This window comes from Glandiceps talaboti, chromosome 18 (assembly GCF_964340395.1).
Source record: "Glandiceps talaboti chromosome 18, keGlaTala1.1, whole genome shotgun sequence".
Taxonomy (NCBI): domain Eukaryota; kingdom Metazoa; phylum Hemichordata; class Enteropneusta; family Spengelidae; genus Glandiceps; species Glandiceps talaboti.
Window position 1 is genome coordinate 7,916,470 of NC_135566.1, and position 144,179 is coordinate 8,060,648.

General features: G+C 36.8%; 9 protein-coding genes and 1 long non-coding RNA gene across 11 annotated transcripts in view; 4 read left to right on the forward strand and 6 right to left on the reverse strand.

The window, feature by feature from the left end:
- LOC144449049 (uncharacterized) overlaps nt 1–5,495 on the reverse strand; it is a 9,778-nt gene extending 4,283 nt beyond the window's left edge. Inside the window, exon 1 of the mRNA XM_078139457.1 lies at nt 4,943–5,495. Coding sequence (XP_077995583.1) covers nt 4,943–5,150 — 208 coding nt within the window. The 5' untranslated portion in view covers nt 5,151–5,495. The remainder of the gene's footprint in view (nt 1–4,942) is intronic.
- Nucleotides 5,496–17,403: 11,908 nt separating this feature from the next.
- LOC144449447 (uncharacterized) lies at nt 17,404–21,054 on the reverse strand. The gene is made up of 4 exons (XM_078139979.1): nt 21,023–21,054; nt 19,182–19,535; nt 18,432–18,617; nt 17,404–17,910 (listed from the first exon to the last, which is right to left on the reverse strand). Exons 2-4 carry the CDS (start codon nt 19,474–19,476, stop codon nt 17,828–17,830), a joined length of 564 nt encoding a protein of 187 aa, XP_077996105.1. The 5' UTR covers nt 19,477–19,535; nt 21,023–21,054; the 3' UTR covers nt 17,404–17,827.
- Nucleotides 21,055–23,521: 2,467 nt separating this feature from the next.
- LOC144449333 (protein SPEC3-like) lies at nt 23,522–25,412 on the reverse strand. The gene is made up of 3 exons (XM_078139856.1): nt 25,292–25,412; nt 24,397–24,582; nt 23,522–23,641 (listed from the first exon to the last, which is right to left on the reverse strand). The coding sequence occupies exons 1-3, from the start codon at nt 25,410–25,412 to the stop codon at nt 23,529–23,531; spliced, it is 420 nt and encodes a 139-aa protein (XP_077995982.1). The 3' UTR covers nt 23,522–23,528.
- Nucleotides 25,413–28,729: 3,317 nt separating this feature from the next.
- On the reverse strand, nt 28,730–64,040 carry LOC144448919 (uncharacterized). Of its 2 annotated transcripts, XM_078139282.1 has the most exons (5): nt 63,902–64,040; nt 56,788–56,885; nt 30,612–30,918; nt 30,093–30,278; nt 28,730–29,661 (listed from the first exon to the last, which is right to left on the reverse strand). In XM_078139282.1, exons 3-5 carry the CDS (start codon nt 30,907–30,909, stop codon nt 29,552–29,554), a joined length of 594 nt encoding a protein of 197 aa, XP_077995408.1. In that variant the 5' UTR covers nt 30,910–30,918; nt 56,788–56,885; nt 63,902–64,040; the 3' UTR covers nt 28,730–29,551. The 2 variants fall into 2 exon arrangements, with proteins under 2 accessions (XP_077995408.1, XP_077995407.1); XM_078139281.1 differs by lacking the exons at nt 56,788–56,885; nt 63,902–64,040 and adding an exon at nt 32,629–32,736.
- LOC144448945 (matrix metalloproteinase-19-like) lies at nt 41,131–47,781 on the forward strand. Its single transcript, XM_078139328.1, has 9 exons — nt 41,131–41,365; nt 42,590–42,704; nt 43,075–43,289; nt 43,603–43,837; nt 44,223–44,381; nt 44,762–44,902; nt 45,320–45,486; nt 46,029–46,188; nt 46,631–47,781. Exons 1-9 carry the CDS (start codon nt 41,231–41,233, stop codon nt 47,038–47,040), a joined length of 1,737 nt encoding a protein of 578 aa, XP_077995454.1. The 5' UTR covers nt 41,131–41,230; the 3' UTR covers nt 47,041–47,781.
- On the forward strand, nt 50,748–65,926 carry LOC144448918 (mitochondrial sodium/calcium exchanger protein-like). Its single transcript, XM_078139280.1, has 16 exons — nt 50,748–51,115; nt 56,020–56,181; nt 56,313–56,365; nt 56,805–56,862; nt 57,396–57,513; nt 57,713–57,883; nt 58,806–58,913; nt 59,511–59,828; nt 60,598–60,749; nt 61,169–61,301; nt 61,671–61,792; nt 62,226–62,303; nt 62,547–62,622; nt 63,575–63,655; nt 64,809–64,873; nt 65,198–65,926. The coding sequence occupies exons 1-16, from the start codon at nt 50,894–50,896 to the stop codon at nt 65,387–65,389; spliced, it is 2,109 nt and encodes a 702-aa protein (XP_077995406.1). The 5' UTR covers nt 50,748–50,893; the 3' UTR covers nt 65,390–65,926.
- Nucleotides 65,927–66,069: 143 nt separating this feature from the next.
- LOC144449335 (mitochondrial sodium/calcium exchanger protein-like) lies at nt 66,070–84,424 on the forward strand. The gene is made up of 18 exons (XM_078139863.1): nt 66,070–66,119; nt 67,080–67,203; nt 72,679–72,828; nt 73,050–73,102; nt 73,733–73,802; nt 74,312–74,432; nt 74,908–75,129; nt 75,517–75,627; nt 76,041–76,148; nt 76,954–77,097; nt 77,717–77,859; nt 78,297–78,429; nt 79,105–79,229; nt 79,601–79,678; nt 80,204–80,279; nt 80,912–81,013; nt 81,669–81,733; nt 82,508–84,424. Exons 1-18 carry the CDS (start codon nt 66,070–66,072, stop codon nt 82,688–82,690), a joined length of 2,058 nt encoding a protein of 685 aa, XP_077995989.1. The 3' UTR covers nt 82,691–84,424.
- Nucleotides 84,425–85,226: 802 nt separating this feature from the next.
- LOC144448953 (mitochondrial sodium/calcium exchanger protein-like) lies at nt 85,227–109,186 on the forward strand. Its single transcript, XM_078139337.1, has 17 exons — nt 85,227–85,584; nt 86,766–86,921; nt 88,819–88,871; nt 89,182–89,239; nt 91,619–91,730; nt 92,056–92,223; nt 92,421–92,531; nt 93,342–93,512; nt 94,480–94,590; nt 95,103–95,251; nt 95,713–95,845; nt 98,722–98,843; nt 103,289–103,366; nt 103,996–104,071; nt 104,526–104,606; nt 105,090–105,154; nt 105,960–109,186. Exons 1-17 carry the CDS (start codon nt 85,345–85,347, stop codon nt 106,143–106,145), a joined length of 2,070 nt encoding a protein of 689 aa, XP_077995463.1. The 5' UTR covers nt 85,227–85,344; the 3' UTR covers nt 106,146–109,186.
- Nucleotides 109,187–109,483: 297 nt separating this feature from the next.
- On the reverse strand, nt 109,484–119,141 carry LOC144449420 (uncharacterized). The gene is made up of 5 exons (XM_078139952.1): nt 118,916–119,141; nt 117,932–118,018; nt 112,359–112,475; nt 111,919–111,993; nt 109,484–111,467 (listed from the first exon to the last, which is right to left on the reverse strand). Exons 1-5 carry the CDS (start codon nt 118,941–118,943, stop codon nt 111,292–111,294), a joined length of 483 nt encoding a protein of 160 aa, XP_077996078.1. The 5' UTR covers nt 118,944–119,141; the 3' UTR covers nt 109,484–111,291.
- Nucleotides 119,142–140,545: 21,404 nt separating this feature from the next.
- LOC144448781 (uncharacterized) overlaps nt 140,546–144,179 on the reverse strand; it is a 4,904-nt gene continuing 1,270 nt past the window's right edge. Inside the window, exon 3 of the long non-coding RNA XR_013482132.1 lies at nt 140,546–140,682. This is a non-coding gene — a long non-coding RNA (uncharacterized LOC144448781). The remainder of the gene's footprint in view (nt 140,683–144,179) is intronic.

The following is a 144,179-nucleotide window of genomic DNA, read 5'->3' on the forward strand; positions in this document are numbered from 1 at the left end:
GTACTGATATTTTGACACGTTTGATATTATTTTTTGAATCTCAATTTAACGTTTGATATGATAATAATATTTCAATTGTATGTTAATTGGTTGACGATGCATTTTCTAATCAGATGACCTGTCGTCTGCCCATGATCTAAATTTCAAATGACAGTATTTTCAATTCCTGAACAGCTAGAGCTAGTTATTAGACCCTCCAGACAGCATACAATACAACACACACAAGAACATGTACACGTGACGAGACTCGTGCACACAATCAACACGTAGAGACTCCCTCGCCAATGTCTATGATCAACGCGACACCTACACACGCAAGTCTTTCAGTACAGACTATGTAAGTGCTAATTACGCTGCTTCAGTCGAATGTCTCGTCCGTACTGATTACGTCCTCATATTCTAACATTTCCGTTCAATTTTTATTAAAGGACGGATCAATTAACGTCATTTTAGCGGACTAAAAGTACAAACGCGCCGACGCAAGCGAAGGAGGTGTCGTGTAACATTTAATGCTGTTTTTACGTTAGCACTTTAGTTTTGCTCGAGCACTGTCTACTCCCACATCATTCAAAATTCGCCCGAAAGCAGAAATCATTGTCCATTAATAAAAATGCCAAAATTAATTTCAGGTTCAAATGATTTTTCATATTCACGTATTTCTAATCGCTGCAGAGAGATTAAAAGTGAAAGCGTGGATTTTGAAGTGAGAGCGTAGATTTTGAAAGAAGTCGTAGAAATTCGTGCTGATGACGTCAGATTATGGAGACACAATTAGTAATACATAAAAGGGTTAGTTAACGTACAACCATGGCTATATTATTGTCCGTGTTCCATTAGCCAAAACACATCAATCAGTTTTCTTTGCAAGTCCCACTTTTGGTGCGAATCTTGTAAAAATGTAATACATGTATTTAAAAAAAATAACGACGTGTCTATGGAGGAAACTCTCAATCTACAGTAACTTGGTTTGAATTAAACCACGACAAAAAAACTGAGCGCTTCTTTAATATATCTATGAATTCAAATATATGTTCTATATCACTCTCTTTACTAAAATATCACGACCATCTTTACTTTACAAATCATTTCACAAAATATCGCATAATACATTACCATTTTAAACATGTCACGTTTTTCCCCTACCATTTCTATTTCTGTCGCCATGGTATCGACCTCGCTGTCAGCTAACAGAGGTCTATACCATATTACAGTATAATGACGTTGACACACATAGCCACGTTGCCATAGAAACCCTAAGGTAATTTTCCGCACAAGTATATTGAACTAAGTGTCCATCAAGAGCAAATTTAACTTATGAAATATTCCATTAGGTTTCATATAATAGTACAGTAGCTATATGTTGATGCATCCAAAGACAAAACTATTATTTTTATTAGTAAAGATATAAGATACGTCGCTGCAAATTCACGGAGAATTTATTTCCAGTTGAGATTCAGAGTACATTATATATGTATTATATATACATATATAGATACACATGTATTACCAAATGAGTCGTTCAAATCATCCATATTGTCAATACATTCTAATACAAGAGAAACTCGAGGGCGTATCGTGTTGATACATACAATATTGAAATGTGTGTAGTAGAACAATGAATACGAATGAAAAGAACAATTGTTATCCCGAACGAGACTTTTTTTCATAAAATACATGTACATTGTCTTCATAACATCTGCCCAACGGAAATGATATTTATAACTAACGAAAGCTGTTTCACAAACATTGGACGTGTTCATTTCATTCAGCTCCTGTAAGCAAATTTCTATGTGAACTTCTTTTTTCGTGAAATTGACAGCTTGTTTCCGTACTTATCAGAATTGACAACATTTGAATACATAATTATAAGGTAATCAATAATACGATTTCAACATGTCACGTGGGCGACATACATTCTCCTACCGTAGTTATAAGACAATATATATATCAATTATTATGACCAATTTTGACAACTGTCAATCAAACAGTCAATCCACTGGGATTGTGAAATAAACCCACCTTAATGAGTTTGCAAGATTATCTATGAAGATTGTCTGGATACCTGTCAAAACGTTGACCTTGTTCTTACTTCTGATAAACTAATAAAATCCGTAAACCCATAAATTATCATTACATGTGTTTTATACATATGTCAAATATTTAGAGCTAATATTCTTTTACTACGACGCGACTGAGATTTCATCACGGGTCACAATCCGTGACAATTCACTTTAGATTGGCGTCTTTAATCATCGATTAAGTAGGTTTCAACAAAGGGAACTTTTTGATTTAAAATGAAATTTGTTGCTTACTTATATATTTTTTCACTCAAATATATATATGTTGATATTCAGTAAGTTGGTGTTAGGTTCTTCTGAAATATTAAAAAAAAATAATCTCCACCAGTCTAGATCTGTCGCTATATTTCTTTCGATGTCTTTCCCAGACTAGTCTAGTTCAGACACAGTATCGCTACCCAGACTTATTGCAAGATCTATTTCCCGCAACTACTTTACCCTTTCCCTGCAACTATTTCTGTCTTACACCTTCATTCTACGTCCCTCTGTCTCTCTGTCCCTCTGTCTGTCTGTCTGTCTCTCTGTCTGTCTGTCTGTCTGTCTGTCTGTCTGTCTGTCTGTCTGTCTGTCTGTCTGTCTCTGTCTCTCTGTCTCTCGTCTCTGCTCCTATCAGTTTCACTCTGTCTGTCTGTCTGTCTGTCTGTCTGTCTGTCTGTCTGTCTGTCTGTCTGTCTGTCTGTCTGTCTATCTGTCTTCACCCGTTATTGCTTCTGTTGCTCCTTACTTCTTTCCCCTCATGATCAGTCCCCTATTACTATAATACTATAGTGTAGTATATTCTCATTAATTATGTTCTATAACAGGTTTTATTGCTCTGCAAACGACAGGTGTTGGTTACCGTGTTGATATAGCCATTGAATTGTGTGTATGTACGTTGCTACTTTTATTATGGGTTGTAGTATTATATTCATATACACTGTGTCGGACTTCGATTGGCCATCTTCTCCGGCCGTCGGGGGAGGGGGGGGTCTGGAGAGTTTGTTTTTACTCTAAGAGTATGTGAAGGCATTTTTAGGCTGTTCATGGCCTTTCAGGCAATAAGTTGACTGCTTTAAAAGACAGTGTCGCCTAAGATGGGCTTATAAATCTATATAGTACATTGTAGGGTTGAAATATTCAAGGAAAGTTTAGTAACATCATAACAGTAAAAATTGGTGTATCTGATTGTTGGCTAAGTACCTCTCACTCATCTGGGCATGGGTCCTGAGGCCGTCTCCCCCTCCTGGACGTGTTCTGTCTCTTAAGGTAATTTCTATTAACGGCATTTTTAGGTTATACATAGCCATTAGATAATAATTTCACAGCATTGAAAAGCTAAATGTAATGTAAGTTAACAGTATTTACATGTACAGAAACTAGTGTGGTAAGTACTATAAATAGTATATGTGGGAAGTATTTCAAAATAAATGAAGTAGACAAGGTCGTGCCATTATAGAAATGAATTGTTCTTCCATGCATCACGATCCAAAACACAGCGAACCCCTATTCGATTTTTTCACAACATGATGACACCCCCGCCAATCCACCCCTAGTAGTGAAACACATGTACTGGTACCTATTTTTTTTATGGCTAGATAGATGAATATAACCGTATATTTAATTTGTTAACACCGTCGTTCATAAAATTTAGTCTGAAATATTTACTAGTATTATCTTGAAAATATATGATTGGGAATGTATAATTTTACCGATCTGTGAATTGGTTATATAAGCATCTTTGTACGAGATTCTAGTCATATTTGTTGTCATTTAAAGATTTAAAGGAGTGATGTATTTTATGTGTAACTTTATCACAGTAAGTACTACAACTTCTACGCTGATCTAGTCAGTCTCACACACACACACACACACACACACACACACACACACACACACACAAGTACATACAAGCATACGTATGTACGTACGTACGTACATACATACATACATACATGCATACATACATACATACATACATACATACATACATACATACATACATACATACATACATACATACATACATACATACATACATATATACATACATACATACATAACAAACTACTTAAAATTAACACGGTGAATGCTATCAATTCGCTATTTACCAATGTTGCATAATGTTTAGTGTTGTATTTGTAAGGACCTTTGAAATATGATACATCTTGGCTATCTGTCCAGTCATCCATGTGAGTTAATTAATCATAAGATGGAATAACCATAGAGAAGTGATATATCATATCGACTTATGTCTCCAGGGATTGCTGAGTGTGATTAAAGTATAGAGACCCTATGCCTGGATTAGATAACACTGTGTGTGAGTTAATTGTATAAAAAAAAACAACTGACCGTGTAATGGTCTTTGCCATAAATAAAGACAATGAGCAACTATTTATTTGTGCAAAATGAACCAATTGGAGTTGTAAGCTATACCGTTTGCGGAATTCTAAGTAAACAGAACGATAATTAAATTAAAATTAATAGTGCCTTGTTAAGATGTATATTTAAACGCAAATTACTTAATATCAAATTAAGTGTAGCGTCATATTAAGTAATATATTTGTATATCTTGGGCATACCATGTCAGATAAGACTGTTTTTATGCAACAAAAACACCCAATATTAAGAGAAGGAGATATATGTATTGCAACAAAAGGAGATTCGATTATGGAGAACTCTAAGTGCGTGTAAATAACGTGTAGTGTTGAAAGCAATGCAAAATGGCCTCCATGTTGAATACCTCGACGTAATGACGAGGACTGCTTTCACTCTATAGCTAGCTTCTTCTTGTGGTATTCTTGTAGGTCAGTTGTTTTTCAATCAAAAAGTATGAAAAAACGTAATAATTTATGAAAAAAAAGGTGAATATTTGTAAGTATATTTACCTAAACCTGGAATGACAATGTTGAAGATGAGACAGGTAGCTGCGAAACACATAGGAAACATAGGCACACATAGTTTAAGTGTTCGATCGCGATCGCCTTCATTGCTTTCGACGACCTCAACGTTCTCCGTCGTTCCGCTCGGCCTCCGCGCCGTCGGAATCTCGATCTCCTGCAAATGTCCGTCATAAGTAACTATTTGCGAAGACATACTGTTACAGACTTGGTCTGTGTTGTAAAGACACAGCCGGAAAGATGATTGGTTTTTGTTAAAAAATGCCCGTGTCTACAGGTGAGAGCATTGTAAATACGATATCTTAAACCATGGCGGCATATAATGGCAACACTACACAGGCTTTTCACCGAGAGTCCAGGCTCAGTTCATGACGTTGGCATGTTCTCCAAACAACATGAGTTTCCCGTAGTATTTGAATAATCCTTACTGTGATAACCACCTAAAAAGTTACTCCCTTCTGTAGAACGTATAAGTCGAAGGTATATCATGCGGTCCAAAACAGTTTACAAATCACATATCGTCGTTGTTGTAACCACTGGATTCCCGTGACGTAGACGACACTATTGTTAGTTATAATTTGCATGATAATAGGTTCTGAGGGTTCAAAGGTAACCTGACAAGGCGTACATGTAAAAGTTATTTTATATACGAAGTCAGAACGCAGTTAATCAATACTGGTAGGACCTTGAACTTTGACTGGCGATCTTAGGTCAGTACAAGGATGAACAACGCAAACAATAAAAGATTTGAGCAGTCCCGAGAGAATAATAACTCAAAAAACTACTTCGTATTTTGGGACATGATTTCACGTTCCAAGGTAACACGATATAGTTCACAATGAGAATTCGCAGATAGGGACTTGTCTGTGTAACTAGACAATAACCGATTCACCTTGAATGAAGTTTTACCTTTCCATTTAACAACATAATTACCAGCAAAATCAATAAAAAAACTAATCAGCTGGCTATAAACAAATAACACAACAAATCAAAATACGAAAAATGGCTTCAAACTTAATCTACTTCTAGTCACTTTCGCCATCTTTATTTGAAGAACGAGAAGTTCGACTTCTTGATCTGATAGAAATCTGATAAAGAGAAAGGGCTCAATTTACTATTTAGTATACTTTTACATTTTATGCGACTGCAACAAATCAATCTATAGGCAAACTAAAATAGACACAGACTTAAACTAATTGTTGCAACATGATATGATAACCTATCGATGGAGATTGGCGTAATGACACTTTACCACGGTAGGGTGGTGTCTCCAATATCAAGAACAGTTTTTACCCATCAGTGGCCGCACATTCAACCTCTTTCGGTGTTTATACTATATTGCTTACTATATACACAGGGCGAGTATCCACCTAAAGCGTAAAAACGGTTTGGTTCCAGTTACCCGGCCCCGCCTATTTTTTCACTGCCGACCATAAATTTTTTTTTATGTATTCGAGAAAAAAAAGTAATAAAATCGCGAAAATTGTGGAAGTCTCTCGAGAAATAGTGGTTGCGCGAACTGACAATAGAATACATTAGTATAAAACTGTTCTTCTAATCTGTAATGGCTGTACATCTGATGAGAAGAAACCGATAACACTTGGACCATATTGAAAATAACGGATACATAACTACCTGAACTAGACACTCACACATTAATTTTTTTAAATATTAAAAAATCTACCTACCCCATATATTCTAAAATTGAGCGTAATCGGAACCACACAATATTTTCTTTGGGCCTAACCAAGCACCGTTATCACCCACTTGTTTATTAAATCTAGACCATGCAACAACAATAGTTATATAGTTTGCCTATAGCTTCATACGGCATAGGAGTAAGTCTGTCTTGGATTACACTTATCATTGCTTTACTCAACATACATTAGAAATTGTATTTAAAAAAAAAACGGTAGACGCGTAATGGGCAAACAGAAAATTGATTCTTTTCCGTGGTCGCATTTAATCGTCGACGTGTAGTCGTTTGTAATATATTATCTAAAGAAGTGGTGGCCATGATTGACGCTTGGGTCGAAAATAGACCAAACAATGTGAACTGTTGTAACTGTGGCTACGTTGACTGGCAATTAATCATCGAAAATGTCCTTCTGAAGATGATTAGCATCTATGCTATATGTTTACATTGATGAGCCGAATGGACACGATGCCTATGTTATCGGAGATGAACAAATTATTTTTTTTAAATGAGAAAATTGGAGAAATCGATCAGAAAATGCTACCGTAACGTTTTAATAGATATTCCAAGGCCAAAACAAATTAAACAATGGGCGATGGGATCAACTCGCGTGAATACGTTCTTTCTTGCATGCGTGTGTGTGTGTGTGTGAGAGAGAGAGAGAGAGAGAGACAGAGAGAGACAGAGAGACAGAGAGAGAGAGAGAGAGAGAGAGAGAGAGAGAGAGAGAGAGAGAGAGAGAGTGGGAGAGAGAGAGACACAGAGAGAGAGAGACAGAGAGACAGAGAGAGAGAGAGAGAGAGAGAGAGAGAGAGAGAGAGCGAGAGAGAGAGAGAGAGAGAGAGAGAGAGAGAGAGAGAGAGAGAGAGAGAGAGAGAGAGAGAGAGAGAGAGAGAGAGAGCAGTACCGTAGCCTGCGGGGGGCAAGGGGGGCAGCTGCCCCCCTGAGATTTTGGAAAAAAAGAAAGAAAAAGAGCTACTTTTTGAATACATAGCAATGCTATTAAAATCGTTATTTACGTGACGATTCCTAGCATGCGCGATTTCTATGGATAGTTCACTAAAGTAACTGTACACTGACTCATGGCTAATATGTATCTTATATCGCTATTGTACGTTGGCTTAACTTTGAATTAAAATGTGTCCTGTTAAAAATTGTAACATTTTGCAGCAAATTAAAAAAAATTTGCGCGGGAAAGTACAAAAGAAGTGCGCACATGCACTGTGCATTTTCCGCGAGTAACAGTAGTCTTGAAAGTCTCCTTCATTTGAAGATAGCAAGTCGCAATTATAATGTCAGCGAGTGAAACTCAAAAAAAAAAGACGGAAAAAGTCGTTCAACGTGAGGATGCCTGCTATGCTGCATGCAGTGACTCGTGACTCCGAAGATGCTCTCGATCTCATTTACATCTTGTTCATTAAAACATTTCATGCTGATAAAACGGCAGATCTATTTTTGGAATATTTGGTGACCCTGAAAAACTATTAAACTAGGTATGCAGTTTAAGATCCACTATTTGAAGATATTGCTTTCAATAATTGTGTTCGACATTGTCTTTGGTTAAAATGTTGTTTGATATATTAAATTATCTCATTGCACACTGACACTAGCGTTATTCCGCAATTCATTTTGAAGTGACAATTTGCTATGGAAAGCATGGCCCTGAATTTGTAAACAGAGCTGTACCTTCGACATCAAAATCCAAACTTCAATTCCCATTATAATGATAATGACAAGGAGAATTCACTGAGTTCACCTTGGGTTCGACATAAACGGGGCCATAACAGTTTTGGGAGTTCGGTAAAGAAAATGATTATTTTGTTGTGTTACTTATTTGAGAAAGCACCATCCATTTTTTTTACTTTGAATGTGACATCTTTTCGGCAACTACTTTGAAAGATACGACATCAGGCCAGAAAAAATGAAAAAGCTATATTTTCTGAATAGTACATGTAACAATATACATTTGAGTCTATTCCAAATTATATAATATCTTATACAGTGGTTTAATTGGCTCTGATGTTGCATACAAGCATGAATTGAGATTAAATATCCAATGTGTACTAAAAAGAATTGAACAAAAGTTTACGACCATTGGGCCATCAAAAGTCTGAAAGTCTTGAAATGTTTTGCTCTTTATTCGGGATTTTTTGGAACGAAATTAAACTTTAGGAGAAGTCATTTACCATGTTCACATCCGCATAATATCTTTCAGCTTTGCCACTTCCAGATAATATGTAATTTCTAGCATAATTGTTTCAATTCTGGTATTTTATTATGTCTATGGTTTGATATTTTATGCCTCTAAATGGCCTCCTACACTGTCTTATTTTCAATTTTTTTTTCACCTTTGGAGTTGTCTCCTTCCAATGCATCATTGTACCATATGATTTTATATCTCCACTGTAGTGTAGGTGACAGAAGCCTGAGAAGGGGTGGCTAAAATAATGCTTGAGTTTCAATTGGCGGGGCTTAACAATTTTTAGAAGAGAGGGTGCGAGGAACTACACCATTTGTTTAACCGTAAATTGTGTACATTTCCTAACTGTAGCTATGCAGACAAATTGCATGAGATAGTATCAAGATGACTGAATAAGTTCTATCTGAACTCGACCTGAAATATTTTGCTGTCATTATATATGGTTTGTTTTATCCTTGTCAAAAAAATGAAATCGACCTACTTACCCAATGTGATGGGTTAGGTTACCCGTTGACAAGCATTTTTTATGTTTTCTGACCTTACATATGATATTTAATTGCGTATGCTAAAATATATATTATGTAAATTGCATGCAAATTTATGTAAAATAGCACTTTTCTAAATTTTAAATGCATGATTGCACCAAGACAGAGTTCTGCCCCCTTGGCAATTTGGTCAGGATACGGCCCTGGAGAGAGAGAGAGAGGGGGGGGGGAGGGAGACAGACAGACAGACAGACAGACAGACAGACAGAGACAGACAGACAGACAGACAGACAGACATAGACAGGAGGACATACAGGGAAGCAGAGGGAGACAGAGAAAGATAGAAAGAGGGCTAGACGAGGGAAGGGTGTTTAGCATGGGGGGGGGGGGGTAACACATTGTCGACGGCGACCAATCAATTTTCCTCGTACTTTTTTTGATATATACTATAATCAAGCATGCTAGAAATGAATGTCAGTAAAACCAAGAAGCTAGTGATAACAGATAACCCTGATACACTAGAGCAGGTGTTCATGAATGGGCAACCAGTTGAGATTGTTGAGTGTTTCAAATACTGAGGCATAAATCTAGACAACGAGTTAAGTTTCAGACAGCATTGTCAAGAAAGCTACATAGCGTATGTTTATACTGAGAAAATTAATTTCAATGTCATCCAAGATGTTCTGGAACTTTCATTTAACGTAACTGTATGGTATGGAAACTTGAGTGTTAAAAACAAAAGTAAGCTAGACAGAATCACTAAAATGGCAGGAAAAATCATAGGTAGACAACAACGCCAACTATGTGATCTTTACAACATATCTGTTAAAAGGAAAGCATTGGCTATCACCGACGACCTCTCTCACCCTCTGTCTTCTCGGTTAGAATTGTTGCCTTCAGGCAGGCGCTATATAATTCCACTTGCTCGTAAGAATATTTTCAAGAAATAATTTCTACCAAGCGCAGTAAGCATTCTTAATTCAGGTTCATAGTCCACTGGAATCTTAGAATTAACTTATCAATGTCTTATTATGCTGAATCTTAATCTGTAATTTACATTCTGTTCTTTAGTTTCCTTTATTGTATGTATATCTGGTTTAGTCTCCAGTTGTCTATATTTTGTGTGTAAATTATATTTTTGTCTCTTTGGGATGAAGCTAAAGAGAAATTTCCGATGAGGACAGTAAAGTTATATTGAATTGAATTGAATTGAAGTGAATTGAATTGAATTGAATTACTACTCGAGAAAATCAATCAGTTCGGTAGACATTGTTGATATATTTAGTTCCATATAAAGTTACCAATCGTGTCGATAGGTCAGGTCTTGGTGAATAAATCTAGGATGAAGACATCCCGAAGGTTAGATTACTGACAATTATCCCTGACATTTTGGAATGACTTATTGTCAAGTCGCTATGGCAATAATTGTTACCGTTTCTCTGGCAACACAGGCGTTGCGGCGGAGAGCAACAGAGAAACCGAACGTAACAATAGCTTTGCCGAAGGTCGACTCCTACAGTGCGTTGAGAAGAGGGCGTGGTCTCACCGGCGGCGTTATTAATCCAACTTTGGTCACGTACAGTGCAGTGTCAGCAATGAGAGTCTGTTGTATGCACTGGATATGTTGATAGAATATGTCAGTCGACGTAGATAAAGAAACACCAGCTGCCTTAGTGATTTATTAATGACTGTCGCAGAACCACGTGTTATGACCTGCATCGTTCAAATTGATGAAATTATTACAAAATGCGATATTTACATGTCACTGCCAAGTTTGTGTTCTCCCATGGGGGAGTTTTTGTCTACGATAACGCTGTGCAGTTCACATTAAAGGAAAGTCATGCACTCAATAGGATAACAGTCTTGCTACAATCAACAATGACAATAAATTATACAGAGCTGAAATGTGTTTACATATAATATCTACAGAGCAAAGACGACGCTTCTATTGCTAGCGCTGTATATGATCCTGAATACATCCATGATATAATATAGCTATTTTTAACGCTCTTATGAGTTTGCTTCGGGTGTTAGACAGTGGGGCCCTCCTATGTCTATGTTCGGAGGGCTAGATGGTATGTGAATCAACTTAGCATTTCTAATTCAATTGTGATGCTAATTATGGATTCCAACTTTTAGTAAGTTATTCTTGAAGTAATGCCATTTACTGGTGAATAGAGCAATGGTTGTGAACTCATAAGAATACACGAAAAGGTAGCAACGTCTATAAATAAACGTCGCCAGAAACAACAGACCCCCAAGGTATGTATGGACAAGTCACAATGAACAAATGAACCATGTATGCATAGCATACATTGTGTACACCTGACGAAGTAACAAGTACAATACACCGATAACAAACAGTGAAAAGTGATAGTCAAACGTCGTGACCAGACATTCCAATGAGTAGTGTAGTGGTCGATACGATCTCCTTTAAAAAACACACCACCTCTCCAATTCTCTCTAAAAGAAATAGAAAAATAAATATACGTGTACACAGATGGATATATCGGGGGTATTCACATAGTAATTTTTAACCCCTCCTTTTTTGTCGACGCATGTAGACTTTTGATTCTTGATTCTTTTAAACATTAATGTAGAGGTCAGCCTCTTTGAACGCGGTTACGACATTTGACCCAATAGTTTTTAAGTTGCCAATTTACAAATTTTCCCTAGATTTTACGTATTTTCCAGGTTACCGATTTTTAAAGTTTTCTGAGGTTTTTGACTCCTATTTTCGGGCAGAATGAAGACATTTGACCCTTGTTTTAAGCTGCAATGTAGACTTTTGAATTTTTGAACCCCAATTTTTGTAGCGGTTCTGGTTGTAATTTTCCTGTACACATTACTCAGCCGAGTACCCGCAGGAGATGGGTGGGTGGATGGATGGTGGGAAGGAGGGAGGGACGTATTCTTTTGTTATGTAGTACTTCACATTGCCTTTACATCTAATCCTACAAAAAACATCAACGACGTCGACATCACGGTCTTGTAAGATCACCTAGAATAAATCTCTCTCACATATCTAGTTTCAAGAAGAACAATTCCTGTATTGCCCAAAAATATACTGTAGTGAAGACGATACTATCATTTTCACCATGGACTATTACATGTAAAAAGAATGTGTACGAAGTGAATGCGAGTTCGAGTGTGCCAGTTCGAATTTGTTTACTGAGCGAGTGAGGGCGCTATCCTCAGTCTGTAAACGGCGGGGGGGGGGGGCGTTTTTTGACTCTACACCCCAGAGTTATCAAACTGCATGTAATCAAATGAAAGATAAGACTACATAAATACATAAGTTTGGATAGTATATGCTATGATAAATACATAATTCGTTGACAGAATACCATTATTTCGATTATGAATAACTAAAACAAATGGAGGAGCCAATTTATCCGACTCCTCTGTATTACATTATATATTATATGAAGTGGGCTAAATGACAGCCCATCATTTTCCTTTATCAGCCTGTTTTGGTTCACCAACTACGATTTCCTGTATTTCCTCGATACCATGAGTGTTGTGGTAGCCAACTGTCAAAAACAAGTGAAAAGACATGATCATTATACATGACACACGCAATAGACACTTTATTTAAAATGTCTATCGACGGTGATCGTAAAACCACTAGCCCTCTTTACGGCGGCGCTTAACATATGCCCCCCCCTCCCAGAGTATCTACTTGCTTCAGCTATAAAATATAAACTCTGAAAAATACAAATGTCTTCTTTTTTAATCCTACAACTTTGCATTTGCAACAGTGTAATGTAGTAGTACAATACAAAAGTGGAAACACCATACATGTATTTATATTTTATCCGTTTCCTTCAGAAACTAATATTTATTGTTTCATGTACATTAATATTTGCTTTTAATATATAGCGATTCAGAAATAGCTTAGTCTAGTTCCTATACAGTATGGGTACGATTTACACCTCCACTCACGTGGTTTAGTAAGAGATCACATTGGCATTCAGACCAGAAGTAACTGTGCATACGTACACACAAGACGCAAGAACGCGTATACAGGGCATATTCCTAGGTCAGCCATATGGCCTCCCGTGAACACATGTATATTATAACACAGTGACTACACTATACAGGCTTGTAATAGTATGTGACTGAAATATTGCACTTACTGTACGAGAAAACAATGAAGAGTCGTGCCCAAATATAGGCCCATACAGCACCAATAATTAGGATATACGTAATCAGCTGAATCAAGCCAATCCAGAAATTTATACAGCTGATACGTATTCTGTCTTTGTAGGATGGGTGTTTGGAACAGCAAGGACATAACACGATGAAGGCCGCAATTATTGTACCTAATATTATAGAACAAAACAATAAGATAACGGTACGGTAATAATACACCACAGACAGTGGAAATTGCTCAAATATAAAAACATATTGATTTTTGTGGGTCCGCACCTAAAAATAACCCTCTACTGTTTATGAATACACACACACACATACATACATACATACATACATACATACACACACACACACACACACACATACATACATACATACATACATACATACATACATACACACAAACACACTACCGATACCGATCGAAAAAAATTGCCCACCCACTGACAAATTGCGTAACAACGGCTTTTTGCAAAAACAGCTTCGTTGACTGCATACATGTGTATAATACATTTTAAAATATCTGTTTTGCTTAGTTTTGTTGTTCAATTGTTGCGAAATGAAACTACTGTACTTTTTTAAAACTAAAACATACAAACTTTTTTGTTTTCTTGTTAAAAAATTAGACTCTTACCGATGCCAGGTATAATAAAGTTTATGATGGCACATGTCCAAGCCGGGCACATATGCATACACGGTATTATAGACATCCATTTTTGCAGCCTTGCCATATCCTTAGCGGAATAGTTATTTCGCTGTGCCGCCGACTGCTGTTGTGTGTTCTGTACATGTTCATAATATCCTGACGGCGGTGGTGGTGGTGGGGGATGTGAAGTGCCCTGATACCCCGGTGGTGGTGGGGGTTGCGATGTTCCCTGGTACCCTGGTGGTGGGGGAGGTTGTGTGCCCTGATACCCCGGTGGTGGTGGGGGTTGTGATGTTCCCTGGTACCCTGGTGGTGGGGGAGGTTGTGAAATGTTCTGACATGCATACCCTGCTTGTGGCTGTGCCTTTGCGTCCCAATATTGGATTTGACCTTCCTCAGACATCTTGGAGTCTTGTTCAATGCACTGTAAGTTGTATATTTACAAATGACGATGTAATAAAGATCTTAGACTGATATACGTATCATAATACATTCATGTCTGCAAGGTATTTTGAACAAGAAATATCACAAATATAACCGTGCAGCATATTTGACTAGTTGTGATGGGGTTGTTCAATTAATAATCTAGAGATCCTTAGAAATATCTCCATCAAACTTCAGACCAATCTACCCATTATTTAGTTTTTGAGTGTTTTAATATTCTGTACACGTGTATGGAACTGATTTTCACGAGGTCATAAAATGCATCACTAAAATATACTTAAACAAATATGCAAATCTATCACTAAAATATACTAATATGCAAATACATATGATGTCACCATTATATCAGGTTGGTAAATACACAGCTGTTCTTTTGGGTTGAAGTCAATGTCGCCAGTCACTTTAATTGGGTGAGAAACTGTTCTGTTGTAGTGTGAGTTATAACCGATATATTATATCAATTAAGACGTTGACATGGCGTTGCATACGTAGTATGAATACACATTTGTACATGAAATATTGCGTTCAATGATTTTTATTGTGGAGAGGCCATAGTCGAAATCCGTCAACGCGAATGGTCTACTCTAGATCTGAAGAAACCATACATAGTGTTCTTATATCGTAAGAGAACGGACGACCGGAGTCATAAACAAAGTTTCAGTTTTCAAAGCATGTTCATGGGCATATTTAATAACCCAGTGACTTGTCTTGGAGTTACTATCTGAAGTAGCTCTCTACACCAAGCTGTAAAATGTGACCCTTCCCCTACTCCTTTTTTCTAAAATGTGACACTCCCCCAATCCCAAGTTCTAAAATCTGACCCCCCCCCCCCCATCTCAAAATGACAAATTCACTGATAGATGGATGGAAACTATGTGGACATGTTAAAGGGACAGTAGCTGTAACCTTTGATGATTTTTTTCAGTATCTTTTTTTCTGTGTATCAACTACAGTTTTTAGTTTCTTGTTCTACTCCATAATGCACTTTGAAACACTCTTGTGTTTGGCAAACACAGCCTGTATATGTATAAACTGCATTCTAAGTTTTGACAAGTGAATTTTAGTCTCGACTAAAATTATCAACAATAACAGTGCACTTTATACATATACAGGCTGTGTTGACAAGTCAAATACAGGGTATTTCAACATGTAGTAGAACAAGAAACTGCAATTGACACACGGAACAAAAGTATTGAAAAAAGATTATCAAGTTATTTTATGGATACTGTCCCTTTAATGAATTTGATTATACGACACATATTTCTGCCATGCACAAATATCACCTGATCGAAGTTTTTCAAAATTATCTCAAAAAGAATATTTCACAAAAGAATAATGAGTTCGAATGATGATTTTATCACTAAGAGCTTTGGAAAATTCTCTAATTCAGTATTATCATTGTTTTCAGTACTGTAGTTTATTTAATGTTTTATATATATATTTATTATTATCTATCATTTTTGTTTTTTTCGTATGTTGTTTTTGACTCTAGATAATGTATTTTTTATGTCAAATAGTATAGACTAGACTAGACAAGACGACTATTTTCTTTAGATAAACAAAAATCTCAGCAGTAATATGTTCCCCTGTTCTACCTGGCTATAACTGTACGGGTTACGAACAAAAAGATACTTACCGTTGAAGCGAGGCGATGAGAAAGATGAGTGCATATAAAAGTACTGTACAGTGCAAAATGGTGTAAAGACCCACATGACTCGCAGTCACAGTCACGTGAAACTAATATAAACACTGACAAACGATGTGTCAATAAAGCAATCGCCAATCAAGGCTAGCAGGGTTTACGACTGTTATCTATACGAGTTTATTATGTAATTCCTTCGCAGATATCAATAATGTTACATAATACACATAAATGTGGCTTGGTAAAGTAGCTGTAGACCTAGTCTGTAAGGTACACCGTGACGGGGCGCCCTCAAACATCGGCCAACCCCTGTGAGAGGAGGCCGGTGAGGGCGAAACGTCACGACGTATCTTAGTCTACTGTAGACCATACGACTACCAGTCATTGTAGTACATATAGTATGAAATATTATATATATACACCCCCCCCCACACACACACACACACATATATATATATATGTGTGTGTGTGTGTGTGTGTGTGTGTGTGTTACACCCAACCTGTGAAATTGCCCAATTCATGAAATGGGTAGGTAACTTTACCCAGTTCATGAAATTGGCAATCGTGTTGCCAGGTTATGAAATGGGTATTGTAATGTAAGATATATAGGACACACAACAAAGAATAATAATCAAACAACTTTATTATCATGTATTTACAAACTCATCACTTCACAATTCTTATTTTATTATAATTCAGTGTAGCTTGTGTTTTTAATAAAGTTCGATAATCAACACCCCAGTTCAAAACTCTTGCCCCCCCCCCCAAAAAAAAAAAAAAAAAATTTAATTTGGCCTCTTTTAGATCGTAATCTATACTCTCATTTGCATAAGGTTGACCATTCTATGAACTGGGCAAAGTTACATTGCACATTTTATGAATTGAGCAGTTTCACAGATTGGGTGTAACATATATATATGTCCGAGTAACATATAATCCCTGACTCTCCGTCTGTATGTATGTATGTATGTATATATGTACAGGTTTTGAAAATATGAACAAAATTACATGCTATTGACCCTACAGAACTGTTTCGTGAGGTGTGTATTCCTCACTCATCAGGGGTATATATATATATATATATATATATATATATATATATATATATATATATATATATATATATATATATATATATATATATATATATATATATATATATATATATATGGAGCAGGTGTACACGATAAATCAAATCAACTTGGTTAGAGTCCTTATCCTAAAACAGCGCCCTCAACGGTGATCACGATTGAAACCTGTTCTGTACTGCTTATGGATAATATCAAACATGTACAATGTTCAATTATTGGTATTTTAACGATTTTCAGTGAATATACTGTGGTTGTCTGCTCAGAAAATGATAATCCAGTTACAATTATTACAGTTTTAACATGGTGACAGATTGAAAACTGAGCTTTCGCTCAAGATTTAAACTTGCCACTATATTATACCTACATACAATAATGATCACTAATTAACAGATAGTATCATACAATGTCTTTTTTATATGTAATCGATCAGTTTTTAGTGAATATATATTTGGTTATTTGATGGAAAAATAATGTCCCAGTTGCAGCTAGTGCAAGTTTAATAGTCAGTCCATCAATGTTTTTCATCAGCCTCTTGGGGTTTGCCAACTACCACCTCGTGTATTTCCTCGACATCAGTAGTGTTGTGGTAGCCAACTGTCAGAAGCAAGTAAAAACACATATTATAAGATGTACTTCAAAGATATTTAATACATAATCATCCCACTCGTTATTAATACTAGAGCACAATTTCAAGCAAATTCAGACTTTGAATTTCACGTGACCAATTTTTAGCGACAATTAAAGCAATTTCACTATATTCTGAAAAATTTAACGCAGATAACGCACAAGACTTCATCAAAGACGTCCCCTAAACATTGTTTTTGTCTTAGATGAAGTAGCCATGTTATGCAAACGTGGTTAGAAAACAGGTATACGACACTTACCATATGAATTGATCATTTGTGGTTACAAACAATGTAACATTATTGTTTACAATACTATTTGATTAGTATTTATTATCACATTCCCATGATGCAACATTCAAAATGGCGGGTTTGCAAGTTCCCTATTCTGACAGCGTGAATTTAGAACTACACACGGCTACTACATAACACATCATGATTCAAAATGAAAAGAACTGTGACTCCTTAAGAGGTAATGTTTCGAATACTTACCATAAGACATAACAACAAAGAACCATCCCCAGTAAGCGGCCCATATGAAGCCAATAATTAACACACACGAAATCAGCTGAAGTAAACCAAACCAGAAGTTTATACAGAAGACGCGTAATCTGTCGGCGCAGGTTGGGTGTTTAGAACAGCAAGGACATAACACGATGAAGGCAGCAATTATTGTACCTAAAATAGAACACAGGAATTTGGGTTTCATCTCTTAAAGTTCACTGGCAACTCTGTATATATTGTTGTAAATGTGTAACTTTTATTTTAGCTGGTGAAAGGTTTCCCCGCCACCATGTCATCTCCAATATTCTGGTTACTGGCACTCTACATATTAAGTACCAGCATATTGAATTTCTTTACAGATCATTCTCGCAAACCAGCTGAGCTGTTATTTCTTCCGCGACACTGCTTAGACAATGTTATAGATATGAGTCACTATGTGTTGAAAGATTACACTTTGGAGAACTTGGGTGTAGGACTGAGTTGTTGCTCTAACCGAACCAATCTCTTGCCTAGTCAAAGTATAGCCTGAGTAATTCCGTTAATATTAATGGTGAAGAAATGACAGGACTGGTATTAATAGAATGAAATATGGATCACTGATGCAGCTCAAAGACCGAAATAATTCACACATCGTGTAGTTATAATTTCAGATCCAGATATCTTGCACCTTATTTTCTGAATGTAGCGTGTTTTTATTATCTCAGAAAGGCACCCCCTTAAAAAAGACAGTCCTCTTACCTATACCAGGTATAATCCAGTTTATGATGGCACATGTCCAAGCCGGGCACATATGCATACATGGTAACATAGACATCCATCTTCCTATCATTGCCTTATTCCTGGCAGCCTTTACTTGTGCCGCTGACTGTTGTGGTCTGTTCTGTACATTTTCATACCCTGGAGGTGGTGGTGGGGGTTGTGATGTTCCCTGGTATCCTGGTGGTGGGGGAGGCTGTGATGAGCTCTGATATCCATACCCTGTTTGTGGTTGTGCCTGCGGGTCCCAATACTGGGTTTGGCCTACATTTGACATCTTGGATACTTGGCGTAAGCACTGCAAGCGTTACGTTTGGAAACGCTGATACAAGAAATCTGTAGACAGTAACAGAAAGAAGGTATACATTTATCAATTATATGAAGATTATGACATCTATGATCTAGGATGTGATGCGTGTAAAGTATATGGTGTATTGTGTATTGTAAGTCGTACAAGACCCACACCAGTGTGCCTTCCTTCACTCACCTGATTTGTGGTGTCTCTGTGGATATTACAGGTCAAAAGTCGAGTAATATTCTATTTGGGTGCGGTATTTACTTTATGTAGTGTGAGTTATTGACACTGTTATATGCAACACAAAAAAATGTAGTTCAAGTGATTCACTGTCACAAAGTCACCTGGTATATCTTGTTGTAAGTTGTAACTTTTTACCAAGGACCGTCTCAATTTTGTCCAAAATGTTAGACATGTGCTGTGCCTCTGTGTCTCGGTAGTCACAGGTGTGGCAAAAGTGAGCTATCATGGATAGCATTCATTGTTTTTATGTTATCATATTCTTTCTGCCTCTGGTTGTTGTGCACTAGATTACAATACAGCAAACATGACGTCCATGAGTGTGACTCCTATTACTAATAGTATTATGACTATCAATCACATCTCTATGCAACGATAAACCTCAGACCACTATCATGAATATATATCTATAAGGGTGCAACGGATATCAAAATAAAACTTCCTATGTAAAACCATGGATGTATCACTAATACATCCATGGTAAAACACACACAAATTATTCCCTCGTGATTAACCTCTGACCACTATAGAACGGCGTAGTGGTCTAAGGATTAAATACCCGTGAATATACGTAACTAAAATGGATTTCAGTGGTGACTGTCCAGGCCATATTTAACACTGCTCTATGTGCAACTGCAAGGTCATACTGGCAAACAACAACGGTGAATCCTTCCCAAGTGCAATGACTGTTACATGTAATACAAGAATGGTTTCACTCACCACCCTTATATATTTATGTACACGCTGCTAAAGTCGTTATTACAACCTAACAGTCGTCAACAGTAATATGCTATTATTATCCAACAGTCTTGTCCAAGACCTCCAACTGTGCTCGGAGGGTTTACTACTGAACAAAACACGACACACGATAGTGAGTGCATCTGGACGGCCGGGCACGTCACCCTCGAGAGCGTCTTAGACTTTTTGTACAACCTTGGAGTACAGTTATATTGTATATTTACTCCAAGGTACAACCTACGATCGCTTTACATTTTGCATCGTAGTCCGATGGTCCATGCAGCCAGACCACAGGCATTTGTTTCCCGAGTTATGTCTCAGAATATTTCATGTGTTATCTTTCGCGGTGAGTGAACCTGCGCGATCACAGAAACAAGTGTAATTTTACCCCTTTCATAATAGTTGGTTAAACACCTCAATACTAACTATATCATCGACATTTTATTGTATTCTGATAGAAACATTCTGATATATATCTCGGGAACCAAGTGCATGTGAGCCAAACTAAAAACAATAAGGGTAAAGTGCGAAAGACAACATATATACTCACCGGTTCACCGCTGCCAGCGCCGCGACGTAGTGTTACTGTTATGAATAACACGATGAAATTTCCCTATGTCACGTGAGAATGACAGGGTGTGCCATTTACACAGTATAATTAGGTCATATCAGCACAGTGTTTTACATTTACCGCTTATCGGATATTATCATGTATCAATTCTCTCCCCCGTGGGGATGGGGTGGGGGGTAATATGGCAAGCCTTGACATGAGTGTGCCGCCCATGTGATAAATTAAATGTTAATGTTACACATCGAATTTAGATTTGGAATTTGAATTAAAATTAAAAACATGGTACATTTACGTAATAGTAATCCGTGCTTTTACTGTAATCTCAAATTTAGTAAACAATTAGTTGATGTAACACCCTCACTCTGCCTTCTGTGCTAATTTGACAAGTTTAATCTTCTGTTTTGTTTTTTATCGACGCATTGCAAAGATATGAAACATGTACTTTCGTGGTAGGGTGTATGGTTTGGGAGTCATTCATCAACATCATCGTACCAGTGCAATGTTGACATAAAAGTACACATAACCCGTTGAATAAATATGGTTTGGAAGACAGCCATCATGTGTATCTAGGCATAGCGTACATAGTGTAATCACAGCCATGCATGAATTATTGGTATTTCGTATCAACACAAATACATCTTAGGAATGGCTATCTTCGTATCGTATTACACACGAATTTTCGCCCAACTGCAAGTACGGCCCCGTAAATTTAAAATATTTGAAGAAAATGCAAGACAAAACACATTACATGTCCTTTACAACGCAGCACCATCGCATTTTCGCAAAGCAGAGCTGTTATTTCTTCCGCAACACTCCGAAATAGCCTCTTGGACATAGTCCTGGACAGTGTCGTAAAAGAGGATGTTGTTGTTTACGACGATGCACCATCGGCTTGTATTTCCTCTGGTATTTCCCTTGATATTTAAACGTAAGAGGGAACAGTCGCTGGGAACCAACTGGTGTGTAAATGAGATGGTGTTTATGGTGGTATTTGTATTGACGAGGGGGGAGGGGGGGGGGGGGTCATCGGACATTTTTGAAAAGGTTGTCACCTTTGGCAAACAGAACTGTAGACAGTAGGAGTGCATCATATCTTACTATCTTGGTAATGCTTGCTCCAAAACAGATAGATGGGATAAAGTTTCATTTCCTAAAATCCTAATTCACTTTTTAAAAAAAGCATTTTCACCCATGTGCGATCATTTTGACTTAAACCGAGTTTCTAACTACTCAGCTCGGATGAGATCATACCAAATATATGGAAACGCACGATTGATTTCACAATTTTTAACTTTTAATCGTTCACAGACATGCATCTACATGCACACACTAAAGATAAAACATAAAAACAAAGAAATGAACAATTACAGCACATTTTGCTGGAAAGATTTAAAAAACAAAACAATATAAAGATATGAAATACTCATTAGGTAATGATATATTGCGAGTCCTTTATTTATAAAACAAATTCAGCGTAGATGTTTTCTGTGTTAAACTTATTGCATACTCTAGTCTATATTTACTTTCGATTACGTGTGTAACTTTCATACAAACGGAGTAGAATATACGTGTTTGAGTCAATTTCTTTTTGACGAGATGTAGATCATATCATATCATATATCATACATCATATTATGTCATACCATATCATATATCATATCATATCATATCATATCATATATCATATCATATCATATATCATATATCACATCATATCATATATCATACCATATCAGATCATATCATACCATATCATATCATATCATATCATATCATATAATACCATATCATATCATATCATATCATATCATATATCATATCATATTACATCATACCATGTCATATCACACAATATCACACCATATATATCACATCATACCATATCTTATATCATATCATATCATATCACATTATATCATATATCATATCATATATATATCATATCATAACATAGCATATATTAAATTACAGCTAAAAAGGCTAATAGCATGTGACCTGAATATGGAATTAAAGCTATACATCACCTTATTGTATTATGTTATAGTAAAAATGAGACATCGATGGAAGCGTCAGGATAAATCTGAGCTAAATCATATCATCTCTTTTCTCTTTCTACTTATTCTACACAAGGCATATCAACACAGTCAAAAAATATATAATACAACATGTTTACAAAAGTGTTAATGACCCTGTCAATAGACAATGCTTCACACATTCTGTGGGTTAGCAGAACGTGTGGAGTGCTGCCAGCGACTGCAATTCTAGACTCGACCCTGTCAACGTTTGCCAACTATGCATGCATAGTACAATATAGACTGTAAGATACATCGTGTCGTTCCGCCCTCACCGGCCTCCTCTCTAACCAAAACCCTAACAGGCGTCAAATGGTTGAAGTGTGAGGGCGCCCCATCATGGCGTACCTTACAGACTACAGAAATATTTGATCAGTGATTGCGATTCCTTTGTTCTTTGGTAGAGTCACCCTTTAATAAACCACAGCTTTTGAGTCCCCAGGAGTAACCTTACTACCACCTGGTTGGTTAGTCATAACCTCCCGTATTTCCCCCATTTCAGCACCGCCGGCGTTATGGTAGCCAACTGTAAATCACAAAAAAATACGATGTGAGAGAAATATACCTCGAGCGCATTGAATACAGAAGGGGGTGTACATGCACGAACTATGTGTAAATCCAAAGATGTATGGTGGGTATGAAATGTCTTCTCAAATGTTCTCTTTCATAAAAATATATGGAATTCTGTGTAGGTTAAGTGAAAATATTACTAGCTTTCGGCAAAGTAAGATATGCTGAAACTGAAGCTATTGTTGTGACGTTGAGAGAGAGAGAGAGAGAGAGAGAGAGAGAGAGAGAGAGAGAGAGAGAGAGAGAGAGAGAGAGAGAGAGAGAGAGAGAGAGAGAGAGAGAGTGAGAGAGAGAGAGAGAGAGAGAGAGAGAGACTCTTCAACGTATATCAGCAACATTATTAGTTCGATTGGTTTGCCGATAGTTTGCTTTCCGTGATAGTAAAATAGTAGATTGTTTGTTTTAACATTGCAAGTCTGATTAATATCATAAGTCGTGGATTAATTAATTAATTACTATCTCAGCCTGAAACCTGGTGACCAGTCTCAACGATCTTGATACATCGTTTAATAGTATTTGCGAGGTAAAGACGAAATCTGCTGTAACACGAAGGTTTCAAGGAACGTAAATGTTCTAATTTCTAAGGTTGCAAGCATTTGTGTAACAATTCTGACAGTGTGAAGTAAGAACTACACGGCTACTACATAACACATCATGATTCAAAATGAAAAGAACTGTGATTCCTTAAGAGGTAATGTTTCGAATACTTACTGTAAGACATAGCGACGAAAAACCATCCCCAATAAGCAGCAATTATGGAGCCAATAACTATCGGCATTGTTATCAGTTGAAACAAACCAAACCAGAAGTTTATACAACAAATGCGCAATCTGTCTGCGCAGGTTGGGTGTTTAGAACAACAAGGACATAACACGATGAAGGCAGCCACCATTGTACCTAAAATACAACAAAATTTGATAATTTGGGCCAATAGACTGAAAACAAACTACATTGAATGCAATATTTTTGATGAAATAAAAAGAAAAACAATAATTTCCAAAATTTGGAATTAAAAATTCCAGCCTGAGGGAGACATGTCCTACTGTCAGCACTTCTAAAAAAAAAATGGGCGACCCCCAAGTTCTTTCCAATTTTTACTATAAATCATAAAACATAATAAATATATTTTGTAAAAATCATGTTTGAACAATTCTTATTTTTTAATACTAGATTTTGCACACCGTACCAACCATTGGCAAGCCATACAGACAGACTAAAATATTGTTCTTTTTTTGGCGGTAATCAGTTTTTCAATTTTTCGAACTTGCAGCTAGTTTAACAATTTATGTGTAGATTTTGAATCCATACTTGTATTACACGTTTTATTTGAAATCCCTGTTGGTTTACAGGATTTACAACATAACTGTCAGTTGAGAACATTTTGTGTGTGCGCCCTCTATCAGAGTCTATATTTTTGTCTGTTATTCGTAACAAAAACTGTTGTGCGAGTGGTTAAAACATCATGCCGCCTAATTGAAATTCTATAGTCACTCTAATTTTGTAGCAATTGCCCGTCGCACTGCTTAATATATTCCTCCTTCGCATTTCACCTATTAATTCCTAATTCCTTTCACTAATCCCAGAAAATGAGCTTGTGTCATCTTACCTAAACCAGGTACAATCCAGTTTATGATGGCACATGTCCAAGCCCAGCACATATGCATACATGGTAACATAGACATCCATTTTCCCATCATTGCCTTACTCTTGGCGCACTTTATTTGCATCGCTGACTGCTGTGGTATGTTCTGTACATTTTCATACCCTGGAGGTGGTGGTGGGAGTTGTGATGCTTCATTGTACCCTGGTGGTGGGGGAGGCTGGGACCCCGTTTGCTGGTATGCAGTTTGTGACGACTGTGGGTCCCAATACTGGGTTTGGCCCTGTGATGACATTGTTGATTCCTGTTGAAAACAATACCGCAAGTAAAAATATGGGTCGATCTTTCAATATATTAGTGCATAAATTTCACTATCCTAATTCATGTACTGACACGACATTCCCTAGAATTATAAACTTGCAAACTGGAGTCAAGAAGATGGACGAGTCAGTTTCTCCGGCCTATATGGGGGGGGGGGGGGAGTTGGAATATTAATGGGCCAACAAAATAATGATAAGCTCAAATAGGGAAGATGCCTGATCACTTCGCCTGATCTTTAACGTACATCCAAGGTATATCACAATGACTTGGATAGTACTTTTGACTCGACTATAGCCTAGTATATCAAATAATACTTTTAAAACAAGGCAGTACTATCATACACTAGCAACAGATATAACCCCACCCTTTCTATTGCCTCTTACAGAGACATTTTTGAAGGTTTATAGCCAAAAATTCAGTAAGCTAAATAAGAGTGAGAGTGGGTCAATGCTTGTCATCACATCACCGTTGAGGGTGTCTCTGACTACGGGTATGAGATTAATTAGAGACATCCATACCTCGACAGGACAATGCAATAACGGTCTACACAATCAATAGAAAAGTTCACGTGACTCACCACCACGGTACATATTAAGACCCTCTAGTCAGGTCAATAAAGTTACAACCCTGCCATGCGATATTCTAAACATCAGACGTCATGGCAAATGTGAGTGCTCTTTACATCAATACTCACACCTCGATAGCTTACTTCCCAAAAGAAGTATAAATCAACGTGCATAAAAAAAGGGGTGCCACTCCAGGACATAAAGACATAGTTTCTTAAACTCTGGGTTCTGGGAGAGTCATTTCGTGAGTTCGCATCGCACAATTTTGCCCAGTTGCCAGGGAATTGAATAAATATTGCTATAAATCTGTTTATCAATAAAGTCGAAGTTCACAACCAACAGCAGTTAACTTGGTTTAACTTTATTGTCAAGTAAAATAACACAGAGACAACCACTCTCTATGAAACAACTTACGTAACTACGGTATTTGTTGTGTTATGTCCTGTTTGCCATTTTACATATATATTTGACTACTTTAATATAGAGAACGGTAGAGAGTATGAAGTCTCCCCTTTGCATACACAGACAGGGTTTGTTGGCCTATAGGCTGCTAGTATTGATTCATTGAATCTGGAATCATAGACCCTCCACCAACTGGAATGCACTATGGATATATTCCATCATGGTTATACTTCACCATAGACCCAGAGCCTTGAATGTTTAACTCCTGGTTCTATGCTATTTCAGTCACCATATTACTAACAGTGCTAGTAGTGGGTTTTAACCTTAAAGCAATGTCCTACCAAGCCGAGTAGGCCTACTATACGATTGTACTATCGACCATAAACACCTTTCCCTCGCTCGTTCGTTCATAGAAACAAGAATCGATGCTAACAAGTTGTACTGCAGCTACAGAGCATTCCGTTTCCTCATTCTACAGATAGCACAGGTATACGTACGGAATCCACTGTTCCATTGCTACTGATCACCATATTGGTTGATCATGGGTGAACGTCCTTTCTCTGGTGAATGTTTTTTTTCTTCAGATCATAGACGCATACAAGCGCCAGCGAAATACTACTAGTATATGCTCAGAGAGAAGAAGGCCGTCACGATACAGGTTATACAGGCTGGTCGATGATTTGCCCACAATTATATGTATATATGTTAAAAATATACTTACCGATAGTGATGTTGACGCAGCGATACTGGTCGAACAACCAGGGTGTGGATAGTGAAATTCCTTTCACTGACACTATAAGTAAACTTTGGCTTTTGTTGCGGTAACTATTGACATTGCGTCCACAGCTATAATCGATTACGGTAATTACGTAATAGTTTAGAACATCGAAGGACGCAGATGAAAGTAAATGAATCCAAGACAGATGGGTGACATGTCATTATTTGCTCAGACATGAAGGAAACCAAATTACTTGTGAATAATTAGCTGTAAATATTCCAGCGATAGTCTGTTCAAGAATCTTTACAGATACTCTTAAAAGTCTTCGTAATTACTCTGAAGTATAATTTATATAAATATTTGGTTCAAAAAACTTTTTACTAGCTGTAAATATTCGTTCTCACTATAGTCTCTGTAAATACTCGTTTCGACGATACAGTCTCGGTAAATTATCAAAATAGCAGATATCGATCAGTTCAACCGCTAAATAGACGAACGTCAACGTTCTACAGTAGAATTAATATCGAAGGGTCGCCGAAAGACTGCGTATCATCATACACATTTTATGAATCGTTTCCGTCTGTGTGCGTTACGTTACGTTACATGAATTGTAGCGCTTGCTTCCAGATAAAGATCGGAAAGGGAAAAAACACAAAACAGAAGAAAATATTCCCCAAAATCACAACAAACCCTACAATTATTGCGACTACATGAACTCTTACCTCGCATATTGGCTGAATATAGAAGCAGTTGAGCGACGACGCTACATTCGGCAAGGTGCCCGTTCTGGAAGTGTCGCAGATGGGATGTGTCTCGCCTTATAAATGCTCATTTGAATAATGAACAACCCAAGGTGAATATTCACCTGCCGAAAACAGCAGGTGACCAATCAAGAAATAGAGAGAGATACAGACTCACATGTGTTTATGTAAACGATTTTTTCGTCGAAAAATTCATTCACCGTGTACGTATAAACGTAATTTTGATATTAACGGTGGGTTGCTATTATTATTACATTACATCGTACTGGATTTTGGCTATACAAGTTCCTTTGACTGACTGATTTGATTGATTGATTGATTGATTGATTGATTATCTAGTATTATGCAGTTCTTAAGCTCGATTCATCTAAAATATCTCGACGGGTTTCGAACCAGAAGTTTTTTTTATCTTTAATTAATTTTTTTTTATTTACCAAAACTTTTCAAAGTTAAACCTTTTTTCGCACACCTAGAGTGTTATTTCATTTATTTGAACAATTTTCCCACAGAGAATCTCCACCTTCTTGGTAATACCATCCGTACTATATATGAACATGTGAAATAAACGTGGTTTTAATCTTCAAATCGTTCACAGGAACATCATGCATACAGTAAAACATATGCAAAAGTTTTGCTAAAAGGTTAAAAAAAAAAAAAGCTTAAATCAGGATCACGTTATGATGTATTAAGAATCTTTATTTACAAAGTAATTTCAGCAAAGAATACATCTCCCTTTCTGTATTTTCTCACGAGTTAAACCTATTTCATACTCTCTAGTACAAATGCATTTTCGGTGTGTGTATTAAATTTTCATTCAAACAGAACTATCCGCCTTGGATCCCACGAGAAGATACACGTAGATGTAGGTAATGCTGCGATAAATCCCTTTGTGGTACATTCCAGTGAAAACGAGATATCGGTGGAAACGTTCGCGTCATGAGAAATAAAACTAACGTGTAAACCGTTTCTCTTCGTATACCTCAGGCTGTTCTACACACATCAACCTCTAAAACGTATACAACATATTCACAAACACGCTTCCAGAAAGACTATTAAATATCAAAGGAAAACACGAAGTAAATGTCGATATACATAGTAAGCCTTCTGATATTGTGAGTTACCTGTTATCCGATAAGTCTTTGCGAATATATTTCGTAACATATGAAACGTTAATTATTCGAAATTCGAAACATATATCCATAACTGTATCAGTACACAGTAAAATAGTCGTTGGGGGCGCTCCCGGCAGTCTCTGTTATGATAAGCGTAATGTGTGGAGCGACGCCAGCGACTGTATTATACATTCATTTACTGGACTGTATTATGCATTCATTCATTTACTGGAGTTGAATATAGTTAGTTGTGACTTGAATAATAAGAATTGTAAACATATTGGAAGATTTAAGAAATATCTGCACAGGTATTCTTGTAAAAGCATTCAACTTCAGCTATGAAGGTGATTCCTTTGATCAGGTTCTTTGCCAGAGGAACCCCTTAATTAATATACATCCGTTTTTGAGCCACCGGGAGCAACCGTGTTGCTAGTAGATGGCGGGCTAACTACAACCTCACGTATTTCCTTCACATCAGCACCAGAGTGGTAACCAACTGTAAATCACAAATGAAAAATCGTATATGAGAAGAGTAATTAGAACACACTGATTCCAGAGGATTAGTCGGGGGAGGTGGGCCGTGTGTGTGTGTGTGTGGGGGGGGGGATTATACGAGTTATGTCTGAATTCAACCGTGTCTTCCTATTATCAACTAAAAGTTACTAAAAGTTAAAAGTTACACATATGGAATTCGGTATTGATATTACTAAAATCATAATTGAAAGCATAGCACTGTAAATTCTAGTTGTTATGGAGACTATAGGGAACTTCAACACTCCAATATCTGTAAGGTTTGTCTCGCAATTTTACACTCAGGTTGTCACTCTTAACGCGTAGGGAAGCACCGGGGGAAGCACACCATTGCCAACAGACCATCATGAACATGAACTGTCAAAGCTACACAGAGGCAATGCTTAGAATACCTACCGTAAGACATAATGACGAAAAACCATCCCCAATAAGCAGCGAATATGGAGCCAATAATCAACGGCATTGTTATAAATTGTATTAAACCAAACCAGAAGTTTATACAACAAATGCGCAATCTGTCTGCGCAGGTTGGGTGTTTAGAACAACAAGGACATAACACGATGAAGGCAGCCATGATTGCACCTGTAACGGAACAAAAATTGATAATTTTGGCCAATAGATGTAACTGGTGACAATGTATATGTAAGGCTGTATCCTAGCTTATACAACGATTACAAAGAATACAATTCCATTGTGCATATCTCAGATATAGTTTCTATGCATCTGTTCATCATTCGATAATTGTGTCTAATGTGGATGTTTATGTATGTATGTATGTATGTATGTATGTATGTATGTATGTATGTATGTATGTATGTATGTATGTATGTATGTATGTATGTATGTATGTATGTATTTCATCCATTTCATCCACCCATATATTACTCCCACTACAAGGAATTTTAGTCCCCTTACCTAAACCAGGTATTGTCCAGTTTATGATGGCACATGTCCAAGCCCAGCACATATGCATACATGGTAACATAGACATCCATTTTTGTATCATCCCCTTACCCTTGGCAAGCTTTACCTCTGACGCCGACTGCTGTGGTCTGTTCTGTACATTTTCATACCCTGGAGGTGGTGGTGGTGGTGGTGGGGGTTGTGATGTTCCCTGGTACCCTGGTGGTGGGGGAGGCTGAGACGTCGGTTGCTCGTATGCAGTTGATGACGACTGTGGGTCCCAATACTGGGTTTGGCCTTCTGATGACATCTTTAACTTCTGTTGAAAACAATAAAAGTAAAAGTAAAAAAGTAAAGTAAAAGTAGAGTAAAAAAGAACGTCGACCTTTAAACATATATAATCCTAAATAAACGACATATTATTATAGTCTAGGCAGTACAGTCACTATAAATAAAAATGAAATCAATATAAAGTAAAAAGAACTAGCACAGTGAAATAATTATATCATTTTTTCTTCATTGTCATCTAAAGTGACACATTCGTCAAGTAGTCACCAGACTGTTAAACACAAATTCTCGAGTAGCTCCATGGAGATGTCCATTTCTTATCCCAAAGTCGGACCACTCTATAGTGGCCTGTGTTTCAAACTATCAGCTTTTATACATACATGTATATGTACAACGCATATAAAAATGATGTTGCTCAAATGCCATGTCAAAACTTTCTCTGAGTTCCATACAGACTAATCTTTTTTTACTGAACAAAAAAAAAATTAAAATGAAATTTGTAATCCTGAATGTTGTAGGCTATATCACAGCAGGGTGACCCATGATATACACAGCTACAGGTATATCAATTCTCGTAAGCCAGAGCACATATATTTCCAGTGAAGAAACGAAATACCCCTTGGCAACGCGTCTTGGACGGTGCCGTAAAAGAGGCTGTGGTTTACGACGATTTATCGTGAACATACCTCACAAGACATATACATCTCACGATACATAACAAGCGGTGATTGACACCACTGCGCAGAATTAATTAGTTAAATTCACTAATTAAATCACTTTCACGGGCTCCCATCCAGAAGCACGGGGTGTTTCTTCAACCATAGACAGTGGAGGGGAGACTCTTCACTCTCTATGCTTCAACAAAGGCTTTCAACTATAGCTATAAGTCTGAGGCTGACCCGGTCCAAACAAAAGATGACGTATGTATATAGTGTAGCCTGTCATATGTTTTACAACATTCCAATCTGTCAACTTATATACATTGTTATTTTAGCTTTCTTTTATTAAAGTTCTTGAAGTACAACTAAATTGTGAATTCCCTTAAACTTATTTAACGTACCTGTAATTTTAGAGCGACCTTCGTTCCGTCGTTTCATAACTGGCATGAACACACACTGATATGTCAAAGCTAGCGTCTACTATTTACATGCATGACACACAGAACACGTACATAGAAACGGTGACCCGCGGTGAGTACTACCCATGGCAACTCAAGATATACTACTGTCAAATATGGATGTGCCTATCACTTGTATGATATTGATTATATCGCTTTGTATTTACATTGTATTAACGGTGGTCTCACAGCTTACAACTTTCCCTAAAACTAAGAGGAACCATGTTGTTGTGCAGCGTTGTGATGTTACTAATATTTGACCTTACAACTTTGGTCGTAGCGTTACAGGTAGAATGGCACGACACGTCCACCGACATCGAAAGTACAAGTTCTAAGAGTCTACAAATGACTGGAAATATGTCCCAATTACTGTAACCATATTCTGTTCTATGAATTCGACATTCACTTTAGCTATACGGTGCATGACGTCACACAACAGTTAACAACTGAATCGGTGGGTCACATAGGTGGAGGAATCGCCAGGTAAATAGTTAACTCACTATCATATACACTATTCACTTTTCTTACTCATTGAATTAAGTGGTAACCCCACAGTCTGGACTATGTAGTAAGTTTGTGTAGTTGGACTTGAATTGTGGTGACGACAGATACAAATATACTTACCGACAGGAATACAGCACAGAATGGATTGACTGGACGAAAGAAACCTTGTGACTATGCATGTATATCAAATGACATAGCACACAAAAGAACAAATTAGGTCGACAGGAGTACGACTACCTCTTGTTGTGTATGGCCCACGAGAACACTTTGACGGTTACTAGGGGTTACTATTTTGAACTTTTCGGGAACAAATTTTAAAAAAAAATAACCGACCGTGAAAGTTTAACTCATGTCATATTGGTGTGACGAATTGGTACAGTATAGTACTCTATCAGTTCAACTCTGGGTTTCATTTCTTGAAATCCCCATGGTAACAAACTACTGCTGTAAAACAAAGAAATACGACAATGAGAAAGTTATTGTTTTGCTTTGTTTTGTTTTGTTTTGTTTTGTTTTGTTTTGTTTTGTTTTATGTTTGTTTGTTTGTTTGTTTGTTTGTTTGTTTGTTTGTTTGTTTGTTTGTTTGTTTGTTTGTGCATAGAATGCCCCATGATTTTCTCCCTATATCAGCACTAACTTGCGAACTAATACAAACAGTTATATGGTCTCATCACCTAGTAATAGGATATCTCTTCAATCAAGGCGTGCACTTTAAAAGTCTATTTTTAAGAAAGACAGATACACAATATTGAATTACTAAATGATTTTCGTCTATGTACGTATAACAAGGTGCACCTGTACAGTAATGTACATACACAGTAATATAATCTAACAGTGTACATAGAGACGGTGAAACTTGTACTCGCAACGGTTCAATACTAACCTATTTAAAGTCGCTGGTTATTGGCTTGTCACTTTGAATGCTTTTCACCATATCTGCAAATCGTGGAAGTGTTTTTTTCGTTTTCCAAATTTGTGCTTCGTATTTCATTCACGCTCTCGCTCGCTCTATTCACCCCCCCCCCCTTTCACTGAACAGGAAGCTTGGTCATAGTGATAACTTCTAGTCATGATGGTGTCGAATGTTCGAATGTCCAACTTTCGACGACATTGGATCCCAGCCTTCGACATTTAATGTACGAACATGGGAGTAAACTTCCGATATCCCGCGAATATGTTTTGTTTTACACTTGCTAGATTTACAGAGGCAACGTTTGAAATCTATTCATACTACACAACTTTTATAGACACAGGAATTCAGATCCGCTACTATACATTCATACCACAAAACCGAACTTCATCGCAAACGTGATTTACGATACGTAGATTTAAGTCTTATTTATGTACAAATGTTGATTTCTTGACAAGTCAAACTGATTAACTTCACGAGTGTGGATCTGCCGTTGATTGTCACAAGTCGGCGCTGACAGTCTTGGCAGGATGACGACAGGAGATGATCCCAGTGAAAGCTTTACGCCACCTTAGTGGGGCGCCACCACAGGTGAGAAGATTTACTGATGCTTCGCTTTTGTTGGAGTCGGTCGGTATTCGACTGAAAAACGAAAGACCAAGTTGAATGTGCAAGAGCTGAAGGTGTCGACTTTATCAAACGATTTTTAACAAGGCTATTACCGTCGCGACGGGGCGATATCTACTGGGTTATTAAATCACAGACGCAGGGAATTAGAAATTCAAAGAGTTTTGGTACACTGTATACGTACCTCGATAAGTATATGAGTACACAAAACGACATATATTTCTGTCAAAAATATTTTTTCCCATTTTTTTCATGTAACTTAACAGAGTTGCTGCAGACTGGCATAAAGCATCATGGATAAGTCAACACCGATAGGAGCCCCGGCCCATTGATGTGCCTCAGTATCGTTTGGGAAAGGTTTCAATCTGATGTGAAGCCCCTTACATAGTTTAAATACCCACAATGCCTCACCCAAGCAAAAATCATTGCCTCTCTTCTGACAAGATTTGACAATTCCCATAGCTGTATTTCTGAGAGAGAGGACACGGGCCATGTAGCAGAATCTGTGAAAATGGATTTTCTTGGCTTTCAGCTTTAGACGAAATCAGCCTCAACGTTCCATCCTCGTAAACCACGTGACAGCCTCTTTTTACGGCATGCACCGTATAGACGCACCATTCACTTTCAGATTAAGATGCCAGGGAAAAAACTAAGCTCTCATTTGCAAGAATGTAATATTTATGTACATATTAGTGCGGAATTTGGTTTTAAAGTGTAATAAATATGTACAACCACAAACAAGTAAAAGATAACTTCCTCATCTGTGATCTGTTGTATAACTTAACTTCATTCTGTGAATCAGTTTGAACACTTTTTAAGAATTCGATTATTGTCTGCTTAAAACAGCAGGATGGAAAAAGTGAAATCACAATAAAGTTCGCAGAAAGAGTAACCAGTTTATTAGGTCAACCCTGAATACCTGAGAAATAGTGAAATAGCGACTAACAATAGAGAACACCTTGCTTTGACCTTTAGGGTCAGGCATCCTGTCTGGACGGTGACGGCACTGCCTCAAGCGTTAGAAGTGTTTTTTTAAACTTCCTTCTTCCTTATCATTCAAAATTGCTAAAACGTAGACACTTTGTGAAATGACAAAATTGAGTCGAATAGAAGCTGGGTGATATTTTGGGCTGATGATGTAAACTTTACACATGGATAAGTCGCGAGCAAGTAATTATTACTGTTTGCTAAATATTAAAAAAACAATCTATCAGCATGCGATGTAATTTTTCTTGTGTTGAGTAACGCCACTTCAAAAATCGCCGTGATTTTTTCTTCATTTTGATAGGTTTTTCCTTGGGATTGGTACTGGAATGCGACATATGCGTTATTGAGCGAGTAACTTTACTTAGAGGCATATTAACTCGGTGTTACTTGACACTGAACTAAGGAAAGAAATTGAAATAAAAAGATTGTCGAAATAGAACTTCTTGTACAACTTACTCAACTTATGTAAAATTGGATTTGGTTGACGTCCCGTACACCTGTTAGTTCTTAGACTATGTTATGATTAAAACCAATGCAACCTAGGTACAGTAACCCAATCAACTCTAAAAACTATGTCTTAATCTCTGATGTATTTCTCCATAAGACTTGACATTTAATTTGTAGTGAGATTTCACAAAGTTGAGGGTCCAAGTCTGGGGTATTTCAGTATAACGGTGCAAAGACAGTCGAATACTTTCTTTCTAACGCTGTGCATCTATCGCAGAATATTCGATTTCTTTCAAACTTTAGAGAAGTCCCCTTCTCACAACGGCTTTCCCAAAGAATGTCAAGATCGTGACGTCACATATTTACATTTATCTCGTCCAAGCAATCATCACATGATGCCCAAAATGGTATATGACTGTGTACTTTCTCCATGTCAGCTCTTTAACCATGCATTGCCACAGTGTTGTTCTTTACGATGCACACGACACACTATGTCATCTCTGAGGCATACGGTAATATGGCATCAACATGTGCAGTGAAGCAATTTATGATGAAATACAAAATATAACCAAACATGGTAAAAATCGAGTCGTTCATTGACGTTACACTGTTTACTGATCCCCTATCTCTTAGTGCGTGACATTTATCCTAGCAACAGTTGATGGGTGTAACTGATAAATTATTATCAGTTACGGTATTCTTGGTTCAAAGTTTGTACTGGGTTTCAATTTACTGATTTTGAACTGATAAATGTTTCTCAGATTATGGTTATATTTTAATGTAAGTTGTCAATTATGGTATAAATAGATGTAGTATTTGACCAACCTCTCTCACGTTGACTTTCTATTTTCTCCACACGTTCTGCCACTTTTGTCTGCCTCAGTGATGTGAAGCTGATAATACTCATTCATGTCTGTCTGTCTGTCTGTCTGTATGTCTGTCTGTCTGTCTGTCTGTCTGTCTGGCTGGCTGGCTGTCTATCACTGTGTAAGTCAATTTCATCTATAGATGTACAAATGTATATGACATATATCATAATAACATTTTTGCAAGATGTTTTGTGATAAAAACACCACATTTTCTTTTTATATTGCCTCTATCACTGGTTTACTGTATTCACTGTGTTATAGAGGCATTGCGTGATATTCGACGTTGAAATGGACAGCAACAACAAATTATTACTGTTATTTGATGCATAGTCAAGTATATTTACTCTACCTACACATTCTATTCTATTTTTAGCTCAAAGTCGACTATTGTTGTCCAAATCCTTTAAGGTGACGGTTCTTTTGTCTCCAACGGTTGTGTGTGACTCACAACCCACGTCAATTGAAGGATTCAAAACTGCCAACATCAAACACAGCCATTCAGTCTAAAATTAGAAAAAGGCGGTTAATTTTACTTTCAAGGTTCTGTGGGTGGTGCCAATATCATTTACTTGATAAAGGTTGGTGTAAATAGACGAACGTAAAGTATAGTTCTAACCGCAATCAGGAAATGAATCTAACTCCACAGATAAAGAAAATATGTCGCACCTCTGAAAATGAAGTATCACAGCATTAACAACGGGTAATATGCACAAACTGACATTTTTCTGAAGTCCACCGACTCCCTAATTTTATCAATATAAAACTGTTCTGAAGATCTATATGTAGACGAAATCACTAATTCGCTATGGCTTTACAATCTACCCTAGACCACAGACGAGCAACAGATCCGTGCTAAGGCTAAACTTGTCTCCAAAGAGCTTGGCCAGCATGGTTTGCCCACCTGTATCCCAAGGTATTACTGTTCTTGCTGTCACCAATGCTGTAGTTGATGACTACGAATTCGGACAAGAGCACAAATGAATTGATACCATGGCGCACACACATGGCGAAAAATGTGATTGTACACATTTCAACCCCTGCCCCTGTCCTTGAAAACATAAGGGTGGCGTGATATGCCTCGTAGCCAGAAATTGAAAAAAAATAATAAACCAATTTCTACTAGGCGTTTATAAACTAAGTGTCGAGATGGACAAAAATGGTGAAATATAATATTAATTATAATTCAAGGCGGCCATTTTAAATCATGTTGAAGTTTTATGGAATTATCTCAAAATTGGTGGTTTTTGTTTCATTTTACGATTAAAAATCAAAGGAGTAGCATATACGTGCCTTGAGGACTTATTTGAAAATCTCTACATTCATTCTACGTTGATATACTTGACAATATTACACGGTATTTTGAATTGGGAGAAGTGCTGGATTTACTACTATGTTGTATACCTTTACTTGTCTGTTATATATGAAACACGAGGCATGTTTCAAAGAGGTTATACAGTCCACTACTTTCTCTTACGGCGTGGATGTTGTCTTTCATGTCCTTTGGATGACCATTTGTGTCAAGTCACTGTACCAAATTCTTTCAACAAAACACTGTGATTCACAAAGGTCCTTCAGTGATTGTGTTTCGCCAAGGCCGGGGTACTGAATGAATAGAGACACAATCATAATAATACACTGTTACCCTAAAAAAAATCCACCCAAAAAATCACAGTGTGTTTTGTGACTCAATTAGCTTAGACGTCATACTAGTCGAACCATCGACTCATATGTTTGGTCGGATACACTTAAAGAATATATGATGTCCGGTGGTACTTACAAGTTGCACGTATAAAGTTTTACCTGTTCTTTTAAAACATATGACACATCATGTCTGTTTATAAGATCAGGAATTAAGGACGAGTTTTACGTCATAACTCACACATAATCACAATTGTTGGTGTGCGTCAAGATATGTACAGGCTATGTTTGAATAGATGAGACTCCAAAAAAAACTTGAAATCTGGTTTTAAATAACACGGATGTACGTCCCTCCCATTCAACGATAAAATAACACGTCTGAATAACCCCAACCAGCTAACAATGACTTGCACTTTTAGGCGAAGTAATCCATACGTATATTGACGCTACTCGGCATGTAAACCATAGGCCCTACAGGTGTACGGTCTATTATGTAAACTGACCTTTACGTTCATGAATACTGGCACTGTGTCGTGTAAGGCGACAATAACAAACCAAGCTCGAGAAGCATAAACTCCTCCTTTATCACCTCTGGTTTACGGCTTGGCGAATTTTCCCCAAGTCGTAAAGAAGTACATTTTATACTCTGTAATGTGAAGGTTAATTAGATTTCCAATACTCTCACGTCAGACTAATATTAGACATTCCATTTCATCCCGTACATGTGTACACATACCCGAGTTATGTACACGGCGACCACCTGTTGCACTGTTTAAAAGCGAGTACTAGTATTTTCACAAGTTGAACTCACATCCAATAGTAGTGTTATCTAAGAGAACGCTGTGATTTGATAACATCAAAAGGTCATACAATTTATGACAATTTGAACATCTGAAGGTCAAAATTGATTATCTGAAGTTCAAAATTGATCAGTACATGTCTGTATCTTTGATCACATCGTAACGAGGGGGGGGGAGGGGGTCACAGTAAGTGTTAACCGTCATTTCATTTAGAATACTTAGTGGTCAGTCGATGGATTTTTTTTGTTTTTTCCAGAAAGCATAGAACGTCAGGTCTTTGGTAACCCTGATTCAGCCTAAACACGTTACATGTAACTTTCATAATAGATTCTCACGAGATGAATAGATTCTCACGAGATGAATAGATTCTCACGAGTCAGCGTTACGAAAGCCAGAACCGATGCCTGCCTGTGAGGGGCTTGCTTTGTCTCAGGACAATTCATTTGACTACATAGATAGTTATACGGGTCAATCAAATTAGGACCACGAGTGTATTGCAATTAAGGTAGCGGACATTTGGTAACTTTTAACACAATGGTAATTTATAAGCCTTACATATTATTCCGTGAGTGAAACCTCAAATTGGTAAAAGTTATCAGATCTTATATTAGGCTAGTTGGGATTTATTGCTTCTAGGAAGTACAATATGGTATCCTATAGCCGGATTCTTCTGACTGATTATTTTTTGTCACGATATAAACTACCAAAGAAAACGTGACGACCTTGATGTAGTCATTTGGGGTGGGGGGGGGGGGCGCAGGTTGATCCATGAGATAGCCAAACTTAAAGTAGAAACATTTTATCAGGATTATTTCCGTGACCAGTATTCCTTTAAAGTATGCACAGGTTCCCATTTGTGTATTACTTAGAATTCAATCCGTTACAGGAAAAACGACCTCACTCAGAAGAAATTAGGAAACACCTTAAAGTTGATATATCCTTGTGCGAAGATGGGTTGTGTGTATTACTAACAATGATATTCATCACAGACTGTTTTGAATACGCGCACGCACGTGGTGTATTTTGTACTGGTGATTGTAGCTTGGGGCGAAACGAACATTGAAGCAAATACGACGTTCTTTGCCAAACACATGCAACGAGAAATTGACTATATTTCAATTATAATACTAGTAATTTGAGAGACTACAACAAGTTCGAGCAGTCACACATTTTGATGGGAAGGGGAGGAGGGGGGGGGTCTAGACTCACATCAGTTCCTTCATTTGGGAGATATTTTCCTGTCTCACAAATCTCCAATTTTTCGATTTTGTGAGTTTATAGCACACTTTGTGTAAGAAATGTGTTGGCCTTCACCCCCCCCCCCCGTCTACTAGTAGTCCTCAATTAGGGCCCGATGGACTTTCGTGTTTACCCGACACACAGGCTGTTTCGCAATCACTCGATCAAGTTATCATTTCAAATACGAAAACACAGTTAAAACATGTTTTATACAAATAAAGTATTCATTGAAAAAAAGGCTCGTCGACCTAAGCAAGTCCTGGGGGGGTCAATTTATATACCGGTAGGTCAATGACAACAATCGGTGCAATACGTATTGTCATTACAGACTCTGAATAGGTCCTCTCCGTACCAAGCTTTGCCATAAATACATATGCAAAACAGACCAATGGTATGCATTTGAGTTACAAGGTCCTTATATTGATACATCAGCTTATTTACGAAATCAAATATGGGCAACGGTTTTTGAACATGTTGAGGGCGGTGTTGAAATTTATATTGGCGAGTAAACGAACCTGGTTGTTGGTTTTTAAAAATCTATATGCTTTAATATTGTTACTGAAAAAAGACAACTGTGTACCTTTTAACTGCATACTTAGTATTTATCCAATGTGCGTATTGTGACGTCACTGATCAAAGGCGAAAGTCTGTCCATACAATTTTGACCAATAGTTACTTAGTTCGAACTCCCCTAGTGCAAATGTCCCTCGAGTGTGCTGTTTCGTAAAGGTCTCCTATTGTTCACGATACGTTACGAAAGGGGAATGTTTGTGTACATGTATAATGCACGTGGATCGATATATCTAGTCTGGGCGATCAACCATTCTGAAAACAAACTCTGTCGATCTATTGACGACTCTCGATGATATCATAGGCGACCAATCAGATTTCAATATGGTTGGCGTTAATTACCAAATATGGTAAAAACGGCACAAAGTTTGTATTGTTTGACACATGTAATAAAAGCCACGGTGACTCATCGACGGACTAAAGATCACGACAATGCTCCACTCCAGGTTCCACGGCTGTGTACGATTCTAACTAACAACGGAAGGGCGTTGACGAGTTTCTGCTCTTCAAAACATTTAAAAGGCAGTAACTGTACCACAGCAGGTTATAGTTACTCGAGCTGGACTCGAGGTAAGAAGTAACGAAGATAAGCTTATACTTTTTACGACAAATTACCAAACCAACTTTTTTTTACAATGGAACTGTGCAGGACACAACTCTTCCTTGTGGTCGTATTTATTACTATCTGGGATGTCCAACACATCGTGGGGGCTCCGGTTGAACCACCTGCCGCGCCAATGCAATCAGTCAGCAATGTTGGTGGAGCAATGGTAAGTCATCACGTAATCATATACGTTTGGTCAGTTCTGACAATTTTCAATTTTTTAAAAAATTGTTTTAATTTTTAATTTTTTAAAGTTATATTTAAATTATTCATTTCATATTGTCTAAGCTATAAGTCCTGTCAGTATATCACTGGGTCGTACTTGAAATTATTCTACATCATTTCGAGTAATTTTACTATTTCAGCATATTTTTTGTTATGTAGGTACCGTTATATAAAGGTTACACAAGCGACCTTGTTATTGACAGTTAAATGCATAACAATGTTGTACATGAATTGTTTCTCGTGGCATCGGAAACTTTTATCACAAAGAGTCAAACATGATGAACGTGATATCCCTATTCTACAACACTAAGAACTCAATACATATATTCTCCCCCCCCCCGAAAATTAAAAAAATTATCGTTTAGTGAGTTTTTAGGTTAGTACAGAAGTTGTCTGATTATTCTTACGCAGTAATGGAACAAACGAGACGGTGTTTTTGTAGGGATGATAAACTTAAAAAAAAAAAAAAAAAAAAAAAAAAAAAACCCAGAGCAACCACCTGTCTGGCGACATAACTGTTATCTTGCCATGGTGGAATGGCGATGCGAATGTTAAATCAAGTTACTATAGTATATCAAACTGACGAGTAAGCAAAACATTGTCAAATGTCAAAATTAGGTCAACCTTTGATTGAAAAAAAAAGAGCGGGGGCAGATTTACGTGGGCGAAACCGGATTACTTTCACAACCCCCAATATTATTGTATACACTACAATATACACCTCAACGTATCTACAGGTAGGATACGTCCGACTAGTCGGCGTTGGAGATCAACCCGTGAGCGTACTCTTACTTTTATACTTCCAGTCAGTCATTGTGCGGTTAAACCTAGGTGTGGCTCATTACATTGACGACCTGGTTCCGATACTACCCTTTCTATTCATACTATTTGATGAGATCATAGGTACGAAAATAACCTTATGGGGCGCCCTCCCACGTTGATCTTGGGCCACGGTCAGTGAAGGGCATATCAACGTCAGTGTTATTATAATATGATGGAAATTATAGAACGTTATAGAATTTAAGTATAGCTGGGGGTACGGGCGTTCACGGAACGGTGTCCTCGAAATTAATTTTCACGTCATACGATGTTCACGAACTTTTCATAATAAAAAGTCTTAGCATCTTAAGTTAACACATTATTATCTTCTCTCTTTTTCATTCAGCAATTCTTAGACCATTATGGTTATATAGACCTACAGCACAACGCCCTCATTAGCCTAGATGCAGTAACTGAAGGTATTCTGGCATTCCAACAATATTTCAACCTCACCGAAACAGGTTAGTTCACACATATTTATACCACTTTCATTCGCGATCGGTAGCTTGAGTGAGTGAGTGAGTGAGTGAGTGAGTGAGTGAGTGAGTGAGTGAGTGAGTGAGTGAGTGAGTGAGTGAGTGAGTGAGTGAGTGAGTGAGTGAGTGAGTGAGTGAGTGAGTGAGTGAGTGAGTGAGTGAGTGAGTGAGTGAGTGAGTGAGTGAGTGAGTGAGTGAGTGAGTGAGTGAGTGAGTGAGTGAGTGAGTTAGCTCGACTGAGTGAATGAGTTACCTTGTTAGTCAGTCAGGCAGTCAGTTACCACTAGTTATACTGGAATAAGTAGGCAAATCACTACATTTATCCGTCTCTCCTGGTTTTGTTTTTTGAACACAGGTGAACTTGACGAAGCAACCATTGAGATGATGAACAAACCCCGCTGCGGTATGCCAGACTTTAACAGCACAATTGACGAAAGCGGAACAAGCCGCAAGAAACGATACTACGCCACGTCCAGATGGTTGAAGTCCGAGCTAACATACAAAATTGTACAATATACGGATGATTTACCACATGATGTTGTGGATAGTGAAATTGCAAGAGCTTTCCAGGTAGGACATTGGAAGTTATCATACTGTCCTCTTATTTCAAACTGTACGAGGACTCATTCTTGTATTTGATTGCGAATGAAATTTACTGTAGCCAAATCGTGAAAGAATTACACAAAGCAAGGATGGAAGGATGGGGGGTTGTCTTTGTATAGTTTGAAAGTGTAAACATGTCATGACCATATAATAAATATTTGACTAAAAGACAAATTCTTTAAATTTTTGTGAAGAGTAAGTGATATGTTTTAACTTGTGAATATGCATATCCAGTATTTCCTAACTGATCATACATTGTACTGTGTTCTATCCATTTCAGTTATGGTCAAACGTAACCCCACTTAAGTTTTATAAAGTTGACAGCAGTGTCCCAGCCGACATCGATATTCTGTTCCCAGCTCCCTACGTACGTCACCAGGATGGATATTATTCGTCAAGCTTCGATGGACCCGGTAGAGTTCTAGCACACGCATTCTTCCCCGCGTCATACGGCGACGTTAAGGGGGATGCTCATTTTGATGATGGCGAAACATGGACCAAGGACTCCTACTATGGTATGCATGACATGACACACTCTCTCAATATTCTGGCTCACCTGGCTCAACTTATAGAACACCACGTTTCAGATGCAAGATGACTGGCCGCATGAAGCGCTAGGCTATGAACAATTCAGAATCTGTAAAAACGGTCCAGTTCTAAATTTGATGTGTGGAGACTGTACAATATTTTCGGAGTACGTCTGAGCGGTTAAACAAATGATTTATAAAATTCATGTACACGTATAGCATACTGAATGCTAGATAGATCTTCATGATGAGCTTAAGTCGTAGCTTAGAAATGGAAAATGAAAATCTATTTCAATAATAGTGAGTTTTTGTTAGAACTATTACGAAAAGGATAACGTACAGTTTGTGTAATTGTTCACTTTGTTAATTACAGGAACGAATCTGTGGTTAGTTGCTGCGCACGAATTTGGACACAGTCTCGGTCTTGGCCACTCCAATATATTTGGTTCTCTCATGTACCCGTACCACTCTGGTTACAAACCAAACTTTGAACTTCATTGGGATGACGTGAATGGTATTCAGTATTTATATGGTAAGTTTAAATTAACACGTCATCGAGACCGTAGATTTGTATATATTGTTTACAATAAATAAACTTTTAAAATATTAGTATTCGTATTGTACTAACTGAAAAATAAAACAACGACATCCATTGGTCAACTCTTTACCAGTACAAGACGATGATACCCATTGGTCAAACCTTAACCAGTGCAAGTCAGTGACACCCATTGGTCAACTCTTTACTAGTACAAGCTAATGACAACCATTGGTAAATCCTTAACCAGTGCAAGCAAGTCAATGGCACCCATTGGTCAACTCTTTACTCATACAAATCAAACCTATATATCGGTCAACTTTATACCAATACCAGTTGCTAATTGAAAGTAACTTATTCTGACGATTTTCTTTTAGGCGAACCTGAGCCAACAGAAAAACCGGAACCTCAGCCGAATCCGAATCCGAATCCGAATCCTGATCCAAATCCAACGCTTTGTCCAAGTAACGTTGATGCTATCACACAGACTAAGGATGGTAATACATATGCTTTCAAAGGTAAATATAAAACTGATATATATTTATCAATAATGTACTACAATCAACATGACCAGGTTTTCGTTGAAATCCTAGAGGTATTTTGCTTGACTATAGGACCATTCCCATTTCACAAATCCAGATTACGCCAAAATCATATTCTAACTCTAAATTTGGAAAAAAAAGGTCCCCAGTCTGTCGCCTTACCAAATTAAAAGACCAACGATTCTCGACTATTACCAGCCACTTCCAAGTATTTAAATTCACATATATATCATTTCAAAAGGTAGGCTTAAGTAGTGCATAGAAAATTTCATGAAATACAGCTACAAACAAACACTTTCAAAGTCAGACTTTTTCCTTTCTTTTTGGGGTTATTTATAGAGACTTCTTCTGAGCTACCAATCACTTATATCTTCAAAATGTTTTATTTCATAGGTAATTATTTCTGGCGTCTTACAAATGGCAAAGCTGATCCAGGCTACCCCCAACTTATCAAAGATCATTGGCAGGGTCTTACTGGTGACTTTGACGCTGCTTTCACTGCCACCAACTACTGGTTTTGGAATAGTAAGGGGTTGGTTGGAAAAACTTGGTTCTTTAAGGTAAGGTATTAGGATTTAGTGCGTGATGAAAGAGAACAAGACACAACAAAAAACAACGCAACACAACACAACATAACACAACACAACACAACACAACACAACACAACACAACACAACACAACACAACACAACACAACACAACACAACACAACACAACACAACAAAACAAGACACGACACGACACGACACAACACAACACAACACAACACAACACAACACAACACAATACAACACAACACAACAATGTATAAAAATGTTAAATGTATGAAGTTTCGGTGCTAAATTATGTAGGAATATGTTTAGCCACAACAACAGGAAATGACGTCATCGACTTGCAATCAGTATCCTTATTCGCATTTGTCTTTTAATTCAGCTGTCACTCAGCCTCCGCCATTTTTCCAATTCCAAAAGAGGCGAAATTCTAATTTGTGATAGGATACAAAAAGATGCATCTAAAGGCTTGACAATTTGAAGGAAATATGACACGTGACGGTTGTGATCTGTCTCATTAAAATATATGTTTGTCTGACTCTTGTTTTCAGGATAACATTGTGTGGAGATTCGAAAATCAACAGATGGATCCAGGTTATCCGAAATTTGCCGGAGACGAGTTCAGAGCTGCCGATAGAATACGAGGATTTCCGAACAACATCAATGCCGCCTTCCAATACCATGGCAACGGACAGACCTATTTTTTCAAAGGTATTTCCCAATTCTCAATGAAATATCAAAATTGCGTTTGCCTTTTAAAGATTCGTGACACATTTTACGCAGTTGATTTCATCCCAGACAGAATGGTTAGAATTTCGTAGTTGGATTATGATGTCCAACAGTTTTGGAATTAATTTCCTCGTGGTCTGAAAATGTTGTAAATAAAAAGCGTAACAAATTTTCATACAGAAATAAGTTCGTCGAAAAGCTAAAAAATCGGACCACATTTTAAAAAAAAATTGTTGGTTAAGTTGTCAATCTCCTTGTACAGTTCTATGACTTTGTAAAATCACAGAACGTGTCACACTTAATGTCACTGTTCACAGCTCATTTGGTGGGGGGGGGGAGTGGTGTTTATCGTTTATATTTGTACGTTTAGAATTAAATGACTGTAACCGAATTAATCACATTTTCTCTCTCCCCCTCCCCACAGGTGATTACTTCTACATGTTGAACTGGCAAATGCAAGTGGTTGGCCCTTTCTACATGTACAGTTGGAACGGGATCCCAACAAACACTGATGCCGTATACCAAGACTACGATGACGGGTACGTGTACTTCTTCAAAGAGAACCAATACTACAAATTTGAACACGATACTTTCATGACGCTGGCTGGTTATCCTCGTACCATGTCGACGGAATTCTTCCAGTGCAGCGCCCTCTCAGCCAACGACAATTTTGAAGTTTTGGATGGAGATGACGACGAAACCGTCGTCGTTGTTGATAACAATGTCGACATCACAGACCAGGAATTGATCAATTCTGAGAATTCGGTCCCTGTCCACGGACCAAGTTTCGCTGTAATGGCTATCGCAGCAGTGTTTCTTTTTCTACAGTATTAAGTGCTTGTCGGGTGAAATTTGGGAGAGAAGAGCGCTGGTCGCTCGCGGTGTCTCTCTCACTTTTACCTCTACAGTGTACGACGATCATATTTGATTTCCGTATATCCTAGCTTCTGTCTTATTGCAAGACATTTGACACATTTTTGTGTTCATTCCTAAAATTTCAATTTTTGTAACGGAAAATGTAAAGGTGTACAGGTATAGTTGTATTGTCTATGATAACAGCAGATATGTACTGTTTACTTTCTTTGAAAGCGCTAACTTGTATAGTTTGAATTTAACAAATTTTACTTGTGTGGTTTACCTTGTACGCATGCTAAGTCTGGGTAGATAACATATTAACATCCGGGCATTTGATTCATTGAAAGTCTATCTACTCCCTTGACATACCAGGGAGCCTAAAGAAGCAAAATTTCAGGAACCAAAAGCTTTCAATATTCACGAATTCTTCTTTGTCGACTTGAACGCCTGACAGTTCAAACCCAGAAAGAATGAAATGTTTTGACACTGTTTCGAACACTTCCACCTATTAACCCCATTGTCAGTTATTTGTAATTATTTATAATGTGCATTTATACATACTAAGAGCCGGTCTCTTGGCGCCAAAACCATGCTGGTCATGGTGAGAGCAAGACATGTGTAGATATATATTTATTATCTATTGCGAAAACTAAGTTATATTATTATTATATTCATACATATTTAAATCATGACGTTTTATTAAAGCATTATGACAGTTACGGCTAATCTTGACTATCTCGTTATTTCATGGTTTATAGATATATGACTATTTGATGTTGACGTATTCAATGACGACCAACTGGACAATAACCTCTGTACCACAATGTCTCACCCCCCACCGGACAACTAACACCCCCCCCCCCGAAGTTTATCTATCCCATATCAATTTGTGTTCTCTCTTTGCCTGTGGTTCTGTGAAGCCCACAAGTCAGTAAAGGGTTGGTTCCTCCAATCAGCGTACTAGTAGGCGTTGTATTCATACTACTATTACTACAACAATACACAAAAGAACATACCGTGTGCATGTAGGCCTACACTACAAACAAGTCTGTGGCCTACACATAAAATCCAATGTCCCACATAACAGTAAAAGGGTGTGAATCTATGAGTCATTAGTAGGGCATATCGTGTTGTGTTCGATGTTTCGTCACAACTGTTGTGTACGTGGATACGACATTTTGCTATCATCGAATTGGGGATCAAGAGTTGTTTTCACACCACGCAAACCTCTATAATTACACCGGGATCATTCTTGGTCCGCAGTCGGTTATCCAGAGATTGATATTTCGGCTTTCCAGACTCACATCCCAAAAATACTGTTCAAGAGATAACCAGACTGTACGATACGTCGTGTTGTTTCCCTATGTGGACTCTGAAACGACGATTGCAATTCGTTCTAAACAGTCCAACCAGATTCAGTTGCAGCCAATCAAATTTGCTGTAGATGACATCAAAATGATCATGACGTCAGTCTTTTCAATGCTGAACTGCATCTCAAATATTTGTGAAACAATGGTCTAATCAAACCTGAATGTTGGTTGATTTGAAGTGAATTTGACAAACAATCTAAACTAATTCAAAACCAACCAAATAATCCTTGAAATTGGAAAGTTATTATAAAATAATTCAAAAGAAAGAAAGAAAAAAGAATTTAAAATAAAGCATCTGACAAAATGAAAATCTCAGGGGCGACACATCAGCTTTCTGGAACAAATAGAAAATGTGTTACTCTATATCATTTAATGACATTAAACAAGTCATTACAAATCTCAAAAACAAAAAAGCCTCGGCTGAAGATAAAATATGTAATGAAACATTAAATGTGGCCAAACCCAATTAATCAAACCTATCCATAAATGAATGGGTCTGGGATTTGCAGTATTGGTGGCCGCTAACCCCTACCAGAACTGACCGGCCACTGATACTACCCCTTGAGTTGACCTGATATAGTATTTCCCGTGATGCACCAAATATTTACTCCTCCACTACAAGCGCGATCGTTGCTATTGAACCCCTTTGACATGCATCAGATATAGCAGGGCGGAGCAACACAACGTATCTCTGAGTCTAAGAGATTACTGCACGTGATGATGGCATCATTCGATCATATTCTAAAATTAACACATCACGTCACGTCATATTAAATTTGCGCTTAAATCCTACCTGGTGCAAACTGTTACCTACAATAAATCTGTCATATATGTGTGTCCCATTTCATAACCATTGAGTTTCCATGTCATGCTCCCGTGTGTAAGATTACTTGACTTTTAGCCACGATTGCCAAACTAGTCGAATTTAGACCCAATTCCTAAAATACCATGTAAAACGTGCACAGTTAGACATAAACACGGAATACATAAAACACATTTTTAAAACCTTCGAACATTGCTTAAACAGGGATAGAACACGGGGAATAGAAGTAGAATCAAACGTCTCCAATAATAGTATACACAAGACAAACGAAAGGGTAGAACCGTGAGACTCTTTTATAAGAGAAAACTATTAAAAGACAAACTTTCTTTTAACTCTGTGGTGTTGGCGCGCGTTCGTCACGCGCTGACAAGGGTAGCGAATAGAGCGCCCACAACGACAAAACTTTGTCAAACTTATCCACATAATAAATTAAGGGACTCACTGTCACAAACAAAAGGGTGTTACTCACAACATATGATGACGTCATTAAATTGTAGCCAAGTTCAACGAGATCACCAGATATTTACAAACTATTAGAATGAGGTCTTTGAACTTGAACTCGATTTTATTACAATCAGGTTCACCAAATTTTGAGAATAGCTGCCACGCCTCAACCCATCATTAATTTTACCCACAGAGTCCAAAAATCTACCATTTTCAGTAAAGTTCAGTCAGTCCAACCGTTGTATTTCGGATCTGAAAGTTGAAATATAAACAGGGACGTATATCTATCAAGTACGTACACTGTATAGTATAATAATCTGTTATTGAGATATATTGGGGATTTTATATTATGGCCATATTTTCTCATTACCGTGACTGCAACACGGTCGTAAAAATGCCACTTAAAAGTATTTCTATGACCCCCTCTATAAAGCATGAAAACGCTACGGCAGAGCGGCTGACGAGACATTAAAGTCTATGATCGTCAAAAATTCACGTGGCTGACTTTTACCGCGCAATACTGGTATAGCAGTCCTGGAGAAGATACAAAGATTTATTTCGATTCTACGCGACCAGACAGAGGGGAAATATGACCTGACAATCAGCTCATAAACACGGGGGCGGGATATTATCATATTAGAGCATTCGTAGAAGACAGGTTCTGGCCAACAGAAAAATCTGAATAAATCCAGACGATACTACCGTGGATTTGCATATTATACAAGATACAGGTGAAGTTCCAATTGTGTCACCTGTGAACCAATCAAATTTAACATATGAATATACTATTGTACATATTGGGTGCGTACATCACTTGATCAACTTGAAGGTTTAGTACAGGGTGACAACATGGCATGGACTTGGTTGTTTTCTCATAACTAATCGGTGTAAATCAACGAGGAATAACATCTCCACAAGTCTACAGCATATATATGAAGATAGCACAACGCGGAAATACGTTAATACGCATGCGCGGGTATGAATTACGAATTGGAAATCTCCAAAATGTATTTATAGCCATACATACATTCATTTAATTGGACTTAGGTGGAGGAACAGTTCATACCACACTGATGATCTACATATCTTCACACATTCGGATTTGTTTTTAGCAACAGAGAGGGAACCCTTGCACGTCTCTCGAAGCATCATCTAAATTAACTGTTCCATCTGTAAGCTTATAAGTATCGGAATTATGATAACCTTCCAGCAATGTTGTCGACCCCTGGTCGTTTTATTTTGGAGCATACCTGTACTAATTACCGTGGAGTCAAAACCATTGACAGTAGCGGACAACAATACGAATGTGCAAAGTCCTTATTTTCCATCAGTATTTCAAATCAGGAAACTTGTCAGTAGAGAAGTGAATGATCAACCGCCACTAGACTTTAGCAGCACAGATGTGGAAAGTTTACACGTGAGTTAATAATTTGACATATTGCTTTTGCCGATATTCTACGTACACCTCAATAATTCACCACCATTGTCATTCTGACGTGACAAGCAAGCCGGGTTTAAGTTGTAAACCATAGCTTAGAAGCTACACTAAAAACCAGTGTAACGGATAGTACGAAATGATGTTAATATTATCGGTGCGGGTTTTCTCTACCTTTGTTACTCTCTGTATACGGAAGTTTATTTTCATTCACTCAAATCACGTGACATTTGTTGACTTTCGTAAAATCACATGATGCACGTCAGTTTCAATCTTTACAAAGACTTTTTGTCTCACCGACTGAGTCACGCGAGTATTGAATAACCCTAAATTCATCGGTTGAATTCTTGTTAAACGAGAAACCTTCACTTTCATACGCTGGTAAATTTTGAAGTTGATCTTACTGAAGTATTTTTTAAAATAAATTTGTACATTCATACATATTTTCTAAATTGACTTTGTTGCATAATTCGTAATATCAGTCAGTCACATTTAGCCGTACATTTTACCTGATGGGGAGGGGAGCCTGGGGGTGGGGGTTTGCGCAGAGATGATTTATTGCAAAATCTAATAAATAGGGTTAATCATGTGACAGCTGAGAACATTCATTGACAATGTATAGATTGAGCGGTATCATCTGCCCTTTTAATTTTCAAGCAAAAAAACCCAGAAAATATATATTCTAATGGCATACACTCTTGGTGTCTTGGAGTTGCGCTTTACATACATCGAAACATTACCAAGATGTGAAACAGAAAGTGACAAAACGAAGTGAATTTGTGATTCTAAAAGATCCCCTCCCAGGATTGTTCTGTCATAATACTTCCCATTGCACTGTCCCATCCCATTCTGGGGTGATGCAGTAATTACTGAGTGAGTGTTGTCGTTGTAAACCAAACATTTTTCATCACACATGGTAACTTTCTGTTTAGTTTGCTGAGTACAACTTTAACGTTCTCGTAGTCACCCATCTCGATGACTAAGTACGGAATGACTCTTAAAAGGTGAAAGGTTATCACCATGACTCCTGGTTGTGACCGAAGTCTGGCCCACTTAAATTACATGTTTACGCCACAACTGTCTGTCTTTATTATACCGCATCATTCCTTTAAATTTCAGCTGTGTTGCTATGCTCCGGATCTTGTAAACATCAGACACTGGGTTATAGACATTGTATCGTGGCTAGTATTTTACTTCACCGAGAAAAAATGTTGAACAACATAATAGATTACACGGACTACAGTGTATTCTGTTATTGCGGTGTAACGAATATATACCATGTGATGTATACGTTGTTGTATGGACAGGTACCCCTGGCAGGTACCGCATTGGTACGTGCATTTTAAAGGGAATTTAACGAAACACGCCATCAGCCTGAGAGGTATACAGTTTAGGAAACAAACCAAGATCAAATATCACGATATATACATGATATTATATATGACTGGGCAATATTGACGTCTGCAATCAAGGCCGTGACCCCACTTTATGGTTCAGAGCCGTCTATGGTTTTAGTTAACACGGTTAATCAAATCTATTATGAAGTCAAATATTGTGCCAAACTGTCTCAGGTCCCAAACTTTACGTACACTATCTACTGTACAAATCGTAATCACTTCCTGCACTCTTTCAAGAGTCGGTCCACAGCTTTTGATATCAAACCAAATGACATCACGTTCAACTACTTCCTCGTCAAGTTGTCGTGGACACTTGCGCCCTTTCTTACTTGTCTGTGCTTAAAAGATCGTGATAATCTCGAATATGACTGTAGGAATCGTTTAAATAAATAAAACCATTCTAAATAATCAAAACCAGTCTAAATAATCAAAACATTGCGGAAGTGAAACCAAACATCAGTCTGACGTCACTACGTCGTCGTGTAAGGCCAATTTATTTTTTAATAAGTAACATTAGAAAACAAACATAAATTTTGACAACTGTTTATCGTAAACTAACCCAGTCTTGTAATTACCACATAAATTTGTTTTCCGCCAGCTTATTTTGAAAACATATTTGAATCAAGATTTCAAGCGATTTATTTCATCCCTATGGTCGGAGGGGGCTCCGAACATGGACAGAATTTAACCAGATTGTATGGTAGTTATATTAGAGATAACCAACTGTGTGGTTATTACGTTCAGGTTGGAACCCTAAAAAATGTTGAGTTGGTTTGTGTAGGGAAACTATTAGCGATACGTCCCCGAATCGGTAATAGTTCGAAACCAGCTTTAGGGTCTTTTAATCAGTCGTTGTTGTTTTAATCCGCAGTTAACCTCCTCGTACCTGGTTCAATGTTGAATTTTTCTCGCAACTTATATTTTTGTACCCGTTACTATATCGATCAGGCTCTTAACTAATATGTGTTACCTACCCCTGGGCTTGTCACATCAAAACCATGGCAACTAACCACACGTAGTGAATATTGAAATATTTATAGTTAAACAGCACTTAGAAGTAAAAAGACAAGCACTTCTCCCTTGTCGTTGAAATATTGATTCAGTTTATACCCAAACATAATATATAACCGTAAATCCGTCATGGTAAATCTGAAGTTGAAGTTTTTTGTGTCGATATATTTTGATGAAATAATTGATAGTAAAGACCGCCATACAGGGCAGATGGTAACGTTCGGTAAGCGGAGTGTGTGTACCTTATGCGTGAATGGTGAGTGGGTATAAATTAAACACATGAAAAGTGAACGCCCCTTTTATAATTATAAACTTAGTGAAACTTGAATTGGTGAATATTGAGTTACTGGTGAATGATTATCATTTCGGAACATGAATCGTGAATGCTAACAAAATAAATGCGTGAATGTGAATGAAATAAAGTTTGCGTTTATAAAAATGGACGAGTTTCAATGCGAATTACGCAGTCATATACAATTATATAGCTTACAGTGTTTTCAAATTGTGACAGTTTACACCACGCGCTTGACACTTTCTCTGACGGTGCCGACATAAGACGCCCTAAACAACATGGTGACCGATCTTCGACGTTACGTTGATGTTATCACGTATGACCACAAAAATATTTCACAATTTTAAAAACAGGGAAAGTTTGACGAAACTGTACATACCTAAATAACAGTATTGACGAGTGTACATTGCATTACAGATTCACAACCACGCTGTACAAGTACGTTTCGTAACCGTATGCTTATATTATCTCCGACGCGACTAGACGCTAGCCCCCTCCCCCCTCCCCCTACACACACACACTAGGTGTGTACGATACATCACTATGCCACACTACGCATTTTCTGAAACTTTTAGAAAACTTACTACACTACCAAATCTGTATTTCGAATAATTATGAATATTTACACCGAAATCTGATGAAAATTTAACATTTTATCGAGCAGGTTGACATGGTCAGCAGACCGTATACATGTGAATATCACATGCATATCATAGAGTCGCGTGACGCACATCGTAGCGCATTTTCGTACGTGCGTGCGTGTATTCTCTTTGGCATATAGTCATGTGATCGACTATTACACGTATCAGAGTCACCGTTGGTGCCGTTAAGATCTGTACTACTAATACAATGGACTTAACTAAATGAGACATTAGTTCGGTACGGTTAAAGCCATAGTTTGTAAACAATCTCGATATACAGTAAACTTTAACGATAAGATATTGTCGGATTGAAACTGGAGAATTTACGCAAAAAATGTTGGTGTAAGAATGTGGATAAAATTGATATATTGTGAACGTGGATTGAAATACGGAGAGATTAGTGAGTGGTAAATAAATTTAAGCTTTTGCTTCCCGGCTGGTGAGTGATGATCAAATGGGCATAACCCGCCCACCCCCACCCCCACCCCACCCCACTCCACCCCCAGTAAGCATTTTGTTGAGACCTAAGGTTTTACTATGTCATTTACATTGACATTTGGATGTGTATTAATATTCTGCCTTTTATACTGCAACAGCAGATTTCAAAATACAGATATACTGTAACAATTGATAAATTCTACCGAGAAAAGATTTTTTTTAAAGTTTGAACTCGATGCATGATATTGGCTGTGTCGCTACTTGTGTAAATACAATTGAGAAAATTTCGGCAACGCATTTCCGCTTACAAGTAAAGCAATTACTCTGAACATCCTTGTAAAATCATATATTATAGGCTCTTTTCATTTGTAGGGAAAAGCCCCCTGAAATAATAATTCCCATGGCTCGCAAGAACGGTTTCATAAAGACTCGCGATAATGGCAATTGCTCTATTTCCTGTACCGACATTCCCCTTCCAGTTCCTTTTACCTTAAGTATCTAGACCTACTTACCATCGATCGCTACATAACTATATAATATATGTGGTCACTGTTGCCAATTTACCAATTTCTTGTAATCGAGTTATGCAGAAGTGGCTTATGTTTCGATGACTTTTGTATGACATCATCATTTATAAGGAAATAAAAAAAAAACTTTTAAAGAAGAACAAGAAATGAAAGAGGAAGGAGAGTACTATTCAAGACAAAAACAATGGATATAAAAGAAGGTCTAAATTATATCAATTGGAAACTATAAATATACTTCCTATTCGACATAATTTAAATTACTCTTCCTTTCCCCTGTTGTGGCGCGAAAAAAACCCGACAGTAATTGTAAAAAATACGACTGAAGAACGACTCTTTGAAGACGTAATCATAACAGATGAGTAGTCTCTGTTACCCAGTCCCCCAACCCCCTCCCCCGATGAAGGGAGCCCTCGGCAATGAGGCTGGGTAACCAAGACAAAACAAATGAGGACGTATAAAGACAGGATTGGAAGCTTACGCCCTCTAGCGACATCAACCGATGTGTTTATACGTCTCTGGTGTATCTTTGATCTACTTGTAATAAACTTCACCATAAATTCCTTGTTTTATTTTTCATCAGTGTATCGACGCACTTGACGAACTAAACTACACAGAACGGTGCCAGTATATAACAGTCCATCCAAATTGTCAGAATGAAGATGGATTCGTGAATTACCTTAAAATCACCCATTGTTTATTCCCTGATGACGAAAAACTATTCTATGTCAGCCTCATTCCCCTGGTGAGTTTTTCTCTCATTTTCATTTAAGTGTTTTTCAGAATAAGTGTTATTTTACTAACTCAGTTTTTCTACCCTACATTAATTGTGTTGCATAAACTATTAATCTCTGTTATCTTATTTGTATCCTGTAGTTTCTGTGGTTACTCTACATGTTCCTTGCGTTGGGATTTGTCGCAGAAAAGTTGTAAGTCTCTCGATCTCTTCATATCAAAGTATTTGTCTGTAGAATTCATATTAAAAAATAGGTTGTGGGTGCAATACCCTGAAGAAAATTGGTCCCAAGGCTATTCAAAATAATATTTCCGCACACATCATGTATTTTCAAATGAAAAATCCAGAACTTGAATCATTGATAGTGATATTACTAATTACCTCGGTACCTTTGATGTCTACCCTCCAACTCCTGCCTTCGCCCCTACACGAAATTGATGGAATAGCGCCCTCGTAGGTCCTAGGTATTGCGTGAATACTGTTTGTTCGAGATTACAATTTTGTTATGAGATCATATGATCACATAACCTAATGTCATTACAAATCGGGACTCATATGTATACCGTTGAATGTCCTTGCGTTGGACCGTTGCTTAAATTACAGAAAGTAACTTACTTTTCTTTCACTTTCAGCTTCTGTCCTCTGTTAGAAGTGATATCGAAAACACTTCGACTTGATGAAAACGTAGCAATATCCTTTGATACTTTCCATCCCTATTGGTTGAATGAAGAAATATGTCGTTATTGTCCAAGCAGTACAGACTGTTTCTTCTTCCCTCCACCCCCATTCTCTGACTATCTTTGTCTCTGTCTCTCTCAGCCTCTCCCTCTCTCTTTTTCTTCCTCCCTCGCTCTCTTTCTTTCTTTCTTTCTTTCTTTCTTTCTTTCGTTTTTCTTTCTTTCTCTCCTCCTCCCTCCCTCTTTCTCTCCCTCCCCCTCCCTCTTTCTCTCTCCCTCTCTCTCTCGCCCTCTCTCTCGCCCTCTCTCTCTCTCTCTCTCTCTCTCTCTCTCTCTCTCTCTCTCTCTCTCTCTCTCTCTCTCTCTCTCTCTCTCTCTCTCTCTCTCTCTCTCTCTCTCTCTCTCTCTCTCTCTCATCTCTGTAAATATGTTGATATGTTGTTGTTTACATTATTACTGTCGGTAAATAGATTTATTCTAAAAACCGAATTGTTCTTCTTACGGAAATCCATGGATAGCTAACTTTTCCTTAATGTAATATCTCACGGTGTCACTTTTTTGGCATTCGGTAACGGGGCCCCTGATGTCTTCAGTGCTATCGCTGCCGTTAAGAGTGGCAATGGATCTGGTCACGGCGTTAAACTCATGGTGGCTGGTCTCTTTGGTAAGTCATTGGAATAGTTGTCTATATGAATTACAATATTGTAGTTAATTTTGGAAATTGCTATATTGTGAATCATAGCAGAAATAAAATATTATAATGATCAATTTTACTAGTATATGACAAAGTAAAGATATCAAACATATACGAAATATTATAATTTTATGAATAATTATACTTCGCTTCTTTTTGTAACTATTAGGAAGTGGTATCTTTATCACAACTGTAATAGTCTTCGCTGTTGTCATGGTAAAGTCGTTCCGTATTGACACTCAAATTGAATTTATGCGTGATGTCATCGTTTATCTTGGAGCGTGTTTCTGGACGTACTACGTCATATTGGATGGTGGCATCAGTATGGGTGAAGCTTTGGGTAAGAACAGTTCACGAGTAAACATAGATGTCCTCTATACCATGAAGTCTTAATTTGTCTACATCGCTGGGTCAGTGATTCCGTTGCATGCATTATATATATGGATAGAATGATGGATAAAGTGATCACAACGGAATCAGCATCCGGCGACGTAGACAAGCTAATGAAATCTAAAACGTTTGATCATACAATTGAATTCTTGGTACGTCTTTGTGTAAGGTATCCATGTTGGTTAGAGTGACAGGTTCTTCATTTTGCAACTTACTTCTTGTTATAATAGTTTTACCGCATTTATGCACTGTTTACCTTAGTCATGTACAAAAGTAACTGGTAGCACCGTAGTACGTAATACACTAAATGTAATGCTATTTAGTGGGAGTATCAAAAGAACAGTGTGTCCCCCGGGGATTTAGAGAAGTGTAGCCGATGGTACCACTGTACGTCCGTTGAAGGGACAATAAAGTTGCAGCACTTCGAACGCAATGTCACATGATAAAAACCGTCATGAAAGGAGACGGCGATTGGACGATGTGTTTCCACACAGATTCTTGTTTGTGGTTTCCAGTACTACATTTGCCAAACAAATTTAAATTATCTGTTTTCCAATGATGTCGGATGCTTATAACAAGTGACAACAATGAGATGAAAGATAGAATTGGCACTGTGATATGGCTTTTAAGATACGCCGTGTCGCTCCGCACTCACCAGCCTGCCTTATCCGAAAGGAGTTGACCGATGTGTGAGGGCGCCCCATCACGGCGTACCTTACAGTGACATGATATGTGTCGGTTTTATAAGCATGAACTCTTTTCACGGTAATGATGTCCGGTATGTGATGACGAGAGTAGTTTATAAGCATAGCTTAAGAATGACGTAGAGATTGAAATTCCAAAATTGTAATATTTATTATCATTTCTTTCAGGATTTATTGGTTTGTATATTGGTTACGTCATCATTGTGGTTATAACACCACATCTTTCAAAATGTATATGTTGCCGGAGAGGGCGTACTTACACCCTAGCTGACAGTGGTAAATATATAATATATTGTTATTAAATATAAAGACTAGATTTCTAGAACTTGAAGACGGTATGATTCACATAATAACACGAATATTATTCTTAATCCAGACGTGGAGTGTTATCAGAACTGGAGCATAAGTCTGTAAGACATGAAGTGTTGCTCCGCCGGTCCTCACCGGTCTGCTCTGTCTAAAGGGTTGACCGATGTATGAGGGCGCCCCGTCATGGCGTACCTTACAGACTAGATAGGGTAGTGATACTCTTGTGAGAGTAATTATAGCTGCATATTGACATTTACTTGTAGTACTTGCATTCCTCTACTAACTGGGGCATCATTTGCTATGGGCAGAACTCAAATAAGGTATGTCGATGACGTAATTACTCTACGTATACTAAAATACTGAGGAACCTCCTAGTATGCTATACACTGTACTAGCAATACTAGATGATTCATAAGACGAAGACACGCATCGACATTGACATCATACTTGATTACTTAACCGTTGTTTTATATAATGCAAGTAATATTAGCTCCAGAGTGAAAAAGCTTGTAAAATCAGTGTTGACCCCCTTTAATATGTTTATACATACCAAATGATTTATAGAAAACCCTCAGGATGAGGACAACCGCAGCGGTGAACGAGATTTATTGTATCCACCGGAATCTAACGTACCAACGACTTATGGAAGTGTTCCCACGCATGAAGACAGCTCTCAAGATCACGATAGTTGTCATGGTGCCAATTACACTGAAGACTCTGGTGAGGGGGGCGTGGAGGAGGAAGAGGTGCGAGAACAAGAACAAGAACAAGACAAGGAAGATAGCGGTAATGATAGCGGTGTTGGTCATAATGGTGACGATATAAGTGAAGGTGACGGCGAGGGCGAAAAACTTGAAGAAGAAGATATTGAAGACGACGAAGGTGGGTTGCATGTATAACGTATTCAGTTGAAAGGGGTCGTCTTACTTTTTAGAGGTACATTGTAGCTTAACATTTGCGTCAAAAGTTTACTCATGAGTCTTTGCTAATGATGTACGATGTGAGAGTAACTTGTGTTCATTTAAAAGCAAATTACGTAGATTATAAACGCTGTTTTGGGGCCAATAGAGAACAGAGCGACACTTACTACTAGTATACTGCCCTATGTATCATCCCCTATTATATTATACCAGTATATTGATGGTTCAAATCGAGAGATCTTCACACTAAAATTAAAATTAAAATAAATTTAGTGACGTTGTCCTTAACCTCATATCGTGAGATCGTCCCCGTAGTGGAAGGAGTCGCCATTGAAATTCAACGGTTCAGGGGCCGATCTGTACCTACTCTTCTTTCCATTCCAATTCCAATTCCAATTCCGTGTACCTTGTTTTACCGTTTCTTAAGTTTGGTTGCAAATTTCAATCTACTGATATGATATATATAATAGCAATAAACTACCCCCTTGGTCTGGTATATCCAGGGGGTGGTTTAATACATCCATTTGTTTATGTAACAGTCTGTTTAATTGGTCAATGACGCAACTGTCAAACTAAGACAATAGCAACAACATTTGTACGTCATCGAGACCATCTCAGTGTATCAATATGTCTTGGTGTATTTAGTTATATTTCAAGTGTTGGTACAGCACAGTGGATTCTAGATTTCATAACAATGCATGGTATTTGTTTGTTTTTTCTCTACTCCTTAGACGATATGGGTATTGTCGTACAACCAGGATCAATACCAGCCAAGCAAATTGCACCAAATCAAGTCACGGCTTTCTTTATAAAAATATTTCCAATTGATCTTACTGGTTGGAAACAGATGATGTGGTATTCTAGGATTTATGAAATTATTAAGGTTGGTCATACTATTTCATTATTCATTTTGTGGTGACAGTGAAAGCTGCATGGTTTGGTATTGATTATAATGGTGGTGGTGGGTGGTGGGTTGTGGCGAAGATGATGATGATGATGATGATGATGGTGGTGGTGGTGGTGGTGGTGGTGGTGGTGGTGGGGGTGGTGGTGGTGGTGGTAATGATGATGATGATGATGATGATGATGATGATGATGATGATGATGATGATGATGATGATGATGATGATGATGATGATGGTGATGGTGATGGTGGTGGTGGTGATGGTGGTGGTGATGGTGGTGGTGGTGGTGGTGGTGGTGGTGGTGGTGGTGGTGGTGGTGGTGGTGGTGGTGGTGGTGGTGGTGGTGGTGGTGGTGGTAAAGATGATGATAACGATGATGTTGTTTCTTTTCTTATAGTCACCGGTTCAATTTGCTGTGACTCTGACGACACCACTGGTTGATTACAATAAAGACAGGAACAATTGGAATCGGTTGTTGAACAGTCTACACTTTCTTACGGCTCCTATATTCTGCATTTTTGCTTTAAAAGGTAAGTACACAATTACATTTATGATTCACTCTTTTCACTTTGATGACTTCGTCACGCGAACTATGTGATAATATTAGTGGTTTACGAACAAAATGGACTTTTATCTCAAAATCTGTTTTCACTCACAAGTATCTTGCTAAACTTGTTTTTATAAAACACATTAACACAATAACACATTTATTATGAACAATATATGAATTGGCAGTATGAAGACGTTCGTATTCTATTCTATTCTATTCTATTCTATTCTATTCTATTCTATTCTATTCTATTCTATTCTATTCTATTCTATTCTTGACGTTTTTCCTACTCTAATAGTAAACAGAAAATAAAAGTTTTTAATTTTTTTAATTATCCATTTATTTACAGTTGCAATGATGTCAGTGCATGAAGACTTCTTAGCTTGGCAGCTGACATTGTGTTTTGGTTCGATTTTCTGTGTTTTAACTTTCATCACTTCAAGGCATTGGAAACCACCTATTTACCATGCTGTGAGTTGGAATATTTTTTACAATGTGTGATAATTATCTGTTTAGAGAATTTTCCTCCCATGAAAATATTCTCTTTTAAAAAAAAAATAAATGGTTTTAAATACATTTTAACATCATGCCATCAAGTACTCAATATAAATTGCAAATAATACATTTTAGAGGATTTTTGCATTTTGTTTTCCAAAAAAAAAGATAGTTTGATCAAGTTGGTGTACACAGTGTAATAACAGGTTTATATCTTTAGTAAGTTTTGTTTTGAATCCGGATCCATGTTAGTTTGACCTGCCCAGATACCTAATATGGTAGTACTCATTAATATTCAAATCGAGATGTACAAATTAGGTCATAAACTAACTGATATTTCCAAAACGGTGACGTTACAAATAGAAAAAAAGATCATTAAATTATTTCAAAATGTCTATATTTTTGACAGGCGTTCGCTTATTTTGGATTCGTCGTCTGTGTTATATGGATATATTGTATCGCTAATGAACTCATCAACACACTAGAGGTACGTATTCGCGACCAGATTCGTTCGGCATCTCATTTGAATCCGTGGCCAAGTACAGACCTGACTGAGAAGTGGCGTATGACGATTAAAAGTAATAGTTGCTAGATTTATACAACTGTGCCCTGCATGAATTCTTTTATTGGCAATATACTGTCTGTTTGAGAATGTTATACACACCACATTTTTATTTTTATCCCATCTTGACAGTGTTTATACTTAATTTAGAACATTTTCTTCTTTCAGACCATCGGTGTTATCTTTGACATCAGTGACGAAATTCTAGGACTTCTCTTGTTAGCAATGGGTAACAGTTTTCCAGGTATAATACGACTTGATATTGTAATATTTAAAATATGTTTTAGTAACTATTATCATATTGTATCTGTCCATATCAATCCCAAAACAGGCTAGTCACGTGTCTGTGGTTTTTATCCCCATTTCGGATATTAGAGATTTTGACGGTGCAAATCACAGGGAGAGGAGGGTTTATTTTAATTAAAAACAAGTCTTAAGCTTCTCCAAACAATATAAAAATAAAACACATTTTTGATGTAACTTTAACACTTCGCTAAAATCAATATCAAATACAACCTTTGTAGCAGTAACTTATGTATCAGTGACGGTCAAATTGATACTCGACTTTGAAATTGCCGAAATGTCTTCTCCTTATCAACCAACAATACAACAACAATAGCGAGTGCTTCTGGTGTAGGTTCACGACATGTTCTTATCAGTTTGTTTATGTCTGTGACAGATAATCATATGGTATAAAAAGATTTTGTACCTTCATCAGAGGCACCCGCTGCTGCTTTGTATCAAAGTATGTCAGATTGATAGTGTAACAAGGAGAAGGTTTATTCGGCACCTACAAAGACAGTTTTAATCGACCACACTACTTTATTAGTATCTACAGAAATCAAACTAAGATAGATAGATACAAACTAAAACTCCCCTTACAACATGTTGATATACACTTCAAATGAACATTGGTGTAATTACTCTCGCTAGTACGCTGGCATCTCTGATAGTAATCTTTCCTCGAGTGACCACATCATTCAGCGTTTACACAATCTTCATTACAAGGTGACTATACCCATATGCCTAAGGCATACACTGCTACCACCGTCTTTGTATAATCTACCACATGCAACAACAATGTTTTCATTATGTGCTTATCTTAGTTTGCCTATAGCTTGGTTTCCATAGTAGTAGATTCCCTTATCCAGAGTACATTTCTGCAGTGGCTGTTATTTGTTTGATTTCATTTACAGATTTGATAACTAATAGAACCAATGCCAAAGCTGGTTATTCTGTGATGTCTATGTCAGCTTGCTTCGGTGGACCATTGCTTAGTATCCTTTTGAAACTATTTTACAGTCCCCCACAGTCCCCCACAGTACTAGTCCCCCACAGTCACTCACTACTTTCTCCATTTAGAAATGTACTGGCATTGTGATATTTGGACCACGGTACTCATTAAGATGATGACACGATCTGCCGAGTTTTAAACTTTCCCCATTTGTTGTTATTTTGGGTGCAATCAACGTGGCTAGATGATCAGAAGTCTTATCTGCAAACGAAATATAAAACAAGCAAACCTGAATCTGTTAGAACTCCGTCTTTTCATGTTTATCAAATATGTCAGTTTTCGGCATCATAGGATGGGCGTCAATGCTCTCCTTGTCCAAAGTCAACTCTTCTGTTAGTACGTAAGGTCCATGACAAGGCGTCCTCTCACAGCGGTCAACTCAATATATAGAGCAGGCCGTTGAGGGCGGAGCGTTTCTACGTATTTTGCAGACTACTAGTGTCACAGATGACATATTTATATTTCAGTAAACTTAATATTTTAACAACATCGCATGTCCTAGTTTGACTGAAAGGTCAATAGACTGTCTCAAGGATATCAGATTTAGACCACACAGGATTCCAAGCATACTCGAATACATGAGACGACGGTCTGCATTTCATAAATATCTAGGATTCATAGTGATCATTCATCAATGTTTTAAAATTACTTTTAAGGCATTATAACGCCCATGAAAACTCTATATGGAGTGCATTAATTATTTGGCCATTGGCCATGCGTTATGTATATTTAGACTTTAAGGACGTCAATAAAGCACACTGCATGGGGACGGACAGGCACTTCACTCAGATTTGGCAAGAGGACTTGGCTTCGCGGGAAGTCAATGAACGAGGCACTATGCTGGGTGCTTGCCTTGTTTTCCAGTGTAGATCTTTAAACACTGTGTGTAGTCTGAGCTAATTCCCTTTAAAGTTCAAGTGTGATCCTGGTACGTACATACAGAAGTTGAGTCAGATATGAGATATGAGAGTGATTCGGGTGTTATTACTTGGTCTATCAGCTGTGTGCGAAGATCAGCAGTAATACTAGTACTTTTCTGTCAAACTTTATTGAAGTGCAAGACTAACACTTTTCGTGGCTAATATTGTCGTACTTTATACTCGTGTGACCATGTATTCTTTAACCACGCAATTCAGATATGCTCCTTGGCTTTGGTTTGTCTTGCACCCTGGGAACAGTACGGGCGGGAGCTGACTTGACGGTATGTTATTTCGGTGTGATTTATACAGATTTACGTGAGGTGAATGGGATCTCCAATACCTAGCCACTAAACAATATACGGCTCATAATCTTCTAGAGGGGTGGGGGTGGTGGATTGACAGATAATAACATTAATTGATAATCACACTTTCCGACAGTTTTGAACGGGGATTTTAGGAAGATCTCATGATACAAATAAAGTAGCCCTCTGAAGGCTATTGACTGTCTCGTAAGTAAAGGGAAAGTTCACCTAAACGAAAATGTAATATGACTGCGGGAGCAATAATAGAAATGAATATACATTCATTCTTTTTTTCTGTTCCAGCTAAGACATGGTCCAATGCAAGTTCTCCTATTCTCCACCATATCACTAAGTCTATTTTCAACCCTGTTCATACTGACCTGTATGAGATTTCGTGTAACCCGGCCTTATGGTGTCTATTTAGTCTTCATCTATGCGTGTTTCATAGCACTGGCTTTATTCATTGAAACCGGCGTCATCAAGGCTTGGGATTGAGGAACGGTGACATGGTGTTTGAAGAAACTTTTAGACTTCCAAGAATGGCCAATATCGATATCTCTAGTACGTCACCATCTTTTCAGTTCAGAGTTGGGTGACATGACAGTCCGAATGGATTTCGATGTTGCAGAAAGCGAACGACCGAGACTCTTCAGATTCTCCAGTACTGTGTAGCAAACAAATGGACTTTGAGATCACCTGTCTCACGAGAAGATACTGCAAAGACGTGTGCGAGATTTCAGATATCGCTTTGCTCTCTCAAAATATACAAAAGAAGTTAAACTATCCGAGTCGTAGTCACTTGATACACGCATAACTTGATACAAGCATAACTTGATACACGCATAACTTGATACACGCATAACTTGATACACGCATAAACAGTGAATTGTTGAAAGTGACTATAGTGGAACATTTGGACAGATTCTCCATATTTTATAGTAAAATAATCAGATAATGAGAGACTTTGTATATAGCATTTGCACCTTTTTTGTATAGAGGCTTCTGACAGTCGAAGCTCTCAACTTCAGTGAATTGCAATAAATATATTTACATGTAAAATGAGTTTGTATTTTTCTTGAAACACGTAATATGACTTTGTGAATATGTATCGATGGCCCTTATTGATTATCTTCGATATGTTTAATATATTCCTATACATCGTAAGCTTATGTGCAATGAAAGGATGGCTTCTAGTTATAGAATTACTTTTTTTAATGTGGTTTTTGTATCAGAGTTTTGTATCAGGAATGAAAAGCACCATTCAGCGATAACGGATAGTTCAGTGTGAAAGAAAAAAATCGACATAAACTTATAAACTGTAGAAATGTCAGATGATTGGTCTATACACTGCGCATTACACGACACTACACTGCACCGCACTGCACCACACCACACCACACCACACCACACCACACCACACCACACCACACCACACTACACTGCACCACACCGCACTGCACTACACTCCACTGCATTGAATTGCACTACATTGCACTATAGTAAATACCCCGTGTCAGTTTTAAGCACCCTAGCATACCCAACAATCTCCATCACACCGTGTTCACTCAGATTCGTTCATGTAGTGCACATATTTTGTTAAAACATGAAGCTTTTCATGTGATTGGGTAGAAAACACTGAAACAAATGACTCCCAGTTGTCTGTATTGTTAATGATTATAATATAATAAGAAAGTATAGTCATGTGAGCTTTCCAATCAGTTGGATCATTCCATGGGTTTCGCATTTTGACGTTAGTTGATAATTTAATCTAAGTTATAAACCCGAGTGTAACAATGTGACGAACAATTAGGTTGAAATCGTTTCATTAACCTTTCCATACTTCTTGAAATCAGACCAGTCTTGGAATTTTAAAAAATGTCTTCAAAACAAAACGGTCATCTTATTTAGAAATACTTTAATTTTAACGACTGCAAAGGCATCTCACACAATATACAGGAACAGTCACTAGCAGCAAGTTTCCTTCTGTTAAATTTTAGCCTTCGACTAAAGGTCCCTCCTGTAACCGTGGATTCACAACTATTTCAAACCCCTACTACCGGCCAATCAATCCACCCCGTGATACAAACTCTACACAGCGTACTACATACAATAGAGCCATTCTATGCGTAGAGAGAGATACCACCATAATGGGGATCGTCACTTTGGCCACCATTATTTTGGTCAGTCTTGCCTCGACAGAAGGGAAAGACGCCCAACCTCTTGTCATGAGGTCAAAAACGATTTTACTCGATGACACAAATCTGGAACTGGGATATTTCGAAGACAGTGTGAATGATGACGACATCAAGGTAATTGCTAGATAGTTTTTAAAAACCATGAAAAATATTTTACAACCGCCTTAAAGAAACATACATGTGGAAGCATAGAAAGCGAGTTAATATAAGAATGAACCTCACATTGCATAAATAAAAACACCATTAGTTACTTTTATCAAGAAAATCAACACACAAACATTTTGATTCCAATGAACAGTTTTGTTATAGGTAAATATAACCATTAGGTTATGCGACTATTGCTAGATACGCCTATATTTTTAGTTCGACACATTATTGGTACTAAGTTTACTACCTAGAGAAACTTTAAACACAATTTGTATACGCTTTTACCTGTCTGACAATGACAACCACAGTAATGTTGACAAATACCTGGTATTTGTCACGTCGGCCTTGCCTGCGGTGATGACGTTATATCGGTACGATCGGTCAGATATCGCTTGGCATTCTTAGCTTGTTGTTTGGTGAGTTGTACGTACTAGATCTAAACGGTGATATATTTTAACAAGGGCCGAAAGGGGGTCAATTACGGCATCCATGACAAATATATGCAAACGGTATCCGTTGACGTTAAAAAGTCGTTTGGGGTATGAAATATTACTAGTAATTGATACAAGACAATTACTATGCAACTGGGTGAGTTTGGTATGGGATGACACTTTTTTTTTACATTCAAAAACTATGTAAAATTGTAATTGTCGAGGCGTTGTACATCAAGTGTTTGGTTGGTAAAATCAACCCAAACGAACAACAATATTTAAAGTTTTCAAATCAAATTCAATCTATTGAAGAGTGGCTCAATCTGGAAGCTTGGTCACCTTTTTTGGACACATAACATAACTGGTCTTGAAATGTGTAACTTTTGTGAACCAATGAGTAACCGTTGTAAAAACAGCCATATTTCTAGTGTAACTGGTTACGTGCGTATATTGTGTGGTACTGGTTGTACTGTGGTATTTCTGTACAATCTATCCCTATATAGAAATGCTCAAAAACAGTATGAATATGTTGCTAAAACTTTCATGCGATGCCACAGCTGGTTAAACAAGTCAAACTAGTTATACAGATGACAAAAAGGACACAATTTTTACCATATGATCCAGTACTCAGTTTATGGTATTTGAGGAGACACACCTTGGATGTTTATCAGTTTGATCGTACAACCCAATGTACACAGATGCCCGTACGCCGATTGACCTGATATCAAGATAAGACAAGATTACTAGTAATTCATACGATGTAGGACAAATGTATGGTTGAGATTGAAAAGGGTAATTTATCAACTTTATCAAAATACTAAGTAGATTTAATAGTGCGATAAACCATGCATATAATGGCTAAAGTCACGAAGTATACACAAGAGAAATAACGAGAATGGAACGAGAGACAGAGATGGGAGTGAGTTACACATTCTCGCGAACCGGAGTAATCATCAACTCTTGTGTTGAACTCGAGGTGTTACACAGTTATCGTAAAGGAGTCGTGGGTTTTTACGACTATTGCTTTTCTATAAAGCTGATGATCTATGTTTAGAGAACCTGACACAAAAATTCCAACGACGATAGCATTGACGTAAAACTGTTTAGATAAAATTAATTGTTAGTTGTGATATGAGGAGAGGAGTGGGTCTCACAGGAGTAAAACATTGGGTAAGATATTACGGACAATGTTGTTTAGATGTTGACCTTGGTTCTGACAATGTTGGGGGTGTGCCCATCTATTTTTAGGGAGTTTTTGGCCTTCACCTCAACCCATGAGATCCAGACACAGGTACTGATTAAAGCAGTGCCTTCACACAAACGTACTTTCACAGTGGTGATAGTAGTGGGAAATTGCCATTACCTGTAAATATTCCAACATAGTGGCAGCGGTAGGGTACCATACCATTGATTCTGGGACGAGCTCCATATCTGACAGCATTTTAACCCATACTTTTGAAATATTTCAACAGGGGGTCACGTTTTAGAGAAAGGAAAGGAAGGGCCACTTTTTAGTGGGGGTCATATTTGACACATCAGCCTGGGCCTGGTTTTCCCGGCTCCCCCTGTAATTAATGAAGGCTTCCTTAGCGCTGTACGGCCTTTGGTCGCTTGTAACATGTGTAATATCGAAAGAAAGCCCGGGGGTTTATCAGCGAGACTATACATACAGGTGCATCGTTATATCAAATATGCAAATCATGAAAGGGGGTTTCGGGTACTGGCCTTGAAACAGATGTTCCATCTACTTAATATGCTAAACAGCAGCAAAAGTCTTTGCAATAATCAAATAAACCACCTGAAATGTAGACACTCAGCTTGAGAGGAAAATATAAAACCCACAGTAATCCACTCGTGACAATGCGCTAACCGAAACTACGCAAGGACTCGTTCGCGACTACTGTTATGAAACGAAAATGAAATCGGTGGTACAGCACTTGGTGATATCACTCCTTGCGTGGCGCTGATGTAACTGGTAGGAAATGTCGTTAGGTTAGTCATTCTAATCTCAAACAACGCGGTGTGTATACATTCCGGTCGAAGACCATGAAATGTCTGACAACGAAATCTGACTAATAAGAGTGGACCGAGTATCATCTCCAACAAGTAGGCTATTCATTATTCGGCGCAGAAAAGATACAGCTTAACTCGAAGTAGATATGGTAGGTAGAGAAAACTCATAAATACAATATGATATTAATATAAATAAGTGAGAAGCCTGTTTCTTATCTCTCTAAATTGTTGTCAGGGAACATAAAATGTGCATGATACGCACAGTCGTTCGGCGATCCCTTGCATGCTGTTTTACCTGTAATACACGTATGTCATGTTCGTCAACTTGAATGTAACGTGATCTCGCATTTATCATGTTTTATTACATTACCTTGAGATTAATACAACAATGTGACGTCGTTAATATACGAAAAACTAAGGCCATAAAATGTTGTGTGTTCAATAGCTCATTATTTGTTTCAAAGAAAGATAACTGTGAAAAGTCATTTGACTATATTTCTGGTGTCACAAATTTCATAAACAAGGCATTACGACAACGATATCCATCTTTCAGTCGATGGAGAGATATCTGTTGTAGTCATAAATGCCGCGATTTATGTATTCAAAATTAAATTTCATATTCAACAGGTCTTTCAATCCCAACGTTACATTTATTCTCCAGTGTTCCTATTTTCAATTTCATTAATATTCGCTTTGAACAAAGTGAACGTCACTTTGTAATTTGCCTTGCACGATCTGAAGGACTTTATTCATTATGAACTTTGACCTCATGCAAATGTGCAAAATTGAACTGAATATTGCGCGAAAGGCCTGTCGTAACATTTATATATCGCAAGACAAAACTAGAGCATGGGTACGGTGAGTTCAGGATAAAAATAGTTTGCGACCCGTGAGCCAAAATGTCTACTATGAGAGCTATCGCGGTCACAGTCCAGCACAGTTGACATTTTGTCTGACGGGTCTAAATCGGATTCTGTCCCCGTATTTTACGGCTGACGCAATGAAAAAATAAAACCGCTTGGACAGTGCCGTAAAAGGGGTCTGTAGTTTTTACGACGATATAATGTAACATCTGAACAGAAATCACCAACTTTCCCAAATCACGTGCACCTGTTCACATAAAGTGTTTGTGCCATATCATTGAAATCGTGATCTCCACCACCACCAGTCAGTGCCATCACGTCAGTTCTAAAGATGGGAGGAAACAAAACAGGAAATGAAATTTGAAAATAAGATAAAAGAAAAATTCCATTGAGCAATGTCACGTGTTAATATTTTGATTCAATGAAAGGTCAACAGATCAAAGACAGACCCGTTAATACAATATATTCGGAGCCGAGTACAATAACTGTGGGCGGGAAAGTTGGTGATCGAAGTCCGATTGGTTAATGCTTTGACCGTGTGACGCATCTCAAACTGACTTCCATTTTTAACATCATAAAAGATGTCTTCTTGTTATAAAATTTCAAATTCGTCACTTGCATGCCTTGATAATGGGAGGAAGTATCATTTACTTTCTATATATCGAATTGACTGAATTACATGTAACGTTGACGTCATTCTCTGAACATGTCATCACGTGATCTTTACTACCCGGGAATCCCCACAAAAAGTTAGCAATGAATATGGGGATCACTTTTAAAACATGGGGATTAGATATTGAGAAAATGCAGGATGTAGTTTTCTTAGCATTGTTTATGTTTTTAAACTTATTTATTCAAAAGTGCACGGAAAATGTACCATCATGTAAATTTAACTCCTGTCACGGTTTTGTGTTATGAAAAAGTCACATTATAAAATTCATAAAGTTGTTCTTTTCTTCCTGAAAGCATTAGCCGTAACTCTGATTCAACAACATCATCATAAAAACAGATTACAAATGTAGTCTTTCCCTACGTACAGTCGTAGTAGAAACTCATTTACATGCGAACTGTGGAAGCAGCTAAAAACATAATAATGTTACGTTTATAGCAAACATGCCAACGTTGATGGCGCACTATTGGACGAAATATTATGTCTTGATGTACACAATTCACTCCAAAAAAAAGTTACAAATGAAAGTATATGTACTATTTTGTACTTCCTGGTTTAAATCTTTACTCTCTGCTCGTCGTTGTTTGTACTCTGCATGGCAGCAAGGCGTACGACCCTGTACTCGCAGACGATACCCGCATATCATTTATTCATCAAAATGGAGAATATTTCACAGGTAAAATAATACAGTAGTTGGGGTTCACCCGACAAAAGTAAGGATATAACATACTTTGACGAATTTGTGAGACGGCAGCGCTGGTTACAGTCAAGTTTTATTGTTATTCAGCTCATATATATATCCTTCTATAATCAGATGCTGTATTCCAAAACCGTTTATAATATTACACTGGTGTTTTGTAGCAGTTTACAAACAAACAAACAAACAAACAAACAAACAAACAAACAAACAAACAGATAGACAGACAGACAGACAGACAGACAGACAGACATACAAACAGACAAACAAACAAACAAACAAACAAACAAACAAACACATAGAGGAAAGCCGTGACGACTGCCAATATATGTACATTGCAATAGTGTGGGACAAGGTATATGAAAACGACAGCGGCAATTCCCTTGTTGTTCATCATATTCATCGACGGCGTTGTAAACTGTTCTATTTCTACCCCTGAGTGGGTTCACTCTAGGGTCAAAAAATTATCAGATCGCTTACTTGTTGAAGATAAACAATGTCTGTAAACTCGATTGTATGTATAGAGAATATTAATTCTTATTATAATCATACAGTAACATTGCAAAAACCATAAACTGGAGCTTGGATTTGATGTGTTTTGATGCTGTGCATATTACTCCCGTCAGACAATCACTTTATAATGTGTGTGAGGGTTCTGAGTGAGGGCACTTCATCAGTCTAATATCTGTCATTTTGATCATTGATAATAACATAAATGCCACAAAAATTATTTCCACTTTCATATTTTTGTACATGTAACGTCTACAGTGCAGTGACGCCCTCAACGACTTGAACTTCAGTGACCACTGTACGGCTGTTAAAAACACATCGGATTGTGGCATTGAGAATGGCTTTATAAACTACCTGGAATTCTTCTACTGTTCAGACATTCCGGGTGCCGTGGCTGGAATCATCTTGGTAGGTTTCTTAACTAAGTTCCAAAGTCGAAAAAAAATTATAATTTACAGGATCAAGTGGATTGGATGTGATGGTATTTAAAATTAAGATTCAATGAAGACACTATAGCAGTTATGACTTATGTACTTTTTACTTATTTGCAGCTTCATTTCAAATAGAAATCTGATTCCGAACATGATTTTTATTCAAATTATTTACAATTGTTATTTTCATCTCCACAGGGACTCGTACTGATCTACCTATTCATTGCAGTCAAGATTGTAGCTCAGAGATTGTAAGTTTTAAAAAAATATTTTTTTTTAGTTTAGTTTTTAAAACATGCAAATGAAATGTTTACCTCCAAGTTGTTTGATTTTAGATCTTCAAGACTAAGAACATTTTTTTTCAAGATCGAACAAGAGTCAAGACAAATTAGTCTAGTTGTTGAATCAAAGAAACTTATAACACCTTATTTGCAGGCTTTTTCATTATTTCCTTTTCTGCGTTGTATGTTTCTTATCAATCAATCAATCAATCAATCAATTAATTAATTAATTAATTTATTTATTTATTAATTTATTTATTTATTCATTTGTTTATCTATCTATCTATTTATTTACTAATTAATCTTAGACTATTTGACCACTTAATAACTAAGCAATTTCCCATTTGTATATTCCTTGTATTAGATTTCCATTTTTTCGTGCAGACAATGTTCTTATTCAATTTTTAATGCCTTGTGAACTGTTTTTCATAATACAATTAATTATCATTCTGTATTTTGTTCATTTGTGTCTAATTTGGTTATTTTTGAGATTTTGATAAATTGTCAATTGATTAGATTAACTGAAATGTTACGTTGACTATTTCAATATAATTATAATCCTAACATAAACTACTAATTATTTACATCTGAATATTTCAGTTTCTGTCCATCGTTGGATTCTCTAGCCAACTTACAATGTGGAACTCACAGAATGAGTAAAAACGTGGCAATATCCTTTACAGTGAAAATAGAACTATTTTCTATTTTCCAGCTTTGGTTCTATTTAGACAATACCTTCACAAGACTTAGTATAATCTTCAGACATTGTCCTGAACCTTTGATATAAATGGTCTCATTTCATGATTTTAATTATCAGATAACATTTTCAAACTTAAACTATTCTCAGCTGTTTTTATAAAGCTAAACGAGTAAATGCACTTACCTCACAAGTAGGCATATGGAATATAAAACGTTAGTCAGGCTGATATATACTGAATGTATTACATTTTGGCACGTGACTAGATATCAAGGTGAAGCTTCAAAACAACCATCCTGGTGCTAGTTAAAGTTTATTTCTAGATTTACGTTTCATAGTTAATACTATATAATTTTGGTCTGGATTCGAAGTCCTACATTGCTTTCATACTTTAGACTATTTTGGTGGAAATGTAAAATATGACAGTTATACATAATTCCATCATATCAGTGTTATTATATTCCTTGACGCTGTTTTGTAACGGTGTGACGTTATTGGCATGGGGTAATGGTTCACCCGACATCATTATTGCCACAGTGGCGGCAAGCAAGACAACAAGTGCTGTCAATAATGATCTAGGTCTTGTCATCGGTGGACTTTTTGGTAAGTCGTTTTCAGTTCTTTTTTATTTTTTTTATAGAAAATACAAACTCCGACAAGAGGTTTTACAGACAACTGGACTCAAATATTATCACTCACGCATTCTGTCACAAAAAACTCATTGTTCATTTGATAACAAAAACAATTATGGAATTGAGCAAAGTATTCAAGTAATGTAAATCGCCAAGTCTTGGCTGATGAAAATTTTGGAGTAGAACACAACATCTGTAATGAGCATGGACTGCTGCTCCTGTGTGTTCTCTGACTATCAAACACATGTTGGACTCTTTCTCTATTTTCTTCTCATTCTTATCATTGATATCTTCCAAAATGTTTAAGCCTAGAGTCAAGTCGTGTGAGTATTTTGGCTACCAACTTGACAACTTGACCCTAGACTAATAACGTTCATCTAGATCTGTCGTAGTTTTTAATACCGTCGGTGACGATAAACTATCGGTTATGTACATTTTTATTTTAGGAGCTGGTATCTTTATTACAACAATCGTTATCGCTTCTGTTTTGATATTTTCGCCGAAAGAGAAAATCAGAAATTTCAGCGATTTTCGCAAGGTTTTCTTTTCACCTCCTTTTACTGTGGAAAAAGTGAAGACACTGAGAGATGCTTTCTTCTATTTGGTCGCCTGTAGCTGGGCTTACTACGTGGTCAACGATGGCGGTATTAGCACAGGGGAAGCTGCCGGTGAGATTAGAAATATTGTACATTTCTAGGTGTTGATGCTGTTTTTTGTTTACAAATCATATCAACGATAATACCCATTACACTACAGGAAGTCAGGTTAAAGGCGCTTGCGTCACGTCTACGTCATCATTGGTTCTGCGTTGCGCGAAATACGAGTCGTTTGAAACATTCAAAGTCGCCATTATTTTCCCAACTTCTCATAAATTATGCTTGCAAAGGGATAGTCACATAATACCCCAACGTTTTGCTTTATTTTGTCACTGCTCGTATTTCGACTTGTAGCACAAGGCCCCTTAGCTCACTCGTATTTTCCTTGTGTGAACTATTGACGAATTATCTAATTAATACATTTGACCGTACAAATTAATTTTTTTTCTTTCTTTTCAGGTTTCATCGCACTCTATGTATTCTATGTATTGGTTGTGTTATTCTGGAACGTTTTTGCCCTGGCTGGACAAAGTTGTAAACAGGCAATAATGGGCAAACCACAGGAAGAAGGTAAAGTTGGTGCTCTGTAGAAATTGTTACGTGCTACAGATATCGTCATTTATATCGATACATTCTAATGTTACAGTGTTAAAATATAACACCACACTGCAGGTACAGACCCTGAAAGACATTTACAAAGCATATAAAAAAATTAAGCCTTTAGACCCGAAAAATGTATGCAGCATCATGAGCAGCAAAGAGTTAAAGTTCATTTGTCGTCTGATACGCATGTGCAGATGAAATCTTTTCTTAATTGTTGACAAACACGATACGTCGCATAGCGACCAGTATGTGAGTTCTTACTCATCTTAGCTTTCAACCGACTCTGACATCTACTGCTCTGTACATATCGATGCAAAAATTAATTTCTTGGTAAATTATCAATATTTCTTGTGTTTCTGTTGGGCAATATTACATTGCAGATGAGAAGAAGCCGTTGTTAACGTCGTCCGATCATCATAGTGACTACGAGGCTGCAGTGGTTACTAAGGGCAAAGTGACGTCATCAACAGAGGAAGATGTAGCAGTTGGTAAGTTTAAGATTGGAGTATCAATAAACACGTGACAGTATTCATTCAATCAGAACATCTGATGTTTTGACGTCATTGCGTAGAAAATGTGTGACAAGGGCATGTGAAATCTAATAGATTAGAGGGTACACCATTGATGTGCCAAGCTCTGCTTCAAAACTACGTATTTATGGCATATACAATGTACATGGTTTCAAAAGAATCTCACCTATTGCACGACATTAGCATCGTCAGGTGAACAAATGCACGAACAGATAAAAAAAACTAGCCTGCCTATAGTCCAGTTGTGTACGGATTTTGGCTTTCGCCAACCACTGTTGAAGAAGTTGTTAGAACTCTTCCTAGGATTTCTTCCCTCAAACAAATAGAACTCGGGAAGAATAGACATTATGAATATTAATGATCCCATCTCAGTAGTCAGGATAAACCAACCACAAAGGCTAGTTTAGGTTTGAATACATGGCCGTTAGGAAAATGCTAGTCGGATAGGGGGAAAAGTCGAAAGCGAGAGCCAAAAAATTCCCCATACGACTGGATACTTGGCTTAAAAACAAACAAACAAACAAACAAACAAACAAAACAAAAACAAACAAACAAACAAACAAACAACAACAACAACAACGTAGTTAAGAAAGTGTTGAAATTCAATTGCCAATCAAACTTCACATTCTTCACTTTAAAACCAAAACTGGCCAATCATAAACTCTTTTTTGTTGATCTTTCCTCAGAGAGATTATCTGATTGGTGAGAAATTCAGAGGGAATGTATTGGACGTCTCTAATGGTTCGTTTTATTTCTATCTCAGATGCTGAAAAGTTTGTTGAACCAACTGACTCAACACAACAACAAACAGATGGCGATCCGGAGGCAGCAAACACCACACAGACAGCAGACGACACACAGACAGCAGACGACACTGATGAAGAATCGCAGCAAGACAATGATGATGGTAAGACGAACATTTAAATGAACCCTTATTCTCAATATTAGTTCCCCAAATAGGGGAAGAAAGGTGAGGCTGGGCTTATATTACTTTACTTGTATTCTTCATGGTTAGGAGACTAAGAAAAACCATTTTCACCATTTTGTATAGCACGATCTCTCTATAATATAGGTTGGCATATCTGACTTAGAATGCATCTACTGCATAGCAGGGAATTATGGGAAATGGACAAAGTTTCATAGGAGTTTCATAACCAAAGCAATGCTGAAGCAAGTAATACAAGGGATGTGAAGTTCCTAACTTTGTTCACTTCCCATAATGCCTCACCCCAGTGTATAGCAGGCCTCTTTTAAGCCAGCCTTCCAGATTCCAATTGTCAGCTCTATTTTAGAGAGGTCCTCTGAGCTTAAAGATATGCAACTAAGAGATAAATCAGTCTCGCCTTTATTCCCCTTAATATATACATTTACACGACATACATCAACATTCTCGCATGATAAATATCACCTCAATATGGCAAGTTTGTTCAGAGATTTTTTTTTCTTTGAATAAATTTAAATGAAATGTTGTTGCTACTGTTACAGCTGATCACAGATGGTACAATACTGTTATTTTTTAATTGCAGATTCTAATCTTGAAATCTCGACACTCGAGCCTCCACTTACAAAAACTGATATTTTCAAAGACCTTTTGTTGGCGATCTGTCCAATCAATGTCGTTGAATGGAAGAAGTTGGGACTGTTTGGAAAATTTATGGAAATAATCCAGGTAAACTGTCATTTCTTAGGGTATTACGTTGGAAAAACTTCCAGTTTTGTTCTCAGTTACAGTAGAATATTTAAAATGGTTTTATTCTGTCAGTGACATTATGGCTTTGAGAATGAAGCACTGAGATTCATAAAAATCGACTAAATGTTTGGGCAAGAATTGAGAACATTGGACCGACTGTATAATAGTTAGTGTACACATTTGTATTCAAGTTAGTTGGGTTAGGGGGTTGACTCCCTAGCATAATATTAATTTGTATAATTGTCAATAAGTATGTGTGGACACTGGTCTACATGTCTCCCAATACTGTCATTATAAATTGTCATTTTCCTAAAATAAATTCTCAATGTCAAGGCATTTATGTATAGTTCTTATAATACGACTTCCCCTACTCTGTATAAATGCTTTGTCAATAACTGTTTATAATGTTATTCTAGGCACCAATAGTGTTCGCCATCATCGTAACCTGCCCCTCGGTAGACCGCCAAAAGGACAGATACAATTGGAACAGAATACTGAACAGTTTGCATTGTATTTCGGCACCGTTGTTTACTGTCTTCGTTATAGGATGTAAGTAGAAAATAGAAGTGTTACAGAAGCTGAAATTCTAAAAAGATGTTTGTTGTGATTTTTGGTTGTCTCTTTGAATAATGTATTCTAACCTACATATTTGTTTCATACAGAAATGTGATAAGCGCTATCGATTTATTTCTAAATTCTAGACTACCTTTAGTTTGATTCCCTATTTGCATCATTTGGCGAAAATGTCATCATGACGTCACACTATAGCTCATACAGCCCATTTCATGTCACCGTTCATTGTCTCTCTTTGATACAACCACACAGCAACCAATAAGAAACTGCAATGCTACAGTTTAAGATAGCAAGATTTTGTCTAAATGAATGAACTTATAATGTCACCATGAAGATATCAAATGCAAACGTCAGAACTTTGGCGCCCACATGTCTGCATCTCATTGTTTATTTCATATCATAATAGGCAAAATGGAGCAAGAAGTGCGACCTTGTTTGTTCTGTGTATGCAATTTTCTTATTGGTTTCTGTCACAGTGTGGTTGTATCAAAGAGAGCAGGTTAACGGTATCTTGAAACGGGCTGTAATGTTGGTGTTAGTACAGATGAAAGTAGGACCGTTTACAGTACAGTAACTTTATTTCTTGTTGTCAATTATCATTCATGATCATTCCCCTGTGTCACCTTATTTTTTTTGTTTCTCGTCTGTCAGTGGCAACAACTTCCATATCTGGCGATTTCTTGGTTTGGCATTTAACATTGGCTGTTGGACTGATATTTTGCCCATTGGTGTTTCTCACGTCGACTTTCGAGAATCAGCCGAGGTATTATCGTCTAGTAAGTCACTTTGATTGGTTGCTTAGTTGACTGACTGACTGACTGACTGACTGACTGACTGACTGACCGACCGACCGATTGGTTTATTGGTTCCTGGCCGACAGTTTGATCTGTTTCTTGATTGATTGATTGATTGATTGGTTGATTGATTGATTGACTTATTGACTGATTGGTGGGTGGGTGGTTGGTTGGTCGGTTGGTTGGTTGTTGTTGTTGTTGTTGTTGTTGTTGTTGTTGTTGTTGTTGTTGTTGTTGTTTTCGTCTTCATCGTCGTTTTCATTGGCACTGATGATGACAACGATGAGGAGGAGGAGAGGGAAACTTTTAATACGTTTGACTTATTTCTTCATCATTAATTAAAATTCTTACAGGGATTTTCACTATTTGGGTTCATCATCTGCATCGTTTGGATATTCGTATTCGCCAATGAAGTCGTCAATTTATTGAAGGTAATTATATCCAAAGTTGACTCATACTAAATTATGATTTTATAGTCTCACTTCGCTAATCAGGAAACAACATCGTCGTAATAATTGTAGTTGTCATGTCTATTTGAGTTTGTCAATAAGTGAAATGCATGATTGATATCCCTGCTTATCAGGATATAACAATTTTGAAAAGTCGTTGGTATGCTAAAAAAGACAAAAAAGTCAAGAATTTGATGTGGACTCTTATGGCAATATTTGATATTTTTGGAACATTCACTGTTTTAACTCACAAATTACATTTCGCGTTGTCAATTTCTGTGTTTATTTTTCGAATATATTGCAATAAAATATCCAAATATCTTCTAATTCAGATTGGACATAGTTCTTGACGGGTCGCGTTTGAAATGTGAAAGTGCTCAATAGGACAATGTAATTATTCGCCGAAGTTCCATCTCTGTTGAATTCTAAACTGTGCAATGGTTTAAATTAATGCATGCTTTGTAATGAATTGACTTATTCCTAAATTAATACTTTTTATACCGGTAGACAATCGGTTTGTTGCTGAGCATGAGTGATGAATTCATGGGACAGACCTTCCTTACTTTTGGTAACAGTTTACCCGGTAGGTGACATCCAAAACGCCGTCATTTTCTACCGTACATTTGGTAACTGAATGTCTCTCAATGTAATAGCAAGACATGTTTGGTTTATAGAATGGACATTGAGGGTTTAATTCTATTAACAGAGAAAGGACGCCTTGTGAATCTTGGATTTTAAATGAGACAAAATGTGTTGGTTTCATTCACTTCCACTTATCACTATGGAGATGTCATTGGTCAGAACTTAGTCTTGCTATAAAGTTACTTTAATACTCATTATGTTAACTTAGTGATGTACAGGCCTTGGTACGTAACTTCGTAATATTGCAGGCTGCTTGCATTGCTTTAAAATCATAATAGCAAGCGCAATAGAAACAGTGGACAGCATGTTTAGCGGAAGTTGCCTAGCATGGCCTATACGTCATTTCCGCTTAAGTTCAGATAGATGTCAACTCCGTACTGGTAGTGCAATTGAATGAGACTATGCATTTCATCTCGTTTAGCAGCCATGTTTTTATCAAATGATGTGAATTCACGAGGCATTATCGTCCCCCTTTAAGAACAAAACTTTGTAAAATCTCATGAGCCAATTTACACCGCAAATTATAATTACTTTTTTTCAAAATTATATGTATTTGATTTTGGTCATTTCTAGATCTAGTCAACAACACAACAAATGCAAGGCGTAAACCTCAACGGGGAGAGGAACATCCGGGACCTATGTCTATATCTGCTTGCTTCGGTGGACCCCTTGTCAGTATCCTTTTGCACTTCGTCAACTTAAAACAAAGTGGCATACCCATCAACTGCTTTGCAATGTGATTTATATTAGGTCGAGGCATATCGGTGTTACAGGTTGATGTTTGTATATTTCCACAAGAATCCTGGTATCAACAGAAAATCTTTCGCCAGAAGCCAGTCTAATAATGTTTAATAGTCAACTCGAATCAAATTACATTTAACATTTGTAACATTTGACCTGAACTAATGTTGGATAAGTTGCAGAGTTCAACATGAGAAGATTACCAATATATTATGTTATGACTATTGCTACGAATAGGTTTCAAAAGGAAAGCTTTCTCTGTCATATATGTATATATATACAAAAATATCCCCATTGAGAGGAGGAAGGGGGGGGGGGAAGAGGCTTTGATTACACGATCGAGTTAGGATAGTTAGCCTGTATAATTGATGTGTTGTTTTTAGACAGCTATATTTGCCAGTGATGATTTTGTTCTAATTGTGTCAATTGTCTTGACTACAGTGTGACTAGATTTATATAACTTGTAATTTTGACACATTGATCATAAATATTCACGTGATATCGCAATGAACAGACAAACGTTTGACTATGACCATTTCATTTGATGGTTGGTTGGTTGATAGTATTGTTCCTTAGCGTACTCCTCTAGCTATGTTACTGGGTTTTGGACTTGCGAGTTTACTAGGAACGCTAAAGGTGGGAGAGGAACTCCAGGTATGTCCAGCTTTAAAACTCACTTTGTTCTACGAAATTCATGAAAAATTAAACATTTGTGTTTATCATATACAACATCTGAATTCACATTTTTCATTTATGCAATCTTGGATAAATAGGGGGGGGGAGCAAAACATCGTTTTCCTAAGTTGACGACAGTATCATACTATACTATGGCAGTTTTATGTTAGCACAAGTCATGCATTGATCAGCTTCACATTGCAATGGTTCTCATCCAAAGATGGACAACTTTGGTGACAGATCAAACTGTTGGTTTGCCTCCATAACAAACTGGGTGGGTAACCTAGCAAGCGTTCTCCCCACACAGCCTGCGAACTCAGTAATTCAAATTTAATACTTTGAGCCAAACCTCACTATCAGCGACCCTTCGCCACGAGGAATAATCATATTGGAAGTAACATATAACATTTTGACGTTCGTGGTTATTTATACAAAGGTCACATTTCCATCTACACAATCAACATGCATGCATAATGTCACAAGCAACATGATAGTATAGGCATCATATCACGTGACTTTTTCAACCAATCGGCTTCTACACATGGCATCCATGCAAAATACTAAATTTGAATTATTGAGTTCGCAGGCTGTGTGGAGAGAAGGATTGATGGCTGACCAATCTAGACTAGTACAGAGGCTGTTGTCATTTCATAGCGAAAAGCTTCAAAATTATGGCATTTCATGAAGTACTCCTTCAATGTTTTGATAAAATATTATCACCAATCAAACTATCTTTTGTTTTGTTTTTTGCAGCTATCACATTCTGCTGTACATATTCTACTGTATACTACAGTAGCGTTAAGTCTAGTGTCATCTCTGGTAATGGTTGCTATCAAATCTAGCTTCATACGAGGATACGGTGGATATCTACTCGCCATCTTCTTCTCTTATCTCCTCATTGCTATTCTGATGGAAGTTGGAGTTATTCCTGTCTAGGATCAAGCATATACAGTCCTTGGTTTTAGTTTTTTGTGTAATAGATTTTGAAAATCGTTATCAGGTGCTACTATATCGAATGTACTTGTGGTTGTAAGGGTATGGTCAGTATGATATGTTAGCATTGTAGTCTAGAAATTATTCTTAGTCTAGTTCCTATACAGTATCGTTGCCATTTACACCTCCACTCACAGTATAGTCAAAGTCGTTACTGTAGAAGTCCTGAGATGCGTGAGCTGCAATTTAAAATTCATCCACAGCCACCCACACAGTCATTAACATCATGTCTTTGTTAATCAATCACAAAATTCTAACCAATAACACAGTCCCTCATAAAGTTAGTGTTTATTGGGGCAGTTATGTCACATCCAAATATGGTATATTTGTCAGCTCAGGATGCTACTTATACACTGTTTATGTCACTGTAACAGCTGGGGTTCACTGATTGGATGAACAACTTCTTGTGTTGATTGAGGGACTTTGACCATACGTGGTTTACTTTAGAAACCACGTTGGCATCCAGACAAGACTATTCGTGACTTCATTTTTTTGACGTCTAACTCAGTGAGGTCCTGATATGAAATTTCAAATTCAAATGAAGCCACTTACACAGCCATTAACATCATGTCTTTGTTAATCAATCACAAAATTCTGCCCAATGATAAGTTAGTGTTTATTGGGAGCCGTTCTGTAATGGCCAAATATGGTACATTTGTCAGCTCAGGCCACTATCGTTTATATCATATATTCTAACGGTTTACTCATTTGCATATGCATGAACAACTTTTTGTTCATGATTTCTTATTGCGCTAGATGGGGTGAAGTGAAATCTTGAGATTCGAAGCCACAGATAGCATCTAGACTATTTGCATTGGTAGCAATTTCACAATAGGTGTATTTTTTCATTCTGCCAAATTTGTGAAATTATCTATAGAAATACAGTACTTGTTTCATAATGTAACAAAATATCTGTCGAAGTTTAAGTATATTACTGTATCTATATCTTATTTCGTAAATATGAAAATGTAATAATTTGATAATTATTTATGTGCTATATTATTTTGCTAGTTTATATTATCCGATCCACTGAAAAAAATATTCACAAATTTCAAAATTTCAAAATCTGAAAATAACTTCAAAATGCCTATAAGCTTATCGTTGTTGCCAACGAAGTAGTACCGCCATTGTTTCTGTCTTCTGGGTGTCCATTTATGTAGTTCATATATGGATAAACAAAGCAGATATATATTAATCAAAAATTGTTGTTTTCTCTGAAAAGAAATTATATGGGACAGTTTATTTTGTCATGATTAGAAAACAAATAGCTTGTACGTTATATGACAAGTATTATGGGATGGAAAGTTAAGTGTTCGTTAAATATTATATTTTGCAATAGCATTATCAACATTTCAAGTTGATATAATTGTACTGCAACACACTATAGACTGCATTTTGACAGATATATCAGTTTGTATGGCCTCAGTGAGCTGTACTTCGTCTCTTCATCTCTCAGCCTAACAATGCCATCTAGAAATAGCTGCATATTTTCAGCCATTATTAACGTATGTCCGAACTGAAATAACTGTAACATGGGAGAAAGCGATGCTTTTGGGTCGGGGGAATATAACATAATTTGTTGTCCCATAGCAAACATTGTGTAACTTATAACCAGCAGATATTTAGAAATTAAGAAGATTTTGTACACATCTTTTTTTTTCAGAAAGAATAGAGATTTTAGAGCTAGCAATGAAATAAAAACTATTATATTACAATTACAGTCTTATTTCTTTGTGTCTTTTATCTTTTGAACATCCACACAGATTTCAAAATTATTACCAGAGACTTTCATTTGAGTACCGGTTTCGATATTGTTTCATTTAAACACTGCAAACGTAGACGGGATGCTATGGATATTTGCATGTTCACTCTATTTTATTCAACAACACCAGTCCTCCATATTGCTGAGTCAAATCAAGCAATCTTCATTTGCTAATATTGTGCAACAAAAACCGTCCCCATGTTTTTGAAATATTCAAGGTAACAGGGGCGTCATGTTTTAGAGAAAGGAAATTGAGGGAGGGCCACTTTTTAGAAGGACGGAATTGGGGAGGGCCACACTTTGCGCAACAGACTGGACCCGAATCCCCCCTGTAATTATTGAAGGTTCCCATAGTTCAGTTTATTTGTAATCCTATCCACTTACATGTAATATGTTTTATTTATCATCATATTGCCATTTATTGAGTTACAAACATGTTGTTTCACATTGATTTTACAAATAGGACGCCATTGTTTTATAAAATAAAAATATAATATAAATGCCCAATCCTCATCCATGTGGCCACTTTAAAAGATTTTTTTTTTTTTTTTTTTTGCGAAAGTAGGTTTATTCGTGTACAATTCCTAAATAAAACAACTACTTTGAATGTACCGTATCCATACAGTTCAACGACACGGTGACCTTTCAACTCTGGTATAACCTCGTGACCAGTCACATGTTATCTTTGTCGCGAATATTGTAGTTACAAGGTTGATCACCGGCTGGACATACCGTGCGCGCCGGATATCTATCGACCTGTGCGGAAATGATAGAATAACCATAAAGTGGCGATCTAACTGATTTGATAGTAGGCAGGCGCCACATGTAAGACGTCATGAAAAAATCAGTTGGGAGAGTGATCGGAGTTCTCTGTGGTGCTGGAGTTCTTGTAGTGTTGTTGACAATTGTGGAGTTTACAAACGGTAGGTTCAATGTACGTAACGCCCACAGTGTGTCACTACTGTTGGACACGTATAGTGGACACTCGTCGAACTTACAGAGAACTTTGAAGTCAGTTCCTTTAGAGAGGAGAGATATAAACGGCAGCCTGGGAGAAGATACGGACGACGTCGAGGTGAGTATGACGGCTTTGCCTTGTTTGTACATGATCCATTACCACGTGTACATTGATGCAGTAGTAATATACTGACTACTGTAGTCTAGCGGTTTCACCAGGTCGTACGTCGTACGTCGTTCTCCGTCATACGCTAGAACTCCCAGGCTAGAAATATAAACATATTTCGGGGTGCCTGGACTTACGTAATCCTAGAAACACGTGTTTTATGTTACCCCTTCCATATATTATTTGCCCAAATAGTTCAATATTATCAATATCAAATTGTGTTCTGAAAGGTATCTCGGGATACAAGTGCTTAGCACCTGTGATGTGACCATGGCCCTACCTCCATACTCTAACAATGTCCCCTCCCCCTTCTATTCAGGGGCATTGTTAGAATTGAGTGCCGTACTCTGTCTGCAAGCAGAAACTTATGTACAAGTTATGGTTTATGGTTTATGTACAACTTACAGTTGATATCAATTGAATATAATTTATTTTGATGGAAAGTAACACAATTAAATTCAATATTTGGAATAAAATAGATTAAAATTTGCCAAACTATGCCAGCTATGCGTAAGAATACGCAAACTTTACAACAACATACTTTATTTTGTCATACCTGTAACATTTATCAGAACATATACTTAGATGTTATTCCCCAATAATTTTCTTCATTCAGCCAAGGAAAATATGAATGACCTAAGGGGCCTTCGTCACTACGCGTCACTAGATGAGTAGTAACAACCCTTAGGTCTTGAGTATTTTCCATCTGAATGAAGTAAAATATTGGAGAATAACATAATTATACCAGCGCCAGTAATATCAAAGAAAAAAATTGAGAAAGTAATGGTAATTTTGTGACTCATATTTCGAACACAGCAGAACCAGTGACGAAGACACATGTTGTCGTGACGTAGATGCGTGTTGTTGTGATGTAGAATGACCAGAGTATATATTCCATATTTTTTGTTCTAACTGACTCGTGCATGTTATAAGTAGAAATAAATATACAAAGAATAAAGATACCCCTGGTGTTGCAAGCTATCAGTTTGAACTTCATCAACACATTAGATAAATATGATAAATATTGATATTACATGATAATTTGATAATTTTCCAAATTATGATGATAATAATATTTAAACATACACTTTCCACATAATAATTATTGTGATGTTTTTTTTTCTTTATTTCAGTGTCGAGACTTTCATCAACTCAATACCACTGATGGGAAATGTTGGTTTATAAGAAACACTTCAGATTGCGATTCTGATGATGGTTTTATTAATTATTTGGAGTTTGTGTACTGTGATTTTTCAAGCCATTTAGTACCACTTGCATTCGTAATTTTAGTAAGTATGGAAAAATGGTGTTGTTTTTGTTATAATCGCAAAAAATATAGTCTATATTTTACATTCAAACTACAAAACAGATGACCTGTATGACACAGAGTTATAACCCATTTAAAGTTACCCTTCAGTGGCTCTGTTGGATACAACCACATAGTTGCTAAAAAGAAACAGCATACACTTTAAGATAGCAAGATTACAGTTTCTTACTACATTCTGTCTAAATGAAATAAACCATTGAAACTTATTACAACTGGACGCAGACATATGGGCACCAGTGTTTTGACATCTATATTTGATGTATGCAGGGTGGCATGTACATGCATTAGTACATTTCACTTAGACAAAATGCCACAAGAAACTGTAGTCACTCAATCTTGCTATTTTGGCATGTGCCATTTCTCATTGGTTTATGTGCTTTTCTATCAAAACAGAGCAGTAACTTAAAACAGGCTGTACAACACCAAAAAAAATTCACTGAATCCCAGATTTTGGCCAAGTATGACCTTTGACCCTTACCTTTTTACAAAAATACTTCCCAGACTGTGATTTCTGGTTGCTGATCTGTGTAAACAATCCTTTGATTTGATAATCTTTGATAATTACATAATCAAAACTTTGTGAAAAAATAAAAATGTTTGGTGGTACTTTGTATACTGTGTACACCTATAAATTATTTGAATATGAGTCACTTATCATGTGACTTGAGGTGTAGTAATAGAAATTTGAACAATTCTTGTGACAATCCAGTGATGAATTTGATCAGTTTATGCATACCCTATGTAGTAATATCAAATACAATAATTGATATATTCTGTGTACTTGATAGTCCTGTCTTCATTCTGTAGGTACATGTAACAGAATTTGTTGTAAGTCAATGCTACATTTGCAATAAATCACAAAGGAGACTTTGGCCATCAAACAGTCAGTGGTCAACAAGAATATTAGCCTTGACCCCAAACTTACTATTGTAAATGACATTTCTCTGTCCACAGAATCTCAAGAATACAAATTATGTTTCTGTAGTACAGGACAGCATGGAATCCATGTTTACTACTGTCATGACATTTCATTTCTATACAACGGGACCACATGAGATTTCATTTCTGTACTACAGGACAACATTTATTCAGTTTAACTTGAATGTATAGACTTTATCTTCAAGTCTTATTTCCTGGTTATCTATTCAATGGATTATCTATGTATTTACCTTAGTTCACAAATAGTGAGTCATCACCAAAAATCTGCTGAAAATTATTTCCAACCAAACTCACATAACTAGAAATTCTGAAGTCAGAACATTATTTTTATTGTACACAAATCATTTCTATGATCTATAAGCCTTCAGCAAAGAGGAAAATTGAAAAAAAAGACTTTGTGTTGTCCATTTTGCATAACTTCCTGTTTCTCTTTATCGTAGGTCACAAAGTTCTGTAGACCTATGCGATCTATTTGTAGATATGTATGACTCCCATGTCACCTGTAGTTTACATCAGAAAATAAGAAAATACAAAAAAAAGTCATAAACAGTTCAAAATATGTTTAGTGATTCTGTTACATGAAAGAAAAATCAAGTAAAAAAACACCCTTCCTTCATCAAAAAAATTACAACACTGAAGAGTTTTAGACTTTTCTGCAAAACTCTGTCTCAAGAACATAAACAGAGGTATCTACTGGGTATACTTATTACATTATTAATATCTGTTGTGTGTTTTAACTATACTGTACACTATGACTAAAATACCGTACACTTTGATCAGATGAAATTAATGAATTATAAAGATCAACTAAAGGTTACAGTACCTGGTCATAGACACTTGACAGGAGTCAAGTCAAGTCAATGTATCTTATTGATGTCAAAATTTACCTCATATACTAATGGAATTGTATTTTTTTTCAGTTCGTTTGGTTAATTTTTCTTTTCGTTGCTTTGGGGACTACAGCAGAAGACTAGTAAGTATACATACTATGATACTAGAAATTGCCGGTATGTACCGTTCTTGTGAAATATTACTTTGACATGTTTAAAGGCCCATTACTCAGTCCCATGTTCTCACATTACTACTATCTTATCAGTAGAGCCGCTAAGGGTAATTTTTTTGTTCAACCCAATTTTTCTGCAGCTTTGCCAGGCAACTGTTTTTCTCAGCCAAATGTTAATCCACATTTGAACTTGACCTTAACTTACTTAGATCTTAAAGCACGTCAAATTTCAGTGCTCCATATTTTCTAACCCATCATATTTTTTCTCTTTTTATTTCAGTTTTTGTCCTGCATTAACCGTTATATCACATACCTTAAAACTCAGTCAAAACATTGCAATATCCTTTTATAAGTTGAGAGAACAGAATAATTGGTGACCACTTGACCTTGACAATTCAACTATGGTTGTTAGATTTACCAGGGGTGTGGGGAGGAGGGGGAAGGGAGTGTCAACAATAATTGTACAGGTCACTGACTGTCTCTCTCTGGCTGACGTTTGTCCTTTCCATGGATTACAGTACAAATGTATTTATTTGTTTCAAAAGCGAATTGAAATTTGTGATTGTAGGTTCAGTAGTCTAGACTGTTTTAACTTTACTGAGTTTAGATATATGCAAAAAATATACATTGTTGAAAACTTTTAGCTCAAATTTAAAATGGGGGGTGGGGTATTTACAGTACAATAATGGAGGGGTTCAATGTTAATGTTCATGTTTTGAATACAAGTATTGGTGTAACACTTACCTTCTGATAAGTGAATATCAGTGACAGATTCAAACCTAGCTTTCAGTCAAGATTCAAACTTGTCACTACACGACCTACAGATAATGTTGACCACTAATTAACAGATACAATGTCGTATTCTAAGTAATTGACCAATTTCTAGTGGATACATCTTTGGTTATTTGGTGGAAAACATTATCCCAGTAAAAATGGTGCAGGTTTAACATATGGTAGTCTTGGAATTAATTCTAATTCAGGTTTCTTGATTTTTTATAATTGTTCTAGAATGCTGTTGTACTTGGAATTCAGTTTAGAACTTATTGATTTGTGTAGCAGTAAAATAGTTAATAATCTTCAGTGTTTTTCTTAAAGGTTGGGAAACCACGGTAACAGAAAGGGAGAAAGGGGTAAAAATGGCAGTGTTTCTCCATAGAGTCTGTAGTAATTTTGTGTGGGAACCCAGGAAAAATGACATGGGAACCCCAGCAGATTTTACCTACTTATTGCCCTTAGCAAAAACACTGATCTTTAAGATGCGACATGCCATGCTACTCATGAGCCAGTAATCACAGAAGAGAGGGCTGGTTTAGGGCAGAATGGCATGGCATATCTTACTGTGTAAAAAGTTAATGTACTTTCTGTTTTTACCTTCAGAGATACAAAACCACATCAAATTCCATAAATGATATTAATATTTATACTTCACAGTACAATTGTGAATATATGATACTGTAACAACAAAATGTTCAGACATTATCAATAATTTGTCTTTGTTACACCAAAATGTCCTCATATCAGTAATTCATGTTCATTTTATGAAGGAATGTTTTGCTGTAATTCGTCACATGCCCATGCTGGTACATTGTAGTTAGGTTGCTGGCTGAATGACTGAATTCCAACAAACTCCTTATTGTGAGTGTGCACACCCCTTGACCTCAAGGTCAATATATCAGTGTACGTACCTTGCACCACTACAGTAAAAATCTACACACACCCCTTTCAAATTTGTACCCTTATAAAGTTAAATTTTTGTAGAATTTTGTGAGTCAGGACAGGTGTACTCAATTCTTCAGCGGCTGTTCCTAGACAATTGGTAATTCCTCCGACACCCCACCCACCCCTTTGTAAATAATAACAGCTTCCTTTGTTAAATTATCAAAAATTGAATTCTGCCACAGTATATTTTTCTTATCACCCGTATATTCTAACAAGGAATTGAAACCAAATTCATAGAATCATTAATAGCAACTAAAGATAACAGGTAATTTTTTTTTAATTTTGAAAATAATTATTTCTCAAGATTATGCACTCCGAACTTGTTTGTATAATCAGCAGAATTTAGTAGACATATATTGTTGAAAGAAATCGGCTTAAGATGTGTCATTGTCAATTTTTGAGAACAACTTGTTAACGCATGCCAGCTGTTAATTGTTTCTTTGCATGCATGTACAACTGCTGACCCCAGGCTGTGGCCAAATACACACCATTACAAACAGGGAAAGTAAACAATTGAATTGGATTAATAACACTTGGCTCAGCATGTTGGAACAGCAGAGACTTGTATTACACACCATGGTTCAATGAAAACAGTTCTTACTGTACATGAAATGCCAGGGGAACTGGAAATTTTATTGTGAACTGAACTATTATGTAAAGTGGCCATAAAACTGTTCTTATCAAATGATGGAATGTAATACAAGCCTCTGTACTTCCAACATGCTGTGCCAAGTGTTATTAATCCAATTCAGTTGTTTACTTTCCCTGTTTGTAACAGTTTCCCTTTGTCCACGCTCTGATGTCAGCAGTTGTACCTCTCTTGTACTCGGCCAATTGAGTCTAACATTTATAGTAAACATCAACAAATTATGTCATCTCAATTTAAAGAGTCATAATTTCTTTGAAAAAATAAGTTAATAAACACAGACTTATTCTGGTTCAGGACATAGATACAAATCATCATTATCATGATAGTTTCCTTAACTGTGTTGATTCACGGTGTAACATTTCTTGCCTTCGGCAATGGAGCACCTGATATCTTCAGTGCAATAGCCGCAATAACTGGCGCCAAAAATGGAGATGCTGGGTTAGCTATCGGAGCATTATTTGGTAAGTTGGTCTGTAGATCCTGGAGTCACACCCCATTAGATCTATGCGTAGTCAAAGTAGGTACATGTACAATTTCCTATTTTTAAAAAATGATATAAACCCATGTCCCATTTGTGTATAATGTTAGTTTCACTCTACAGTGTTTCCTCTCCCAAAATCTGGTAGAGCCATCGTCTTTTTTATTACCTGCAAATATTCCCTGGAATCAATAAAAACAAGTGTTTTTGTAAGTTCCCAATGTGCTCATGATAAAACACTCTGGTGTGATAACGGATGTAGGTAGATTTGTTAAAATTCTAGAGCTTGGTTTTTGTAATTTGTATAGGTGCGGGTATTTTTGTAACCACCGTCGTAGTTGGTGCTATAGCGTTAGCAAAGCCATTTAAGGCTGCAGAGCGGCCATTTTTACGAGATTGTATATTCTACCTCGGAGCTGCCTACTGGACGTTTGTTATTTTACGCCATGGTGAAATCTCTACCGGAGAAGCAATAGGTAAGGGTATTAACTTTGACAATCTGAAAAGTAATTTTTTGAAAGAGAATCAGGTCTTTGGATCTTAGAAAAACCGACAACTACAATGTAACACATAATTGAAGACGTGCCACACATCTCAAACTGATCAAATGAAAAACTTTTGCGTAAAGTTTAATGAACAATTTTAACAAACTCAAAATCTTTTGCCTCACCAGGTTTTATTGGTTTGTATGTATTCTATGTGATAGTAGTTCTTGTTGGACGAAAAATTTACCAATATCAAAAGAAAAAACAGAAAGAGGCCGAAGAAAGTGCCAACCCTTCTGGTAAGTGTACAGAATTATCATACACTAAAATATTAGTTATGAAAAGATTGGGGTTTACAATCCCAGGTTCTTGCATTCATGCCATGTCACCAGTGAAGCCACAAGGATTATACATATAGACCAGTGGCCATTTATGGTGGATAGTGCTAATGAGCTTTATGTTAGGGAGTCTATTCCAATTCCTATCCACAATGTAAGCCTACCCTAACTCCCTAGTTTGAGTACCATGTGTATATATTACACAGTCATGGCAGATGTAGAAGACTGGTTATTTATGGTGGTTAATACAAATCAGCTCTAAGTTAAAGAGTCTCACCCAATTCCTAACCTAACTCTAACCTTAACTCAAAATACATGTATGTGTGCTTTACAGCCAGTTGTGATACTATTCTACATTCTTGCCACCCACCACTGTACTTACTATGGCAGAACCCCATGATGCTTGAATGTCTATACACAGGTGTACTCGGACTATTTGCTTGAGTGCTTGCTGTTCTATGTGGTCGTACTTTCACAAATGTGCCTTATCATGCAGCTAGTACAAGTATATCAGAAAACATCACAAGGGAGCATGCAAGCACAAACTGCTTTATACACAAGGGTTTTTCAGAACTTTACACAAATATTATATGCAAACTAAGTCATGTCAAATTGAGGATTATTTTTGTGTTTCCCTATGGATCTGCAGACTGCATGGGCTGGACAAACACACACAAAAAGACTGACGCAAGGGTATTTAAGTGATGCACACACTGACCAGAAATAACTCTTTCTTTTTGCCTAATGTATTGTGTATCTATTCACCTACAGCTGAAATAGACAATGAACCAAATTATAACATTAAAGCAACCAATGCCGCGGTGCTAACAGACAGTACTGAAATCCATCCAGATGTCTACACTACTGGCTATGGTAGTGCTGGATCTACCAATGCTAAAGTTGCCAATAGAAATACAGCCAATCCTGACAGAGCTGTCAAAGGTGAATATATACCATAGCAACATGATAAAGCAGGACATAGCAACATGATTGTGACCATAGCAATGTGATAATGGCTATAACAACATGACAGTGGGCATAGTAACATGATCATAGCCATAACAATGTGATAAAGGCCATAGCAACATGACAAAGGCCATTGCAACATGATAAAGGCCATAGCAATATGATAATGACCTGTAATAGTAACATCAATATTATCAAAGTAACACAGACATTATTTCTATAGTAACTTCATATTACTGCCTTGTATTAAAAGTAACAGCATCATGTTGTCATGACAACATCATATCATCATGACTATGTACTTTCCATAGAAGTACTTCTGTTGCACAAAAACTTCTATTGAGGTGATTTTCAAAGTGGTTATTTTAAAGATATATGTTATTTGTGTCAGACTGGGTTGTTGTTTTTTCATCATTATCTCATTTCACCCTTTTTCAGGATTTAAAAGTATTCATATGATAATGTTGACACCAAACTTGAATTATGAAAAATTCTGTTTTTATACAAAATGAATTGACATATTTGTGAATAAATTGCAGGTTGATACTGTGAATCTGAAAATTTTTGCTCAAGACTTATTCTCACTTATTTTGTGGGGAAAAAAAACCATGAAAATAAGTAGTGACTAAAATGTCTTCTTGTACATGAACACAATGTACCAGTTTTGTAATTAATTTAGTCTTTGAGAACTTGCTGAAAACTGTAAAATCACAAAATTTTCTAGTGGTGAAAATATCTAGGTAACTTTACAGTATAGATCTTAACAAAAATGTAACAGATAATTTCATATAGATGTCATCTCAGAGTAAGAGAAAGGAACATTTATCATTAGATAACTTAAATCACTACATTATATTGTTGAAAAAAATGATATTAATTCTTTAATACTTTCATAATTTGCTAAAAAAATCTTTTGCTAAGCTGTAATATTTTCTACCTTTAGGGGTGCTAAATGTGACGGAGCAAGTAACAGTTGCTCCATTGCTTGGTGTGTTGTCTTCTCAAAGTCCTGCCTTCCGACCACAAACCAGCATTGATGATTCACTCAGATCATGTAAGTTTCATCCTTATGATTGCGGCATATAATTTTAACAAACATGATTAGATCATAACTATTGATATTATTATAATAATAATGCCATTTTTTTCTTCATCGGCATATTTTCATTTCAATAAATGGTTTTTATTGTTGTATATTATCTGTTTAGATTAGTTACAGTATTTCTTCTGGTTCCATTTTTAGTATAAACTTGATAACAATACAAAAAAAAAACAAATTTATTGACGCATTCAGTAAGTATGAATTCATGTAACGGTTAACTTACTGTTTGATAAAGACTTTTCCTGATTGGATACTGCAAATGTTATTCACTAGAACAAGACTTTTGATTGGCCGTTTGTGCTGATAGTAGGAATATGTTAGGAATTTGCTGATTGGCTGTTGTATGATTTACAAAACATGGCATGATATACCAAGAGTTTCCTGATTGGCTGTAGTGGGATTTTTTTTCAGTTCATTTGTAACTCAAGAATTTTTCAAACTTTTCATTCCATCTAATTCTACAGCAAGTGGTGAATTTCTGCCTCTCCTGGGACGTGTTGATAGCAGACCTCCACCCTCTCAGTGGTTTGCATTTCTACTGGCTCTCGTACCTGTGGACTATGCAGGCTGGAAACAAAAAGCATGGTATTCTAAATGTTATGAAATATTTAAGGTAAAACCATGATTCATATATTAACAATTACATGTATTTGTATCTGTATTGTATCAGTTTATGATGATAAGTCTCCAATGGACACTGGAGGTAGCTATAGTCATTATCCATATCTGTCTGTCTGTCTGTCTGTCTGTCTGTCTGCAGTGTCAGACAAACGGGAAACATTCAGAAGAACACAGAAATTTAACTTTAAATCTTTTTGACTGTTGACAAAATTTTCCTATCTTTAGTGTCAAAATAGAAGCATTCACAATGAAAATTTTCTTCAGCCAATTTTTGAGTGCCAAAATGAATATGTTTATGGGAAAACATTTCCTATCTGCCCAAATTTTTGGTGTCAAAATAAAACATACACAATGAAAACATTTCTTCCCGCCAAATTTGATAACATTTCTTCCCGCCAAATTTTTGAGTGCCATACTGAGTATACTGACAGTACCTATACACCATATTGACAGGCACCACTTCAATTTGTACTTCAACTCACTGTACCAGTGGTAGATTATGATGAAGATAAACACCAATGGAACAGAATTCTCAACTCATTGCATATCATCACAGGCTCATTATTCTCAGTTTTTGTCACAAAAGGTGAGAAAGATTTTTTTCTTTTAGACTTTTGAGCAATTCACAGCTCACAAAATGACCCTTTAAAGGGGAACACAGGTGAGGCTGATTTCAAGTTAGTTGCATTTCTTGCACTTTGAAAACATCGAAGACGTCCTCCCCGAACTGTCCACCATATACGCTGTATTAAGAAAATAGACACCACTAAATTCTTAAATGACCTCCAGCGTGTACCCTGGGAGAACATTGATCATTGCAGTGAAGTAAACGAAGCATTAAACATTTGGACTTCCCTGTATTACAAAGTTCTCGACTCTCATGCTCCAATAACTAAAGTACGCATTCGTCCGAAAGCCAATCCCTGGATAACTACATCCATCAAGAAAAAAATGCGATTTCGCGACTGGGTTCGTAAAATGCACCACCGCACTCGTCTTCATGTTTACTGGTGCGAATATATAAAACTTCGTAACCTTGTAAAGAAGGAGATTGAGTTTGCCAAATGCCGTTATTACAAAGAACTGCTATCTGAAAATATTAACAATAGCCACGAAGTTTGGAAGAAGGTGAATGAACTTCTTAAACCATCAGATAAGACTCTCCCTGTCCACGACAATGCCATCCCTCTCGCAAATAACTTTAACAACTACTTTGCCAATGTTGGTGTGCTTGTTCAGGATGAACTTCAACCGACAGACCCCTTGATAGATCACATACCAACACTTGGCTCTCAATTCCAACTTTCGACTGTCTCTGAAGAGGATGTAAATTCGGAATTATCCTCACTGCCATCAAATAAATCATCTTCCACTGATGACATTGACTCGCGCCTGATCAAACTTTCTATGCCAGCGATTGTTCCGTCATTAACTCGTATTTTCAATATGTCCATAACCCAAGGCATTATGCCCACACAGTGGAAAAAGGCTACAATTGTCCCCATCTTCAAGAAGGGTAAGAAAGACAAACAAGACATTTGTAACTATCGTCCCATCTCATTACTGCCCACCTTATCAAAAGTCATGGAACGTCTGGTCTGCAAGCAACTTAGCTCCTTTTTCGAAAGAAATAATGTTCTTCACTCAACCTTCTCAGGTTTTCGACCAAAACATTCTACAGCAACCCTGTTGCAACGTGTAACTGATGACATTCTTGACAACATGTATACTAAGAAAATCTCGTGTCTTCTAATGCTGGACTTATCAAAGGCATTTGACTCTGTGAATCATGCTATTTTTCTTCAAAAACTTCAATGCTATAACATCCACCCCACTACCATATCATGGTTTAAAAACTACCTGACTGATCGCACTCAATGTGTTAAACTTGATTCTTACACTTCAAATCACATTCCTGTTAAAACCGGGGTACCTCAAGGCAGCGTCTGCGGCCCACTTCTATTCTCCCTCTATATCAACGACCTTCCACTCTGGCTCCAATCTAATACACCAATGTACGGCTATGCTGACGATATCAACATCTTAAAAGCAGCTCCTATCTCCAACTTAGATGCCTTACACGATGAGTTGATCGATGAAATCAACAATCTCACAACATGGTTTCACTCCAACTCTCTCAAACCCAACATTTCTAAATACCAATTCATGTTACTTGGCACTCGTCAACAATTGCAGAAAATACCAGATCACATTAAAACCCTCTCTACTCGCGATCATGTTATTCAGGCAACCACCAGTGCGACTTGTTTGGGTCTTAGACTTGACCCTGAACTCCATAAAACCATATAGCCTACCTCCGTCGAGCTTGTGGTTATCGACTTATTACCCTGGCTAGAGCAAGACGTTGTATTCCTGAAAAAATTCGCAAGAATATCATCACAGCTACAGTTTTCTCACTCCTGGACTACTGTGACACTGTTTATTCAAACTGTAGTATCACATTAAAATGCAGCTTGCAACGTATAATTAATTTCGCTGTCCGCATCCAATGTGGGCTAAAGAAGTCTGAACATGTCACTACCGCCAGACTTAGACTTGATTGGCCAACCATTCAAGAGCGACATAACCACAACTTCAATAAACTTGTCAAAAAATGTATTATTAACAAAGTACCATCGTACCTTTCTGAACTTATTTCTACCAATGATATGTTTCATCAATACAATACAAGGACCAAATTCCACATTCCGAAAGCCCACTTTCGTTCCTTCAGATACAGGGCATCCATCGCTAGTTCATAAATTTAATGCCCTTTGCACTCTTTCCTCAAGATGGTCATTATTGTACAGTGCTTAAATTTTGTGTCTGTTATGTATATTTGTATTTTAAATCTGTATTGTATTTGTTTTATCTTGCATTTGCATGAAAAGCCATTTAATGGATGCATTGCCGTTTATAAATAAATAATAATAAAAAAAAAAATCGAGAGGTCATTTCCAGCAACCATGGAATGTGATGCTACTCTAAAATAGAGCTAGAAAAATTGGCAAAGCTGGTTCAGAGAAACCTACTGTACACTGGTGCAAGGCATCATGGGAAGTATACATTTAGGAGTTTCATGTAAATATTTCACACAGTCACAATAAAAATTGTGCGGTATGATTTCTATGGAAATTTGCCGTTTTAGATAAACATATGTAATAATATTAACAGAACTCCATGCCATGTGAGGGCCAGTGTATGCTCATGAAAGTATGGCGCACTCATGCAAATACCCCGAGTACACCACACTTGTACTCACATGTCATGGGGTTCTGACATATGATTACTTTTCTGATTCAACATCCCTAATTGTGCACGGCATGTCTATAACTGTATTTTTTGGTTTTGTTTGAAGTTGTCTGTGTTTATATATAAAAATGTCATGTCTCATCAGAAAAACACCGTACCAACTTTGTCTGTGTTGTAATTTACATATCAATTCTCTCTTTCTATCCACAGTTGCTTTGAAGTCAGTTAGTGGTGGTTTTCTAGTGTGGCACCTCGTCTTGATTATTTCCTTCGTTTTAGCTTTGGTTGTTTTCTTTACATCAAAGCATGAGAAACAACCAATCTATCACCCAGTAAGTAATGTATAAATCTATCACCCAGTAAGTAATGTATAAATCTATCACCCAGTAAGTAATGTATAAATCTATCACCCAGTAAGTAATGTATAAATCTATCACCCAGTAAGTAATGTATAAATCTATCACCCAGTAAGTAATGTATAAATCTATCAACCAGTAAGTAATGTATAAATCTATCACCCAGTAAGTAATGTATAAATCTATCACCCAGTAAGTAACGTATAAATCTATCACCCAGTAAGTAACGTATAAATCTATCACCCAGTAAGTAACGTATAAATCTATCACCCAGTAAGTAACGTATAAATCTATCACCCAGTAAGTAATGTATAAATCTATCACCCAGTAAGTAATGTATAAATCTATCACCCAGTAAGTAATGTATAAATCTATCACCCAGTAAGTAATGTATAAATCTATCACCCAGTAAGTAATGTATAAATCTATCACCCAGTAAGTAATGTATAAATCTATCACCCAGTAAGTAATCTATAAATCTATCACCCAGTAAGTAATCTATAAATCTATCACCCAGTAAGTAATCTATAAATCTATCACCCAGTAAGTAATCTATAAATCTATCACCCAGTAAGTAATCTATAAATCTATCACCCAGTAAGTAATCTATAAATCTATCACCCAGTAAGTAATGTATAAATCTATCACCCAGTAAGTAATGTATAAATCTATCACCCAGTAAGTAATGTATAAATCTATCACCCAGTAAGTAATGTATAAATCTATCACCCAGTAAGTAATGTATAAATCTATCACCCAGTAAGTAATGTATAAATCTATCACCCAGTAAGTAATGTATAAATCTATCACCCAGTAAGTAATGTATAAATCTATCACCCAGTAAGCAATGTATAAATCTATCACCCAGTAAGTAATGTATAAATCTATCACCCAGTAAGTAATGTATAAATCTATCACCCAGTAAGTAATGTATAAATCTATCACCCAGTAAGTAATGTATAAATCTATCACCCAGTAAGTAATGTATAAATCTATCACCCAGTAAGTAATGTATAAATCTATCACCCAGTAAGTAATGTATAAATCTATCACCCAGTAAGTAATGTATAAATCTATCACCCAGTAAGTATTGTATAAATCTATCACCCAGTAAGTAATGTATAAATCTATCACCCAGTAAGTAATGTATAAATCTATCACCCAGTAAGTAATGTATAAATCTATCACCCAGTAAGTAATGTATAAATCTATCACCCAGTAAGTAATGTATAAATCTATCACCCAGTAAGTAATGTATAAATCTATCACCCAGTAAGTAATGTATAAATCTATCACCCAGTAAGTAATGTATAAATCTATCACCCAGTAAGTAATGTATAAATCTATCACCCAGTAAGTAATGTATAAATCTATCACCCAGTAAGTAATGTATAAATCTATCACCCAGTAAGTAATGTATAAATCTATCACCCAGTAAGTAATGTATAAATCTATCACCCAGTAAGTAATGTATAAATCTATCACCCAGTAAGTAACGTATAAATCTATCACCCAGTAAGTAACGTATAAATCTATCACCCAGTAAGTAACGTATAAATCTATCACCCAGTAAGTAACGTATAAATCTATCACCCAGTAAGTAACGTATAAATCTATCACCCAGTAAGTAACGTATAAATCTATCACCCAGTAAGTAATGTATAAATCTATCACCCAGTAAGTAATGTATAAATCTATCACCCAGTAAGTAATGTATAAATCTATCACCCAGTAAGTAATGTATAAATCTATCACCCAGTAAGTAATGTATAAATCTATCACCCAGTAAGTAATGTATAAATCTATCACCCAGTAAGTAATCTATAAATCTATCACCCAGTAAGTAATCTATAAATCTATCACCCAGTAAGTAATCTATAAATCTATCACCCAGTAAGTAATGTATAAATCTATCACCCAGTAAGTAATGTATAAATCTATCACCCAGTAAGTAATGTATAAATCTATCACCCAGTAAGTAATGTATAAATCTATCACCCAGTAAGTAATGTATAAATCTATCACCCAGTAAGTAATGTATAAATCTATCACCCAGTAAGTAATGTATAAATCTATCACCCAGTAAGTAATGTATAAATCTATCACCCAGTAAGTAATGTATAAATCTATCACCCAGTAAGTAATGTATAAATCTATCACCCAGTAAGTAACGTATAAATCTATCAACCAGTAAGTAACGTATAAATCTATCAACCAGTAAGTAACGTATAAATCTATCAACCAGTAAGTAACGTATAAATCTATCACCCAGTAAGTAACGTATAAATCTATCACCCAGTAAGTAACGTATAAATCTATCACCCAGTAAGTAACGTATAAATCTATCACCCAGTAAGTAATGTATAAATCTATCACCCAGTAAGTAATGTATAAATCTATCACCCAGTAAGTAATGTATAAATCTATCACCCAGTAAGTAATGTATAAATCTATCACCCAGTAAGTAATGTATAAATCTATCACCCAGTAAGTAATGTATAAATCTATCACCCAGTAAGTAATCTATAAATCTATCACCCAGTAAGTAATCTATAAATCTATCACCCAGTAAGTAATGTATAAATCTATCACCCAGTAAGTAATCTATAAATCTATCACCCAGTAAGTAATCTATAAATCTATCACCCAGTAAGTAATGTATAAATCTATTACCCAGTAAGTAATCTATAAATCTATCACCCAGTAAGTAATCTATAAATCTATCACCCAGTAAGTAATGTATAAATCTATCACCCAGTAAGTAATGTATAAATCTATCACCCAGTAAGTAATGTATAAATCTATCACCCAGTAAGTAATGTATAAATCTATCACCCAGTAAGTAATGTATAAATCTATCACCCAGTAAGTAATGTATAAATCTATCACCCAGTAAGTAATGTATAAATCTATCACCCAGTAAGTAATGTATAAATCTATCACCCAGTAAGTAATGTATAAATCTATCACCCAGTAAGTAATGTATAAATCTATCACCCAGTAAGTAATGTATAAATCTATCACCCAGTAAGTATTGTATAAATCTATCACCCAGTAAGTAATGTATAAATCTATCACCCAGTAAGTAATGTATAAATCTATCACCCAGTAAGTAATGTATAAATCTATCACCCAGTAAGTAATGTATAAATCTATCACCCAGTAAGTAATGTATAAATCTATCACCCAGTAAGTAATGTATAAATCTATCACCCAGTAAGTAATGTATAAATCTATCACCCAGTAAGTAATGTATAAATCTATCACCCAGTAAGTAATGTATAAATCTATCACCCAGTAAGTAATGTATAAATCTATCACCCAGTAAGTAATGTATAAATCTATCACCCAGTAAGTAATGTATAAATCTATCACCCAGTAAGTAATGTATAAATCTATCACCCAGTAAGTAATGTATAAATCTATCACCCAGTAAGTAATGTATAAATCTATCACCCAGTAAGTAATGTATAAATCTATCACCCAGTAAGTAATGTATAAATCTATCACCCAGTAAGTAATGTATAAATCTATCACCCAGTAAGTAATGTATAAATCTATCACCCAGTAAGTAATGTATAAATCTATCACCCAGTAAGTAATGTATAAATCTATCACCCAGTAAGTATTGTATAAATCTATCACCCAGTAAGTAATGTATAAATCTATCACCCAGTAAGTAATGTATAAATCTATCACCCAGTAAGTAATCTATAAATCTATCACCCAGTAAGTAATCTATAAATCTATCACCCAGTAAGTAATGTATAAATCTATCACCCAGTAAGTAATGTATAAATCTATCACCCAGTAAGTAATGTATAAATCTATCACCCAGTAAGTAATGTATAAATCTATCACCCAGTAAGTAATGTATAAATCTATCACCCAGTAAGTAATGTATAAATCTATCACCCAGTAAGTAATGCATATACAATACATATATAGTTAGTTTTATATTGCTGTTTCAACTTCAAGGTCTTACAGATCAAAAAACAACTTAAACAACAAATGTGCTTCAAGAACAGATATCCATTGCTGAATAAATTCAGACCTACAACATATTGTGATGTGTTAAAAAGCTGTTATTACGCAAAAATATGAATATTTTGAGTTTTTTGTCAGATGTTCTCTGGAAATGTTAAATTTACAAACATTTCATTGGGTAAAACACTGTCATGGTAAACAGTTTCTATGTGGGTTTGATAAACTGAGATCTGGGCAGCTCAAATGATTAGCCATTGAATGTGGCTAAATGCTAATCTGAATGTTATGTAAGTGTTAGTTCTTCGTTCTCATTGTCAAAATACAAATTTTTGCCTTTTTATCATCTTTGGTTTTGTATCAGACCCACCCCCGACCCTGATGAATCTTTGTATCTTTGTAAAAACCCAACTCATTTCCTGCCTGTTTTCTTCTAGGTGTTTGCATATCTTGGTTTTGTTGTGGCTGTACTGTGGATTTATTCAATTGCCAATGAAATCGTCAACATTTTAGAAGTAAGACATTTTTACCTGCCTTATAATATCTTAGATAAAAGTTATCAAATACCTGTTGCACCTCACTATTGATTGAATACAAATGTAGAAAATATATATAAGTGCATGATAGTCTCTGTAGATGCCTGGATCGCTGACCTGACAAGTGTTTTCTCCTCATACCCTTCGAATGCAGAATTGAAAACCTAATCATTTTGGTCATGCCTCCTTACCAGCAATTGTTAACCGTTAGGAAATTAGCATGAAATTAACATATTATGTTCAAGTTTATTTCTGGATACAGCCAAGTAGTCATGGTCATATATGTATCAGCTTTCGTCCATCCCAAGTTCAGACCATGACATTGAATTTGACATATTTGCACGATGCTAGACTTCACCGAGAAAATGTACATCTCTGTAAATTAGGTAAATTTCAGCTCCAAAGTTTTGTTTGAGTGTCCCTTGTTACTGACTAAGTTTTCATAGCATGGGACCCCAAGATGTGCGTGTGAATCGGGCGACTTTTGTGCCGTATGATTCTAATGAGTGTTTCTGACATTATTCTGCCAACTCAGCATTTTATGTTTTCCAACTCATCACTTCTGTGGTACTTCACTAACTGTTTTGTTTGTTTTTCCTTGGCAACAGATGTTTGGCATTCAGTTTAATATTAGCAATGCAGTGCTGGGGTTAACACTGCTGGCTTGGGGTAACAGCATCGGAGGTAAACTGCATATATTGTATACATACACTATTGTGACCTCTGAGAGACTGTTTCATTTGCCATGGCATGTACTAAAGCCAAGGCTGGGCTGTATGGCTAAGCTATGAGGCTGAAAAATGAAATGAAAAACTTGTTTCTGGATTATGTGTTTTCTTTTAATTTGGAATAGTGATGTGTATACTTTGTATCTGTATGTGTGTCTTAACTTGCAGCAACGTAAACTCAAAAACCACAGGATGTATCTGTGTCAAGATGATCATAATATTCTAGACAAGTTGCTCCAGCCAAAGATGTAAAATTTAGACCAAAATATGGTCAAAAATCATAAATTAAAAAAAATACACAAACAGGATTACATTCGTATATGATGTTTTGAGATGTGTTTAGATAATTCTTGATGTACATTATTCCTTTCTGCCCCATATCATTTATAGAATATTTCTTGCCTTTTCAGATTTGATAGCAGATACAACCATGGCAAAGCAAGGTTTCCCAAACATGGGTATGTCTGCTTGCTTTGGAGGTCCTCTGTTCAGTATCCTTTGTTTTAGAGTCTTGTATTACAATTAAAATCACGAAACCTGAAATAAAATATCACCTTCACAAAAATCTTGCTAACACTGCTTCATTTTATCGTATGGCTCAACAAAAATCTTACCAACAGTGCTACATTTTATCATCTGGTTCAACAAAAATCTTACCAACACTGCTAAATTTTATCACCTGGCTCAACAAAAATCATACTAACAGAGGTACAGGTAAAATCATGAAACCTGAAACAGAACATCATTTGGCTTGACAAAAATCTTACTATCACTGCTACATTTTATTGTCTGGCTCAACAAATATCATTGCTGGTAAGATTTATGTTGAGTCAGACAACATTTTGTTTCAGATTTTGTGTTCAATTGTTCAGTTTGTGATTGAAAGGAAATCCCTTCATAACTGACTTAGAAAGTTCTATTCCAAAATTTGTCAGATTGTGTTGTTGTTTATTCTCCTTGACCTCTGACCTTAGATATGTTGTTAGGTATTGGCATATCATGTACAATTGCTACAATAGAAAATGGCGGCTCTTTCCTAGTGAGTATTTAACTTACAAATTTTCACTTAAGTTTTTTAAAAGCCACTTCGAATTTTGATTGGCCTTGTTTGTTTCAATCATTGACTGTTGGCTGATGTGTGAGGGCGCCCCAACATGTCATACCTTGCAGGCTAAGTTGAATGGTGAATCAATAGTTTTCTCTCTCTCTCTCTCTCTCTCTCTCTCTCTCTCTCTCTCTCTCTCTCTCTCTCTCTCTCTCTCTCTCTCTCTCTCTCTCTCTCTCTCTCTCTCTCTCTCTCTCTCTCTCTCTCTCTCTCTCTCTCTCTCTCTCTCTCTCTCTCTCTCTCTCTCTCTCTCTCTCTCTCTCTCTCTCTCTCTCTCTCTCTCTCTCTCTCTCTCTCTCTCTCTCTCTCTCTCTCTCTCTCTCTCTCTCTCTCTCTCTCTCTCTCTCTCTCTCTCTCTCTCTCTCTCTCTCTCTCTCTCTCTCTCTCTCTCTCTCTCTCTCCATCAGTCAGTCAGTCTATCTGTCTGTTATGTCTCTCTGAACTACTTGGACTCGCTATTTTGTGTAAAATTGCCTCAAACATTGTCTAGATTTCATGAGTGCTAAATATAGTCATTGTTACGATGCTATCATTCAGGCAGCTGTTTGTTTGAAAACACTGTAGATTGTTTCTAGTTTAGAAAGGCCACATACTGTACTAGTACAATTGAAACAGTATACTTGTACGCAAAAATAAATGCTGTAAATAAGTGTGGCATACAGTGAAATAGCTTTACTTGGTTGTCTTTTTGTCTGCCTTCCTGAGTATATTTTGTTTATAATCTTTTTGTATTTTACAGCTTACGTCTAACGTAATACAGATAGTACTAGCACTGGGATTGGCTGTCAGCTTATTGTCGTCTATGTTAATCATGTTAATCACCAAATTCCACGTCACCAGACCGTACGGTGTTTACCTCGTCGCTCTTTACGTTGTATTCCTTGTTGGGGCATTACTTATAGAACTTGGTGTCATTAATTTGTGAGTGACCTTTCAACTTTGCACTTTGACACGGAGTGACCTTTGACTCGAAAGGTTGGCATTGCTCATACAGCCAGAGATGTTTTCAGTTATTCTCCCTACAGGGTAAATGACATCACTTGGGGAGCCTCAGGTCCATTGAAAACCAAAACGCATGTGGGTTAGCCTGGAGAACTCAAGAGCTACACAAGTTAAATCCATGATTTTTGATAAAATGAACTAGTGTGTCTTTCCTATAATTAATTATGGGTGACCTTTCAACTTTACACTTTGACATTTAATTTCTTAATACCAGTATACTTTTTTCTATCTGAACAGTGCAATGGTTTCTTTTCTAGTTGTCTATTTACATTCAAATCATTATACATGTACTATGAATATTTTAGTACTCTTGCAAATCTCTATTCCTAAAGAACAAATTATATTGATATCCAGGGAATAGTGCTTCACTCAGAGAATGTTTCCTGCCTTATCAGTTTTCCTAACTAACACCAAGGGAATAGCAATTGACTTGAGGAATGCTTCCTGACTTATCCTTCCTTCCTGACTAACACCAAGGGATTGGTGCTTGATTTAGGGAATGCTTCCTGCATTATCCATTTTCCTAACTTACACCAAGGGAATAGTGCTTGACCCAGGGAATGCTTCCTGCCTTATCCATTTTCCTAACTAACATCAAGGGGATAGTGCTTGACCCAGGGAATGCTTCCTGCATTATCCATTTTCCTAACTAACATCAAGGGGATAGTGCTTGACCCAGGGAATGCTTTCTGCCTTATCCATTTTCCTAACTAACATCAAGGGGATAGTGCTTAACTCAGGGAATGCTTCCTGCATTATCCATTTTCGTAACTAACACCAAAGGAATAGTGATTGACTCAGGGAATGCTTCCTGCCTTATCCTTCTTTCCGAACTAGCAAAATATAACATTTTCCAGTGTCTTATTCAGTTGATGTCATTGTCAAGCATTCTAAAATTTGTTTACACAAAATTCACATGGCTACAACTGTGAAAATATTACCTACAGTTTTTTACTAGAACCTCTAGCCCTGTTCACTTGCTGTCACTAGAGGGCATAGTAACATATAGGGACTGAAGATGCTGTAATTGACATGAGCAAACAGAGGTAGAAATAAGAATATATATATATTTTTTTTTTTAAAAGGAGCAAGTTTGAACAGCTAAGCTAAATATGACTCTGGCAATGAACTCTTTGGTTTACAAAGATTGACACAAACTAAAACTGTTGTCACGAAATGTTTATATGATGAGCTATTGAATGGATGTTGGTTTAATTATTGAGTCTTAGTAGGGTGGCTCGAGTTACATAAAAATGGAATGTACTGGTTTGGGACTTCCAATGTTTATCTTGGTATTAAACTGAACCCTCGGTTACCAGAGTCATATATTGTGTACCCATACCCAAGGTCAAGTTGTTCTATAAACTTAATATATAAGCTATTATGAAGTAAAAGAAGACCATTGCGGTGATAGATTTTAGACTAAAATGTACTTAATGATATAATCAGTATTTTAGGTTGTAAGATAAACAGAATTGCTGTCACACGGTAAGGTTGGGTAGTATCAAAAAATATATGATGAAAATTGAGGACGGTTTTTGCCACATATTAAATACCAAACAGTAGGCTAACACATGCAGTGTATTTTAAAACTGATATCACTAAAATGTGCACTGCAGAATTTGTTCATCTTTAATGATAGATTTCTTTCCCAAAATTTTCTTTTCAAATGTGGTAACTGTGACAGTAAAGGATAAAACATTTGCCACTTTGTAAACAAACATGAATTTCATATTCGGAGGCTCCAAATCTACAAAATTTGAAATTGTAGGTTTTAGCACTTTTTTTGTCTCTTTTTATACATTTTTAGTTTTTAAAAAGTTGGCGTATTCATATGTTGGTCTTACTTATCCATATAATTTTCTGCAAATTCATTTTATCCGAGCAAACTAATATAAAAACTTCTGACTCGTGTATCAGTTGATTATGCAACCAGGTTATCTAGTCTAGAGCCCACCTAGGACACTAGTATTATTTCTACCATGTCTGTAAAAGCTTCTGATGAGCCCCCTAGCACAGCGTGTAAGTTTTACCTCTACTGTGAAGCCCCTCGGTCCTGTGATGCTTCTTTCAAGTCCCCCTAGCTCAGTGGTGTTAATTCTACCAGTACTGCAAAAAAGTCTGTCACTTTCAGATTAGTAATGAAAATAACATATCCCAATGATTGATGTGCTAATGCACGAAACTGATGATTCTTTAAGAAAAACAATATGGCTGAAATCAATATGAAATAGAGTTATGCAAATTTATTCATGTTTATGTGAGTGTTTTGAGAACATGGGTAAGAACCTAAATACGTTACTTTCATGTCTGGATTAACACATATTGAACAGATTTGTAATTTTCTCACAGAATAGTATGTGTTAAAATTGTGTTTATACAAGAACATTTTGTGGACACTTCTCACTTTGTGATATTTACAGAGAATTTTACTTTTCCAGAGATTTCATTTGATTCAAATAGTAAGAGTTGACGACCCCAAAACTTACACAGAAATCATGTTGAAGATTGACATAGAGCAATATGAGTGTTTCCTATAAATTATGTGCCAAAAACTATGAAATGAGAATATGTGAGTATATTTTAATATTAACCATAAAAATGGAGTATTTTAGATGAAAGAGTATATGTGTAGATATGAACTATTTGTATATGATGGTACCGTACAAAATTATAAAGAATTGTATTTAAAATCGCAAGAAACAAACGTACATTTGTTCAAGTTTTATTTGAGGCAAGTAGACCTCTTGATAGTGGGTGAAATAGCGTCCCCACACAATAAATTGTGAATTTTTTTTGTTTTGTTGGCGTCGGGCTATTGGATGAAATAGCGCCCTCAAACAATGAGTTGTGGATATATTTTGTTTTTATTTCCATTTTCGTGCTTATCCAATTGTGGACATCCATTTTTGTTAATTTTCCTGTATGAATGAATATTAATTCATAAATGGGTAAATTGTGCTTGTCAGAATAAAAAAAAATACATACAATTATAAGAATAGTTTGAGTATTTATTAATGATATATACACAATGTATTTGTTACTTACAAAGCTATGTCTGATCAAAGTCATGATTTGCTAAACATTGAAAGTCAAGATTGAATGAAAATAATGAACTCTATAAACGACAACTTTTTATATCAATGAATTTAAATATGCCATTATTTCAGTACTATATTAAAAGCTAAAGTTACTGTATCTCTAAGCTATGAGTTGTGAAGTTTCTTCACACATTGAAGCTCAACTTAGTGAAGTTCCACAGAGCTTTCGACCAGACAGGGTCAAAGGTCATTGCTATGGTAATGAGTGTACAGTTATTCTGAAGCTGACTGTCAATGATGTTGAGTGAAATGCTCAACTGTACTTCACATCGTTGAACTGGTGTACGTGAAATTTACATAACTTTACAACTCCTAACATGCCCAGTATGTGCACCGCGTTGTCAAAATACATCGTATATAGCTGGTTGTACCTCCCATGCCCTCTTATTATCAGCTTGTTGAGATCATTTGAAAATCTGATAATTATGTGTTGAAAATGTTCGCCCACTAAACCTGATGGTGATCACACTGCACTATGCAGTGCCTGCCACCATGACAAGTAGTCATGACTACAATTATTCAAATGAGTCATCTATGTAAATGTGTACATGTGACCGAGATGTAAGCAACATATGAAAAGGACATGTGGTCATTTACTTGCTATTTACATAGAATTATGTAAATTAACATACGGGTATTTGATAACTTTTTTGGGGGGTGGGGGGTCAGGTTACCTGAATCAGTTTAAAATTATCTCGAAGACAAGCTATTGATAAGAGGATTAGGAGGTACGACCAGCTAAACGTGTACCTCAACAGCACTGTGAACAGACTAGATATGATTTTTGTTAACTATACATTTACATTAAATAATGAAAAAAAATCAAAGATTGCTTCAAAGAGAGGTGATGTTGGCCCGTAGTACGTGTAATACACACTCTCTGATGCTGCTGAGACATGTATGATTCACGTTTCAAAACTATTTCAGCTCTCGAGTACAATTGCTTTCTTTGTGAATAATAACAAATTTTTGATATCTTTGCTTGATATGTTTGAAAGTATAATATCAATTGAAATAGATACACTTATGTTTGTCCAACTGAGATATCACCATGACAACAACTGTTACCATAGAAACAAATTTAAATGTACTGAGAAACATTTGAAAATAGTTTGATTACATTAAATATATCTAAAATATATGGTAAAATATGTCACGTTCTTATATATAGGTAAACCCCTCACCACAATTGCATCCCTGTATCCATAACTTATTTTGAAATTTTAAATGTTTTTAAAAAGAATGTATTGTCATAAATTAAGATTTCTAAAGTGAGTATTATCTTGTAAATATTGACTTTAGTCCAGTATATATTTATGTAAGCTGCCAGTAGTAGTTGCCAGCTAATGTGTGGCTCGTTAATGATACTTGTTTGATATTATTGATTCAGATGACGTCACTATTGTTTACTAGTCCTGTTAGTTTGCAGTCAAAATGGTACCGGGTCTCAATTTTGACTTGTCCAGTGTAGCAGTCGAGTTATGTAGGCTTGATAGTTCCTAACACGTCGTCCACATGCAAGACTACTGTTTTACTCGACTCAAAATAAACAAATTAAAGTAAAAAGTCACAATTTGAGAAATAGCTGCTTCACATTACATATCCAGCCGGGTCGATTATTTAGCATTCTTCTGATGTTCGTATTAACCAAGTTGTCATCATTTTCAAACTTTAGTCCAAAGCTGTTTGGCTTGCTATCTCTCGAACAGGAGATTACCCTCAAAGTTCCTATATTGTGTTTAGTTATCTAGTTGTGGTACATTTTTTAAAAATATCTTATCTAAGGCTATAATGTCAAACGTTCAAATGTTTCCCACAGAACAACCACAGGAATCTTTCTGAGACAGCGCTTTGCGTCCCTCGGTAATCTTCTGGCTTTTCATTTTACGGAACTCAACTAGTTGACTTTTTTATGGTAATGAGCAAGAAGTGACGTCATTAATGTCGTAAGTAGTACTGAATTTCAACTTATTGCGTGTGAACAGAAGAGCGCCTCTTCGGGCCAGGTGAAGTACTAGGGTTGATAGATTGTCGTCTGGAGTTACCACTGGTTGTCTTCTTGACCTTCTTAGACAACACACTCCATTTGGAATCTTTCCTGCTGAGTGCTCTAAGTGTTGGTTTCGACAGATTTTCAAGGCGTTCTGTGCAGGAAAATCAAACAAAACAAATCGATGAAAAAAAAAAGTGACAGAAAAATGTGGACAGGCCGTGGCAAGTTGTTGATGCACCGTCAGCGTTATTATCAGTTTCAAATACAACTATTATTATCACCATTATTCAGTACATATGCCTGTGATCAGAACGTTATTTTATCAGTGTTGAACAAATACAATTATTGCCTTTGAAGGTACCCGGGAAAACCTGCATATTACACGTATAATTTTTTCTTGTAATATACTGTATACACACTGCACACAGCTGGATGCAATCCGTCAGAAAATACAAGTTGGTGCTAATATTTCAATCCGTCCGTTTAATAGTATAGACTTCGATATCATGTGTTTTGCCTGTGTGTTGTATATCTTTGAAGATGGGAGTTACCATGGTAACCGTCTGTGACTGTATGAACCATCTCTTAGAACATTTACTTACGGTTCAAATCCGGATAGTATTTTTCTGGTTCAGTTAACAGTAGTGTGTATTTGTTGGGGTTATCTCCTACGCCCTCTATTGGTAGAAATAAATAATATATTAAGTTCAAAAACTTGGAAGACCTGAAGCTGTTCAAGCCAACTGCATGTCGGTTACTAGTCAGGGCAAAAGAGAGGTTTCAATGTAGTCGGGCCATTATCATATATTCACCATTTGTCTACATTACAACGCTTAGAAAAGTGAGAAATGGTCATGTAACACGTTTTTTGATAGCATCAAGTAGATTAAAACAGGTCGAAAGCTTGTGTACGCAATCGAATATTGGCACAATACGAAATTGTAAAGGTTTGTAGACTAATAAACTGACGTCATGTGAAACAATAAGCAGATGGACACTTTTTTGGTTCATGAATAATTAATATCACCCTGTAGCGACTTACTATCTACTCTGATAAGCCAATAGGTTCCTCTTCCTTCCAGGTAGTTATTTGCGTAGGCATGCAAATTTTCAGACAGATATTTCACGTTTCCTTCGGCGTCCGATAAATCTAATGTTACTAGAAACAAAACAAATACATTTTTGATCAATAAATTGTGCAAGTTTTGTATTATTAGCTACCGTTTATCGTAATTTCTCAAACAACCTTGCTGAATAGTTTGGAATCATTGGTGTACACTGTGTAACAGTATTGTTTACAAGACCGTGAAGACAAATAGCGGTGTCGATATAAACAGTGTGACTGTTTGATAAACTAATTATCATTGAGTGTCAAAAGTACTGGCAGGTAACAGAATGAATGACAAGTGAATTTTAATTAATTGAATTATAAACTTTAATTAATATTCGATTAATTTATTTGAGGGATGTAGCTGTCAATCACTGGGTCAGTAAAATTAATCGAATATTAATTAAAGTTTATAAACATGTACACTTTTAATTAATTAATTATTTTGAGATTACTCATAAACCTGCATTTCATTATATGTAATTGGATTACGACTAGTGAACTTTTCCTAAATAAATAAAGAAATTCGGTCCGTTTTATGATAGAATTCGATTCTCTCCCGTCGGAAAGAATTGTGGATGCACGTTTTCAAGGACAGATATATTAAAGAGCGTCTTTTTAATTTGTACCACTGTGCGACTTTCAAAGTTTATCTCAAACGACTTTTTTTTATAGAAGTCTGGGAAAAACACATCTTAGAAGACTTTTGTGTGACTGTGTGCGTGTGTTTTGTCATCTTAATTTCGTCTCAGACCACTTTTAGTGGTCCGAGGTTTTGTTCATTTTTTGTGATCTCCTCATAATAGTTTGTGATAGTGTCTCTTTGCGGCATGGAATCTTTAAGGTCGGTCGGAACAAATTGAAAATGTGCAAATAAAGATTTATTGAGTGGACTACAGTTTATTTATCGGACTACAAGTTGATATTAGCAGAAGAAGCCGTCACAAAAGGCTCAGTTGATACAAAACGAGTTTTTTTATGTCACAGACAAACAATACTCCAATATGTCATATATGGCATAACATCACGCTTTCTGTTGATTCAAGCAGTTCACGGAACTGTATACATGGCGACACCATGGCAACCTTTACAATAACTGTAAACTTTCCATTTTCTGACATCTTTCCGTTAGAGAGACATTGTAATGATAGATCATTGACATAGACTTATTGACCAGACACGGAAGGTTAAAGGTCGTGTCTGGTATTAACGCCTCTGATGGGGCCTATTATAACGTTATTCTTTTCTACATAATATACGACGTGTCATCTTCGTGATGAAAAGGACTACGAAGCATCTCAAAGGATAACGATCGACAAAAGGATACGAGTAATTGTATTGATGTCTCCCGTACCGATAATTACTTGAACGTGTACTCTTAATATCCCCAGAGGATTTTGTCGCCAGAACCATCGAGAACAACCATCGTTTCTTTTCTGTGTGTCTTGACATGCAGAGTTGTGTGTCGCTAAGCAACTCGTAAACAACGTAGTTGATCTAAATGAACTCATTTACTAGGTCAAAAGGTCGTGAATGAAGTCGGGCGAATCTAATAACTTTTTGTGATTTTAGACAGGGACAGTGGGAGAGTCTTCCAGTCTGTGAATGTGAATGGAGCTTACGTGAGAAAAATAACGAGTCTTTTATTAAGAGACACCAATTCGGCGTATTTTATTACCGTCAGTCTTTTGATCCCAACAAATCTAGGAACAATAAAAAACAGGGCGGCGTAGTCATGCATGCGTTTCTTTATCTCTTAAGTTGTTTTTAAAAAAATACCATGTGTACCTTTTTTTTCACCCGTACTTGGACGACTGTTCGTAAACCATAGTTTGTTCCATGGTACTACGGTAGGGTGCGAGTCAAAGAGTAACTCGAATTTAAACAGTAAAACAAACAAACATAAAATACTGTAAATCACATAGAACCTCGTTATTGCACGCGTTTCTTTACCGTTTGTATGAATAGGTCTATTTGGCACCCCAGTTTAACTATGTTTAAATTTGTAGTTATTTTAATTATAAAATCAAATGAAGACATGATTGAAATGTTAAGCTTATATTACTGTTACAAACGGTTGTACCCCCCCCCTCCCCAAAAAATAAAAAAGTATTGGAAATAGTACGTTTTTCCGTCACCTTTTTTCGATGCATTCACTCAGTCATACTTACCCTACCCCGAAACAGGAAAAAGAAATCGTTCACGGATTGAAAGAGTGATTCTTAAAGTTATTTGCTCGACAGATGTTTTACCAAGTAAAATGTACACCGGGTTTCCCTGCTACACAAATTCAAGTTTGTCATGGCACAGCTAGGGATATATCAATAATGATATAGTAGTATTTGAATAGCCATTACTAAACATTATCAACATGTTATTTGTTTGCATATACAAGGTATGATACTTTGTAAACCAAGTTTCAATGAACGTTGTCAATACTAATGATATAACTGAATTCCCCAATAGGGAACTTGCAAACCCGCCATGTTGAATGTTGCATCATGGGAAATGTGATCATAAATACTAATCAAATAGTATGGTAAACAACATGTTACATGTTTTTAACCACAAATAATCAATTCATAGTCTCCCTGATCATTGTGGGAGGTTTATTTTATCAGTAGCTCCAGATTAGGTATTATGATAACCACAGATAATCCCATAGTCCTTTGCTTCTGAGCATGCTCAGTCTGGATTGCAAGTTCCCTATTCACGAGACTGAAAGTGTTTCGTCGCTGCTTGAGCTCCATATTGCTGTCGATTGCATTAGAAGACAGTTATTCCACAACTTTCCATAAATCCGTAGACAGTTGATGAATTACCAGTAAAGGGTCTAAGGAGAATATTTTTTTTATTTCGATAATTTAGACACCATTCTTTCAACCGAGTAGAGGTATTACTTGGCGCACACCTTGACAGATTGTTTTTAATTGGCAAACAAACAATCGCTCCCCTGTTTCGAAGGTATGGATACACACAGTCGTAGCTACAAAGATATTAAAAATACTAGCCACAGTTTGTGTCTAAATCGTAAAAAAAAACTTTGAAAGGAGTTTATAGAGGGGCTAACAGAACAATCGCGTCATTGTTTGTCAGGTTATATACTTTCGTATAACTGTGAGTAATTCTAATATCATCACAATCCTAGCTATTTCTTCAAGTTTGTTGTTGGTTTTTTTTTAGGGGGAGCATCGTCGCAAAAGCATTGTCGTAAAACCACAGGCCTATTTACGGCAACGGCGGAAAAAAACGGCTCTCGCTTACGAGAATGGGGGCGAGATTTGAGAGGGGGGGTTAGAGAAAACTCAAAACTCTACAAATTCAAGATCACTGGTATCAATATCATATGACATAACATACATATGATGATATAGCCAGTAATATAGCCTACAAAATAGTGGTATAAATATCCTGCATCCCACATCAAAGTTTGAAATTTTAATCTTGTTTTCTGTTTGTTTGGGTAAATCATTGATGAAGGTGATCGTGTGGCCTATAACTACACAGTAATTTTAAAGCGGCAGTTTTTGTAACTTTTAAACTGTAGGGGTCCATAACTACAAATAGCTGTTCTCAACCGAAATCACAGTGGCTATCGTTCTTTATCGTGTACGTCTTTTTATGTTTGTGTGGTCACACTTTGTATAGTTTACTTTATTTTGAGTACTATATCTGTATAAATTCAATGTACACCATTTCCTCCTCACACACAGCCCCCCCCCCCCCCCAATAAATTGTTTCGGGTTTAAAAGGACAAATCGGGAACATGTAAGCAACAAAATAACATTTGGCGCGAACATAGTCGAAAGTAAACGGAAACGAGATATTGCGTGCAGTCCTTGGTTATATATACTATTTGAATTGTCTGCTTTGGTGTAATGAATAAAGCCCATAGGCTAAATACATTCTTTGTTTGCATGTGAGCTCTCTGTGGGTACCGGCCAATAGTACGCCATCCAAATGTCACCAGCCGTGTTAATACTGTCTTTGAATTGAGGATTGATGTCGGATTATGAGGGCTTGTTCAGTGACCCGTAGGGGAGTCATATTTTTCCCCCTGTCAGTCTTAACGTTCCGATGATCATGTTTTTTTTTTTATATATTTATTTAGTCACTAAGTGTCTTTTTGTGAAAGCGTCGTTGTCGTGTTCCAACCCACGATGTAGGGGGGATGTTCCAACCCACAACGCGGGAGAGGTTATTGTCCATCTGGTAGATTTCTAACAGAATACGTTTTTTTGTAGATTGACGTCTGTGAGTTGTATTGTACGGTACGGTGTTGTAATAGAATTGTTTCCCATCAAAACTCGGGTGCGGTCTGCCATTAATAGAGCAATATCGATAGCAAGTGTGGTTTTACACGCCCCAAATTTTATTCTGAAGGTGTTGGTTTGTATGTCATCGAATGCATGGGTCTCTTTGGTTTGTTTTGTCACCATAGTTTGGTTTAGGCGTTGGTTAGGCCCAATAGTGTTTGTGTGTGAAATCGATGTTGGATATTTGTGTGGACGTCGTCTGCTGCATGCTGCAGTGGTCATTTCGAGATGTAAAGATCCTAGCATACAGTTATCGCTCTTCGGTGCACATATGAAAGGTGTCAATGCATAAACCCAGTCTGCATAAGAGTTGTAAAAAATTGCATGTTTTCGTAATAAATCAATTTGCTGTTGTTCTGTCTGTTTTTTTAGTAGTTGTGTATAGCTCGGAGCTCAGACCACTATTTAGTGGTCTAAGTGCATAGCTACAAAATGTGGTCAAAGTCACCGTCAAAAATGGTCGCTATTACATGAATGTCATCTATTTTCATACAAATGCACCGTCCATCAATAATCGAGTGTTCCAGGACCTGACCACTAAAGTCGGAATGTTTTGGTTCATTGTACATCCACTTATAACGACGTTTTAACCACGAAAGTTGGGGCAAAAATCACAAACAACTCAAAGAAACCAAAGACGAATCATGTCCTTGGGGGAATATTACCCTTGTTTGTGTTTGAACCGTCTTTGAGAAGACCTCTAGGGTTTGAAAGCAGTAGACTAAAGGATTTCAAAGATGGATTACCAGTGACAAAGTGAGTGTTTTAAATAGTCCATACATTAAAACCCTGGTTATAGGTCATTGCATACTAGTGAAACATAAATGCCATTTACCATTCTACCCGAAGGTCGTTAAATAAAGTCAGTGTAATCGCATAAACACACTGTCAGAAAAGTGTCTCGATATTAACCTCTAACGCCACGATGTCCTTGTCTTTGAGCTCGGAGGTTCATACCCCGCCTCCCCTATATTTTCTAAACGACTCCTCCAGACGAAGTATACATTATATTACATAGCCATTTCAATACTAAACTTCATGGTCAAATCACTCTATCTACTACTTAGCATCATGTGTACTATCCGCCAAGAATGGTGTATTTTGTATGTGTGAACGAAAGTGTGTTGAGTAATAGTACATATACAAGGCTAACCGCCCTTCCTTCACACGGACCCTAATAGTTATACTTACTTCCCTTCTCACATTTACAGTTCCTTCGTATGCATTCCAAGAGTATAAGGTTTGAACACAACGGGTTGAAAATTCTCTGTTGATTGTCTGAAACCAAGTGGATACATGGCATAATTAGCATGAGATGGGTTTGATAAAAGGAAAGTAACCGTACAAATATACCCTGTGTGCTGTACTTCTAATAGGAGAGAGTTATGTTCGTCTGATTTACGGTGTTTCCATAGACGCGTGTGTATTATTAGTGTCCATGCATACGCATAAAGTGTGAACTGTGTCCAGTTCTTGCGTTGTTTTGTAATTTGACCCGTATCCCGCTCATTGTAAGTCACCGATACTTAGGAAAGCACTGTTTTGTAAATAATTACCCCTCATACCAATCACAGGTCACTGTTAATCACAACAAACCCAGTTTCGACGTGTATTTAAAAACGTTGCGTGTTGTTTTTTTAGGTACTAGCTCAGCTCAAATAGCTTCCTTGTCTGTGCTCAGACCACTATAGTTGTCTGAGGTACTAGAAAAAGGTAGTCAAAATGTATCATAGATTCTTTGGTCGATTGACGCTACTTTTATCGTCGCAAATTTAGATTGTGTTCTATGGTTCCAAGTTATAGTAATATGGTAAGGTTTCTATGGTAATGTGGTAAACGTTCAAAATGTTATTCAATGAACTCAGAGTTTTGTTCCAACTACACGTACAACTCGCGTCATGTCAACAAACAGTATATCAATATATGCTGTCCCTACTCTAACCATGTCATTCATACATATTGATAATAGTCAAAATTATGCTTTTATGATGTTTCGTCAACTGTTATCAATTTGTTATGGTTTATGATATCAATTAGCCGTGTTTATTTATAAGACAGTCGTTGGATTTATGAAAACAAAACATTGTGAAATGTTATGAAGACCCCCATGAAGCCTAAACATCGAATTACTATCTACGGACACCTGTTGCATTCTGCATTCTGATATCTACCCACCTCCGTACTTCACCGTGATAAACGCCATTTTTTTACTTCAACTCCCCTCTCCGGGACAGATTCATCCAAACTTCACGATTTCATGCCTCAATTTAACACATAACAGGTCACCCGCTGATTTAAGTTTGTGGCGTTGTTTTCTGGTACGCTCCGCTAGACAGTCCAACCAGTATCTCTACACTGTAGGTGTGTTCGGTGCACATTCAAATCAGAACGACTGCAGGGATGAACATAAACAGAACAGGTCAGCGACGGGTTATACACTACTGTTGATGGCTGAGTGGGCGCTCTTTGTCAACCCTGAAAAAACCGCGGTATAATTACAACACGCGTAGTCTCAAATGGAGACGCATTGTATTTGACCAATTGTGTGAGTCGTGGACAGTTTTTAACTCGGCGTAGACAGAGTGAAATGTCTTCATGTGCTGAATGGGAATCATCAAAGCCTGGCATGGCTACGTGCAGACCACCTGACAGATTACATCACCCTGTTAGTTTAAAATTGTGATTACAGACTTTGCGAACAAACAATGAATTCATGAATTACAAGACGTAAATTGGTTGGTTTGTTGTTTGTTCGTTGATTAAATCCAGCGAGTCGATACACTTCATTTGTTACAACTGCACATGATACAAATAGCAAACAGTTGTAACAGATAGGGGAGCACGTTATACCAAAAAAAACCACATTTATCAATACATGAATGAAGGTTGCTATACGTTCAAATAAATGCAAGAGGTAATTTACAGAATTCATGTATTATATCGTACAAAACTACGACTGCTCGTTTAACTACAAGGAAAAACTGGTAAGTTTACTTGGGTGCATGAACAGGGATACACAGGCAGACATACATACATACATACATACATACATACATACATACATACATACATACATACATACATACATACATACATACATACATACATACATACATACATACATACATACATACATACATACATACATACATACATACATACATACATACATACATACATACATACATACATACATACATACATACATACATACATACATACATACATACATACATACATACATACATGCATACCACAAGCGGGCGCCAGTCACAACTTAGCGTTTTAAGAGCTGAGTCGTCATAAAAACCAATGAAGTGTAACAAAGTATACAGATAACATCAGTGTATAGGTTCCCTTAGGGAGGATTATGGTTGTTCTTCATTGCCTGGGACTTGTAATTTGGTTATCTTTAATCATTGCAATAAATAAATGTTAAACAGCCGGCCATAGTTGTCTTCCTCTGCGTTTCATACATGCATGGAGGTATATATATATTGGCATTTACGGACTCTTAACTATACTTAGTGCATTTATTAACTTCAGAACCAACAGGCTAAAGCGACCATTGACTTGAGAAGATAACAGTTACAAAATGTAAATGTACATTTTCATAAATAGGCAGACAGACAGACAGACAGACGTGTGCGCACATACATATATACATGCATGCATGCATACATATTACATACATACATACATACATACATACATACATACATACATACATACATACATACATACATACATACATACATACATACATACATACATACATACATACATACATACATACATACATACAGGACTGAACACGAGAGCAATTACAACTAAGACGAATCCAAATGCTTCCATGAAATATCTATCAATTGATGGATAAAGTCTTCAAAATGAAAAACATGGTTGGGGGCTCTTGACCTTTCACTGTGACCTTTTATATCCTTATAACGTGGATACCTGCCAAGATCAAAATGGCGTATGCAACCAGACATAGTTACATTATATGGCACACTAACACGCCTCCATTTATTCAATACGACTACTTTGTTTAACTCAATAGGTACTCATTACCGACTCTCATTTACATTTCGACATGACTGGTCTTGATCGACAGATTATTGGATCGACGAGGCTTTGTAGATAGTCCATCAAATGACTGCCACATCCATCATAAATCACTTCCGTTAGTCTAAATTGAACAATAACTTGATTCTAAAAATGTAAATTTTGTTTTAAGTTAAAACAATATGCCGTGTGTTTTTGACGACATGTATTACCCAGTGGAATCATCAAAATATGGGTATCTGAACACTTGCATGGTTGGCTGTTCTGTCGGTTGGTTGGCTGGTTGGTTGGTTGGTTTGAGAAAATACAACAATATCTGTCATACAAAAGTTTTCGTATAATGTCGTATATGTCAAAACCATAATTATGGAGATGTTTCTCTTATATACCATGATCAAATAGTGTCACAATACCAAGTCTTGTGACAGTATATCTCCAACGATGGCTGTAACGCATGCCACAATCCCTCTAGAGGGACGGACTGTGAGTGACAGCTCTGTGACATAGGAGATCTTCCGACACCTTTTTAATAACTTTCAATTTCATAGCTCTATTGTCGATCATTGCCACGCTTCTTTGGTATTATATATTTCGATATTCCGATGTTTGTCACCAAGGCATAATAACTCGAATGTTCAACGCAGACAAAGAAGGTGTGAAAAGCATAAAGTCGACATGGCGTCAGTTGAAAGAGCGACCACTTTCTCGCGAGGTTGCGAATATTACGTAACACATCGTGACATGACCTGTGTTACCAGTAGAAAGACAGATCGCTTCACCTCCGCCGCGCTGACTGGAGGGTTGTCACCATCGTGTTGCTCGGATCGTTACGATATCCATCTAAATACATATTACGATCATCCTTGTAAAGCTGGTAAGTATGATTTGTTGTTTTCTCCGATGTCTGATGTGATAAAAAGTACCCTCACGTCACCGGTTGCATTTTGCCGATGGTACGAACTTCAAGTTACTTTTGTTTGGCTTCGTTGGGCGTTGGTCTCCTTTGTCGATGTACCTTCGTTTTCCCTAATTAGACCGAATTGTTGATGTCCCAAGAGTGCCCTGTCGTAGATTAGCTAACGCAACATTAACAAAATATCAGCTGTGCGGTCTCTCAGATGTTAAATCATTTCTAAATCGGGGATTCATAAATGATTAAAAAAGGTAGAATGAGTCTAGTAAATATCCAAAAGATCGCACTTGTCGTGGTAAATATATAGCGTTAATGAGACGGTCAATAATCGACGGTAAGACTACACCGTCACTTCTTTTGGGGTCTTCGTTGAACAAACTATGTCAGATTAGTCGATACAAGGTTACCGATGTTAAAATTCACGAACGTGTCGTTCTTTAGTTTAAGTCTATACAAAATATGGATGTATTGTTACATAACAGCGTAGTTGCTATTCTTTCTATAATACCCAATTCTTTTAGTGTTATCTTGTCCATAATAACAATTAATTCTATTGTCATATCCTCTTTTACTTCTGGTTAATCAAATTGCGCTTTATGGTGTCGTTGTGTTACTTAAAAGATGGCACTAAATTCACTAGGATTAAGAGCCCGAAACTTCAGTTTTAAAAATGACTATTATACTATAGCTCACCATAACTCCGAGTTGAGTTCATTGTCTTTGACGTATGCAAAATGCAAAGAGGGGATATTGAAAAGACACAAATGGCGAATGACGTGTCAATTATTACCTGCAACTGAAAAAATTATTGTACACCAAGCTAGCCTTTAGTTTGAATTTGTAGGTGACTGTCCATCGTCGCAAACCACGGCCTGTTTTACGGCACCATTCTTAACGAACCGTCCCATTTATTTCGAAGTGAAGCGGAAGAAATAACAGCTCTGGTTTGCGATAATGGTGGCTGTCATATTTTCAGTATCGAAATCAGACTCCCTCTATACCGTTTTGAGTAGCGTATAAAATAATCAAAAGAGGCCACTCCCAATTCATTTTGTTACCAAAAGCAATCCTGGAATTCACGGTTTTGACAATGAACTAATTGCTTCCTAAGATGCACAATTTGTTTTCACATATCATGTATATAAACACACACAGTTAGTTCAAGCTATGAATCCATGGAAGGGACCAAACACTCTCTACATCAACTCCAAGTAAAACTGCAATTAGTACAAATGTAGTAACGTGTACTTAGTAACATCACAGACAACCAACGAACAGTCGTCTGCGTAAACCATAGATCCTACACGTGTAAGGTCTATGGATAAACTAATTAAAAGTGAAGGCCACGAGTCATTGACCAGTGTACAGTTTCTCCTCAGAGACTGTACCACACTAATACTGTAATTACAATGCATTAGGATAATATGAACCGGTTTACATCGATGATTGTGATTGGCCACCGATGTAAAGAAATTTGTGTTTTTGTCAAGATGCTTCAAGGCTGTGTGTGTGTGGGGGGGGGGCGTTACGTGTGTGTGGGCGTTGTTCCCATCAGTAATTCTAATTCATTGGTATTAAGAAAGTTTTAATGGTAGATTCCTGTATGACACCCGACAATTGATCTATCAATAATAATCAACCCAACCCTCCATTGTTTTGTTTTTGTTTGATTTTTTATTTGTCAAGAATTTATCTGTGGTGGTCCTGGTGGGTGCAACCCCAACGCCGAATTATGCATTGTATTCATTCATTTATTTATTTCATTTCTAATCTCACAGGATCAGAGAAGCACAAATGACTGAAAATCGTAAAATGTTACGGAAGGTTCGACGTTTGATGTTTTGGGTTTTGATGATGGCTTGGGTGTTAGCATTGGCTGGATACTGGTCCCACGTCGTCTTTAGTGGCAACTCAACACAGAAGAGTGACGTCACCAAAAGGTGAGCATCTACATTTCATGACGTCACAGTACATCCATCTAGCCTTGTGTTCTCGGATTGTATTACATTATTTTCTTAAATTATTTTCTGAAACCCTCTCTTCACAAAACCACAACGGCATATTGTAATAAATATAGAATGCCTTTATAGTCCTGAAAATCAAAGTTATTCATATCCTTACAAACTTTTCCATAGAAAAGATTGTCCCTGTTCTCTAGGAATCGTGAACGTTGAGTTCGTCGTCTTGATTGAAGGAATTCTATATTTTCTCTTGTAGTATTACAAAGCTTTCGGCGGCCATATTGAATTCTATAATGGCTTCATATTACTATCATTTTGATATGTCAGATGTTCTAACTGAGAATATTGATTTAAATTTGCTTGAATAAATTAACAGCAAACGTTGACAATCTTTATATCCGAGGTGCACACAGTACGTTAATACAACCTGTATAATTTCAGAGCTAAGCTAAGTCCCTCTATCACCGTCTAAGTTATACTGTCTTTATCTTTGCAGGGAAGCTCCCGAGGTGACAGTACCTCCCAAGAAAGAGGAACCAATAGAATGTAAATGCGAACAACCAGAACCGCCAAAACAAGAACCACCGGCGACTGTCATCGTTATAAAAGAAGTTGAAGCCAAACCTAAAGAGGTCAAAGGTCGTCCAAAAACAAATTACCCGTTAGTTGAGCTGAGGACATATATACCAAACTATTATACAAAATTGCCCGATACTGAGAAACCACTAGAAGATGACACAACTCTTACTTTTGTTCACAGTCAAAAAGGTGCAGGAAGCATGAGAAGTTGTATACGAGATGTTAGGAAACTAGGCTACCCTTCGTCTCCAGACCCGGTAATTATTTATGACGATAACGTAGTCGGATTCCATCGTAGTCACGCCGCTGATTCTACAGCTCTTGAAAAGTTATACTTTGGTGAAGCTGCTTTCGGTCTGTGCGAGCTTTCCCACGACAACAAGGCGTGTGCTTATTTCACAATCCTGCGCGAGCCCTACGAGAGAGTAGTTTCCCTGTACGACTTCTGCCGAGAAGCAAAGAACGAAAAAGACAGATTGTGTAATTTATGGAATTTTAAGACCCTTTCCATCGTTGATTTTGCTAAGGGTCTTGGAAGCCACGCCTTTGCCCACATGCTATATAATCCAGTGATTTGTAGTAATGCTTATAATACTAAAGTCGACGAGGCTGTAAAAGTTGTTGGTAAAAAAGACAAAGTGGATCTCTCCAAACGAGCATTTTGCTGGTACAGACATAAAGCATACATCGATTATTACCTCAGCAAAGAAGAAAAACACGAAGTTCTCGACTATGTGTTGGACAATTTAGAAAACTGGTTTACAACTATAGGGATAGCTGATGAATACAATTTTAGTCTCAAACTACTAACCAAGGCACTAGGAGCTCCTTTTGATAAGTGCATAGTGAAGAAAAACCCATTTGAAGACGCTCGTTCACAGGAACAGAAAAAGCGAAGACTCGACTTAAAATACCAACTCATGTCAGATCCAAGTGTATATGAATCGCTTTACTATGACCTCAGAATCTATGATGAAGCTTTGAAAATTTTCCATCTACAAAAAAGACAGTTTCTTAGTGCGGAATAAAACTTTCAATCTGAGAGAAAAACTCTAATGCTTTCAATGAAAGAAAGTACAATATACTCGTATAACAAGAGTAACAGTTTGTGAATTTATACCATAAATTTCATAGCAATGAAACTATTATCACTGTGTTATGCGCATGTCCGATATTTGAACTTTGAACCCAAGCTCAGGTAACGAGGAAAGGAATCAACTCAACGTTCAGTTAGCTTCAGTAATGTCATAGTGGATATTGTTACAATTTTTTTTATTTTGAAAGTGCTTCTAAGAACATATGAGAAATGAAAAATATATGGACAACAACCTTGATCTCCATCAGGTTTGTAGCACTATAATGCCGCGACTTTTTTTTTTAATTCAGAGTTTATTTTGATTATTTGCTAATCTCAAAACGCCAGACTTTTGATTTAAATGAAAAGCCGATGCACTGAGTGCAAAGTACTGTGAAATTAAAGCAACCCTTTTGAATGTAGCAGTACGTATGCCATCTGCTGTATTATCACAACTGGTTGGTTTTTTTTTGATAGTTTAATGAATTACGCGTTCAGCAGTAAATTGGTTTTAAAAAATCGAGTTGCACCTTTACAGTTAAGTTTGTAGAACTGAAGTGTAAGTGTAATGAAGTTATGTCCGGAACTCAGCGAAAGGTCGGATATGCTCCAAATGGATGTGACGGTATTTGCCATCGTCTGACGTAATAGCTACACACGTGACAACACTGTAGTTCATTCCAGCAAAGTCGAATAACAATGCATCGCCGCCAACACAGTATTTTCCCGGCCTACAACGATTACATAATGTAAAATAATTGTTTTGTGTTAAATACTATACAATGCCTGCAAGTATTTCCTATTTAAATCACGTTGAGTTTGTTTCCCGCCATGCACCACGTATAGGTGGTTAAGTGTATGTCATAGGTCACATCACAAACATGGAAGCTAAATATGGACAGTATTGTTACACTTACTGTAAATGTATACTTCAACCTCATTCTTACAAAAACTCAGATTATTTTTTTTCATTTCCAGATTCCAGAAGATTATTATCTTTGAATAAATCATTTGATTTTCACAATTATGTTCTTTGATGTACTATCTGTTATTTGATTACAACTGTAGTATGGCTCGCAGCCGCCTTAGTAGGCTGGGTTGTCAACCTGGCAACTCCTGTGTGTGGAGAGAACGCTTGCCAGGCAGGTCGACCATCCAGCTTTCAACGGAGACTGCATACAATCAGGTCAGCTTTGTGGACCTCGACTAACGTCAATTGTCATAAATAGGATGTGAAATACGTATATTAACGGTAAATAGTGTGATTTTATATATAAAAGAAAAACAGACATTTCACGATAGCAATATCTGTGGGGTACTTTTTACTTGGTTATTAAGGTTCTGGTCCCGTTGCTATGGAATGTTGCATTGTACCGTGACGTACAGTTTGTAACCAATAATATTCACCATTTGATGACGTCACTTGTTTGAGACTCCTGTCTACTTTAATATGCTATAAGTCATTTACTTGACTACAAATGTCAAGGACATTAATCGACTGGTCATACTATATACTGTATGAATTGGACACTAAATTCTGTTTATTGTTACATGAGAAAATATTAGTTCAGTTGATTATGTGGGCATTTTTGTTGTAATAACATTAATGGGAGTCGTTGATAGAATGGTCAATACGATGGCAACAGGTTATGGAGCCCTCAGTAATTATGAGGAGGCTGGGAATGGAGGGGGTTGCTTTTCTACAAATCGGTTCTTGGGGAGGGCCATGTTTTTTTTGAAAAATAGGAACTCGAACAGGAGGATCACATTTTACTTTGATCCATTGTATTGTCTAACTTAGTCTGGATGCCAACTGTGGCAATTAATATAAGTGGACGTTTAATGGTAACGATACTGTATAGGATCTAGAACTAACCTATGCCTAACTTTAATTGCATTATTTTGTTTTGTGATTTCGCATCCCAACGCTGCCACCGGTTGCACTTCCCCTGCTGCCACATTGGGTTAGGGTTAGGGCTGAGCTGAAGTTGGGTTGGGGTTGGGGTTGGGGTTGGGGTTACGTACGCGTAATATCAGAACATATAAATCAAATGGCTGCCGATCGGTGCAGCGAATCAATTGACAATTCGACGACATCGTCGCAAATCACGACCTCTTTTACGGCACCGTCCAAAACGCGCTGTCAACATTTCGCAGTGTCGCGGAAGAAATAACAGCTCTGGTTTGCGAGAATGTTAGACGATTTAATTGGTCTAATTAGTATAAGTTAAAATGCAAAGGAAGCGAATAGTATGCCATCAAAAGCTAGCAACACCTGCAGTTGATTTTAATGCCAAAAACATGTATTTGCATTAACAGTGTATTCGGAAAGTTTAATCAAATATTTCCACTCGAGTAAACTCGTTCAATTTTTTTCCACAATAGTAAACGCGTTCAAAAATTTAACTTATGTCACGTTATTTTTATATCGGCATAACTCAACGTCTAGAGACTCACACATTTAGTAAATCGTACAGAAAAGGAGATTTTTATGAAAAATTGTAATCTACCAGAGAAGCAACTTTTCGAAGTGACTTATTACCATGGCAACTTCTTTTTCTTTGTCTTTCATAAAACCAAACGTTTTAAGAATGTAATAATTGTGTATACAAATAATTAAGATACAATGTTTTCAGTCCAAAAAAAAGTTGAGAATAGCAGCCTTGTCAAGCCCTCACTGTATCTATGTAGTACGGCCAAGGGCACTGTAACACAGAATCGGCTCACCATTTTCAGTTCTGTCTAATCAACCACCTGTTGCTCGGAAACAGAAAAAACGTTCAACTTCACAGTGGCTGTCATTAATGTATCAAGCAAATGAACTGATATTGACATATTGCTTAGCCATGGCCATGACCCGAGGGTGATCATAAAATCAAAGTTTCCATCAAATATATGTAAATATTAATCTATACTGTGCAGATATACCAGCCATATTCGTGTACAAATACACCGTCACTCACATACAAGTTTATACTAAGACTTGACAGGTGACTGTACCTTCGCGGCCGTGTATCCCATGTAGCTGAATACTCCGGTGCGTTGCTTAGCCCTGTATGATATGGTCACAGTTTACAAATACGTTTCACTGATTCCGCTACACCGTGATTTGCAATGTATGTTTAATAGTTCAAGGTCCTGTTTCTCGGTTTATTTTAGAGTTAACAAAACAAATAGAATTCACAGCTGTTATCTTATCTCCTGGTATCATAAAGTGGATGTGATGTGGATGCAACATACCACTGCGGACTGATATTTATCAGGATATCCGTGAAACGGTCAAAAGTAGCAGCAAGCTAATTCATGAGATAACAAAAAGACAACAGAGAGAGAAAAGTCAATATAGATAGCAAATATATTCTATCACAAATGTTGATAACTTGATGACCTCAAATGGTCGTGTTGTTACGGTGATGTTCATGGCCTTACAATCTACTTAAGTACCTCGTTTAAGTCCATTAAAAGTCAGACACGAGTCTTTGGTAAAATATTAAATGGGTCATTGGTGTTATCACAATGGTTGATGATTTATGATGTCATACTCTGTTATTAATTTACATAATGTGACGTCACAGTATGCAACACTGAAATATTTCCTTTCGTACTATTGATGTTAATGGAGCTGGGAGGGGGGCACACACACACACACACACACACACACACGCACAGTCATGCACATACATATATGATATGTACACACATGGATATATATATATATATATATATGTGTGTGTGTGTGTGTGTGTGTGTGTGTGTGTGTGTGTGTGTGTTTATGTTTGTATTTATATGTGTTATTGGAATATATGAATGTATCTCTATCAACATTCTTTCACGTCAAATCATAGCCCCCTCCACCAACTTGTCTATGGTCAAATGGAATATACTACTGCCCGTATACTATATATATATATATAGGAAGTCAGTGGTAAGATATGTCCGTAGTACAGTGCTCCATACGTCTGCACGCAGAGCGGAGTATATGTTGAGGGTAGAAGAAAATCAAGTCGGGTTTTTCGTCTCTACAAGCCTGTTTCGTGAGTAAATCACTCGTCAGGAGATGTTGATGTATATATATATATATATATATATATATATATATATATATATATATATATATATATATATATATATATATATATATATATATATATATATATATATATATATATATATACTTGTATAAGTCTTAAATTCGTTTAGTCGTCGGACTGTTCATTTGTCTATGTTGATGCAAAACAGACTTTTTCTCATTGTGATAGATTGTGATGTGAATTGTCATCAACATTGGAATAAAACACTGTTTTCTTAAACATCCCAAGGCCACGACATCAATGCCTATGTACTTTTACTAAAGATAAAGTCCGTTTTCCAGAATTGTATAACCCTGTCTGTTGTTTTGCAATTTGTCATTATCAACAGAATACTACCATGATGATGATGACGTCTTTTGTGACGTCACACCATACAGGTTGTTTTACAGTCGAAGGAAGACACAAGGATTCGGTGTTGACCGTTGTCATGATGTCATGTACACATGTAATTGATGTAGTATGGGAATGTCTAATACCAACCCTAGGCTAAAATCGATAATGTTGGTTGAACAATGGACTTTCTGTGTACCTTTCAGGCATTCATGAGAATGCAGTGACCACTTCAGAACGGTTTGTCAATCGATTGTTTTGTTTGCAGGCAGCACAGGACAACATGGTAAAACAAAGCCACCAAACAATATGTAAACAAATACCGACAGAAAATTTGTAACCAGTGATCGGATCCGGATTTTTTTTGGCTCCGACTCAACTGACAACTCTAAAACTAAAACGCCGTGTGCAATCTCGACGCCTTAAATCGGAAACTTGACCGGGTTGTGGATGTAACAATGAGCGTAATTAATTTAAGGATTCCTTAAATTCCCATTTTTTTTACGTTGGAAAGGCAGTTCAGTTTGTCCCGGCTTCTAATTCTTGAGCGTACCTCTCTTTTCCAAAACTTCATGTAAAGTTCATTATCGAACCGTGTCGTACAAAGACGTTGGACCGTGGTTTGTCACGCGGTTGTTTTTGTTTGTGTGTGGTGTGAATTAAATCGCAAAAAAAAACTTTGTTTTGTCATTCTATGCAATTTTAAAAATAATATGAATTAATGATAGATTACGTTTACTATTCTCTTGATTCGGATTTTAAGTATTTAAACGTGTCTTCTATTTGCTTAACAATGGTACAAAACTGTGGTACGCTGACGTGTGAAAAAACACCCTATCCACGCTAAGTAAATACTTGTTCAGTATTTCACCAAATGCTCGATGAACGATTTCGTCTACTTACTTACGTGATTTCACGGTGAAAGCTAATTGTATCGAACCGAAAACACAAAAAAGACGATTACATCGAATTAAAGTTTTCATTCACTCTTTAAATACTAGACGTGCCCCCTGTGGCGGTTCGTTCTGTCATTTTACGTAATGTTGGTTTTTCTATCTTGTTGTGCTAGGCTACAGGTAAGAATACAGTCACACTCAAAGTATGTTTTTGTTACTGTAAAAATGAACCTGTTTTTTTTTTCAATGTCGTATCTAAATAAACTTGTCATTCCCTCGACCATCGAGAGCACTCAGTGACAAATTGAAATAGTTTATTCCCAGCGTCGCCAGGTTCTGTACAGTTAGGTACAAGCAGATATGCAAACAGGGATAAACGTGGAAACGATAATATACTATATACATGTCAGCCTTATTTATTACTAGTACACACGAGTATTACTCTTCACTAAACTTCTATCACTAATTTGTGCTTTCTGAAAAACCCACTCGACTTCATCACAGATGAAATAGTATGTTACTTTAAATACTGTAAGATCACCACCCGGAATACCATGTGTTCAACTCCCTACCCCTCCCCCCCCCTTCAATTGTTTACACCGGTACCGACGTAGTCAAAGAAACAAGATATGAAGAACTAACACATGACTTACATATATGATTTAGTTGAATATTGCTTCTTTCCTCGTATACTTGCTGGGTTGATAAAACTAGGGTTCAATCCGTTCTTCTGAAAAAAAATGTCACCTCTAAAAACAACAAAGTGAGACTTTGATGGCTCCCCTATGGTTCAGCCAGTGTCGATAGATTTAGTTGCCAAAGCATTAGCAATGAATGGATAATCGAGATATTCTCTGGGCATGCGCGGCCATTAGCGTTTATAAGCTGCGTCTGGAAGTTTGGAAATCGATCACTGAAATCCCTCAATTCGGGTAATTAATCACTACAATCCAAATTGAAAAGTGATCGATACATTCCGATGAATGCTAATTTACATATGACATATGCTAATGAAGAGGTTTATTGTTGAAGCAGTGAAAATTTCCGACAAGTCAATAAGTTAGCCTTGCAAAAGTATGGGAATTGAATTTATCCGTTTAGGCAAGTAACACCTAATGTAATGAGCTGCACAGCCAGGGAATGTTTGAGTAGTAATTAGTGCATTGTCAATGGTGGTGTTGTAATTGTCTTTGTTGTTATAGTAGTAGTCTTAATATATGGTAGCAGTTTTCATCAAGAAACTAGGGTTTCAACCTGTAATGATTGTTGTTGTTGTTGTTGTTGTTGTTGTTGTTGTTGTTGTTGTTGTTGTTGGTGTTGGTGGTGGTGGTGGTGGTGGTGGTGTTTTTTATGACTATATTCGTGTTTGTGTTTGTGTTTGTGTTTGTGTTTGTGTTTGTGTTTGTGTTTGTGTTTGTTTTGTGCGTGTGTTTATATTTGAAGTGTCTGTATGCGCGTTTGTCTGCGTGTGCGTTTCCGAGCGTGCGTGCGTGCGTGCGTGTATTTGAAGTGTTTGTATGCGCATTTGTCTGCATGTGTGTGTGTGTGTGTGTGTGTGTGTGTGTGTGTGTGTGTCAATGTTATTTAGGCGAATCATCAAATTTGTAAATTAATGTATGTATTTGACGGTGAGTTTCCGTTGTTGATGTAAGAGTTATGTGTCAATTTCATTGTGATGTGTGTCGGCCAGTGTAGTATATTTCATTTGAATGTATGTTTCCTAATCTATATTTAGAACCAATGCTATATGAACTGTCAATAACCTTTCACAGTATGACACATGGTGATTTATCAAACTACTAATCCTACTAATAGTTATAGTCTAAATCCAGTAAATTGGACGGAAACTTTGCACTCAAATGAAATGTCTTCTTCATCAGTTGAAAGCTTTTTTTTCATTTGAGTTAGACTACTTGATTTCAATCAATAAACTCCTAATAGTGGATGTCATGGTTGGCCATGGCAACTCGTCATGGTAACCATATATCAATACGTTGCCAAGACTACGCTGGTGGAAATGATGCAGGTTTGGCCAGGTTCTAGGAAATGGAGTAATGAACAAGTTGTTCAGAGTACATTAACAGTAATGTGATAGTGAATGAGGCAACACTACCAGTACGTATGAAATATGCACATAATATGGAATACTGACACAGTTCAAGATATGAGCTTCTATAACACCTGAAACACATTTTAAATGAAGTACTCAATTCTGTTGTAAAACACCACACTTCTTTATAGAAGAACATGCTCCTGGCATGCACGGACAACTTTTACACCGACTCGCAAAAAAAAGATGACGTCCTCAAATTACCAAGAGCATTGACACCGTGTTACTAACTACTCGTAATTGTAATGATTATTACATCCTGGTTTCAAAGTTTACTGGCAACTAAAACATGACAATAATGTACTGTGATAATGAATAGATATATTGACGTAAGCTGATTAGATTAGAAGGTTTATATTGATTCAATACTTGACATGATTATACCGTAAATAACTCCTCCTATATATTGTAAAGTTTATAAACCTGTGAACGTAAATACCATATATTGACTAGTATAGAGTTACACACTGTAAATAATTGGTTACATTATCAATTAGGGGTATGATTCATGTTTACTAGGCCCGTTACCTAACCCCAACCAAGTTGTACTGCCACCTCTTCCTGTATGTCTGTCTGTCTGACTCCCTTTATCCCCTCTCTGTAGTATACTCCCTCCCTCTCCCCGTTCTCTCTCGCTCTATCTCTACCTCTCTCTATCTCCTCTCTCTCTCACCCTCTCTCTCTCTCTCTCTCTCTCTCTCTCTCTCTCTCTCTCTCTCTCTCTCTCTCTCTCTCTCTCTCTCTCTCTCTCTCTCTCTCTCTCTCTCTCTCTCTCTCTCTCTCTCTCCATCTCTCGTAATCATAATTTTTCTTGATACCAGCTACTCACCCCGTCCAATGTCATACACAGCTTGGTTCTCTCAACGGCTCGGTAATGTGTAGATTCATGCAAGATGATAACACCACTGACGATGGAGGACAAAAAGGGATTTGTGTAAAACAAGAATGACAGCCTATATTGGTTTATGATCGGTGTTACTGACAGTTTCGTGTCATCGAAGAATGGCGCAGACCGCTGCTTTAATTTGGTTAAACGTTTCCAAGCCAGGCCCGGGGATTTCCACCATCCAACCACCTGTTGATTGTCCCAACTACAATCACGTGAATGGACATCAAATAGTCAGTGTGCATACCAGCGTCTCCATTCCATATAACTCCATTAAAGTGTTATTGTGAGATTTTAATGATGCTATCGCTTTTTTAAATAATTGAATGAGCTGAACGCTTACCGTTAAATTTGCGAATAACTTATTAAAAACCAGGCAACCAACATGGACAGTCTAAATAATTTTTATGTTACTCAACTACTTAACTAATTTTTTTCTCTTGCCATTCATTGTTCCGACATGCAAGCCTGGGTATCACCTAAGACCACAATGCATACTGTCTCTAGTGGTCTGAGGTGTCACGTGACCTGAAGATTCATGCTAACCCCCATGCAAGGTAGCAGTTACCAGTATGTTCTTGTCATGAATAACACCGTTCTAAAACTCCAACTACCTGCTGTTTGAATGCATTGTACAAACTCTACCTTTCGATCCCAATTATCACTCCAGTGGATACTGACATCAACACACAATTGGCAATGTCTGTAAGATGTGCCATGTTGGGATATCGGCCCACCCATCTCAAGAGAGGTGGCTGACAGTGACAGGGCTTCTCCGACATTACTTATCGTTTTGGCTTGTGTACAGTAAGGAAAATTACACCCGTGGTGTGTAAACAGTAACCATGATAGATATGGCCATCGTAATGTTTAGTTTGTTTGAATTTTCTATTAGCGGTTAATAATATATTGACAAAGTAAAATATACATGTGCCCGTGAAATCATGTATCAATCAGCAAGTAGGTATTGATTTTTTTCCCCTTGACCAGCAGGTATTGATTTTTTTTTCTTTGACCGTTGTTTTGTTGGACAACGTGCATTATGCGGCATCGCGTCGGTTGCTTCAGCCTGTTCCGTCTTAGAAATGTCACGAACTATCGCTGACAGTTAGGTAAAGGTTTGTTTGAATTCGACAGATACTGATCAGCAATAGTCGTATTACGATGGAAGATTAACAGTATGTTTGATTTGTCACGATAAACACGCCAACAGTAAACTGTAAGATACGTCGTGTTGTTCAGCCCTACCAGGCTTCTTGAGTGTTGGCTGCTAGCGTGGCACGAATGTCTGTAGCTTACCAGACTACACCAACAGTTGATTCAGGCGAGTTGTCTTCAGACTTGACCATCGTGACCGACTGCTGTGATAGTGTGCGCCCTCAACGTTGGTTAATGACAAGATTTTCTCAACGATTTTTCACGAAGTTCACAACTCTATGTGTTGCATGTTTCGGTGTGTATCTACTAACTAATGTCTTTTTTGAGTTATCGAATCGATAACTTTAATTTGAAAGTCAAACATTACGGTCTGTGCATATTAGGAATACGTATAATTGCTTACGAAACTAAGATTTGAAAAAAAGGGTGTGCTATGGATAAATTATGACATAATATTATCCAATAAACACCAATAGTTAATAATGAAGATTAAAACCAACAGAGACCTTGACACTTCAAGTCAGAATACGCATGATTGACAGGGTAGGCCTGGAAATATACGTTCTGAGATCTCCGATCGCGTCAAACCTTCGTCTCCCTGAATATTAGGGACGTAGATTCCCAGAGCTATAGGTTGACAGGTAAAACTAACTACATTTTTGCTGATATGCTAAATATTACCGTGTATTCACTAAATCCCTTGGTTATACCGTTTATGTAATATTTACACTGATGTATACGAATATTTATAATCCTGACGATGTATAGTTATTATCACTCTTGCACGCAACAGCATAATTTTCCGTTGACACAGCATGGCGGTGCGTTTTATAGCGATGTCGCGAACAGGCCTCAGACGTTGACGACGATGATGATGGTAACTTATATGTAAAAGATTGTAGCAATGTTTGTGTACATCATACAACAGTTACTCCATCATTCTGCCCGGACTATTAAACTGATGAAGCAATGAAACTAACATCTTTGCTGCAATTCAAGTTCGGACGTACTCAGCCAATGTAAAGAAGAATTCTATGTATTTACCATATTTCCTCCGTTTACTGTCGTTTGTTTTTTAATTGTTGTTTCGAAAGTGAGCGCCATCTGTGGGTAGAGGGCGCCCGTTCTCGGAACTCTGTCATCGAGTTACATATAGTTGTTAGTACATGTCTTTAGTTGGTTTCACAAATACTGTTTCCTATTCACTTTTACTTTCAATAATGTAAGGATTCAGCTCTTAGAAGGGTTATTCCAGAAACGTCATTTATTCATAGCATTGTTGGAGTGAGAACATTTTACCTTTGAATTTTGCGCGTTTGGTGTTGTTGTTGTGTTGTTTTCGAACGAGCGGGTAAATAGGTCCTACCAAAATGTTAGCTATTGGGATAAAAAAGAAAGAAAAGGAAAGAAAAACGATCCGAGAATACGTATAACGTACAAAGTCCACGTGACGGAGTGTGACAGTGACCAAATCAGTCGCATTTCTCCATATTTTCCTTTATGGTCGATCGATTCCAGATACACAGTGGTAACCAAAACATTCCGCTTTCGAATTCTTGTTCTTTGAATTCTTATTTCATTTTGGATTTAATGTGCAAGATAGTCTCGCTGCCAGATTTCCTGGGTTACGTCTTTCTAATTACATGAATTGCAAGGCGCGTGAAGTGTGCCCCAAGCCACGATATATGAGTGAGTGAGGACGTGTGACGTACCTATTCATTGTTTACATCTACACCACAGTTTCTATCCCCCATTGTAGTAGCCATATTAACATACGGACATTCCAACTGGTCATCGTTTTGTGACGTCACCAAAGTACAATTCACAATAAAACTGCGCGAACCAAGTTCGAATTTTGTCAAAATGCGCGTAAACATGCGCATTGCGTTATTCGGACAAACAGGCCAGTAAAGTCGGACAATATATGTGCGAATGTTATCAATTTTTCAAGTTTCTACCGACCAGATCTACCGAGTAGATTTCTGGTGTATGGTTTTTTTTACAAAAGAAAGACTCATGACTCGTCTTTGACGACGAAATGGGACTTTCGCCGAGTTTTCCTATTCAAGTAGTTCCTGTGAACTATCAGCATCCTACGTGTTTTAAACCAACAGGTGAGTATGTCTATAATCTTTACCTAACGGATTTACCAGTCACGTAATGTTTTCGTCAGTTCATAAGTAACAGTTTGCTTTCATGCGAACAGTTGACAATCCAGGCTACGATACGTATAGCGAGGATCTGACAAAGACCGTGCGTGCCGTGGCTGACAACAGAAAACATAATTAAAAACCTGGGCAACATTGCGGGTAATTTGAAATGCTAAATAGTCCTTCACTGCACAGACGCTAGTTTCTTCAAAAGAGGTCGAAACTTCAAGCAATTTTTTTTAAATTTAAGTTCACGAGAGTCTGAAAAGTGAATATTGAACATTGTCAACATTGCCATTCATAGCAACATATATTGTAAGAAAACAAGTCTAAATTAGGACCGTGATGACATATTCAACGATAAAATAACACAAAATGTACTGTTTTCGATTCAAAAACAGTCTGAAAAGAATACCTGTTTTGTACTCCATAGATACCTATTTTATCCTATGGAATGAATTAAGATTGTCAGAAAACCCTTTCTCGATGTTTCTGCCTCGTATAACATTGAATCCGGTTCAATTTGTACGAAAGTAGGATCCAAAAATAGTTAGTTTTGATATATGCGGTTTAAAGTTCCCATAATGTTTAGATCTTGTATGTCAGTTCTCGTTATTTGTGTATGTCAATTCTCGTTATTTGTGTATGGCAGACTTAGTTATCGTGATTCATGAATTCACATTTTTATTTCCCGTGATTCGTGACTAGGGATTCCCATCCTATCTTTTAACAATGTCCGATCGGTTAACGGTTGTCCGTTACCCTTTTAGTGGTTACTATGTACATCGGAATGCGTTCCGCTACAACAGCAAAAAAATGACGGCAATATACCGTATTTGGGTCCAGATGGTATTTGCGTACCTTTATCCAAGGAAGACCGTTATCCCCGAGCCATGCATTCTATCATCGGAAAAATTATGTTTATTGTTCACAAGACAATTGTACATTATACGGTGCACCTGCATGTATCTTCCTGTGTTCATTTATTCTTTTTCCGTTCGGAGAGTCTCTTTGTCTATTTTGCATATGAAATACAGGAAACTGTAGCAACTAAAGATCGGTACTATATTAAATATGTTGCCATAGGTAACGAAATGTAATTGGTATGATTCCACGTCGTTCTTCGTGATATGCCCAACTTGGCGCACCAGGGACAGATACTACAATGTTCATCGTTGTAGGCGCTCTTTTATCATTTGCTTCACAAGTGTGAAGCCAATCAAAGGGTTGGCCACAATGGATTTCATCAGTCGACATGCATGGTTTGGAACGAAGTATGAGGATGGGTACATCATTACTGAAAACTCCCTCGTAATATTTGACCTCGAACATGCTCGATACATAAGTTTGAACGAAGCCAGGAGAACTGTAACAGGTCCGTCCTTTCGTCAAATGATCTTCCATTCAGATTTTTTATAAATGGCCGTGGGTTTGCAAATAAGATATCAAGTCGATCATAGCCTTTGGGCAAATATATCCGAACAGAGCACATTGCCTGGCATTTTACAGTACGGATTTGATGGGATCGTTGCTTCTCTTTGACGATGTTCGAAAACAATCTTATTTATATATATATTAATTTAATTACATTCAATTATAGGATTTGTGGTAAGCAATTGTGCACGACATCAAAATTAACAACAGCGTTCCCACATGTTCCCTCCCAATCTATGGCATATTATTTACTTCTTTCATACAACCAAGGAATATGTACGAATTGTCACAAAAACAGATAATTTAACTGAAGGCAGTGAAACGTTTTAGATACTTTATCTTATTTGAAATAAGAAAAAAATACAATCTTAGTATGTCAGCTACAGGTGAATACAGAATTGTTCACTTCAATGAAACGGATCTCATTTTATCTCACATCACTGTGTAGGTAGGAAAAGGGAGAATTTTCAGCTGCACACCAGTCGTACCCGGTTCGAGAAGATCACCAAGAAACACTTTGACAAAGTAATCGATGAAAGAGAGCGACTGATTAAAGCAAAGAAAAAGTTTCAGAGTAAGTCAATTGAATGTTATAATACTTGCAGTAACCTAGGTGGTCAATAATGAACCAATGATCCACAAGTTTATACACATACGTAAACACAAATGAAAGTATTTGAATACTAATACAATTACCTTTGTAAGTATGTCTGTTCATGCATGCATGCATGCATGCATTCATGCATGCGTGCGTGCGTGCATGTGTATGTGTGTGCGTACGTATGTGTGTGTGTGTGTGTGTATGTATGTAAATGTCAGAGACAGGTTTTTACAAATCCGCAATGACAAAAGAAAGTATACGTATTTCAGATAACATTGCTATGTAAGTATTGTGTTCAGGCGTGTGTGTGCTTTGTTTGTTTGTCTCTTTGTTTACTCTGTGTTTGTGTGTCTCTGTGCCTCTGTGTGTTTGTGTATGCGTCTGCCTCTCACAAGTTTTATGGTATACAAATGTGCACGTGAGAAATGAGTATGTTCGTTCGCGAGCGCGCGCATACATGCATATTTATGTTTGTGTGTATGTGTGTTTATAGGTCTGTCTGTCTGTCTGTCTGTCTGTCTGTCTGTCTGTCTGTCTGTCTGTCTGTCTAGATCTGACTCTGCCCACCGGTGTCCTTCCATGTATCTCTTAATGTAGTAGGCAGTTTTACATGTAAACTTCTCACTTGGTATTTCAGTTGTCATTCACTTAATGTAGTAAATATTCATTCTCTCTTTGTATTGCTCTTGCCAACTATCTTTCCACAGAAATGGACTATTCCGATGATACACGGTCATCATCACAAATGGCTGATATTCGTGGTCAGTTTCAAACATTTGACCAAAATCAAGACGGAATTATAGACTTTCCTGAACTGTAAGTTAGATTCTTTTCGTGTTTTCTTATTTGAAATTCGTCATTTAAATCTTTCGGGAACATTTTAAGTTAGTCAATAACAGTGTGTACAAGCACACTGTTGCCAGATTCCACAGGAAAACATTATACTTCATAATAGTATATACCTTTATGTTGCAAAAGTCAATGTTTTAGACGAACTTTGCCATGTAAGTATTTGTAATGACGTCATGGTCTTTTTTTAAGGCATAAGCATTTTTTCAGATGGTAAATGGAAAAATTTACCCCACCCCCCACCCCCATATTATCGCATGGTAATTCAAGTGTGTGTAGACCAAAATGTTGCTACAAATGTTACTTGTAAACTGTTACAAAACTATACAGACTCTATACTAAACCAAACCACACTAAATAAATAAAATCTAGGGAAATAAACCAGTCCAGAGCAAATCAATCAATCAATCAATCAATCAATCAATCAATCAATCAATCAATCAAATCAGACCAGGTAAAATAAAATAAAATTATACCAAACCAGACCAAATCAAACAAAAGCATTTTAACCAGACCAAATCAACTGATACAAGACAAGTCAGACATCATATTCAAATCAAATACCATCACATCAAATCAAATCATATCATAGTTTTCTTTTCTTTAAACTCTTTTTTCCAAATATTTTATTAAATTGATATCATACACCAACCAGAAATGCTTTCAGCCCACTATACCCCTCTCCATTTAATAGTGGACTTGAAGCCGCCATATCAGAGTTGTGATTTTTATAACTGTCCCAGGTGGCTATATTCTAGGCATCAAGACTTGTAAAACGACCTTCATTTCTTTTCTGTTTGCGACAGATGCAAAGCGTTGGATGGGCTTGGTGACGACAGTACACCTGAAGACAGAAAGAAGTATTTTGATGAAGTTGACGATGATCATTCTGGTGGCATAGACTTTGATGAATTTATAGCGGTAAGTTGACCTTTTAGTGTGAACCATGTAATTTTTTGTTAACAATATGTTTGGTTTATCAGACTAATAAGCTTATACACCTAAATATATTTACTTATGGGACAAGTCGGGGCGCCCTCATCGCATCGGGTAAGGCCGGCTGAGGGCGCACGACTTGGCGTAACTTACAGACCGAAATCTTTCATTTGTATTATTACTGTATGAAATGAATTTAAGATTGTTAAAAATCCGCGATCACTCAAAATGGTTGCCGGTGATTGTTAATACATTTGTATTTTAAACGTGTATTGTAATAGCATTTAAACATTTTTTTTAAATCAATATTTTTAAATCTTTTATCGTTAACAGCTTATCAACAGAGTCATGGCGGGTGATGCTCAAAGTGAACTTGTTGACAGACTTGGCGACTTGTGTGCTCATGGTGCTGAGAAGGTCAACAATATACGCAAACTGAGTGTGCTACAACAAATAGAAGCCAACGTCTTCTAGATTCTTGTAACAGATGAGTGGTGAGTGTAGTTCTATTGTGGGTTCTAAATATGTCCATGGCGATGTACAAAAACGAACAATAAAAACAGAATTTTGTCAAAATGCACTCCGTCTATGGTACCATTATTAAAGTTGTCTGGTTTCAAAGGAATAGGATGAATGAAAAGGCAAGATGACAGACAGACAGACATACAGCACTGAAACAGACAGACAACACTGAGAGAGACAGACAGACAGACAGACAACACTGAGACAGACAGACAACACTGAAACAGACATACAGCACTTAAACAGACAGACAGACAGACAACACTGAGACAGACAGACAGACAACACTGAAACAGACAGACAGACAGACAGACATAAAACACTGAAACAGACAGACAGACAGACATCACTGAAACAGACAGACAGACAGACAGACAGACAGACAGACAGACTACTAAAACATTTTTGAATGATTTTATAGCTCGTTTTCTTTACCCTTTTAACAGGTGACGTCACAACGGTCGTGAACTTCTAGATTTGGATATGGTAGATACAGCATATTTTTGACCAGTCTCATCAAAATTGAAAAAATACCACGAATAAACATGCATAAAAATATTTCAAATTGTGAAGGCAACTTTTATTACATGCACAATTATTGTAGAATGTAAATTTTCTCTGTAGATTTACAATGGATGCAAAGTATTGTGCTTCGGTTCGCCATTCACCACACTATTTGGTCACGATAAAATGCTGGTGTTGCACCAGTGAATTGTGGCCAAAAAAGGCGAGAAATGGAGCTTCAAATTTTGACGAATACTTGTGTATCTTGTTTTTACATGTAAAGGAGGAGTGATAACCTCCTCCCCTTCGTGATAAACTTGTATTTATTCATGTTGCTATAACATAGCACATACATGTAATCATTTAGAGTGGACTGGTGGTGCAGTCTACGTCATTTGGGGAAACATTTTAACAGCCATAATTAATCAAAGACTGTCTATGTGGTCACCATCTCAAGATTGATGTTCAGTTTGGCTTTGTGGATGCAATATATTTACTATAAAATCAATGTCAAATAATCTTGAAAGACGTTTATACCGTGCATTAATAGATTTTTAAAAAGGCACTCAATTTTGTAAATTGTTCTAAGTTTTGGTACAAATTGTCAAAAAATTAGTATTCGGGGGAAAAATACTGACAACAATGCGAGCTATGTAATCAAATGTCAGATCTTGTGTCACAGTAAATGGTTTCCAGTCAGATTATCTCACAAGTGCACTGGGGTTAATATGCAAGGGAAATTGTTGTCTCTTGTTTTATTTGCCCTGTATATTAATGGATTTTTCTGACTACTGATGATCCGTTTGAAGGTAAATCTCTCAACACCAATGTAATTACCTCTCACGTGCACCGTACCCCTGTGAACGAAACCAAGAAGCTAGCACACAGAAGACATTATGATTTTCAAGAATGTTTGCACTGAAAAAATTTGAGCAGTGGATTTTAAATTCTAATGCAGAACGACCAGGGAAATAAAGAAAGAAACTGTACAACTAAAGATAGAAATGACGTAATAACAAGACATGGTTAAAAGTATGCGAGTAGTAAAATAAAAATATCCCGGAAATTAATTGTCCGATATAACGTATTATCGATAATCAATGGACGATTTAAGGGAGAAATACAGTCGTTGACCGTAGATGGCGCTGTCAAAAACGTTTCGGCATTACATAGCCGCCACTAGTGTGTGTGTACTGTCTGAGCTAACCCTTACTTATGAGGAGGAAACAAATACAATCATTCAGGACATGGACCCAACAAAACAGTAACTAACCAAGTTATACAAAATGCTTCCAACGTCGTGCGAAGAAAATCTGAACAATTCAAACCAAATCAGTGTGTCCATTGTCGATGAGAGGGTATATACATCCTTGTTGGCAGAATTCAACAAGTGTGTTACGTACGGCGATGGTAAGTGGGTGCTTGCCAAGGGTCCTAGAGTGATCAATTTGGGTATGTATGTACGTATTATCAATGAATTACAGATCATTACTAGGGTAGAAAATACAGATAAATGAAGAGGGGATATGCATGGCATATTTTATCGTCATAGAACTCTCCCAGGAAGATATATTCAAACAGCATTACTGGATCGGGATATTGGATATAAAAAATATCGGACAGTGAAATGTTTGTTTCATTTAATTTGAAAAAAAGCAACAACTAGAAATTATGCACGTTCAATATTAGCACAAATGACCTAAGTTTATAGTCAGTATTCATCGTCCATCATTCGAAGGCGGTCACAGTCATGGTAGATTTATCACATGCCGTCACACTCACTGAACTTATTTTAACACTTCTGATTTCAAGATAATAGAACTAGTCCCAAGTTGAGATTAGTACAAAGAAAATAGAGTAAGTCCTTAGAGTAAAGACCGTGATGGACCCGAAGTGTAACGATCTGATAATACAGGTGAGTAAGCATCACTACAAAAAATCGAATCGGTCTTGGATTGTATACTAGTATATAAGTGTAACACCAACAGGACCATTGAAGAAGGTTTGTATTTGGACATTTATTTTTTCATCATTTTCATAGCAATAGGCCTAGAATTATTCCTGTAAATATGGTTATCAAATGTTATCCTTTAAAAAAAGTTAAATTGTCTAGATCTACAGAAACAATTATCAACCTGTTAGGCCTAGAGTGTCACGAGTATCTACATTAAGGCTTGGTTTCTACACTTTCCTTACATTCATACAGACATCTGGTATTGTTTGATGCATGTGTATTACAGATGACATTTATGTTATTTACAAATATAAGTGTATAATCCATACACCAAATTAGACAAAATACACGTGAGGAACAGTTCCTTACGAGAGTCAATATAGGACCGACTTAGAACGGTGTACAGACGGTAGAAAGAATGTTCT

Excerpts from the sequence above, each read along its gene's own strand:
- LOC144448918 (XM_078139280.1), top strand. The coding sequence starts at position 50,894 with ATGATAACCTTCCAGCAATGTTGTCGACCCCTGGTCGTTTTATTTTGG. Across the intron at positions 57,884-58,805 it reads CAGTATGGGTGAAGCTTTGG|GATTTATTGGTTTGTATATT; the intron begins GTAAGAACAGTT and ends CATTTCTTTCAG. Across the intron at positions 58,914-59,510 it reads TTACACCCTAGCTGACAGTG|AAAACCCTCAGGATGAGGAC; the intron begins GTAAATATATAA and ends AATGATTTATAG.
- LOC144449333 (XM_078139856.1), bottom strand. The coding sequence starts at position 25,412 with ATGCAAATAAAGTGCGCCAAGAGTAAGGCAATGATGGGAAAATGGATG. Across the intron at positions 24,583-25,291 it reads CTGGATTGTACCTGGTTTAG|GTACAATGGTGGCTGCCTTC; the intron begins GTAAGATGACAC and ends GTTGTATTTTAG. Across the intron at positions 23,642-24,396 it reads TTTCGTCGCTATGTCTTACA|TTGGCTACCATAACGCCGGC; the intron begins GTAAGTATTCGA and ends TGTGATTTACAG.
- LOC144449420 (XM_078139952.1), bottom strand. The coding sequence starts at position 118,943 with ATGGCGTTTATCACGGTGAAGTACGGAG. Across the intron at positions 118,019-118,915 it reads TATCACGGTGAAGTACGGAG|ACAATCAACAGAGAATTTTC; the intron begins GTGGGTAGATAT and ends ACTTGGTTTCAG. Across the intron at positions 112,476-117,931 it reads CTGTAAATGTGAGAAGGGAA|TAACATTAGATTTATCGGAC; the intron begins GTAAGTATAACT and ends TTTTGTTTCTAG.
- LOC144448919 (XM_078139282.1), bottom strand. The coding sequence starts at position 30,909 with ATGTCATCAGAAGGCCAAACCCAGTATTGGGACCCACAGTCGTCATCA. Across the intron at positions 30,279-30,611 it reads CTGGACAATACCTGGTTTAG|GTGCAATCATGGCTGCCTTC; the intron begins GTAAGGGGACTA and ends GTTCCGTTACAG. Across the intron at positions 29,662-30,092 it reads TTTCGTCATTATGTCTTACG|TTGGTTACCACTCTGGTGCT; the intron begins GTAGGTATTCTA and ends TGTGATTTACAG.
- LOC144449335 (XM_078139863.1), top strand. The coding sequence starts at position 66,070 with ATGAAAGGATGGCTTCTAGTTATAGAATTACTTTTTTTAATGTGGTTT. Across the intron at positions 67,204-72,678 it reads TGAATGATGACGACATCAAG|TGCAGTGACGCCCTCAACGA; the intron begins GTAATTGCTAGA and ends TAACGTCTACAG. Across the intron at positions 79,230-79,600 it reads AGCCGAGGTATTATCGTCTA|GGATTTTCACTATTTGGGTT; the intron begins GTAAGTCACTTT and ends AAATTCTTACAG.
- LOC144449447 (XM_078139979.1), bottom strand. The coding sequence starts at position 19,476 with ATGTCAAATGTAGGCCAAACCCAGTATTGGGACCCGCAGGCACAACCA. Across the intron at positions 18,618-19,181 it reads CTGGATTATACCTGGTATAG|GTACAATAATTGCTGCCTTC; the intron begins GTAAGAGGACTG and ends GTTCTATTTTAG. Across the intron at positions 17,911-18,431 it reads CTTTGTTGTTATGTCTTATG|TTGGCTACCACAACACTACT; the intron begins GTAAGTATTCGA and ends TGCTTCTGACAG.
- LOC144448945 (XM_078139328.1), top strand. The coding sequence starts at position 41,231 with ATGGAACTGTGCAGGACACAACTCTTCCTTGTGGTCGTATTTATTACT. Across the intron at positions 41,366-42,589 it reads GCAATGTTGGTGGAGCAATG|CAATTCTTAGACCATTATGG; the intron begins GTAAGTCATCAC and ends TTTTTCATTCAG. Across the intron at positions 43,838-44,222 it reads GACCAAGGACTCCTACTATG|GAACGAATCTGTGGTTAGTT; the intron begins GTATGCATGACA and ends TGTTAATTACAG.
- LOC144448953 (XM_078139337.1), top strand. The coding sequence starts at position 85,345 with ATGAAAAAATCAGTTGGGAGAGTGATCGGAGTTCTCTGTGGTGCTGGA. Across the intron at positions 86,922-88,818 it reads CACTTGCATTCGTAATTTTA|TTCGTTTGGTTAATTTTTCT; the intron begins GTAAGTATGGAA and ends ATTTTTTTTCAG. Across the intron at positions 91,731-92,055 it reads AGCTATCGGAGCATTATTTG|GTGCGGGTATTTTTGTAACC; the intron begins GTAAGTTGGTCT and ends TAATTTGTATAG.